Below are 144,179 nucleotides of genomic sequence, written 5' to 3'. Positions count from 1 at the left end.
CACAGCTGCTTGTCTTAACATATCTAATGAAGGCAGATGGGAAAATTTACATGGAAGTCTTATTCAAAACAAAGAAAAACCCATGAAATTTCCAGTATTAATTTGCTGATCATGCTGATACAGAGCTACTATACAGTCTGGGAATGAGCTTTTCCAGAACAGACTTTATAGTTGCTGGAGCTGATCCAGAACCCTTTGCAGTGAATGGTGGCTTCTGAATTACATGGGATTTCCTTCCCTGACTTAAATGGTCTTTGGATCAGGACCATAATGAATTATTGCTTAATATAGCCCACAATCATGATAAAAAATGTTCAATAAAAATCCCAGTGAAGAAAAGAAGATAAGTTGCAAACTTCTGTCCCTTGATTTCCCTTCACAAAATTCCCTATTTAACAAATAGCATTGATTCAGATTGCAACCAACCACAGTGGGATCAAACCTGTCATTCACAAACCAAGATCTTCTCATGACACTCTCCAAAACTTGGGTTCAATTTTTTGTGGGGCTGTAATAATGATGTGGTGCAATCCAGCTGGAATTGATTCTGTTACAGGGCCACTCCTACTCCTGTATGACCCCAGTAATCACCTGTGCTCAGTACACTGCAGTGGGTGACTAAAGCTCTGAATTAAACAGAAGCTCTGTTCAGAGTCTAAAGGATCTCATTAAGTGATGGGTTATATCTGACCTAATTAATAGCATCTCATGTGTGAGGATGAGCTTCTCATTTTAACATTTCCTTCAAGTTAGTGGAAACAATGTAATTATGCATGATATCAAAACCTGTCTGAAAACAAATGAATATGGGATTCTTCTGTGATTTTAATTCATCTTGTGAAATAGTTAGCAAACAGTAAAAGGCAGAGTCAATACATTTAACGGTAACAGAGATAATAAATAAATAACAGCCTTTTCAGGAACTTTTAAGTCTCTATATTTGACATTTTCCCACTCAAGTAATTTCCCCCTAATCCTAAATTACACAGCAAGTACATAGCTAGTAAAATCTCAAAACCACTGGGCTGGCCCCTGAGGTAGCCTGGCATTGTACCCACACACACAAAGCTGGCACGCCTGAGGGAACCTCCCTGTGAGAGGAAAAATCCTCACAGCTCTGAGAAGCCACTAATGGCAGGCAGGCATTAAATTACTGGCAATAAAGTTATTTTTCTCTCTCTTTGCTTCCTCCACTTCTCCCACCCAGGAGGGTTGTTCAGCCAGCAGTGAAACTGAGCAATGAGCAAGCCGTGTATGCTCAGGGTGGTCTCCAGTCACTGCTGGAAAGGACTTCCACCACCTCAGCCATAGGAAAACTCCAAGAAAGAAGATATTCATCTTCCCAGAGGGTAACAGGTACTTTCTGGTTGACCTGAGGTGAGTCTAAAACCTAGGCCTGAGGGAAAAAAACATAGGAAACTCTGTTCTTCAGTGATTTCTTCTAAGCAGGAAAGGCAGATTTCCCCCCAGCCTGGCAGCTGCTGTGAACACGCAGTGTCAGCCAGCCCTCCTGCCTGGCGTGTGTAAGAGCAGACACCGAGTGCAGCAGCTGTGAATTCAACGAGGCTGAAATGTTAAATGTTGCTGCTCTGACTATCACATTACTTCATTTCTCCTTTGGGAATGCATATCTAAAAGTGAGGAAATTTCACTTCCCATGTAGAAAGCAAGAGGTCATTTTCACCTCCTCTTCACAGTGACTGAATAGGTGGAGAAAGTTCAAGGAATGGATCTTTACAGTGACCCTTATATCTCATGAGAGCGTTTTGCAGTGAGGTGTGTGCAGATTTTTTGCTTAAATTTGGATAGTGCCTAAGATTAAGCTTTAAAATGGCCTTCTTTCTCTGGAAGTGCTCTGCATTAGCTGAGTCAATTTGCAAATGGAAGCATTTGGTTTTTCCCCATTGCCACTTCTGTTTAGCTGTTGATCTGAATATCGAGCAGAGTTATTTTGTTCCTTGTGGACCATCAGCAGTAATACTCATCCTCCATTTACAAGTTTGTTAAGGGAACTATTGATGGGTATGAGTCAGCAGAGTAGTCAGTTCTTTCCCAATTATCTGATTTGTTCCATGGGTTTTATAGAAAGAGGGGAGGGGAGGAAGCAAAAGGTTAGTGGCAAACTGAAATAATAAGACACAGGCATTAAGCAGCGGGTGCACCAGGGCAGAAGGAGTTTTACAACCCTGAATACCAAACAAAACTCAAAAAAGCACCAACAAAGGTGATATTGAAGGTTACAAGGCAAGCATGCACTCCACTGTCCCCAAGGCAGGGCTGCCTCTCTGGCAGTGGTGAGTTTATCATCCAGTGTCAAAACTTTTGGCAGGAAACAGATAAAGCCCTAACTCTCAGTGGGAAGAAAGTGATGTGTGCAGGTATTGATCCTACCTGAAGAGATGGTCTGTTGTCTACCCTGCTTGCTGAGAAAACAGTTTCTTGTGCGCATCTAAGTATATTAAATATCTATTTACTTGATTCAGATAAATTTTAGACTTGGGACAGCATCCAAATTTAATATAAAGACAACAATATAAAAAAATATATGTTTTTACCAATTTCCTGAAAATCAGTGGCTGCCTCAGAGAGAGAGAGAAGCCCAAAACCACCCCATGGATGACAAGCCTTCAGTATGCACTGCCCACTGCCCAGGTAGCAGAAGAACCAAGCTACACAGGTGTGCTCAGAGGGTTCCAGTGCCCCCAAACATGCAAAGATGCTCAAACTCTATTCAATATTGGAATATTTGACTTCAAATGCAAAGCTAAGGAACCCAGATCCCGTTACTGCTGCTGCTTGTGGAAGTAGCTACTAACTTCTGTGGTTGTGAAGGAAATCTTGAAATGCCTGGAGGAAAAGACTGGAGAGGTGTGACTTTTCCCATTCATCTCCATCAACTATTAATCATGAAATCTAAAAGTGACAATTTAATTAGCAATGCTAATGATGTCACTGAGAACATTTTTAATCAAAACATACAGTGCTTTGCTTGTCTGAAAATCTTCAACTGCTTTATCCTTCTGCAAATCTTATTTTTACCAAAACCCCTTTAACTTCTCAAAAATTCTAGTACCTTCACTGTGGGGTTTCACCCCCAGATTGGGATGACTCCAAAAGATGGAAAAGTCTCTCCTCCAACCCGTGCCTTCGAAGAAAGACTCAGTAGTCTTCTGTTGTCTGTTCTCAAGGTTGTTTATTGTCGGTTATCTACAAGATTCTTCTCCCTGAACTGCTGTGGCCCGTTCAGCAGCTTAGACAAAGGCACTCTCTCTCTGCCTTCTCAGGGGGCTGGTGTCATCTTTTATATTATATATTACGTATTATATGTTTATGCTTTTTCTCCAATACCTACTATCTATATTGAATGGTGACTTTCTACTCTAAACTAATCTGTGAGTGCCAACATCACCAAAGACATGGAGGCTGGGAAGGAGAAAGAAAGAGGACAGGGCACACCCAAGTCCCTCCATCTTAGAACTCCTTACCCCTATGTACAAAACTTGGACCCCTGCGTACAAGGCTTAAAACCCCCCTGTACAGCACTCAGAAATCCTACCTTTCATTTCGTGATTATCTCTACTATGCTATCTAAACTTGTGTGTGTGTGGCTTGTAATTCTTTATACAGAGTTAGTAACTTGCTCCATGGGCTAAGATTAAAACTCCAAGAGTGTCTTTGGCTGCATGCCAGGGTCTCAGAGCCCCCTGCCAGCGGCTCTGGCCATCCAGGGCACCCAGAGGAGAGTCCTGGGTTCCGACACTTCACCTTCCATAACCCACAGCCTACTTGAATCAGAAGAGAAAGAATAAAATATATCAAATTTTAAATCAATAGAAAAAGCCTAGAATGACTGTGGTGGTTTCTGAATTCAACTGCATTTTGGGTTGCTACACCAGAGCACAGAAGGACATGGTCCTCTCCATGGGATACAGAAAATTTTGTCTTCAAGGTGCTTCTCAAGGCTTTCTGTTGAGTTACTTTTAGCCATCTTGCAGGCAAAGGGCCTAAAATTTCATTTTAATGGACTTATAGTCTGTCAGTAATTTGCCTTCTTTTTTTTAATCCAAAATTGCTCTTTCATACACACATATAAACACACATGTTCTCCCATGCATGCCTGGTTGATTTTGATATATCATTCTCACGATGAAGAATTGCTTACTGGGAAAGACTTTTTGGAAAATAAAAATTGCAATAATATCCCCAGGATTCTGTGTTGCCAGCTTTGGCTAAAACAGGAATCCATCAAAGAGACAGATGCATCATTATTTTCCCTAAACACTCTCAAGTAGGATAATCAAATCAGTCTTTCCTTTATCATCATTCAGAAACAAAGATTTACTCTAAATCCAACCTTTTCCCATAAAACTTCAGTTATTTTCCCTTGCCAAATTGAGTATGGAAACATTAAAATTGTTAGCATTTTCTTCCCTACAACTCAATGCATGTGACTTCACTTGAGATAGGACCCAGTATGCAGGCAGAAATAAATTTCCTCTCTTTGAGAAGAAACTAGTGAGGTTCAAATGTAAAACAGTGGTTTCTTCAGCATAATTCTGTGATGATGCTAATTTAGGCCTGAATTAAATGTCGTTTGTCACTATTAAGCAGAAAAGAGAAAACACACAAGCTAATTTGAGAGTTCTCTATAAAAATATTGCTATTGAACACGTAAAGTTAAATTTTTTATTGTCATAGTAGGTCTGTTTAAAATTAAGGGGAAATCAATGCATATGATAACTTGAAGAGCATCATGATTTTATTTGGAGTTTTTGGAAAATTGTCCAAAAAGTCTTGTTTTGGAATATTTCTTCAATATCCCTTTTAATGCAGAAACATTTGAGTGTCCTGGTGTTATGGGATGTCAAGGAGTAATAGGGTGATATGCTCCCTTCTAATCAATAAATGGCAGCATTGTCTATTAAAAACAGAATTTTAAAAAGTGGCTTCAACACACATTCCTGTGAACTATTTTTTTTTTCAGTCTGGTTTGAGACTTTCCCTCACATTCAGGTAAATTCAGATGATCAGCTGCCCCATCACTTTCAGTTTTCAAACGTCTCAACATCCTCAGGTCACAAAGCACTGGGAATTTCAGAAGCAAGCCAGTCAGGGTTTCTACTGCAGAAGAGCAACTTGGATCATTGAGTCTATTCTGACCAAAATCCCCAGCCTCAATTTAAAGCTGCTTCTGTTCCTTTACCATTTAATACTCTTGGCAGGGCTCCACTGAAGCCAATATCCTCCACGTCCTAAAGTAAGACCCCATCTACAGTTGATGGTAATACCTCTAACCAAACTGACATGCATGGGTCTCCTTCCTTGTCAGAAAATAAGTTATAACTACCAGTCTGTATAATTATCAGTATAAAGTTAGTTTGTCTCCTTATACAACCTCAGTCACTTACACTTCTTCTTACACACACGAATGACTCAGGAGAGCTCCACCAGAGCATTGTCAGAGCCTGGAGAGCCATGCTGGTTCATGCCAACTGTTAACCCCATTTTTCTCCTTCCTCTTTCTCCCCTGTCCTTCACAGGATGACAGACACTCTTCTCATTACATCTGTTCTTATGCACTAAACCCAACAAAGCTCAGCCTCTCTTCAAGAAATTTTTTTTCTACCTGTAATCCAGAGTTCCTGTCCCTTGTCTGGTCTTTAGTTGATAGGTTTGCCCTTCAGTTGCTAACATATCCCATGTTTTATTCCAATTTATGACTTTATGTCTATTACAAGTGTGAAACCCACTTCCCAAAGGCTGGATGCCACCCGTATCTTCACTACAAATGACCTGCACCATGCTCCTTTTGATTTGTGCACCTTCCTCCAGTCCACCCCTCCTTATTACTGTCTTCTGAATGTTTGCAATTTCTTACTATTTTCCCTAAACCAAAGGTTGGTTGCTGAGAGCTGAGAAAACACATCATGTAAAATCCTCACAGTTTATTTCTCATGTCATATAATCTTTTCTTTGACACATTCAAAAAGAGCTGAATGGCCTTTTGTTCTTTCCCAGCATGTCCATTCTCACTTCACTGAAGTGTGTGTCAGTCTGTAGCCCACACAAGCTTTTTTTGGTCTGTAACAAGGGAAGAGTTTCCTTATCCCCTGTTCCAGAGGTGTTACTAGACACCTGCATGGAACTCTTAGAGGGATCTTTTTTTAAACCCTTCCCTGGAAAGGGGACTCCCATTGTTGCTGCATTTGGATGGGAACTGCTGAAAGTTTTATGACCTTTGCAAGCACAAAGGACTCTCCACTGATGCCCATGACAGAGCTAAACTCATTGCCCACATAAATAGAGTCCATTTGTTCCAGGGATGCTTTCAGGACTTTCCAGATAATCCAGAAGTATGCATATTCCACCAGGTCTTTATTGCAAAGACTCAGTCTTGAGTGAAAGGGAGCTCCCCCCAAGGGGCCATATCTGCCAATATGGATAACATGAACTATTCATACTGCAGATTCCATTGTATTTGAGCCTTAACAGGTGCTGATGAATCCCTTCTTCCCACAGTGAGCTCAGGTGCAAGCAGTGCCAGCAGGAAGATGGAATCACTTTCAAAAATCCCCTCCAGAGACTTCACCTTCTCAGAGCATCTGCTGCACTCATTGCTAAATCAGTCCATGGACTGAAGATCATCTCTGGCTGCCTAACACAACCAGGACCACAATGTGAAATAATAATGGCAAAAATATATTTTTAAAACAACCCAAGCATCCCCTGAAGTCCAGGAGGTCAAGAATCCTAGGCTAACAGGAGCAATTATAGGACAAGTTCCTAACATTGTACTGTCAGTTGCATTAATATTCAAGATGAATGATATAGATTGACAGACACAATGGGTGACCTTGGGAAAGCACATTGTTTAGTGCAGAGAAAGCTCTGGCTGGGTTTTGTCTCTGATACCAGTGCACAGCTCCCAGGGAGCATAACCCCAACCCTGTAGCCTTGGGCTAGAACACTTCCACTGATTGCCAGCTGCAATCGAAGATCTTTGCCCTCCTGCAGGGAAAGAACAGGATCAGACCCAGGAGAAAATAGATAAACAAAGCCATGTAGCTGGGTGAATAATTCCCCTCTTCTATTTGTTGCTGATATCCAGCATACATCAATAAACCTGTGGGGTCTCTTGGGGGAATCTACTGAGCATCGAATGAGGATGCTGTACATGAGGTGTTTTGGGTTTTTTTTTTCCACTAAAAAGAAGGCTAAAAAATGAGTTGATAATTATTTTTGGCTATGTGCTCAAGATATAGAATCAAAATACAGAGTAATTTTTCCCCCTCCCTAACAGTGCTGGGAAAAACAGTAGTGAGCTTAAACAGCAGCAAGGGAAATTTAGGATAAACACAGAGTAACGTTTCCTGATGAAAAGGACAGCCAACCCTTCCACCATGGGAGGACTGTAAAGCCTAAGTTAGACAAATTGATCCTGAAATCCTGCCAGAAGAAAAGACAGAGGTTAGATAGTCTCTTTTGTCTCTATTTTTAAATTTCTATGACCTTTTGGGAATCTTTCTGTTGGACTGGCTTTAGCTGCAGGGACTATTTGATATAGCTGCAGAACACAGATACAGTTCTAGAAGTGCTAGGAGATGCCCAGGTCTTTGGGATTTAAAGCAAAGGATTGAAAAAAAACCAAACAGATCCTGGGATTTAAAAACTTCACTTCTGAACCTCTGTTTTTCCAAAGAGCACCTCAATCTTTCATCCTCTACTACCTGTATGTACAACTGTTACATGCACCAAAAAATGAACAAGCAAGGCGCTTCTGAGCAGTGAAGAGAAATGGGCTTTATAGAGTTATTGCATTTGCACTTATAGGAAATGCAGAGACACTACAGCAATTGTAGTGCTGGATTGGAAAGAGTATTTATTCTGAAATTATAGAAGTCACCTGTCCTTGACCCTGTCTTCCAAAGGAAATCAATACTGTACCTGGCATTATGCATGCCACTAGATTTCAGCTAGCTTTGACATCTAGTTATTTTTCAGCTCGTATTGAAGTCCTTCATTCACTAGTTCCAGTTTTCCCGAGGTTTTTGTACAAAATCTTCTTTTTTTCCAGTTTTGTCATATAGAAAATTATTTCCCGATTCATCTGGTAGCTTTCTGGCAGCTTTTGTGAAGGAACAAAAGGGGGCTTATTTCCTCCTCTATTGACAGTCTCACCTCAACTTCAACAGGTTTCCAAACTGCTGTGCTTTGTTTTCTGTATGCTTTTAATTACAGCTCTTGTACCTTTGGAAGAGTGAGGTTTTCTTCCCTCCCTCCTGAGAGCTGCCCTGTTCCCATTAAAGCTTTTATTTTCTTGTCCCTTTTCTATCTTGATATTGACAGGATCTTCATTACTATCTGATTCTGTCACTTCTCATTCTTTAATGATGCCATCTCTCTGCCTCAGAGCAGTGTTTCAAGGACTACTTCTGTATCTCTCCAGGTGTTTTGGGGCAGTCAGCCTCAGATCCCCAGCCACTGTGTCCCCACCATGGGCACATGTGCCCCCAATCCATCTCAGTTGTACTCCATGTGTGTCATGTGCCTCTAGGACTGCTCCAAAGACCAAGAGAGGCTTGGAACACCTTAGATTAGCAATTAGTGTACCAATGAGTGCCAGGAACATCCCAAGGTCCTTTGGCAGCTCTAGCTGTTGGTGACGTGCCTCAAGTGCAGGGCAGCAGGGACAGGCTGCAGGGTGGGGCTTTGTCTGCCTGCACCCCCTTCCTTTTAGAAATATTTTCTTGACATGCCTCCTCACAGACAAAGTTAATCTGACTTTACTAACATACAGCTGCCAGAGGCTGATGTTTCCTAGGCAACATTCCTATGGAAAAGCAAACTACTGACCATTCTCACATTGCTGTTTTGAAGTCCAGCTATAATTTCCTTTAGTATCCTTTAAAAATGTGGTTGCCACTATGCCGGTGAAAAAGAAGACAAAGTAGCCACTACTATTTCCCAAGAGCCACAAGCTGGTCTTTACACACTGCTCTTGACAGCACAAGTGTGAAAGTGCCCTTTAGGCTCATAATAATTCCTACAAAGATTAACATTGGCTGTTTTTTTTTAAACAACAACATTTTTTGCATGTTTTTCATTCACTCGGGGAACACCTATCATGTAGGTGCTCCAGAGCTGGGTGAACCATCACTAGTCTTCTTATTTAAACCAGCTGTAAGCCCTGGGTCAGCAGCCCCAGAGAGGGGGGATGATGGTTTCTGAGCTCACTTGCAGGAGGCTCATGCTGATTGCTGAGGTCAAGGTGACACACTGTGACTGCTCATAGCACTGCACAAACACAGCCACTGAAGTGCTCCCCTGTTTTCTGTGCCTGTCTCCAGCACACCATGAAATTTTAATTTTTTTGTAAGCTAATCCATCCCTGCCTCCCTGATAAGCATGGCTGTAAACTTAATTGTTTGTTTTTTGAGGAGGAGGGAGGAAGCAGCAAGGAAAGCATCGCACGCTGACGCAGTGGAGGACAGGAGAGAAAAGCAAAACCTCTCCAGCAACAGGTGGCACCTAAACAAATGCTGAACAAGGCAGTTCATCAATAAGCTCACCCTGTGCTTCCTGGGCTCCTTTCCTCTCAGTCTGAGCTTGACAGACTGGTGGTGGCCCGTTTTTTCTCAAGAGACACCACTAAAACCTATCAGAGGAACTTACCATGTCTATTCTTACCCTCCAGATCTATTGTGGCAGAAGAGAGGGGGGGTTCTTCAGCTAGCCAAGACAAAAAAGAATCAGCTGTCTGCCAGCTGATAAAATCAAAGCTGCAATTTCCTTTTACTTTTCAGTTTCGTATGTGCCGTGTTGGGCTGCTTCAGCTCCCTGTCACTGCAAGATCTGGTTTATATTAGAAAAGCTCACATTCTGGGGAGCAGAATGTAGTAGGTAACAGGAGAGCTACCACCACTTCCTCTTTTAGAGAAATCACTCCTAAGCAAAAAATAACCCTGTCCTCACAATCCCAGCAATTGTACACCAGAGGCATACAAAATAATAAAAGAGGTGGCATGTTTTAGGTGGCTCAGACATGCACATGACACCAAAAAGAGACTGCTATTTTATACCAGGGACATGTGGATTGCTTCTTTTCTACTTTATCCTGAACAAGCTATGGGAGAGCATGAGCTGCAGAGGGCAAGGTGATCCCCTCTCAGTGACCCCCCAGGGGATTTTCTGCTCCAGCTCCCACAGCCCTGAAGCATTTACCATCACTGAAACATTATGCAGCTGGCTCTAGAGCAGAACAGATGCAACCCAAAGGCCCTGGCGATGTAATTCTCAGTACTTTTGTGAGGGAACTTGTGGGCCTCACACACAGGAGGTGAGACAATATATAGCTGTCTTTGCAGGGCTTGCCTGTGACCCTGCGCATTCAACAATCAGGAGGAAAAACTCCCTCCCCTCCACGCTCCCCGAGGGCTGATGCAGGTCACACATGAATGAAGGCAGCTATTTCACACTTGGCTTGCAGAGGGCACAGCAGGCGTGTCTGGGGAGCAGGGAGAGGAGGGAATGGGGGAAGGAGGAGAAGGAAAGAAAACAAGGCAATGGAACTCGAATCTGTCCTTAAATCATTCACAGCACCAGCTGGATATAAATGCAATTCTCTGAAGAGACTTGGTTTTTTTAATGTTTGTTCAGTTTTCTCTTTATAATTTGTCAAAGGAAGCTTTTATTATTTTGGGTTTTTATCAGAGTTCTTAAGTCTTCTTTTTCCTCTCTCTTTAGCTCAGTGTAGTTAGAGACTGCCTAGTTTATCTCCAAGTCCCAGGAAACCCCAGGGGCTGCCCTCCCAAAGCCTTTTAAAGTTTTGAGTTCACTCACTGGGTACATTGGGAAGGAACAAACTACATTCCTTTAGCCATGACCTCCCAAGGCATACCTGGCAGATCAAACCCAATGTGGATTTTGAAGACCTAATTCAGGTCATCCATGATTCTGGTGTATGGATCTTGGTGCCAGTAAAAGCCTGGAATTTATTCCAAGATCAGCCCAGATAACATGGAAGTGATGAGTACAATTGTTCATTCCTCTTGGCAAACATTGATTACAATCCATGACACTTCCTTGCATGAAACCAAAGCGAACTGTGTTAGTAAAAACTGCCTGTTAGAGGTGTTCTATTTAGAGACAATTGCAAGGATCTTAAAACGTTTCAGAAAGAAACAGAAAAAAATACACAAGTCTCGCTGAGGAGTTTTCAACCAAATAATCTAAAAAATATTCCAGTTATCCTTTTTTTTCTTTTTTTTTGAGAAAACATTTTATTTGGAGAGGGCACAGGAAAAATAGCTTGGGGGTGGTAAAGTTATTGGCGCATATTTGCCATGGATGGCACTAGGAAAACTGACAGGTTTCTTCTTTTCAGGAACCTTCTTGCACTCCTTGCAGAGCCAAGTATTCCTGCTTACATCAGGCACACCCTGACTGGGATGTGTCTCTGTCTCTGCAATGCTGCACTTACAGCTTAATGTATCAAAGCCAGTGCACATTAATTTTAATTCCTATGACTATGCCAAGCTGTAAATTGAGGCGGTTCATGAATCATTCAGCTGGAGTGGCAGCTTCCAGGAGAGAGATGAGGCAGATGGCTGTGACAGCTAAACATCACCAGCTATTCCAGGTTTAACTTACCCATCTAGGGCAGTATTCTTATTTACTCTGCCTACTGAAGACCTGTGAAGACAAAATATCACTTCTCCCCTGCAGCTTATTCAGCTTTCCTTCTCCCAGGAGCTACTCAGAGCTGTCACCTCACCCTTATTTGTCTCTAACCAGCTCTGGATGAAATGAGAAAGGAAAGCCACACAGCTTCAGCTGTAGCTTGCTGGTAAGAAAGTCCTTTTTTAACCTGAAAGGGAGGAGAACTTGTCTCAGCACCTCAGGCAATAATTCAGAGGAATAGGGACATGCAAGGGCAGGGCAGTAGAAGCTGAGCTTTCTCTGGTATCAGCAATAAATTATCCTAGAAGTCAGGGAGGAAGGTGTTGTGTCTCACTTTCTCAGTCAATGAGCAGTGTACAGAAGAACTAGGATTCTTCTGGAGGCAGGAGAGAATGTGGGCTGAACACGGAATGTTGTGTTATCATCATATTGCGCAGCTCACAAGCTGGCTCCTTGTCTCTGCAAAAGGAGCAGTCCTGATCTGCCTTGTAAAGATTTTATCATTAAGGAATCTCTCTTGTAAAGTCACACTCTCTTATTTCTCTGGTTCCAAAATAAAAGGCTCTCTGTGTCCCTCTGTGTCTGAGAGGAGGGCAGCTTCTCCCCAGCTGTGAAGCACAATCCATGACAATTCAGGCAGGGCTCTCCAGGAGCTCTCCCATGCCAGGGTAACTCAGCTCTTGCCTCTCCTCTAAGCCCTGAGATGTTAAGAACAGACACCCAGGCAGCTCCAGCTCTGGGAAATGCTTTCACCATGAGGGATCTGAGAGCTCATGAGTGTACCAGGGTCCAGCTCTCTGGCAGCTCTCTGAAGCTCAGTAGCCCAGAACTGTTCTTGGGCCCTCCCTTGTCTCCTAAGGTTCAAGCAAAATGTGAGGCACAGATACAAACCCAAGAAGTGCCCCAAGTGCCACAAAAAGATATCCTACTTCCAAACCAGCTCTGCAGTATAACAAGAGACTTGAAAACCAGGGAGCTGAAAACCTGAGGTAAGCCTTGGAATCTGCCTAATTTGCCTTGTATCAATTTTGTAAACACCTCAGATGGGATATAGCTCGAAAACTTGTTTCTACCATTAGATAGCACCTGCTTTGAATAGTAATGAACAAAAAGTGAAGAAAAGGAGAAAACAATGTTCTACAGCTGTATTATGTCTCCTGCAGTTCAATGAAACAGCTCCCTGGTTTGAGCTCATGAACATTTACTCTATGTTCATTTTATGGGCTTTGAGTAACTCTTCTCAGTTAAAGGGCTTTTTTCAGCACATATGGGCTTCCAAATATAGTGAAACCAATTTGCTTTGAAAAGCAATATATCTGCTAAAGGGCAGTTTTATTTTCCTTTAGGTAAAGCAGAACTTTTATGCATAACAGAATCCCGAAATACAAAGCCCACTAATTGGGGACAGGGAGAGACAGTATACCATGGCTAGTTAAAAACCTGGTGAAATATTTCAAAATCTCAAAGGATCCTGACCTCAAACCCTTTATAGCAGCTATTCCCAACTACTCAAGCTCCCTCCAGCACTTAAGCAGGAATAAGCAATCACTATTTTATTACCTATGTGTCTATTATACAAAAAAAAAAAAATTGTTTATACATTTGAAGGACCATTTGTAGACATTGCACTGAGAATACACTCAACAGTGATTAAAGAAAAGCAGGTCTGCCAAGAGACCTGATATGTAAAAGCAATGAAACCTTGTGCACTGCCCCATTCACCCCTGTCCACCCCCCACCTCAGCCTCTGTTCTCATGAGGAGTTGAAGCTTGTTCTTTTTCCTCTTGCTGCTGTAACTCCATAAATCTGCAAGCCAAAGCTAAAACCTGGAGTTCAAAAACTTGCAGGGTCTGGGCGCTCTATCTGCCAGCTGGGGACACCAGGAGCAAAAACCCTACAGTCTGAGAGGGAAGTCACCAAGAGTTTGCCGGTGAGGAACGCTGGCAGTGAGGCTGTGCTGTCAGGCTGTGGCAGCTAAAGCTGAGCGTGGTCTGTGAAGTGTCAAGATGTGAACAACATGCCCAGACCCTGACTGTAAGCAGTGGCAGGTCAGGTTCCAGGAGCTGAACTGGTCACGTCCCGGTGCCACTTGAGACACCAAAGTGTAGCCAAGACACCCACACAGGGCTGGCTGAGGTGATGTGGAGCTTAGGGAAGACCTCAGCCTCCTGATGGGAGGCAGGACATAAAACCAGAATCATTTCATAATGGTTTGCTGCACTTAAGTACATGAACCTTGACTCTACTCAGTCAAGTCAGCAAGGGGGTTCACCTGTAACAGATACCAACATTTGGCCTGGCCAATAGCTCTCCTGGGCCAATTACCTATATCAACAGTATGGTTGTATTGAAATTATTAGGAAAAATTTCTACACTGATCAGGTAGACCAACATTGGACGAGGCTGCCCTAGACAGAGGGAGAATATCAAAAATGTGTAGATGTAGTGTTAGAAACATGGCTTAGTGGTGGACTTGGCAGTGCTGGGTTAATGGTTGGACTCAATGATCTCAAAGGTGATTTCCAACCTAAATGATTGGGTGAATTGCACTCTAAACGTGGTTGCACACCCAAATTACACCTCTGGAGTGTACCTGCCTTCATTCACATGGGAATAGAGCTGTTCATTTGGCAGAGAAGGGGGAAAAATTTGTTGTAGGTTGCAAAAATGCAACCTATTACAGTCCCTGTAATGGGGAGCAACCTCTGAGTATTCTTCTCTTTGAGTGACTGAGTAAATCACAGGGCTAGAGAGCTCAGTTCCCCCTTACCTGCTCTTACCCTGTGTCTTACCCTCGTTTCATTATGTTGCAGCAGAAAAAGAAGTTTTGGATGTTATTCCTCACCTGGCCACTCTGAAGCCTGGTCTCAGGTGTCTCACATTGACAATCACACAGTGAGGAGGAAAAACTGAGAACTTTTGCTGCATAAGCATCCCCCTTGGAAGGTAGAGAAGGCACATATTTGCTGGTGAAGGGATTCCCTGACCAAGAAGCATGAGCAGTGCCCTACACCACCAAGAGGAGACAACTGTTGAGATACAGCACGACCCACAAACGGGGTCCGCAGTGTAATATTACACCAAAATAATACCCTGTGGGGGTATTATGGTTTTTTAATAATTGTGTTCTGAGAACCTCTCTGTAGGATCTGAAAAAGCTTTTTCTCCAAACAGAGAGACATTCTGGACCTTAAATGTGCATCGAGTGTTGACAAAATGACACCACCCCCTCTGCAATAGCTCAACAGCTTGGGCTTGTACCACCTCCAGTCAGGACAGGTTGGCCTGAATTCCTTCCAGGACATCAAAATCTCTTACATTTCAGCAACAGTTCTTGTCTTCCACAGAAGTTTGACCTATTGTCTTAGTGGGAATATTTTTTTTACTATTCAATACCTGCCACAATAAATCAGACTATATATTAACAAGAAGTTCAGAGTAAGTTAAATATCAATGGATTAATTAAATATGATGGATAATGATTGTCAGCTAACATAGGCATTTGCAATGTTATTGCATGTTTTAATAAACATTCCTCAAATTAATTTGTGAGGATGGTGCCTATTCGGAATGCATGCTTTGTGCCTTGCCTCCCCTGCCCCACTTCAAAGAACATTATCTGCTGCTGTGTGGTGGCAAGCTCCTCTGCATATGGAAGCAGGTGCTCCCCAGTTATCACAGACTGACATTCAGCACCTTCACTGATGTGTAGATAATGTCAGCCTGGAAAGGTGGCAGGCAGCATCTTGTCCAGCCTTCCCTGTGGCATGGAAAGATAAGCATCTCCAGCTGTCAAAATCCTTCTCCTTTCTTCTGTATGCAAAACTTACATCCCATTTGTGGCAGCTGAGGATGAGAGATATGCCCTTGGTTTAACATGCTTTGCAGTTAATCCTCTCCAAAGTGTATTTAAAGCCGACAGCAGTAACTCAGTATATTAAGGGATTTGGTCAGTGACCATATTTTAATGACCATCACATTGACGGTGCCCCCCTTTATGTTTTAATTCTCTTGTGATACTTATGCATGCATTTCATGTACAGGCTAAAGGGGATGAGGGAATTTTATAAATCCTGTGGCCTGAGAGAAATGCAGCCCTGGCCAGGATCAAAATGTGAGCCATTTCATCAGGGTTTTGTATCATTACCTATCTCAATTTGCAGAAACAAGCTGCTTATAATTGCAGTGAAGAGGCTGATGCCTGATGTTCTGTCTTTTAAGCCACTGTAAACAGCACATGATGATATAAGCTGGAGCTATTGTGCTTGCTCTAAACAGTGGCCTGTGATGGCACAGTGTGATGACGTGGGCTGTTGTAAATCTAGCAAAAAACACCTCTAGCCGTAGGTACTGGGCAATAGCAATATAGTTTAGGTAACTAGGAATAGTTACTCATAGGAGATATATAGGAAATATAGGAAATATTTTTAATCTTGGTTTCTTGATGTTTATGTGACTGCACTGTGACTGTATTTGTCTGAAAACTGTTGAGTCCGTAGCAGATTTCAATCAGCTGTGACAGAGCTTCAAAGGGTATCGTGCTTTAGCCAGCTCTGTGAGGACTGGGTATCTGAATAGAGTTACAAGAGACACACTTAACACCCTGATGAGAGAAGAGGGGGAGATTAGAAAAGAGACATCAAAAAGAGAAAAGGAGACAGAGAAAAGTTCTTATCTTATTAGACATCAGCACCTTTGCTGCCAGATGCAGACCTTGGTGTCTTCCCTGCTTGCCTTGTCCCTGCTCCTGGCATCAGGTAAACCAGCCTGCACAGAGCAGCTAAAAAGCAGCACCTGGACTTTACACCCTGCCAAGCACAGTTACAATCAACAGCAAAGACAGCACAAAGACACCTGGACTTACTGCTCTGGGGTTCCCTGGTGCAGGGACCTCCACGGGCTGGGGAGAAACAAATGCATGGGAAATCAGGAAGCTGGAAGAAAATGCATTTGACTTGTTCAGGTAGGAGCTGATTACTTTTAGCCAATACAACAGCCTGTCACTGGTCTCTCCTGACTATTTGTGTGCAATTGGGCTTCAACCAGCAGGACTCTGAGCAGCCCTTAGTCATGCCCCACAGCTATAAATTCCTGGGAGCAGAGGAAGGGACAGATCCAGATCTCCCACAGCCTGGTGGAAAGCTTTAACTGCTGATTTATTGCCCAGCAGGACAAGCATCTGCCTGCTTTACTGAAGCTGCACAACTCCAGAGCATGTGTTGCATCCCTCTTAGAGGCAGGCATTTGACAGCAGCTGAAAGCCAGAGTACCTTTGGTAACTCTGCTCTTGGCACTTCAGGTCCCACAGATCCATTCTGACATACCTTACCCTGTCTGTTCACTGCATAAAGGATCCACAGAGGATCCACTCCAGTGACTCCCATGGATTCCTCCAGCAAGCAGTGCCTGGCACCCACTGTCCTGTGCTGACTGTTCTGTTCAATAGCTGTAGTCACAGAAAGGCTTGTGTTGGAAAGGAACTTTAAGGTCAAGGTAGTGACTCTGCAGCTGAGGAACAGCCTTCCCAGGCCTGCAGACAAGCTGAGGTGGGAGAACACCTCTAGAGATGGTCAAGTTCAGCCCCCATCAGTCCAGGTGTGTCTCACCAGGGCTGAGTAACTTTCCTGGATCTGCTGGTGACACTTTTCCTTATGCAGCCCAGGGTGCTGCTTTTCTTTTTTACAAGTAGGGACGTTGCTAGCCCCTGTCAAAGCTGGTGTCCCCCAGGACCCCCTCATCCTTCTCTGCAAAGATGCTTGTGAGTCAGATGGCCCCTGGCATCTTCTGGTGCCTGGGGTTTTTCCTCTCCAGAGGCAGGACTTTACATTTCCCTGGTTAAACTTCACAAGGTTCCTGACAGCCCCTTTCTCCTGCCTGGTGATGTCCCTCTGGATGTCAGCACGACTTTCTGGTGCACCTGACACCCCTCCCAGTTTTGTACCAGCTCCAAGCCTGATGCTCTCCCACAGCCGGAGCCTACTGTGGAGTGACACCGTGCCTCGGTGTGAGCTAACAGCAGCAGTGAGATTATTGCTTCAGCAGCTCCAGCCAGGGCTGAGCCTCCTGCTTGTGGTGCTGTGGGCAGGACAGGAATCTGGTCTATTTACTATTCTACAAGTAAAATTACAGTTCAAGAAAATTTACAAATGAACATCCAAGGTCTGAAATGCCTTAGACGTGCAAACAGAGAGACCGTGCCCTGAGCCTTCTAACTCACCTTAAATTGTTCATATCTGCTTTGCAACTATTTGTCTGAAAAAGTATTTAATCTGAACTAACTGCTGTGCAGGACTGCACCAGTGTTTTGTTGTGAGACATGCTAGATACAGCAAAAAACACATTTCTACCTCCAACGCATATCCTTGACTCCCCCATCCTTATGTTTGCTCAGACCCAACAAAAAGTCATGTTTTTCATTGCTTTTTCTACTCATAGCCACTAGAAATCAATATAAAACAAAAAATAAATAGTGGAAAAAACTCAGAATCTGAAAATTTTAGTGAAGTGCTACTAGAAATATGGGTGTATTTTAAGTCCATTTGATGAGTTTCATGCAATTGAAAAGGAAGATAATTGAAAATGCAGGGGATTTTTGGTTTTTGTTTTGTATTGTCACACTGTTTTACCTTTCCACAAGTAATTACAGGTTCTAAAATGTTGGGGTTTTTGGGGGATTTTTTTTGTCTGAACAGAGGAATTTACATGTATTTTTACTGCAGGTGAAGTAAACAGAAATAATGGCAAGGTAAAAAAAATTGCGACTGTGTCTGGGGGAAAGGCAGGGAAGATGACAAATCTATAATCACACCTCTGTCAGGCTGGCTGCTCTCCGCTCAGATGGCAGGATGGTGCTCTCTAGGTATAATGGAGATCTATAAATAGCTGCATCATTATATAACCCAGCAGCAGTCTCATTCCCTTTCTAAATATAGCCTGTGCAGCGAAGGACAGTCTGGTGGTGTGCTGCTCCTGATACCGATTAATAACATGACTCACACTGCCCAGCTAATAAAAATGAAATGTGTGTCTTGGAGGCACCACACTGGATAGGCTGAATTTACACGAGGAAAAAAAAAAAAATATTAGATTTGGTTTCGTGACCAGTGAAGGAGAAACTGAAATCTAAGCAATTTCGTAATGCATAAGTCTCTAATCATAATGACTTCAAAGAAATGTGAAGCTGTCATTAATGAAATGTTTAATGTCTTGTGTTCTGTTCATAAAAAAAATAGTTTATTGCCTTTGAGTAGTTACTGCAAACTCATTTGGAGGGTTAGAATAATCTCACATTTCCTAGGTCAACACGGCTGGCATGCTTGGGATGCTGTTCAGAGGTGGGCTTGCTCACTCAGGACACATGTGCAGAGCTCCCACTATCAACCAGGCTGCACATGCAGAAGGGAGGGAAAGTTTTCTGTAAAGAATAAATATTCCTTTTGTAAAGAGTATTGAGATCAATGCAGCAAATTGCAACTAAGGCACACTTTGGCCTTCAGATGTTAATTATCATAAATAGGGAAGCATGTACATCCTTGTTCAGTCATACTGCTGGTTTGCTCCCTCACATCCAGTCTGCAATCAATATTGCCATTTCACACACAAGGATTTTGCATCCACCTTTTTGTCTTTAAAGTTAGGGTGCTGTCTCTGCTGAAGCCCTTGCTGATGTCTTTATTTAATTACATGGTGAAGGTGAATGTCTGACTCTAAATTGTGACTTTAGCTTTGATGAAAAGTGCTGCAGTGGATTCCCCTTGTAGCTCAGGACATTGGTCTTTGCTCAGGAGGGAAACAGCCTTCTGCAGTGAATTGCAGCATCATTTTGTACCATCTTCACCAATTTGTCCAGGCTTTCATGTCTTTCAACAGAAACACTTTGGTGTTCTTCCAGGAGCCTGCTTCTGCAGTAAAGCAGTTCTCAGCAGGACCAAAGGGCCCTTGGACAAGTGAGGCAGTTCTTGCTCACCACTGAAACCACGGGTGCAGCTGTGTGAGGCTGAGGTTTCCTGGCTGGGAGGGCACACAGAGGCATTAGATACCACAATCTGAAACTTCAGCCTCCTCTTCCTACTCAGTTACATTCTGTTCATTGCTTCTTCAGACTCCAGGCCTATGGTTCAACAGTAAATGGACCATTTCCTCACCATACAATAGCCCTGGGGTGTTTTGCTGAGGATAACCTTAGGTTAACAACCACCAGAGATGAGGGAATATTATCCACAACTTCTTTTTGTACAGTTTCTCTGATGTTTTCCAGATTCTTGTTTCAAGCAGTTAGATGTTCCATTTGCACCTCCAGCAGCCACAGTGTCAGTAATTCTTAATTTAAACGATTTAGCTGAGTTTCCCATCAAAACAATATTTTTTCCTCTTTCCCCTCAGGATGTAGAGCTCTGCTCCAGCTGCTTGCCTTTGAGAGATTTACGGTAATAAAAAATAAAGTAAGAAAACTGTTATTTTGCTTTCAAACACAAATCTTTTGTGACAGATTAGACATGGAGGGATAACCTACCTGGCTGGAGGAGTCAGGTATTTATCTGCAGGACTGCACAGCTATATTCAGCAAAGACAGGGTACCAGCAGCTTGATCTTGGTCATGTGGATAACCTTAAAACCTTTAAAAACCCAGGGCAATGCTTCAGAGACACTTAAAGGGAACTTGCACAGAAATGACAATCCTTATCAATCATAAAGGTCCCTGCACTGAAAGCCTCATCTCTGCTACACAGCCCTTATGGTCCCCACCAGTTCCAAGGGCCCCCACTCAGTTGAGGCTGAGGCACAAGCAGCCAGCCCACAGCTGCCTCATGCCACATGGGATATCTCAAATCCTAAGATACAGCTCTTGGGGGCTTCCAAACCTGACAATTATCATGAAACCTAAACCTAAACCCTACTGTATGGTGAGGAAGAGCCATACCCAGAGAGGAGAGCTACCATTTTGATGAAAATTCACATCCATCAAGATTTGTGTGTTCCTAGGTATTTCTATTTGGCTTGAGTGGACCTGAGGAGAGGCTGAAGATGGACAGTGAGGCAGAAGTTTGCTTCCCACCAGAGCCCCATGTAAGTATTGATCTGTAAGACATTTTTAGAGCAAATACAAACCTAATGGATGCTTCTGTGTTTATGTTAAAGTGCTGCTTGCATTTAAAATGAAAAGAGGCAGAGGAACACATTTTAGATGGTGAGCTTTCCAGGGAAAACCAGACTGCTTATTTAGAAGCATGCAGATCCCTTGGGGAGGCTCTGGGACAGATGTCCCCCAATGTATTTGGCATATCAAACCCCATGCAGCAAGGAAATTCAGGGTGATAGCTCTGAAAGCACATGCAAAATGTAGTCTGATGGTAACACATTGAAGTCCCCAAACAAGTACTGGGGAGCAGGGATGCTGTTCTCTGCTCTCTGAGCAGAGAAGCACTGGCAGGCTCTCTGACACTGAACATGTGGTGAGGCCACACCACTGCCCCAGACAGGATTTAAAATTAATCTAGCTGGCTTTTCCCCAGGGGCCAGCTGTGGCAGCACCTGGCCAGGGCTGTTCACTTGATGCCCCTGAAGGCTCTTGGCCTCACCTCACCCTGTCTGAAAAGCTTCCAGCCATCAGCATCCAGAGCTGCTCAGCGAATATGCTGAGACTGATTTACAGTTCCTTCCCTGATTGATTAGTTTGAAACGAGAGGCAAATCATTAAACCCCAGGCCTTTTATTGATAATTTGCAAATGGGAAAAATGGTTCAATTCTTGGTATTGATCATTAATTACATCCACTTTCCCACAATTATACAAAACATGGCATTTGTTGCTTGGATTGTGCAGGTTAAAGCCACATCTAGGAAGAAAATATGCCTCCCTGTGGCTCACTGCACAGCATCTTGTCTTCTACAAAACAACTGCGGGAGCAGGAAAGAAAAAGAAGCAATGTGCTGCCTTTATAAATGCTTGTGGTCTTGTGGAGAACAGAAAGATATTCATTTATCAGCTGCCAGAAAAAAGGTAAAGGTTCAGAACAGCCTGGTGATTCAAGCCTTACAAGCATAGACTGGAATTTGTTGAATCTTCCAAGTTAATACACAAACAGCCAGGCCAAAGTAAAAATATTTACAAAGCTAAAAAGCATTTCTGGCTTATTAAAAACTAGTTAATAAAGTTGGGAACTGAATATCCATCCTGCCCATCCCTCTGTCTGAAAGAACCACACAGTGCCTGTCTGTGTCCACATGTCTCTCCAGGGCCTCTCCAGGTGTGAAAGCCTTTCCCACATCTCCTCCACTGCTTTTGGCATGATGTGCCAGGAGTCTGCCTGACCCAAAAAACCCCATCACTCACCATGCTTTGCATATCCAAAATTATTGCAGCAGGGACCATATGTTAAAATATTCTAACCAGGCAAGAAACCTTGCAAAGGTAAAACTTGAAGATTTTACCCTTTATTAACAAAATGCCATCACAGTTCATTCAAAAGTTGGAATGATTTAAAATCTGATGTATTTTAACCCAAAAGTAATTCTAAATGGATGGTTCACTTAGCAGCTGTATTCTGGGATGAAGCCCTTGCTAAATCTAAAACAGCCTTTATTTTATTCTGGTAATAACAACCAAAACAGATGCTTTAGCCTACATTTTGTATTTGAAGGTACTACTGATATAAAAATAATACCCTGGAGGATGGTCCTGCATGGTGCAGTCTATGCCTTGAAGACAAGGAAAAAAAAGGAATAGCCTGGCAGAGAATGATCACCTTTATTATATAGCTGAGGAACAGGGGCACTGAGTGATTAGCTGCCTTGCTCCTAATACCATTGGAAGGCTACAGCCAGACCTAATAGGGTCTGGTTGTGCCAGACAATATGTTCTCACTACGCTGCCATCTTTCTTCACTGGTGGAAATGGCTTATTTTAAAAGTAGATTTTCATTGGCATCAGCTTGGTTAAAGGCACCCAATTTCTCATGGCTGAATCACACATTAAAGCTGAATAACCCTTATTCTCCTGCTGCAGATGACTGCTGTGGACAGCTGTAGTTATAGGCACTCAAATACTACCAAAAAAGCAGCATATTAATTTTAGTAATGTCAGAACCCAGGACATCCCTCTGGGTGCCCTGGATGGCCAGAGCCGCTGGCAGGGGGCTCTGAGACCCTGGCATGCAGCCAAAGACACACGTGGGGTTTCAATCTTAGCCCGTGGAGCAAATTACTAACTCTGTATGAAGAATTACAAGCCACACACACAAGTTTAGGGATTGTAGTAGAAGTAGTCACAAAGTGAAAGGAAGGATTTTTGAGTGCTGTACAGAGGGGTTTTAAGCCTTGTACACAGGGGTCCAAGTTTTGTACATGGGGGTCAGGGGTTCTAAGATGGAGGGATTTGGGTGTGCCCTGTCCTCCTCCTTTCTCCTTCCTAGCCTCCATGTCTTTGGTGATGTTGGCACTCACAGATTGGTTTAGAGTAGAAAGTCACCATTCAATATAGATAGTAGGCATTGGGGAAAAAGTATAAACATGTAACACGTAATGTGTGATATAAAAGATGGCAGCAGCCCCTGGGAGGGCAGTGTGCCTTTGTCTGACCTGCTGAACGGGCCACAGCAGCTCAGGAGAAGAATCTTTTAGATAACCAACAATAAACAACCTAAAGAACAGACAACAGAGGACTGCTGAGTCTTTCTTTGAAGGCACGGGTTGGAGCAGAGACTTTTCCATCTTTCGGGGTCACCCCAATCCAGGTAAAAAAAAAAATAAATCACTAAAGTTTTAGGACCTGAAGAGAACATTAAGAAAAGACCTTATTATCCTTAACCCTGTCTTATACTGTCAGGTGACAGGTATGTGATTCTGTACAATATTGCCATAAAAAGCCCAAGATTTAGAGCACCAGTAACATCCCTGACACACACTGGAGATGCAATAACCTGGGGCACAACGTTCAAAGTCCATCTGATTCCAGGTGACTACAGCCAGAAGTGTGCACTGTGTAGAGAGGTAGCTGTATGTCATATCTATTGGTGTTTTCCCTTTGCTGAGGAATTTTTGTTCACTGATTTGGTCATTTCTCTCACTGCATGCTCAATTTAATGGACCCAAATCCCCAACAGGGGATTTACAATGGGCTGAATCTTCCTCTGGGCCAGCTGCTTTGTTTACACAACATGCTAACTTTTCTAGCACTTGTGTGTTTTATAAGAATATGTAATTGGAAGTGTAACACTGGGTGCAGGGATTGCAAATAAAGCAATGGTGTATCAATTACTTTCTTTTTGCCTAAGTTGTACTTGGGCTTCTAAATTTTGATGTAACTAAGTAGAGAGCAGGACAAGAAAATGTGAATCACTTGAGACTTCTGAGCAGCTGTTAAGGAAAAGAGTGATGACTGGCTCTAAAAATACAGCAGTGGAAGAGCAGACCTGATGCTCCAGGTGGTCTGTGTTCCTCCAAAGCACCATGGAGGGTAAAGCAGCCATGTGGCTGCAGTCCCCATTAGAACTGATCTGGAATCAGGCCTGATTGTCTGTTGCAGACTGAGTTTTTCTGCCTGGAGGATGCCTCTCCCAGGAATTTCCAACTCTCTAAAGCCCATCCACACAAGTCCATTAATTATTGTTGCTCTCCTGAGGACTGAGACCCAAATCATGGGTGGCACCAAAGATAGTTTCAAGATTTTGTTGCCTTTCCTTGGCACCAAATTTTCCTCCTGTGTTTCTGCTTTTGCCCTCAATGTGCTCATGAGCTGCAGGAACTGTATTTAGGGTTGATGTCTCCCTCCTTCTCCTGACTGGCAGCATTACTGACAGTAATGGTCTCTTCTATTTTTACTCAACCTTTATTTTCTCACAGTAGCAAGCTACTTTCTTTGTGAAATAAAATTAGTGGCCCAGGTGCAATCTGTTCCAAGTCTTTCCCAGACAGAGAATTTTGGCAGCACCTAATCTGAATGTCAGGGCTTCTGCTGAGCAGTTTTCAGCTTCTAGTCCTCACCAGGAGGAGCTGAGCCACTGCTGTCATTGCTTCTGTATTTGCTGGAGAGCCCAGCCAAGCAAACAGGCACTTTATCTCAGAGAGGGTACATCTATGGATTCACCAGAAAGACACAAATGAGAGATAAAGCAAATGTGGAGAGGAGAAAGACAAGGGAAGATGACAGAGGAATTCATAATTTCTTCCATTTTCCAAGCAGCTCTGAGAGCCAGCTGTGACGTCTTTGCAGCATCATCACACTGCAAACAGTGATGTGTTTTAAAATGTTATTCAGGCAAGAAAGGGTGTTCTAATATTGCCCTAACTTTGCCAGCTCAATCTACCTTTTGCAGCAGACATCTATGCTTTCATAAAACTGCCTTTCTTTTCCTCTCTTACTAGTCATAATTGTGCATAAATCTTTATCACAGACATTTGCTACTCTAGTGAGACCACTTTCTGCAATTTAAAGAGCTGAGAAACACATTACATTGTTAGTCAAAAGGGCAGGAGATAAAAGGTTTGAGATTTCTAACTTAATTTGAGATATTCTGTGCTTGTGTTGTGCGATAATGTTAAAAAATGAAGTGTGGGTGGGCTCTGGTTTTATAGTGTCTGAACTTCTTAGGGCCTCTTCCCAACAACACTGCAATAATTCACTTACTGTACAAACGACCATGCAGAGAATGGCATTGTGTTCCAAACCTGAGGAAGAAAACCATGACAGAACTAGTAATGAAATAATTTCTTCTGAGTGTGTCAAGGATTGAAGGCCAATTTATTTTTCAGAGGAGTCAAAATCAATATGTATCTCCTGAGCATCTTGAAATCCAGGTCCAATTATACTTTTTCTTTGTAACTGTGGCAAACAGGCTGCTTTCATGGTTTCCAGAACATTGCTCTCTTATTGCAAGTCAGGTTGCTTCATTATTTCTAGTGGGGAAAAATATTTTGGGGGGAGTCAGGCAACTCAAGAAGGATCAGAGGGCAGCGTTTCTTTAAGTAGGTACAACATAAAAAACCACATAAGTGTTCACATTTACAGAGGGCTGGATTTTTAGACTGATATCCACGTTTGGAAAGGAACACAGTGATCTTGCAGTAGGAGGCTAGTGCAGCTTCTTATAAGGCAATGAAGTAGAAACAAAAATTTCATACCAAAGTTTCTCCTCTTCAGATTTAATTTGTGCTCTCCGTGGTACTTGAGAGGTTCCTTTTGTGATGCACCACAATGCTGGAGCCAGAGCTGTGGAGTCTGGATCTCTGCTGGGGTAAAGCTAAGGCAGGTTTTCCTGCTAGAATTTCCTCCATGGCTGGTTTGCCCCATGCCTTTGCTGCCTGATGCCATTTTAGATCAGACTGAAAGAAGAGAGTGTGTGTGAAGTTCAATTGTAGCTAAACTAGGAAATCACCTCCTCACTCCTTCCATGGCCAAGCGTGCTGGATGAGTGCCCTCTGCATTTCAGTGCCTTCTGAAAGGGTGCAAGCTCAAGGTTCTACTTTCTGTTATCCACTTGTTCTTTAAATATTTTCCTCTTTTCCAGCTAGGTGGCATGCCAGAGCCCATAAACCTCTTAATATTCTAGCTTTACCGCACAGCTTTTACAAACAAGGTCATAGAGAACAGAAGGAAAACATATAATTAATAATTATCAAGACTTACTGCTGTGTGGGCTGCAAGTCCCTGCTCAGAAATTAGAACCAAATTATCCCAGGCTTTTAAAAAGGTAGTTAAGATATCCAGCATACCTAAATTATCTCCTCTGAGAGACTGCACCAGCTCCATTAGCTCCCTGCATGTGCTTTGCTCCATGCTAACACGTACCACATGCTTTAAATCACAGCAGCCAGCTCCTTCCCATTGCACTTGCCTCACTCCCCACACTCCCTGAAATGCCTTTCCAGTTCCCCTTGCCTTGTCTCCTTCACCCCAGCCCCCTGTGGATGCCAGCCGATCTGGAACAGCCACACAGATTATTTAGCAAAGCAGGGGAAAAAGGGAAAATATTTCAAACATTTTTAAAATAGCTGCAAAAGTAAATAGTAAAATCCTAGTCCCTTTAGGAGGCCTCCAGGTTTGTTTCAGTGGGAGAAAAGAGAGGGAGCTACCAAGCAAGGTAAACCCTTATCCATGGTATTTCTAAGCAACTTGATTTAAACAGGATATGGTGGCACTCCTTATCAAAATCTGAAAGTTATCCAGGGACTTATTAAGGATGTATAGATTTTAAGACAAGGAAGCACAAGTATGTTACCTAATCTGACTGCATAATCCTGGATATTGAATTTGTCTCATCTTCCCCCAGGTTGTCAAGCAGTTTATTATTATGTAAAGAGTTATTTTCTAGGCAAAAGTGTTTATATAAAAACCTAGGACTTATTCATTTACCAGTGAATTTCCAGAAGGAAATTTACTTTGGGTTTGGAAACTTGGAAAGTTGATATACATCCCCAAAAGGGACATTTGTAGTGGGTGGGCCAACACTCTCCTGGAAAAGCTCTCCCTGAGAAGTCTGTGCTCCTCTTGGAAAGCAGCCCCTCTGTTTCAGATTTTATGTATTCCCTCATCAAATATTGTGCATGTCCTTTGCCCAGGGAGTAGGTCTGTGGTTTGTCAAGCAGTACTTCAAAGGTATCTATTTTCTCCCAGTAAAATAATAAATGATTGACTCTTAGATTGTGATATAAACATATTCACCTAGAAAATAATTACTTATGTTCTGCAGGCAAATAATAGAAGGAAATCAGATTAAGAGCATTTATTCAATAAATAAAAAGAAAGATTGTATCCAAACATCTGTCACCAAATGAAATGTTTCTGCAATCCAAATCCATTTGTTAATTGTCTCCTCTCTGCCTGGAATGCAGGTGTTTAAGCAATTTCTGAAGCAGCATCTATGTCATTGACAGACATCTGTGCAGAACTGGCGATGTGCAGAGAATGCTCTATTTATAGAGAGGCAATCATGCCCTTCTCTTCTCCCCTCCTCCCACCCACAGCTCTGTGCAGTGATATCAGGGGAGCCCCAATCATGGTATTCATTTCTTTCCAGCTGAAATGTACCCGTAAAGTTTAGTCAAGAACAAATGCGTAAAGGAAAGTGAAGATCATTTTTCTTGTGCTGAAAAATACTTTTAGATACCAACCACAGAGATTTCTTAATATTAGAAAAGGGCAGGATTTGTTGAAATAGAATGAACATAAAAATAACATTTTACAGATAGTATAGCATCAATTATTTGTCATAGCAGTCTTTGGGTAAAGGCACAAAGCAAAATATTTTACTTTAAAGATGAAACAAAAAGAGGTGGCAACTATTAAAAAACCTTTTTTATTTTCTTTATGAATTTTTTTTTGTTGAAATATAGCCTCTACCTAAAACAATCTTGCTGGAGAAAAAGAAAATAAAAGTTTTAGTTCTTTTCAAATGCTCATAGAAGAAAGGAGAAACTTTTGTACAATGTTTCATAGATGAAGAGCATTTTATGAAGAGACCAGTTCTGTTTAATTGTCTGTGGCTTTCTGTGGAGCCAGGATGCTGCCATTCCACATCAAGCACTCTGTGTCATAAACTTATCACAGTAGTTCTCATGTTCCAGCCCCAGAATAACTGAATTTGATTGAATGCTCCTTAGGAAGAGGAATAGGAAGGTTCTTGAGACACTTTCTAATGAAACACATACTAATTGTAGTATTATTTAAGAGTAAAACATTTCAAAAGGTACTTTATTTTACAGTATGAGGGGCTATTCAAATATTAAAGATCATATATTTTTCACCTACAAAGAAAATGAATTATTACTTTATAATGGAACATACACAGCAGGGCAGAAAACTCCAGCATGATATTTTTGTGAATCTGAAGGCATTCTAGCTAGTAATTGTTGTTTTCAGGAATCCTGTGCTTGACAGCAGGCTTCGTATGGGCACAGTTTAGGTAAAAAAAAAAAAAAAAAAAAAAAAAAAAAGAAAATTTCTATGAAATGTCTTCAACATCAAAAAAATTACTACACAGGCCCAATGTGAAGGGAATTTATAGATTTTGTGCTTACTTTTGTCTTCAGAATTGAATTTTTGCTTAATTGTCTGCATTACATAAAATAAGAAAATTGTGCACCTCTGCTCAGCATAGCAAAGGATCTTATGATGACTTTGGGGAAGTCAGGGTAACCTGGGGTTCTCATGGCTTTGTTGAGTCTCAGCAAAGGACATTGCAAAAAAAAAAAAAATAGCCAATTGTTTCACTATTCAACAATTAAATTTATGTCAGTGTTTTGGTCAAATACTGGAATCATCTGCCCAGGGAGGTGGTGGAGTCACCATCCCTGGATGTGTTTAAAAAAAGACTGGATGTGGCACTTGGTGCCATGATCTAGTTGAGGTGTTAGAACATGGGTTGGACTCGATGATCTTAAAGGTTTCTTCCAACCTAGAAATTTTGTGATTCTGTGAGAAAAAATTCTGTTATTTGTAAATTTTTCATAGTCACAATCTGTGCTAACAGCTCCAACTTTCATAAGCAGTACTGCTAAATAAAATGAGGTACCTGCAAAGATCAAGAGATATAGAACAGTTATTTGTGAATACCTATTCTGCAAAATATCTTAGTTCAGTTCCTGTCAAGGTTAGAGTTAGCTGTAGGCATTGTAGAGCCTGCTAACTGGAATGAGCATCCTCCACAATCAGCTGAAAGTTTTTCTGCAGCATGGGTGGGGTGATCTGTTGGGTTTTCCTGGCCTAAGAGAGACATCAAAACGTTTAAAAATACTCTGCATTGCCACTCAAGCTCTGCTGGAAGGCAGTGCTGCAGCTGCCTGTTCTGTAGACTCACTTCGTGTTATTCATGTCAAATGTTTTTGCATCTCATGCAGTCAGGCTTGGTTCTGCTCCTGGCTGAGGCCAGGCTGGGAGGGCTCTGGGCAGCCTGACCGAGTGGGTGGCTCCCTGGGCAGGGCTGTGGAACTGAGTGATCTTTAAGGTCCCTTCCAACCCAAACCAATCTATGATTCCACGATCAGCAAAGCTTGGCTCGCATTGCTGATTCCACCAAGGCCCTGCATGAACCCTCAAAAAGAGAGCCATTGATTTTTTCAAACCTGATAAACCATCCAGCAGACTGATCTGTTTTCCCTCAAGCTGAACTATCCAAGAGCCCGATGTGACTTTGACATGATACAGCCTATGTACTAAGACACATTTAGGCACAAATTTTGAAGGTCTGAAGAGAAACCCTGGCAAGTGCTCACAACTACTGGTGCTCATGGGAGAGAAAACCAGAGTCTGACTCGGTATCAGCTTATTTAAAAGCCCACATGGCAGAGCACGTCACAGAGACAGTCCTGGGTCTCAAAGCAGCACTGCCCCAGCCAAAAGAATGCCAGGAAAACATTTAGCAGAGAACAGCTTGAGGCTAAACTTTGTGTTAATTTGCTTGCCTACCTCAATCTTGTCCTTTTACTGAAGGCTTTTACAACCGCTGCATTTGTCAATGTCAGACCCAGATAAAACACACAGCAGTCAGGACAGAGATTAGTGGAAAACTGGCCAAGGGTTGCTCCCTCCATTCAGTCAAGTCCTTGTGTCTTGAAGCATGACAGCTTAAATTTTTAAAGCAGTTATGTAAAATTGAGGCTGCATTTGTGTCCCCTGCAGCAGCAGGTCACTCTGCCCTCTGCCCTGGCCAGGAAGGCTCATCTTCCTGAGAGAGAGCATCATTGAAATTAACTCCTTGGCTGCCCATGAAGAGCTACTCCACAGCAGGCTGGGAAAGTGCCACACCACTTCTGAAGGCAAAGCCACCTGCTCCCGATGAAGGACAAAAAGTCCAGTTTAATGCACTGCCCATGTGTGTGGTGCTGTCTGGGTTCCATGTCTTTCCTCCTAAATGATGAGGCCGCAGGTATACTTGAAAGCCAGGGGGCAGATAGATGAATTTGCTGTCATCCTTTTCTTTTTAGTTTGTGTCAATTTTACTTTATTTTGCCAACAACCCCAAGAAGGAGTTTACTTGCTGACCTTTCTTACATGTGTTGTTACATGTCTGAAAATCAATTTCTAGAGTTATCTGCTGTCTTTTTTCTTTTCCTCGCCTGTAGCACTTTGAAATGTGTAGGCTGGGGAGAGATAAGTGATATGGGCTGGCTGGACTGACACAAATGCAACAGGGACACAATTTATGACTCAGCTCATTCATGGTAGATTATATGCTCTTGAGATACTTGATGATTTATAGCCAATGTAAATTGTGATGCTTACTGTGCCATTAGCAAAGCCATTATCTCTGTCGTGAAAACTTAGAATCAATATATGTCAGCAGAGACAGAAACAGCATTGTGAGCTTGCTGATAAAAATGGGTTTGTGGAGAAGCATTCTAGGATTCCATTTGACACAGCCCCTTCAGAATTCTGAGAATACCAATTTTACTAATGAAAATCCTGAATTCAGGGTGGTTATGTCCTTTGCAATTATTAGGTACGTGATAATGGCCAGAGTGCATTAGCAGCCTCTCTCAAAAAAGAATTTTGCAAGTCACAACTAGGAAAAACTAGCCTGTAACATGATGCTGCCAGCCATTCTCTAGATAATAACTAATAATATGTTGAAATATTACTTTCTATCACGAAAATTAATTCCCAGAATTAATTATTTTATTCTGCAAATGAAGAAAATGCATGTTTGGAGCAATGCAGTACTAATTAGAGCCTCTCACTGAAGAAGAGGATCAGCACCATACATTTGGGCCACTGAGAACAGGCAGCATTGTATGTCATGCTGCACATACAAGGCAAACATCTGAGCTAGAGCTGAAGTGAGCAAGCCACTGACTACAGTCAGTTCACAATGAATAGTCACACAAACTATTTGTTCAAAGTCAGTTTAAAATCATTGCTCTTCAAGTGACAGCTCTAAAGATTTATTTCACTAAATAAGGCAGCTTTTAAGATATTTCACTTTGTGGTTTCTTTCAGGAACAATTTGTACAGGAGAACAGCTGAAAGAGCCACCTGCCCTTTCTCAAAGGTATTGCTGAGGTCTCAGGTTGAACTGCCTTCAGAGCTCTGGAGCATTGCATGTGGCACTCCAGTCTAGCTCACTCTGGAAGCAGTTATCAGCCACGAAATGCTGATCTCTCTCACATTTCCCTCTTGTAATTTGATGTGAACAGCATTTACCATGCAACGAGTCAGGATTTTCCATCAGGCTCTTAATAGCTTCACAGTTATTATGTTTGGCCCCTACATCAGTTCCTTTCCCCACCTCTTGCATGACTGGCTCACCACATCAAACAAATCCCAAAGTGCTCTTCTGTCTACCCTTGCATCCCAAATGACCTCAACATCCCCATACCTAGGCTGGCTAACCAAAATAGTTGCTTTTATTGTGGTCTCTAATCCTCCATCTTCTAGTTTCACAGTGTTCCTCTTCTGCCAGAGAATTGCAGAATATTCCAGGTTGAGGAGAACTCTGGAAGTCTCCAGTCCCTCTCTCACTAAAAGTAGGGCAGCTAGAGCAGGTTGCCTAGGTTGTCTCCTGTTGAGTTTGAGTGTTTCCTGGGATGGAGACTCCACAGTCTCCATTGGCATTTGTGTCATTGACCTTCCTCTCACTGAAGATTTTTTTTTCTACTACTTTTTATAATTTTTCTTATCCCTATTTCTGTCTGTTGCCTCTTTTCACTGCACCCCTATGAGCAGAGTTTGGGTCTGTCTTCTCTACACCCTCCCATTAAATAGTTGTGGACAGCAATGAACTCTCCCCTTTGCCTTTTATTCTGCTGAAAAAACCAATCCCCATGGTCTTTCCTTTATATCATGTACTCCAGCCCCATGAACATCTTGGGACTGGAGCTGAACTTGCCCCAAAGGGTCCGTATCTTTCTTGCAGTGTGGAGCCCAAAACTGGATGCAAAACTTTCAGCACAACCTCATAAATGCCAAACACATGGGAATAGTCATTTCCTTGGACCCCCTGAGTATGGTTTTGCTAAAACTGTGCAGGATGAGATCGGCCGCCTTTGCCACAGGGATACACTGCCCACTGACATTTAACTTCTAGCACCAAATTGACAGCTCCCTTTTTGCAAGGTTGCCTGCCAATCACTTAGCCCCTGGCCCAGATGGTTGCAGGGATTCTACTTTCCCAGGTGCAGGGTTTTGCACTTCCCTTTGCTGAGCTTCGTGAGGGTCCAATCAGTGCATTGCTCCAGTCTAGCAAGATCTCCCTCTACAAAACTTGGTATCAGCTGTGAATTTTCTGAGTAGTGCACACTGTGCTACCATCCAGGTAATTTAAAGACATAAAACAGTCCTGTCCCAAATATGAATCCCTGAAGACTATCACAGTGACCATCAACTAGGTACACATTATATTATTGATTAAAATCCTTTGAGACACACAGTCCAGGCAATTATCCATTCACCTTACAGCTTGTTGTTCACTTACCCAAGCATATCTCACCAATTTGGCTATCGAGATACTCTGGGAAACCACACCAAAGGCTTTGTTAAAGTCAAAATTTACAGCATCCACCACTCTCTCCTCACTGTGAGTCATCTGTCTCGTCACAGAAGGCAATCAGTTTCATCAGGCACAGTGTGCTGCTGCTAACTCCACGCAGGCTGCTTCCAGTCACCCTTTTGACATTCAAGCACCAGGACAGGACCTCCAAGAGGACTCACTCCATAAACTTTGTCATGCCCATCAAAGCTGCTATAGAGCAGCCACATAGTGATCTTGGCCCACTCCTCTGGTGCTCCTAGAGACATCCCAGCTGGACCATCTGGCTTGCTGGACCGTGTGCCCAGCTTGCTCAAGTGCTCCCTTACTCTGTCTTCCTCTCCTCTGGGTATTGCTGCAGAGGAGGCTGCAACCAGGCTCAGGAGCAGGAGAGCCTCAAGGCAGTCTTGCACAGCAAAAGAAGCAAAAAGGCTCTGACCTCCTCCACCTTTTCTGTGTCCTTTGTCCTTCAATCTCTAGCTGTTCTTAGCAGCAGGCTCACAATTTCTTTAGTTCTCCTTTTCCGATTCTGTTATAGAAGCCCTTCTTCTTGTCCTTCACCTCCCTTGCTAATTTAAACTCCAGCTGCTTTTCTGGTATCTCTCTGTTTTCTTATATTACAGTAAATTAAATAAATTCATCCCATTGGTAGTAAGGAAAACTCTGAGGAAGAACTCACTGGAGCCATTCACACAAGGGAAATAGCCAAATGCATCTAAATCTTTCAAGACTTGGGAGCAGCAGCCAGATGGAAAGGGACAATTTCCAGATGCCAACCCTCCATGGAAGATTTCAAATCAAGAAATAGCTAAAAGAAAAAGCTATAGAAAATTCATCTTATAAGAGACATCAGAGAAAGAAAAATCATTGTTCTCTTCTGTTACTATGCAGCTCAAATCCTTTCCCAAATTCTGACTCTTGCTCTATATTTTTAACTCTCAATGCACACTAATTACCAATTGTATTTTAACATTCTGTCAGCACATTATATCTATTTTCACTAAGAAAACTTGTGGGTTTTTTTCCCATGGCACATTAAGATAAGCACTTAATTAATTAAGCTGCCCAGAATTGAATGCAGATGATTGGGAGTGCTACCATTTCTGTCAAGTATGAAACATCATTGTTTGGAAAGATGTAAGGCAGCTCAAAAAAAAAAAAATCCATGGTTGAGTACGCACTCAGAGGACAAAGCACTGTGTCCTTCAAATTCTTGCTCTCTCAGGACTTCCTGGGAGAATCTTGGCGGAAACAAAATTTTGGAAAACAACAGGAGTGTCCTCTTAGTCTTCACAATGAAAGTCTACAGTATTTTCAACATGCAAATATTAAAACCCTAGAAGATGAAATGTGTTTTCAATCTTTTCTTTGAAGATTTTAGTTTGCTGCCAGGTATTAATTTTCATATTTCTCGTGAACTATGCTGTTACTCATAGAGGGTTCAACATATTCACTGTCTTTGCTATGAGAAATTTTTGAGATTTTTTTCATTAAGTATATCAGGTACGAAAATAGCAGAAAGAGAAAACAGTAACTATCAAAGGAAGACTGGACTCTTGCTTTTTTTCTAAGTAACTTTCCAGACTGAGGTTGTCACTGTAGAGCTAAGAGTAGAGTTCATATCAGCTGTCTTGCCAAAATTATCTCTTCTTCCCTTTGATGGTAAATGTTTTATCTCTTTTTCTTTTGAACTTTTTGCCATGATGCATAAGGAAAGTGTTCAAGTGTCACTTCATTTTCCACAAAACAAAGCACACATCTAGTCACACATCTGCTGCTAGGTATAGTAATGCCCAGAGCCAGCCTGGCTCCTCCTTTAGTCCCTGCCTTCAGGCACATTTCTTTTTCCATGGCAGGGATCTGAGGCAACAGGTCTTCAGCTGTATTACAGCTTAAAATGGCAAATGGCACATTGCTTTGAAGCTGCCCATTTATACATCCCCTCTTGCACTGCTGTACATTGCTCCTGTGAAATGCTCCTCTGGGATAATGTGACTATTACCTTCTTGATTTCCCACATCATGCATGTTTTTCTAGCCTCTTCCCACATCAGCTTGAGAATCACCTTTCTGTTTCTCATTTCATGTGTTATTTTGGCTTTTGCCCTCTTGCATTTAAACCTTCAAGAGCTCTATCACTGTTTCACATGTCTGTTTTACCACAGCTGAATCTTATTTCATACATGTTGTCTGGACACAGGGAGCAGGGCTTTTCTAGTTCCTGCACTACATAATTATGGTTAGTTAATTTCTGCAAGAATTATCTGGAAATTGTTTTGATATTCACATATACCAAAGCCAGCTCTTTTGGGGAGTAGATGTTACTCCTAAATAATTGTATTTGTTGGTGGAATCCATCCTCTGCACCAGCAGAACCAAGCAAATCTCAGGCATTCTTCATGTGTCCCTTGAAACCCTGGGAAATTTAACTTTGATGAGGAAACATTCCGTGTTTTTCTTCTTTCTTTTCCCCCCACTGTCCTCTTGACACCAAGGACATTTCACTCAATCACCCCAAGAGAAAGACCTGTCACCTTCAATTTTGCCTGATCTGGCTTTGTTTTCTGAGCTGTCACCTAATATAACACGAGCCCAACAAACTGATCTGGAAATGCCTTAAAATGAAAGTTTTCTACAGCAGGCATCAAACCCACATCAGCCATTATGGAAACCGAAATCTTGACGTGTGAAATCATCTCTTTCCAGCTAAAGCATCCCTTGGGCACTCCTTTGTCCTGGAATTTGGTCAGGACTTAGGTGCTGCCACATCTGCTGCTGGTGACCTGGATGTGGCACAGGGCTGTGTCACCCTGATTTTCTAAGAGTTTGCTAAGCCTTCTGATGTTTGCATTCCTGTAACAAACTTTCTCACACACAGTTCTGTAAACAACTTATGTTTTGCATTCTTTCATGGAGGAGGAGAGAATTGATGGACTCTTGGACTGTCCAGTGTCATTGGAGAGGTGGCACTGTAACCCTCCAATCCACTGTCACTTTTGGAAAACTATAAATGTTGGAGTCAGAAAATAAAGGTCCCTCTTTTTTGTTCACCTGGAGAGCAACAGTGTCCGTGTCGTCTTTTCGTGTCGTATTACGACAGGGCTGGGAGAAGGGGAATAGTGTCTGTGGTCTCTGTGCTGATGTAGGTCTTCCCTCACCCAAGTTAAGCATTCCTCTCTTGGAATTCCTTTGCTTTTGGCAACATAAACTCTTGAATAACTTTGCAAACTCCAGTCAACTAAAAGTTAGACTCAGAAAAGTTTTGACACTGGAGAAGGGTTGGAAAAACTAGTTAGGGAAACATTATTATTGACATAGAAGACAAAGCTAAATTTTGACCTAAATTTTTCCATCTAACATGTAACAGAGCAAAAATGGTTTGTACAGGGACAGCTCTGGGCTCTGGACAGAAGGCACCAAATTCTCTTTCACCTATAAAAGGAGACAGAGAGCAAGGCTGCCCATGAAGTCCAGCATCTTTCGAGGTTTCTGTGGTTGTTTGCTCACAGGGTTGCCTGAAGGCCCTTTGGTCCTCTGGTGACCATGGGGAAGCCACTCAATGTCTGCACCGTGGTGAGAGGCTGGCCTTGGCCTGTGGGAAGTGCTGAGTGCGTGGGCTGTGCTGCTGGGTGAGCAGAGGGCAGGGTAAGAGAGCAGCCAAGCCTCAGCCCTCCAGCTGGGATATGCAGAATATGGCTGCTGGGGCAGGGAAAAGCATGTCTCCAGTGCTTTGCTTAAGGGTCCTGATAGGCACAGCACTGGGGAGAGGCTGTAGGTAGGAGGAGGTTGTTGGAAAAAAATCTATCCCAAAGCCTTTGGGAGTGACAAGTGGCAAATACACACACGCAGTTCTCTTTTGTGAGGAATGGTGTGGGGCCACCCTCAGTTTTAGCCAGACACCAATTGCTCCTAGTAATGCTGAAAGGAGGTCTTTTGCAGGAGTGCAACTCCACACTCCTTCGTTGGCTGTGCCTGTACAGCTCAACTCTTAAAGATGGCACTGGAGGGCTGCTTTGCAGCAGTAAGGACAGAAGGAGCAAGAAAAGAACATCAGACCCTGAAATTTCAGGGAAGACTGCAGCAGAGCAGCTAATCCCCCTTGAAAGGATGGGCTCACGTCCAATTACACATCTTTTTTCCAATCCACTGGGAAAGCCATTATACTGATGGCAGTCAGACTGGTGCAGCCACAGCAATCTTGAAAGCATTTAGGATATCTTTGATTAAATGATCTAGTGGACAAAGACTGAAATTGCTTCTCTAGGAAAACCCTAGCATGGATAGGTTTTTTTAATTAAAATGAGCTAATATGTGATTTTTGCTTGTAAAAGCACATGAAAGGGAGAAAACAGAAGTGAGTGATACAAGAAAGGGAAAACGCCCTTTGTTTTCTCTTCTGACTATCACCACGCTGTTTTTAAAATCCCTTCGCTTCCCTGTGTAATCAGGTTGATTAAAATCCTCTAAAGAAATAAAACAGCTGCAGAGACCTCCAAAATCACATTCTTCTCTGCTGCATTGTATTATTTTCAACAGCTTTGTTTCCAAATTATTCTCTTCCCTTCATTGCCTCTGCAAGTCTATTACTGGATTTATTAAAAGAAAGCTGAATAAGCATGCTGAATGCAGCCACAGTGATTGCCTCAACACATGTTGCTCGTGCAAGCAGGTTTGAGCTGCCGGCTGTCACTGAGCTGAGGCAGAACAAAGGAAAACCCAGCTGAAAGAATGAAACTGTTCACTAAAGGAAGGTTCCATATTTTGCCCTTCTATCATACACTGAAGAGCTAAAATAATTATTAAGCTGAAGTCAGACCATGACATTTTACTTCAACCCAGGCTAGGAGGAGAAATGTTCCTATCTTGTCTCTAAAATGACCTGACACCTTTCCACTGTCTGAGCTTGCGCTGCCACATGCTGCTGCCACAAGCTGTGCCTCCCGGGGAATTAGCTCATCTGGGGTGACTTGGGAAGGGGGCACCCTGCTTGCTTCCCACTCCTGCTGGGTGGTGATTTCCCTGGCTGTAGGAGGGAGCAGGAATAAGGAGAGGCTGGTGCACGGAGCCCACCTCACCCATTGACTCACCATGGGTACACACAGCACACACGGGCATTTGCACCCGTGCATGGGAGGGAGGGAGTGCATGAGCCCTGGCAGAAGCCCTTCATGAATGCAGGAGCCCTGGCAGGAGCCCTTCATGAATGCAGGAGCCCTTCATGAATGCAGGAGCCCTGGCAGAAGCCCTTCATGAATGCAGGAGCCCTGGCAGGAGCCCTTCATGAATGCAGGAGCCCTGGCAGGAGCCCTGGGTGAGTGCATGAGCCCCGGCAGCTGGAGAGGTGGCACACCAGTCCTGCCACCCCATCAGTTCTTCTGCAAACCAAGGTGTGCTTAAAAAGACCTCTCTGGGCCAAGTCCCTTCCTCCCCATTCCATCAGGTTTTTCACAGATAGGCTCCCCTAAGGGGGCAGGAGGTTTAACTGGGTAGAGCTATTCCTGACACTGTAAAAAGGTGCATTGTACCCACTGCTATAGTGGAAATGGGTGGTGGAGCAACGGGTGACTCCCCAGGGAAGGGGTTGAGTCACCATCACGGGAGGCATTTAAAAGATCTGTGGATGTGCCATTTAGGAACGTGGCTTAGTGGTGGACTTGGCAGAGCAGGTTAATCGTCTTTTGCAGCCTGAAGGATTCTATCGTTCCTCTCTGGGCAGCAGGGGGGTGCCCTGTTTCCTGCAAGCCCTCCTTCTGTGCTGAACGCCCCGTAGTGGTGAGTTTTGTTCCTTGCTCAGCCCACCCAGCAATTTGAGTCATCTCCAAACAAAGGGAAAGACACAGCAGCAGGCAGAGGCAGCTCTGCAGGGCTGTAACATTGCTGGAGTTCGCACAAGCAAGTGCAAGTGCTTTTATTGCCTCAGCAGCATGATGGCTCAAGTCTTTCCACCTTTTTGATTTGTCCAAGAAAAGTACTTAAATTTCTTGGTCAGGACAATAGATTTATTTGGTTGGGTTTTTTTCATACAGTAACATTTTAATGCAAGTTTACAGACGAGCACAGACTTTTTCTTGCTGAGCAGCTTTATGTGCCCGGGGTGAACCACCCATCTCCCCCCCCAGCCACCCTGCAGCCCAACAGCATTGACCTTGCCATGGGCACCAACAGCTTCCCCTGTCACTCCAGTGACACAAAACTTTTCTGCCTCATCATGGAGACCAAGACATTTAGGAGAGAAAAAAAAAAAAAACATTTATGGAGACAAAAATATTTATGATCTCAGTGTCATAAATAAGCCTACACTTAGTTTGATAGAGCATAGCAAGTTTATTTTAATGATTAATAGAACCATATCTGAAAAGGGCAAGTTGAAATAGCTACTTTGCAATTCTGAAACAGTGATAAAGTCACTCTTGAAATGTTTAAAAATATGAAAATGGAGTATCTGCTAAACAAGAGCAAATAGAGTAAGTCCTATGCAAATGACTGAGGACAGGGCAAATTCTGAAAATACCAGAGGCTAGAAATTTTGTTCTGTCTAGAAGGAAATGTGTGTTCCAAATAGTTTTAAATCAGTAAACTTTATGTGCTATTATCCAGATGGAATAAAATGCTGGCCCCGCAGACATTAATCACTCAATGAACTCACTGAGGTCAGAGTTTTACCCTGAGACTCAATTTTTTAAAAAATAATTCATATTTCTGACATTTTTATATGCACTCACATAGCACAGACTTACAGACTTCCCACACTGTGCCCATATATATATATATATATATATACACATAATAATTTATAGCAGTAATTGTACTAATGCTTTTGTACTAATGCAATCTTTTACTGCTTTACAACACTAAAGACTTTCTAATTTCTCTTTGGCATCCTATTCAGACATTACTCCCTATTTTGCTCTCTTCTCTCCAGTGCAAACCACCCAAGGCCCATTCTAGCAGAATGACACGAAAGCACAAGTGCTGGCTGGTGAAGAGCAGCCCTATCTCACAAAGCACCCAGATGTTTCTGAGATGCAGCAGCACTGCACTGTTTTGCAGCACAGACCTACAAAAGCAGCTCTTTATTCATTTAAAATGCCATGATATGGAGAGTGACTGATTCACATGATGGGTTCCTTGGTGAAAAGAACAAAAAACACATATAAAACTAGAAATCAGTCGCAGAATAACAGCTTTTTTGAGTGCTCTAGATACCCAAGAGAAAGCGAAAAGCCCCTCAAGCCCCAGGGCTAATTGGGGTGAACTCTCAGAAGACAGCATTTTGACCCCCACCAAAGGACAGAGCTCTAACACACAAGTGCCCCAGGAAGTTACAAAGGCAGACAAGTCTCCTGCACTCAGGTTTTCTTCCCAGCAAAAATAATCTTTCAAGTTATAAACCGTTCCCCTGACCCAGTCTGGCAACTTCATATCCTACAATAACTTTTCATTTCTCATTTCATATCATGGCAAAAACTCACGTTTGTTTTTCTCTAATTATTGTATTTGAGAATGCAATTTTTTTTTCCCTGGTTCTACCCAAATACTCTCTTAGTGTCAAGAGAACGTGACATCACATGTTTTCAGATTTCTATACTTAAATATCTGCTGCTCACATTTCAGAAGAGAACTATGCATCATCCACATAAAACAACCTAACTGGTCATTGCTCACAGCAGCACTGGTATGTTAAATAAACTTAGTGGTAGAAAAAGTTTAAGATCCCTTTTGAAGCCTTTCCCCAAGCCTTGTTTACCAGTTTGGACAGTAGATAGGGATGTGATAAAATCTTTAGAGACGAGTATTATAACGTGCATCTCAGTTCACAGCCACAGTTAATATATGCAGCTGTGTATGTGTCTAACCTCATACTTAAAGTGTTCCAGCTTTGGTTGCCTATGGATTATTAAAATTATATCATTATATCTCGTTCTTTGATCACAGTTTAGTGTAACACATTATCTTGATTCTCAGTAACTTCCAACTTTGATGTTATATTTAATAAAATATAATGCTGTGCTGAAGAATCCCTCGGGTATCTTTAATTTCTTTTCTTTTTTTATTAATATATATTACACTGTAAATGGGATTAAATTGTCTGATTAGTAAAGCAGGCTCTCACTGCAGCAGTTAAACCCTGAATTCCTCAGGGTGTTCTATAGACATTGTTAAAGCATCTTTCCAAGGTGCTGATAACCCATGAGAATTAAGCCTAACATTTCCCATGTGCTGAGGCTGGTTTCACACTCTGACCCCAACCTTTGCTTTGTTAATTCATCTTCCTGCACAGAAACCTTTGCTTTGGCCCTTAGAAATGTTGTAAGGCTGCGCGGTAAAGCAGGAGAGAGAACTGACGCAGGTTTTGGAAGACACCCTGCCACCCCAAACCCAAGAGCTGTGTGGAGAGTGGCCCGCAAGGGGCTGCATCACCACACAGCACCATCCAAAATTTGCAGAAAGACCAACATCACCCACTGACCCCACCAGCAGAAATTGCTCCTTGATGCTCACAGGCGCGGTGCTGCCTTGAAATGGGCCAGCACCACTGCTTGTGTCAGGAAACTTGGCCAGGGCAGAGCCCAGGAAATGGAGCATTTAGCCCAGGAAATGGAGCATTTAGCCCAGGAAATGGAGCATTTAGCTCAGGAAATGGAGCATTTAGCCCAGGAAATGGAGCATTTAGCCCAGGAAAGCCCAGCTGGTGATGCACAAGGCTCCAGCACAGTCCCTGTGCCCAAACAGCCCTTGACAAGTGCTCGGTCACCCTCGTGAAGTACATTGTGTGCTGAAGTTCAAACCCAGGCGTGGCACAAGGACTATCCTATAAAAACTCCCCTGGAAAATCCTTTAAAGCAGCTAGAAAGCAAAGAGTGGGCTGAGACAGGCATGGACTTGGGAAGAGGAGAAGAGGGAGGCTGATAGGCAGGCGGATCTTTTCTCACTCTTGTGCTCCAGTGGCTTTTGGCTGAGACAGCTCTGCCCTTCTGCAGCTTTTACAGCATTCAGCCTTCATCCACCACAGCTCATCAGATGTTAATTACCTCCAGCAGGGTAACGAGGGCAAGCAGACCCTAAACTCTGGTTGACGATGGCTACACAATTCTCTGACAGAGAGAGGAGGTTCTTCTTAGCCTGTCAAGCAGTAAAAGTAGTCTTGAGAACCTGGGGCCACATCATTATGCTCTTTATTACATCTCATTAAGACTATATATTATAGAAGAAATATTGTAGAGTTGGACAGTGCCAAGCCAAGCAGGTTTTACCATACTGCAAGCATAGGAAAATTCTTCATCACTTTTTCTTTATTTACTAACAAAATTTCCTTTAAAACAGTCAATGTACTATGCAAGTGGAAAAATTCAAATGTACAATAGACTGACCAGTAAATAAAAATTAGATTAAAAAGACTTAAACACAAAACACCTTTTAAATCACTACAGTTCTGCCTCCTGAGTTGTCAGGCTTTAAACATTTCACTGACAGATACAGGTGTATATTTCTATACATATAACATTGTTATGAGATATACTTACAAGTCTGTAATTGAATAATACTCAATGAAAAGTTATATGCAGACTTACCTGATTATTTTATAAATTATTCAACCAATTATTGACACGATAATGTTCCTATCTAAAGAATAGTGAAGTCCAGCTGCACAGGGCATGGGGTAGAGTTTTATGATTCAGCTGAGTTTTTTGGTCCTTTGGTGTCCAGACCCAGCTTGGACATTATTTATGTACCTAAGCAGTTTATACAGGTGAATAGCACAGCTGCCTTTTCAGAGAGCTTAGTCTTCCACAATATGATCAGCAGAAATATTCACAGTGTATAAACTGGTGTTTTAGCGTTTCAGGCTTAAAGAAAAAGAAAAAAAAAGAAAAAAAGAATAAGAGAAAGCCTAGACTAGATTAACTAGAAGAGAATTGGTTTCCATATACCTAGGACCTGAAGAAGGAGACATGGGACAGGAGTAGAGGTTGTTTCTTTATGTCTACACAGTAGAAAAAGATCTCCTCAAATTTACAAAGGTAAAAATGTTTCATTCATAGGTGACCCTTCCCCTCCTGGTCACTGAAGAAGAAGTAGATTGCTAAGCCAACAGGAAGAAACATTTCCCAATATTACTGACAATTAAGCAAAATAACAATTTTAAAGCTCTGGGAAAAGGATATATATGGTGAAGGATTTTTTTGCATAGATGTAATAAGTGTACCTGAGAGCAAGGCAGGAAGGCACTGCTGGCACAGACCCAGGAGGCACAATACAAAAACAAAGCACAGCCAGGTGCTCTGATAAAACAGAGGCAATGGGCAGAGCCCTCACAAATCATCACTAGTGTCTTGGCTGTCTGTGATGACAATAGTTTTAAGAACTTGTTTAATTACCTTCAGCTTTGCTTTCCAAATGGTACCTAAGCAGCTTATCCAAAGTGAACGGTAAGTTGTAGGATTAACTCTTCAGTTTGAGGTAAAAAGCAGCAGGTGAGGCAGGCCAGGGTCCTTATGTGGACACAGGCAAGACCTAAACCCCAGACACTGAGAACCTGAGTCAACAGCAAGAATTTCCTGAATTTAGGATACTACTGATGAACACACCAGTCAGCAGCAAGGACTTCTGGCTTCCCCCCAGCAGTGTGTGGGTACCCTCTCAGCGTACAAAATCAGGTCGTGCCCTCTCGTCCTCTCTCCTAGTGCATTGTCCCCCAAAACACCCAGCTCCCTACTATCCCCCCAGCCCAGACTTGTCCCCTGCCTGCTGCAGGAGATGGCCTAGCAAGGATGAAAGAGTTTGCAGTGGTTCCTGTGCCATTGGGAATACGCACACTACTGTGCAGAAATCCCTGGTATTAAACATGAAAGACCTGAGCCTAACGAGGAGCAGGGAGAGTGACATTTAAGGCAAGAAACATCAGACATTTTAGAAAAAATTCCAATCCAGAACAGAGAAACAACTTCATAAATCAGAAAATGACAGAGTCTGTCCCACTGGAAAATAACCATGAAATAGGAATTCTTGCAAATACATCTCTGATTTGAGAGATAAAATTAGAAAACACAGAGTTGACTATTGTGAAACCATCTTTACATATTCCAGTAATCCGAATTTTATAAATAAGTGCCTGACTTGATGTCCTGATTTTTCTGAGGACAACAACCGTATTGGTACTACCTTTAATTGGGCCAGGACGTCAACCCTGAACTTTGTGCTCTTGATCCAAAGCAGCCAACATCAAGTCATGTCAGTGCTCGTATGAGCACAGAAATGAAGTCAGTACATAGTCAGTTTGCTAAGGAACTTTCCCATTAGGCAGCACACAGTATTCCTTTACTAAAGACCCATACCTGCTTGTTTGAGGAAAAGCTCTATGAAAATACTGCCACCATTATTTATGGGAAAAATACCTCCAGGAAAAAAAATTTAGTAGCAGCAATTCAAATGATAAACTGTAATCCATGGAACTCAGGAATTGAGCTGGAAGGGTAAATGTCTTTCTCTTAAGGAAACTTTGAATTTTTCAGGGAAAAAAAAATAAAAGAATATTCTGGTCCCAAATCACAATATTTTTTTTCTAAAAAGTGGCAACATAGCCTTAAGGACAGGAATGTCTGTTTTCTTCACTCTAGAAGGTTGTTTGAGATCCTGTCCTTTTCCATAAATTATGCTTCATTATGACCCCCTTCTTTCTAAAGACACACAGGAAAATAACCCAATTTGTTTCAGTTAGTTGGCTTCAGTAAACCTTCCTCCACCGTGACTGTTGGACAATCATAGATTCATAGAATGATCTGGATTGTAAGGGGCCTTGAAGATCATCTGATTGCAGCCCCCTGCCATGGGCAAGGTCACCTCCTTGCACTTCCACCAGGTTGCTCAGAGCCTCATCCAACATGGCCTTGAACATTTCCAGGGATGAGGCGCCCACAACTTCTCTGAGCAGTCTGTTCCAGTGCCTCAGCACCCGCACAGTAAAGAACTTCCTCCTAGCATCTAATCCGAAATTACTCTCAGTTTACAGCCATTCCCCCTTGTCCTGTCACTACATGCTCTTGTGAAAAGCCCCTCTCCGTCTTTCTTGTAGACTCCCCTCATGTACTGAAGGCTGAAATTTAGGTAACGCCAAAGCTTTCCCTTCTCCAGGCTGACCAATCCCAATTCTCACAACCTTTCCTCATAGGAGGGGTGCTCCATCCCTCTAATCATCTTGGTGGCCTCCTCTTCCTTCCCTTGACCTGCTGCCCTCAGTGCTTTGGATCCAGCCCAGGTCACTGTTGGTTTTTTGGGTTGCTGGGTCATGTCCAGCCTCCTACCCACCAGCACCCCCAAGTCCCTCTAGGCAGGGCTGCTCTTGATCTGCTCATTCCCAGACTTTGTTGATACAAGGAGTTGCCCAGACCTTGGTGCAGCCCCTTGCACTTGGTCTTGTTAAACCTCATGAGATTCCCACAAGCCACTTCTCATTGTCCAAGTCCCATTGGATGCAATCCCATCCTTCAGGTGTGGCATCCACTCCACTCAGCTTGGTGTCATCTGCAAGCTTGCTGAGGGTTCACTTTCTCCCTTTATCTATGTCATTAATGAAGATATTAAATGGCACTGGTGCCAGTATGGAACCCTGAAGGGCACCACTTGTCATTGATGTGCCTTGGAATTCTGAGCCATTGACCATCACCCTCTGGACTACCCAATCAAGTCCTTATCCAACAGTATTTGACCAATCCTTGTAAGAAAAAAGTTTCTCTTACTAACATTTCTATACTGATAAAATAAAATAAAAGCATATAAAAATTATATTTTGTATATATGTATACACACATGTATATTACTCCATATGGGTTTTCAGTAATTAAATCAGTCTAAAGAAACTCCTTTTGAAATAATTCCACCATGTAAAAATGAAATAATGCACAAGGTATAAATATATACCCCTCATATAGGTACCTTTCTGATAGGAAAAAAGAGCTGTGGGTGCATCCTCCCTCACCCCCCATCTCACCTCCCCCCCTCCAGTGATAGTTATGTGTTGAAGTTTTTCTGCTGTAATAAAATATCTTTTCATGAACTTTCTTAAAAATCAAATTGAAAACTCAACTGGTCTGTATTTTTACTGTATTTTTAAGTCCTCTACTCCTCACTTGCTCTTTTTATCCAGACAAGTCCAATGATGCTGGTACTCTGTTTTTCTGTCACAAACTCTTACCTTAAAATCACAAGTCATCCTGCTCCATCCAGAACATGAGGGCAAACACACACACTACTTAAAATGCCATGTAAGACCCAGAAACAATAAAATCCATCATTTCAAACTGGTATAATATTTCTGGCTTAAAAAATAAATGTAGATGAAGCTATCTTCAGCACAAGGTAAAACCCATCCACTGGGAAAAAACTGCCTACACTGTAAACCAGAAAAAATGCTGCAATATTTGTGAGTATTGTGGTGCTGGGAATCCCCTCTAAGTGCCTCTGATTTTCACCATACATTGATTTTTATCATAAGCTGTTCTAAAATTAGAAGAGACCATGATCTGACAAGTATCCTTTATGTTTTAGTCCTACAGATGAATACCATGAGGTACTTTCTCAGCTTGAAACTGTTCCAAAACCAGAGGCACTAATCTGGCATATTAAACTGAACTTATATAAAGTCTTGTGTCTTTACATCATGCAACATCATTTATGGCATGCTGGGCTGTGACAGCTTAAGTTATGAAAATGCAGTTTCACGCAGCAGATCAGAGCTGGCTTTAGAGTAGGTCTCATGAATTTCTTCATCCAGAAAGAATAAATTTTACTGTGGCAGCATTCTGCATAGAACCCCTGCAGAGCAATAGATTAATACTGGATTTTAGCATTTATGTCTTGCTCAACTATAAATCAGGAATTAGAATTGATAATGGCAGTTATCCATCAACAGCAGTGCAACTGCAGATGAGCCGGAGTAGTTTTATAGTTAAAAGGAGTTACTTTTTATTATTACACTTAAAGAAAAGCTCTTCTATTTGGAATGTTTCTAGGCTCTAAATAAGGAACGATCAGATCCGTACGGATCATCAACACAGGTGAGGAAGATGCATCTGAAGTAACGCCTCTCCAGATTTCAGACCATCATTGTGAAACTCTGGCGATGGGCTTGAGCAGTTCACGTTGCAGCCTCCCCGAGAGAAGGGCTGCAAGGGACAGCTACCAGAGGCGGCAGGACTCTGCCCCGCGGTTCATCGTCGTGTTCGCCGCGCAATTGAACGCCTTACGGAACTCCTCAAAGTTGCTCATGGCTCCGATTACTCTGCAAAGAGAAAAGAGATTGACATGCAGGTTGCCTTTCATCAAACACCACAGTTCTGCAAGTGTTTCAGTGTTTTCACTTCAGGCTGAATGTTCAGGCTTTCGCATAGAATTTTTTCCACAGATAAAACCAAAAGGTTCAGGAGAAGGGCTCCCAGTTAAAGTTAATATGAAGCAAATACTGTTTCATGCTCTGAGAAACATCTTGCTTTGCTAGAAACTTGGGAAAAAACAAAGTCATTTTGTGATACCTTGTCATTTAGAACAATTTTCTAATGTAACCCTTGGCAGCACAGGTGGGAGATCAGCAGTAGCTGTGCACAATGGAATTCTTCTTCCAGCCCTGGCAGACAGCTGCAGTGCAGCAGGCAGAAGGATGTAAGCACACACTGGGGCTGTGCTGGCAGTGGTTACATGAGGCTCCAGGTTCTCCTAACAGCATGCTCTGCCCACCCACACACATCCACACCCACACACACTGGGTCCCTGGAACTTTGCAGGCTCTTGTTGGCTGCTCAGCCTTGCACCTGTCAGCCTCTCAACTCCTCTGATATTTTGGAAATTTATTTTCTGAGCCTTCTGCCTTGAGCAGCTCCCAAGCTCTCTTGCTTCTATCACAGGTGGTGTGATACTGAAAGAGCAGCACATCCCTGCCTGACACAAGCTGGACAATGTGCCTGCATTCCAGACTGGCACCTTCAGGCACAGGGGAAGAGCATGCAGTCATCCTTGGATCCTGCTTTCATGTCTGCATCATTTCATGCAGTCAGAAACTATTATTTTACCTTTGCTGGATTGCAGTTGTATTGTTTTCTCCTATGCTTTCAACCTTCTTGGGATTTACTAATTGAAACTTGCAATGGTTTTAAAGAGTTTTCTGAGTTAAAAGCAGAAAAAATATCTCCTGTGATTGTAATTGTATACCTTGCCTGTGTTATGCAGTGAGGAGGCACTTTTCTACACTGCAGAGAATTTGCTTCTCAGTGTAGCTCAGCAAGGTAGAAAATATTCTTATTAGATTGATTAGACTTTCTGTGAGTAAGAAAGTTTGCCGTCATCTGGCACAAAAATGCCTAAAGGTCAGTTTTGTAGCGAAGATTACCAAATTAGGTTAGGCTTCAAATAAGATATGCAGCTTTACTGTAAAAAAAAAAATTGCAGATACATATTCAAGGACTGGAACAGCAAGAGTTGGTCATGCAGAGCTGCTGCTGATGTTGGTGGGAGTTCTGCCTGCCATGCCAGGGATTTCAATCCAAAATTGGCATTCAAAAATAGCAAAGACACATGCTAATACTGAAAATCTGCCAATTAAAACCAAGTAAACCCAGAATTTATCCAGTGAAAAAAATCTTTATGTGTGCATGCACACCATTTTTCTACCCATGGTTTGATTTTGCCACACATTAACTGAAATCAGAGTGGAGTGTCTGGATTTCATCCCATTGAATTATAGTAGAGACACCTTTCTTTGAGCAGGTCACACTGGCCTCCCTTGGTAATCAATAGAAAGATATACTTTCAGAGTCTAAGTAATTTAAATTTATTACCTGCTGAAAGATTATTTATATATATATATTAACTTCTAAAATTACATTTCCTTTTTGACTTTGAAGAGAAACTGGTGCGAGCAGTTCAGATGCACACACCTGTGCTCAAGACATGTGTTGTTCATTTCTATAAGTTTTATTGTTACCTTTTATGATTACTTTTAAAAGGGCTGTTTGAGCTTTTTGGACAGAAAGAGCTGTCAGTGTTGGAGCTAGCTGTATTGCAGTTATGCTTATAATGGTCTTGGGACAGAAATGAAACCAAGTTGGGAGACATAGATAAGATAATTTTTTAGCCCAGATAATATGATTTGCAAGGAGACAAGCACCACTGCTTTTCTTCTATTCTGAAACAGAAGCCAGTTCTCAGTATCTCACACAAAAACTAACAAAATGTTTTGTCTATATTTTCTAGATCTCAAATTAACCTAAACTCTGAAATTTTCTTTCATAGCCTAATGCCTTCAGGATTTTTCCTAATAAATACTCTATTCCCAGAGTTCCATGTGTATCACCATCTCATGGTGAATGTAGCTATGAAATTATTCAGAATATAAATACACATATAGGGAAATAAACCTGAGGATTTCAAAAGACAACATATGGTTATTTTACCAAAATCTTAACATGGGTAGGAATTATGAAAATATTATGTCTGTAGGCTGAAGGTCAGCCTGATGCTCCTGTCCTCATTGTCATGATGTATTTTCAATGTTAAAAGGCACACAGATTTGCATACTGCACTACTTTTACCCTCACTAGCTGGTATAACACTCTTTCAGTCAACAGAAAGTGGTGAGATTCTCTAGAGGGCAAATAATCCACTGTATTGTGTGAATTTTGTCGTGGATATAACATCCTTTGTCCAAATAAAGAGGTAATGTAGTACTTGACCGAGGGCAAACACAGAATTCTTAGTTAAGTAAATGCAACCAACACGAATCCCAAAAAACCCAACAGGTTCTTGGTGAAGAAGCAGAAAAATAAACTCTGGGTTCCTAATTCCTATTTAGTCTCTAAAACTTCCCCCCTTCCCATGGCAGGTAGTTCATGAGTGTCTGTGGCTGGAGGAGCCTTTTGGCAAGGACAGACTCCCTCTGTTATGGCTGGACTACCACAGCTCCTTCAAGCCAAGTGCCCCTTGAGGGCCAATGGAAGAGTTAGGTCTTGAATGGAACTCACAGGGCACATTTTGCTTTGCATTATCAATGTAATTCAAGGTTGAGACTTAGGAGTTTTTAATGAACTCAGATTAAATCAAGGCCCCCCCTTATAGTCACTGTTTTCTAAACTAGAATTGCTTAGGGAAAGAAAGTGATAGATGAGGTATTTTAGGTACTCAGGCCATGATTACAGGACATCACAGGGATCAGAGTGTGTTCTGGTTCAAATGCTTTTGAAGGTAGATGCAAGCACCTCAATTTTACAGCAGAGCATTTATAATAGTGAGAGATAAGCTAATAAAACTAGTTCAATTTCCATCTAAACCAAGAGCACAATCCAATTTTGTGCTTGCTCCTAAACCCCTCTTAAAATGCTATATTTCTGCACTTCTGTTCTGCAGTGATTGATTCTGTGTGTACACTGAGGAAATACCATATTTGCACTACCTGAACTGAGGAGGGCTGTGAGCTCCAGTATATATTTGTTCCCTCGCAGATTCTGGTCTAAAGGAGTTGCATCTTACCTTAAAAAAAATTAAAAAAAAAATAAAAATAAACAGGCACATTATCTGGGATGACTTTTTATGCACAGCAAAATGTAATGTTACTGTTCTTAAGATGTCTATTACTTATAAAATGCATAAAATGGAAAGACACCATAAACTCCTACTTTGTTTCACCTTTGCCAATCTGCAGTTTTCTCTTGGTATATTCTCTTGTTTTTCAAATGCCCTAAGGGATCCAGTGTCCACCCACTGTTTTTCTCTACACACTCTTTCACATCATCTAATCACAGTCCCTTTACTAGCTCTTTTTTTTAAGTTCTCTATAATGGTAGCTTGTATTTTAGCTTGTTCTGCAGCATCTCACACTTTATTAATTACCAAACATGCTTCTTGGTCTCAAAACTATGTAATGTGTATAAAAGGTACACACAATGATGCTTATCAACTCTAGAACTGCTGCTATATTACCTGATGTATTTATGCCATGTTGGAATGTCAGTTTCTTTTGAAATTACACATCTTCCACATTTCCATCAGTGGTCCCCGGTTCCCCGTTCCTGATAAGATACTTAACCCAATCATAACTGACCAAAAAACAGGGAACATAGAACATTTGCACTACTGAATAATCCCTCTTATGCTGTATCCATTTCATGAAAATCTCCTTTAAACTGCCCCTACCTTACCTAAGTTTCTATTTTAAATGTTCCTATCAACAAAATCCTTTAAGCCAGATTGCCCATAGGATTTCAGTGGACTTCAATACAATTTTGTCTGGCTGAACACAGTCCTGACATTTTATAAAAGTCTGTTGAGTGTCTTGAGCTTTGTGAAAATAGACTGAGCTCAAGGGTACCTTATATACACACTGCTTTCACAGTGCATGTGCCCTCCGTGTGAGGGACCACTGGACATTTGATTTCTGCAGTGGTCCTGTAAGACCCCCAGATGTTCCCTATAGTTTCAAAATTTTCTTGGAGGAAAACTGACACAAGGTGAAACATAATTCAGCATAGACAATGAAAGTGGAATATTTTCTTTGTTCATTATAGTCAAACTGAAACAGCCATAGGCCCACAGACTGCTACGCTGACTCTCAGCAGAGAAATTCTTTTCAGCCAGGACTGGTCGCATTGGGTCCTGTTTTTTCAGTTTGGGATGATTCATTCCTTCAATTGGTGGCAAAGTTTTACAGCCTTTTACTTCTCATGTAAGGAGTTTGCCCCAATTTGTTTACTCAAATAAACAATTTCTGATCCTCCCTTGCTCTATGTTTTTTTCTAAAAAACTCGCAGCCCTTATGGAAGTTTTGTCACGGCATATTTAGTGTACAGATGGGAAAAAAGAAACTAAGACTTTCTTCACTGCTGCTTAGTTCCCTTGAACAATGTACACAGTAACAAATGGTGTGAGTTAAAATTGAAGGAGGCTGAGGAGTCAATACATGCAGGAAGACCATTTTAGTGCAGGGGAATAGAAAAAAGAAAGAAAGTTGCTGTGACAACACTGTGCAAAACCAAGAATCATTTCAGCAGTTCTGGCACCATAGGTAGTAGAGGACAAAGAGGGAAAGAGAAAGAAATAACAATGGTGGCAGAATCTCTGCTTATACTCTCAAAATCTGTGTTTGGGTGATGCAGATTGTTGAAAACAAGCAAGCTCATCTCTACACTGCACATTGTTCAAGTTAATAGATGGGGATTTGAAACACATTTGTACTACTCACATGGGCATAACTCAGAAAGAAAAGCTGGTTATGTGTGAAGTCAAGGCCTGGCAGTAAAGGCTCCTCTTCTCCTCCTCTCTTTTCTGTAATCCATTTCCTGTATGCCTGAAAAGAAAGAGATACTAAGTGTCTTTCAGCAACATGAAGATAACCACAGCTTTTTATTATTATTATTTTTTAAATAACACAATGTTTCAGATATTTTCCATCTACTTACCCTGAAAGCTTCTCGCAAACCTCCATTATCTGCAATGTTCTCTGCCAAAGTTCTCTTCCCTTTCACCTTGGCAGAATGAAAGAACATCAGTCATTTGACCCATTTCTGAACTTCCTACTTGAATTTGAAAAAGAGGGGGGAAAGTAAAACAAGGGAAGAACACCTCAGTCAATTTCAACCAACTTTGGTAAAGAAAACTGGGTTTCCATGTGAATACTGTCAGAAAACTATTTTCTGTGATGAGTTATCCTGGCTCTGGTCATAGATCTCTGTAGCACAAAATATAGTAGATAGAATGCACTTAAGAATGCAGTCCCTGATCTTTGAGCAGAGTGTCAGTAATTTTCCCCTAAGGACTATTTATATCTGGTGACATGTGACATCCAGTAGCCTCTTAAACTTTTATGTAAAAGGCTATATTTATTTCTCTACATAACTCTTAATATGCTACTGGGATGCGAAAATAACTTCTAAGTCATAACATAAATAAGCTTAATTAAAAATAGCTGTCAGAATCAAAATTGGTCGTATATTCAGTGCTCTAAAAACATCTGCAAAGGAGATTCCTATTGCTTCTCCTGGTTATTGATTCCTAGAGCAGGACCAATAGCAGCAATAATGTGTTGTGGGAAACTGCACTGTATAAACTTTTGAGGAAACTGGTCTCCTGGCATTACCAAGTGCAATATCATTACAAAGAAATCCTAATTTCTGCTGAAGTGGCATTATCTCTGCTCCCCCAGCCTACTAAGATCTTTGTCTTACCAACTGTATTTGTAATTAAGCAGTTTTACTCTCTCCTGTGCCTGGCATAAGCAAGGTAATTGAGCCCAGTTTTGAGCAGGGCTCTGATAGTCAATGCTGGCTGCAGCCATCAGCTCTCCCCTGCCACAGGGATCACTACAGTGGGGTTGGCATCAGGACTCAGTTTCAGGATGGCAAATGAGGGGAAAATTCAAGGGAATGGCCAGGAACTTGTGCACAGCCCCACACTCAGTGCAGATGAGCACTGCAGATTGGGCAGGACACCTTGGTGCCTTGGGTACAACGTTATGGGAAAAATGGGAGCCACAGAAGAAAGCACAGCCCTTTCCTGCTGGCTCCCCTGCCCTCAGGAGGGAGGAGATGGAGGTGAGAGAGAAGCTTTTAGGACAAAAAGTGCTGGGACAGCAGGGAACAGACATGCACACAGCTGCCCTTTTCCTCTGGCCTTCCTGGTCACACATTTTACTCGCATTGGGCTTGTGAGGGAAACTGACTTAGATCACAGTGACCTAACAGTGGCAACAGGCCAGCTAAAAAGTGGAAGAATTCTTTCTGCTGATCTCAGGCAGCTGTGGATCAGGTATTTGAAACTACTCTGCACAGAGAGCTTGTGGCAGGGATCACGGGCCATGATAAGCCCTTTATTTGATGAGATGGCTTTATATGATTATTGCACTCTGAAGCTATTTCTATATCCACTTTTTCTTTCATTAAGTTTCTTTTCTGGAGACATTTTTATTGTATACCAGATGTGAAGGAAAAAGAATAAATAGGTTTCTTGATCCATGAAAAATACTCTTACAAGGGCAAAAAAGTTGCAGAGTATTGATGCAAATGACAGGCCAAAATGATAGCAATAAAAGGTCTTTGCTTGCATAGCTCTTCATACAAAAGCTGTAAAATATGGCAGAAAATTGGAAAAAATCTTCTATCATCTAAAAAGTGCTTTTGGTTATCCTGTGGATATAGAAGGAATGAGATGACAAGGCTGTGGGTAACAGGATCTCTCTTGTAAGCCCATGGATTTCAAAGGCAGTATCTACACTGGGAGGAAATTCAGACCTACCTCATCTCAAGTGCAGAAGTTAAAGGGAATGGCCAACACAATGGCAGAGGCATGGGGAGAGCTCAGCCACATCCTTGGGGAAGGTTTTAAGGATCTTCTTTGAGTGGCACTTTTGTAATTACAGTTTTTGTCCTACAAATATTCAGGAATGAGCCTGAGGATTTTTATTTGTAAATTAGCTTATTATGAAGTATTTCAAGTCTGAGTTGCTGAACTTCAGACTGGAACACAATATGGCTTTGTTATCTCTGAGATCAGCACAAACAAGCCTGGGAAAAGTGCTAGAATTGTTGATAAGAATTTCATGGGGCCTCACTATTCTTAAAAGGCAAAGATGTACCAGGATTTGTAAAATGCAGGTAGACGTGACAGAATTGAGAGGGGACTGGAGTATGTGTTTCATCCTGAAAACTAAGATTAAAATCATCTCTCAGACAACATCACTGGAATTTCAGCTATTCATTTCTGAAGGTCTGGGACACATCCTGTTTATCCTCATTTTGGACACACATATGAATGTACACATCTTCAGGGAAGCCCATACCTTTGACAGACAACAAAAGAGAAACAATTCCATTGCACTTTCTCAATCCTTTTCTAGGAGCTACTGCTGTCATAGTCCCTTGATTAAACATACAAATGGGGTCTGTGTGCACACATGGAAGAAATAGCAAGAGTTGAATCTGAAATAAAGTAGGGCTTATGCATCCATTTTATAGCTGCAATAAATAACAGGCAGAATTGTTAATGAAATCTATAAAACACACTATTATATTCTTTCTAAAAGAGTGACTGCTCAGTTTTCATTACAGACTTCATCTTCAGAAGACATCTAACAGGCTGACAATAATTAGAGCAGTCCTGCTGAGTGACTTCATCCTCTTCCTCTGATTCCAAAACGATGTGATGGAGAGTAATGGTTTAACCCTGTCACCAGAGTGTGGGTAGTGGTATTTGACTGGACTAATCAAACCTGACAGACAATTTTTAACACAATTATTCAACTCAAAAAATAATTTGTTGTGAGAAATGAAGTTGGTAGTTTAATATTCTAACATGTTGGGATTTATAAAAAGAGAACTTAAAAAAAAAGCACAATGACCTAAACTCCTCATGTACCAGTGTTTTCAGCCACTGGTGGTTTACATACATGTAAGCCAGCTTGCTTCCAGTAGTAATTGTTGTATTGATTAATCATGCATTTTGTTTTCTCTTTAAATCTTTCTTCAGAGTCAGTCGTCCACCAAGGGTCTAAATTTCCATTTTTGTCATATTTCCGACCTCAAAAAGGAAAGAAAGAAAACATATGTTTTAGCAGGAAAGAGCTTTTACAGTTTAGGAATCTATCACCTTCACAGAAATGAGAGGTGAATGTTCTCACGTGAGTGTGTGTACAAAATGGATAGGATCAGTGAGCAAAAGCCCCACTCAAATACACAGTGAAAAGCTGGCATTCTATTTCTTGTCATAATTTCCATTTGCAGAAAAATACAGTAATAACTCATGAATTCTATAGTACATTTTATAATTACATAGTGTAAGAGGCACTTAACATTCTTGCAAGTATAATTGCATTTTTCATCCTCAGAATGTCTTTCATTCTGATAATGTGATGATAACTAATTTATTATTAATTCTTCACCTGATCAGGAAACAAATCCATTTCATGCCAACATCTAAAATTTCTACAAGGTGACAAATTCCCTAGAGATGTATTTATTTCTGTATTTGGAAGGTAAGACCCTGGAAGGAGGGGTCTGCTTAGGAAATCAAACTTAAGGTTCCTTTCTGATTGGCAGGAGACAAGGTGGAGATTAGGTGATCACCTACACAAAGTGGGAGTTTATGAAGAAAAATGTCTTTATTCTGGAGTGTTTGCTGACAAAAAGTGTTGTAGAGAAGTGCAAACAGGATACCAGGATACGTGGCTTTTTTTTGGGGTTTGTTGTTTTTTTTTGTTTTAAGGTATTTGATATTACACAACAAAAGCAAACTCAAAATTACTCCCTAGAGAAGGAGGTTCAAGTTTCTTTCTGCCTGCACCTCCCTCCTCCCCCCCTCTCCCCTAACTTTCCTCTCAGGAGCCCAATTTTTAAAAGCACTTTGCTGAGACAGCCAAACCTAGGTAGTGGCAATGCCCCACTCCACCCAGTTTGTCAGGACAATTGCATTGACATTTTCTGACTATTTTTTTTCCTGTCTCTCTCTTTTTTTTTTTTAATTTAATTTTAATATTTTGCAAGACCTTTCCTGTACCACTCTTGCTCCAGTACTGTATTTTAAAATTTTTGCAATTATCTTTTGAAAAATGTCAAACATGCAATGAGAAGTTTTCTTGTCATTTTTATCAATAAGAAATGATCCCTTTATCCTTCCCACCGTTAGTTTCCACCCCTCCCCCTGTTAGGACTTTCAGAATCTGTTGCTGATTTAGTTTTCATTCAAGACAAACAGAAAGAATCAAACTTGTGTTGTTTCTTAACAAATAAAATCCAATTCAGACAAGCAAGATTCCATGTAAATAAATCCAATAAATACAGGTTTATAATTTTTTCACACAACTCAGCACCATTAAAAAAAAACAAAACAATAAAAATGCTCCAGCATGTACAAGTCAGCTTTCTAATCTGTCAACTCTGTAAATAAAAAAAGGTTATCAAATACTCACCATTGCTATCAAATCCATGAGTAAACTCATGGCCAACAATCACTCCTATGGCACCATAACTTAATGACCTGTAACACGAAGAAGCAGTTCCCTCAGAAAGTGATCACAGTCATGAACATTAAAGGACAAAAGACATCAGGAAAGATCATTATTGATTTAAAAATAGGCCAAGGAGGCAGGGGATACAGGTCTAAAAATCAGACCTACACAATTTCGACTTAAAGAATTTCAAAGTCTTAATGTTAAACTCTTGTTTAAAAGTAACATTTAATCTAAAACTTGGAAAGCATTGTGATGGTTCACTCTTCCAACCAAATCCCTTATCAGCATCATCTGAGCTCCACCCTCCTTCAGCTGACTGAATTCTGTATATTCTGACTGGGAACAGGATAAAGTTATAGCTGTCCCTGTACCTACTCTGAAACAAAGACTATCTTTTGTAAAGAATTACCAGATTTCCATGTAGTTTTAAAAAGAAAGGTCATATAATTCCCTTTCACCTGCCCTGGAATAGGACGTGCTACACAGTCAGATCTAAGGCATCTGGGAAACAGAGCAAAAAGAAATACTTTGTATTCCTGACTGTCAATTATTATATCTTCCTTATTATACCCCAATAAGCATGCTTTGAGGAGAAAAAGGGATTAAAGAGGGAAAAGATCAGGGCTTTTTTTTACACCAAATGCAGTGGGTATCATGGGGGTAGGTGATTTACTTAATGTATCTTTCATTTGTTGAGTTACCTTTTGTGATTTTAATTATTTCAGTTTTTGAGATGCAAGTAGCAAATATATATATATATATACTATACTGCAAAGTAGCTCACAGTATTTCTAAGACATAGTATTGAAATAACATATCATTGGACCTAATGACCCATAGTGCACTAATTGCTCATCTCAGTCATGCCCAAAAACTATTATATAATTTAATTCCCTCTGCTCCCATGAAAATCCTTCACTTTGGTTTTTTTTTCCTTCCTGAATGGTACTTTGCATGTGTTAAAATCTCCCCTACTGATTTTAACCCAAGTACTGTTACAAACCATCTCAAAAAAAAAAAAAAAAAGGCAGGTTAAAATTATATGTTTCAGCAATGAAAATACCATCCTTTTGTGTGACAAGTTTGTAATCTTGTGTAGCACGCAGTGATAATTACCCCTAATAAATGCACTATGTAGGACTTGTTTTCCATATCTGAAGCAAAGGGGTTAGAAAGGATCTTTTGCAGCTGAAGAAGTATAAAAATAATGGCACAAAACATGTAAAGAGATCTAGAAGAAACAAGCCCTATTACTAAATACATCTTATTTTTCCTCTAAGGTTCTTTGTCACCATGAGTGCCAGGGACAAAGAACAGGCTCGTGTTTTGCCAGTCTGGCTTCCCTGGAGCTTTCTTTTGCTCCAAAACATGGCATTAAGGTTGCAGTGAATTTTGGCCTTGGAATCTGTGAACCCCAATGCAGCATTTTGTCCAGCTCAACAACATTTTTCCCAGAAATTTTCCCAGTTGTGTTCATGCTTTTCACTTCTGGATACACTAGGACAGAGATGGAAGGGTTAGTTGCAGACCAGCAAATACCATAATAAAGGGGAACTCTGTGGCAGTGGGGAGGCTCAGAACTATAAGGAAGCTATGAGGTCAGGTAGTTTGAAGTCTCTATTTCAATATATAAGGCCCTGAAGACTCACAATTGGGAATGTTATTTGAGTGTTATTTAATGTACTGAGCTGTAAAGGTGATAATTAAGCTTTGCTTTCTGCAAATAGATGTAAGTGGGTTTTGCTGCTTGTGCTGGAACTGGACACTAAAATGCCACTAAATGTTAAATATTTGCTAAATTAGTTTTTCAGCAGGCACTGGTGACTTTTTGACAGCTTATCTGTTCCACTGCCATGTACTGTTTCTTCTAAGCAGACAGAAAACATCCAGAATATTTCAAGGACAAAAGCAATCTGTTGTCTGATATAAACCAGCTACATTTGTTTACTGAATTACATTTTGATACGAACTCAAGCAAACCCAATTTAAGCTAAGGTAACCTTTAAGGAAGAGAAATGAGCAAAGTATAATACTTTGAAAGAACCACAGTTTTATCACTATGGCAGAAGGTCGGAATGCAGAGAAATCAGAAAGCAAAGCTGGTCTGCAATAACTACAACAGAAAGTAAGTTCACCTTAACAAGAAAGGACTTTCTTCTATCCCCAGTTACCACTTACAAAGTCACCTTGCCCACAAGAATTCTCTTCGAATACAAATTAATTAGTTCATAAATTGAATGTGTCTTTCTACACATATTGCCAAATTTCCTGTTTACAAGGATACAATCCAGATTGGACGATGGCAAACACAAAATGTTCAAAAAGTTAGATTCTTTTTTTTTTTTTTTAACAATGATTTATTAAGGATATGTTTCACCAGAAACCAGCTTTATATAACTGCAAAATAACTTCCAGAAACTGCTGTCAGAAATTTTTCATGGTCTTATCCTGCCCTAAAATAGAAAGCTACTGAACTGCACAAAAGCAGTGATTTTTCAAAATTTAATGTATGTGACCTATAATTACCCTTCCTCAGCTACATTGGCACATGGGCCTGCTCAGGCAATCTCAGGCAATCACTTCTGCACATGAAGATATTCTCATGCACCTCAACAGGCACAGACAAGGGCCCACTGCTAATCTTAGATATTAGCAGAAAGGGAACAATACACTGATAATAATTGGCTTCTCAGGGTATTCACTGCTGTTCAGGAAGTGTTAGTTATCTGATTTACAATTCCTTTTAATACCTGCCATGTGCACACTGCTGCATCTGCATGCTGTAGCATTGAAACACTTCCACTTGGGTGCACTTAATTACCAATTCCTGTGAGAAATCAGTCATCAGTTTAAGACAACAGCAACACATACAGCTCCCAAGGGTAAGAAAATACCACACAAAGCAGCACTTCTCAAAGTCAGCCCTTCCAGAGGCAAAAGCAGGATACAGCAGGAGAGAAAACACAACCCAAGGACCAAGTTTGCCCTACAGCAGGACAACACAGATTTCCTAGGGGCTGTCTTTCAGTTGTCTTCAGCACCACAGCCTTCTTCTCCTCAACCTCTTCTTTGTCTACATGTGTTTGCAATACCTTTCCCTGTTATTCCTCAGCTCTAGGTGGATGAGGCTCCCTTGTGCACTACTTACCTAGGATACTCTGTTCCCCAAAAGAAAGGCTTTTGAAGTTCTCCTGCTGGGAATCCTGCAACAACAAACAAACAAACAAACCAAAAAAAAAATATATATCTAGTGAGGTCAATTGAATACAGTTGAATAGCTGTCACAATTCCCAAGGGCTTAGATTTTATGACCTCATTTGTTTGGTTTCAGAAGGCTTTTCAAGGGAACCTTTCCCCTGGGTGGTAGAATACAATAGAGAAGATCTCAGAGAGGCAGCAGAGATCCTGCCACAAGCAGGTCTGAGTAAATGCATGTGTTCTGTGAAAAACACACCCCATGCCTCCTATGAAGGGTACTGGATTATCCTCAGATGTGCTGACTGATCAACAGACAATACAAAGGTAACATGCAATAAGAATTAAAACACTGTTAGCTTAGTGAGGCTTCAGTGAAGCAAGAAATATGAAAGTGATAAAATGTAAGCCTGATTCTATTTAGTCTGTGAAAAACAGAGGTACATACTTAGGTACTTGTGTAAGGGAAAACTGTAGATTATTAAGGCTGTAGGGTCAGCCTAGCTACAGATATTACCTGGCTGCTTCTGATGGACTAACCAGTTGCCAAAAAACCAGCAATGGAGACACTCTGGTGAGTGATGAGCTACTGATGTTTCACATAGGAATCAACATTGTTCCTCAAATTCAAAGTCACAGGTTTATTTTTAATTCCAGGGTGACATTTTAGTGCCAGGTTACTAAAGACAGTGGAACTGCCCATGGTAAAAATTTAACTGCCCAAATAATTGCTAAATAAAACATAAACCCATGGTCAAAGTTCTTATGTGATGGTGAAAGGTGCCATCTTTCCAGGCCCAAATGTTGTGCCACAAACTCTCATCTATAAAGCACCTGCTTAGAAGGTTTACCCACATGTTCATCACCTTGTTGAGGAAGAACATTTCCTCAAGGGATTCACTTGTTTTTCCAGGAACTCTTCCTTACCCCTATGGGTCTCGCTTCAAGAAATCACCTGAACATCCAGAACAATACAAAACCATCTCAATTTGATTCTAACCCTATTCGGTTTTTTGTTGATAGTTTGGTTATGGATTTCTTTATATCTGAGATAAGTTGTCAGGCAAGTTCCTTACAAGGCCTTTAAAAACTACCTTTCAAATGAAAAAAAAAAAAAAAACAACAGAAAAAAGCCAATAAAAAGAAACTCAAAACAAACCCAGTATGCTGAGTGTAATTCATGCCAAGTGATGTGGCACAAGGCATGTCCTCCTGGGCTGCCCAGCTGCTTTTTTCTGTTGCTCCTCCACGGCTGCCCTAATTCCCTATCTGCAACTAGCTTATAAAAAGTATGGGCTTCAAACTTATTTTCCGAGTGTTGCCTGGGTTTCTCTTTTTCTTACTTCTCCAGATGTTGTTTTATTGTTTCAAGCGTATAATTTTCTTTTCCAGCACTGCAAGCCACAATTTTACCAATGTCAAGGACAAAGTTTTACTGATCTAACTGTCCTTGCCTCCCAGTGCAGAGAGAAGATTATTTATTATGCATGTTTTGAACATTTTAAGCAGCAATGGTACACTCATACAACCTGATGAAAATTGCTTGTTAGGCCTTAAGAGCTGTGTTCAGAGCTGAAAATCTAGTTTGAACTGGTTCCCTCCAAACACTGAAATTCAGAAAAGGTGTTGGAAAGCTTAGGTTCTGCTAACTCTGAATGATCCCATCCCCACAACAACAGAGGAGAGGAACTGTGGCCAAAATGAGCAAATGAGCCCATACTGAAGGCAGTGTGAACCAAGGCAGCACAGTCACCCCACAAACCAAACCATGTTTAATGATCACACAATCCTGGGTGCCTGTCACTGCACCAAGAGGCTATCCAGATCTTTTAAAGAGCTGCAATTTTTTTTTCCTGGTATAAACTTGTAGTGAGTTTGCTCTTGTCTGTAGTAGAGGTAATATACATTATTTACAGCAAATTAGGTGCAAATCTTCACTCAGGCTTATCCAGCTACACTAAATGTGTCTTCATAGAACTTTGCTGAAACACAGTCAGCTGTGAGCTCAGCCATGAGATAGTTTCACTGAACAAGTCAATGTGCATGAATGGTAGGAAGCTCCAGTGCTGAATCTGTACAACAGGTTGGTAATTATTTTACTCAGAGTCAGGATCCATTTTAGGTTAGATATCACTGAGCAAAGTGCTGGTTGAAGGAGTGGTTTCTCCTTCTGGACATGTGTGAAAACACCTCTGTAGTTTGCACCAAAGGAAGCTCAGGAAGTATTTTCAGGCCAAAGCAGAGTCAGAGGCCAGTAGAATGTAGTGCACACTTCAGAAAACCTCAGAAAACTGGAATACATTATCAGCAAGAAGGAGTTGTTCTGTTTAGAGGGTGCATGTTTTTGTGGTTTTGTTGGTTTTGTTTGTTTGTTGGCAGTAAAGAAAAATCTAAGTTTAAAAGTGATACTTGGTGAGCTAGAATAGCAAATGGGTCCCATTCTCCAGAGGTCAGCAGCACTGAGGGACTGAGGATGCTTGTCCACTATTCCAACACTAGAAGGAACACATTAAGAGCTGACAACACTTTTTATGCAACATCTCCTTCAGGCAAGCAACAACTATATCATCCTTGGGAGGACCAAGGATAACAATGTCTTATACCTAGAAAGTCCTTGAAAGTGTAACATGAGATTGATCACCAGACAGTTTCTTATTTTGTGCTGATTTGAATCCCTTGATTTAGGCAATTCCCCTGTGAAGGCTGTTTCTTTTTTGCTTGGCATATTGCACCTAAAAGGATTAATGAAAAAACTCAGAGAGCTCATAGTAGGCTGCAGATGCAATAAATACTAACGGGATTATTTCTATGCCACTGGATTTCAAGCAGGCAAAGGACAGATCTGAAGGAGTAAGACAGACAGACTTCAGGGAATTTCACATCTTAAGGAATAGATACAGGCAGCGGGAATGTATTTTGAGCTAACACTTGGCCACAAATTCAGCCTGTGTTATGCATCTTTTAAAGCCTTCTCCCTCTACACAGCCCCAGAAATGAGATACAGGCTGACAGTCTCTCTCTTTATACACTAGATTACAAATGCAGGCCCTGGGTCTACACCCAAGGCCATTACTCACCAACAGCACACAGGAAGAAAACTATGTTATCTTATTACAGACCCCACACAAATCCATCTATCATCAAGACCTGGACTTGCAGAATGTGCTTTGACTACCTTCTTAAAACCGACACCTAAATTTGGAGCAATGCCACTGGGCTGCAGCATCATTCTGAGATGGGCACTGGTGTCACACGTCACAAGAGCACTGCTCTGTGGACAGCTGAGTTCAGGCTGTCACAGAACAGCACTGGTACCCTACATGGATGTATCTTACTAGTGGCAAGGTGGGACAGCCAGGCTAGATCATCCTCAGGATGGACTTTGTGCCACTGATCCCACCATGCTGGGACCAGCTGTTCTGATCACAGCCCTTCAAGCCCAGCAGTTCAAGGAGTTTTCAGTGCACCTGACCATCTGCTAAAGTGGACAGTTCTTCAGCAGTTTGCATTGGAGCATGTTAGGGGAGACAGTGCTGAAATTCCTTCTAAAGAATAAATCATATTCACATCTCTCTCCTCCTCCACTGAGCTAGTCATCTCAATGTAGAAAGCTGGTCAGAGAAACTCTTTCCAGGATTTACTTTATCATGTACACGGGGGCTGTTGTGAGCCTGGCTTGTAATTCCCTAGATCTTCCTTCTTGAAGATAAGAGTGACATTTGCTTTCTTCCAGTCCTCAGGCACCTCCCCTGGTCACCATAACCTTTCAAAGATTACCAAGAGTGGCCTCATAAGGATGTTGTGAGCTTGTAGGTGCACCCTGTCAGAGCCCATGGGCTTGTGCTTGCCCAGTGTGTTCAAACATTCCCTAACCTACTCCTCCTCCACAAAGGGTAAATCTCCTGTTACCAGGGCTCCCTGCCCTCATTCAGCACTACATTTTCCCTCCACTTGCTGCTGCTGCAGCTACACTTGCAGAAAAGTTTCTTCACATCCCTTGCCAGATTCATCTCCAGCGGGGATTTTGGCTTTCCAAACCCCTGTGTCTTGGACAGTGATTGTTCAACTTTCCCCTTAGTCACCTTACTGCTCTGGAATGCAGGGGCACTTCAAGCAGTGGAGCCAACACCTGGCTTACTCCAAATATTTCACTCTAATTTATGCTGATCTGGAAGCTCTGACAGAACTTTGCCTGCACAGGACTATTTTTAATGTAACTAAAGGTTTCTATCTTCGTTTTATCTCTGATGTCATTTTCAGCATCTCTCTCCACCAAGGTGCTCTAAAGCTTATCAGAATGTATTTAAAATTTGAAGGTGTTTTCTTTTTCTTCAGTTTTGCAGGGGCTTCACTGCCATTAATAAATCCATTTACTAGCTAATACCTTCATGGTATTATTATACACACTTTGCAGATGAACACCCTTACCTCAGTGTAATATTGCTAGTTCACCAAGAAGACACAAATAACTACATTTGATCTGATAATGCTGAGCAATAATGGATAAACTAAACCAAAAACACATGAGGAGATTCAGCAAATCACGAGGAAAATTTGGAGTTCAAGTCTAAATATGAATTCATATTGTATAGTTCACTTCCATTATTCAGTTATAATGCACGCTGTTTTTAACTGAGCAAGAAAAAGCCTTATTCCAAGTTAGTTCATTTACAACTTCCAGTAATGAGGTTGTTTTGTTTTAAGCAACTTCTGACAGGCTAGTGAATCCCACAGATAAGTAACAGATATCAGAGACAGCTGTGCTAAACTGGGTGCTATACAGGGTACTCTGCCAATTGGTGTGCTGACAGTTCTTAGATGTGTTCAAAAGCTCTAACTTGTTTTTTAGAAGTTACATTCATTCACTGAATGAATTCAGATGTAGAGTTTTAAAGGGATAAGATATAAGCAGAAGACGAACTGCTGGTCAGTAATCAAAGAATATTGAATTCACATAAGGAATTAAATGTGAAGACAGTTGGGATGTTGGTTAGCTGTCTAAAAACAGCCCAAAGGATAGGATACATTTGTTTAAAATGGTTCCACAGACTTCTGTTCGGACTACTGAATCTCATCCCAGAGATGGTTTTGATGTTTGGGGTCTAGCCGTCAGTCTCATTGGCACGGGGCTCCTGCAAGTTTTATCTCAGATAAAACACAAGACAAAAAATACATTGCTTTCAGATACTTTGAGACACCCAAAAAGCTTTGAGCACCCATATGTAGGTGACAGAGACCAAACTGTCTGTCATTACATGGACCTGAATCATACACCTTATTTCAACACAGAAAACATCAATTGTGTAAGGCACAGTAACTGTTCCATGGAATGCATGAACACAAAGCTTAATTTTATGAAGAACTCAGTGAATAAAATAATTAAAGAGATACCAGGAAGTAATGGTCTTAAAGCAGAAGACTCTGCAGCCTCTGCTTCAATTCCTGGCTCAGTTTCTCCTTCACATGACAAGAGGCTTTTTTCTGCTCATGAAAAAGAGAGAACCTGGTGTTTACTAATCTCAGTGGGGCAACATGAGGAGAAACATGACGTGGTTTGTGAGGTGCCAAGGAATACTGTCTCCTAAGGGAGTAGGAAATGTGAAAACATCTGTTTTACATGAAACTTAAATCTTTTTTTTAATGAGGAAAAAGCCTCAGTGGATTCCCCAGGGTGAGGGAATGGGGGCTAGGGGGAGAAGAAAAAAGAACAGGTTCTTCTATTTTATACATTCATAGATAGGAATTTTAGGAAGAAAAAATAAAGAATGGAGGTAAGGATCATGCACCATGGTTAAATAATAGAGAACAGTGGTCTTTAGTAAATCAGGAAAATTGAAAATCAGGGCTCACTTAAGACACTTAAAGCTTACTTAATAACAGCGCTCAGAAAGTGTTCAGTCCAAATCTGTTAAGTTCATTAACCTCCAGGAAACTAATAGCACACTTGAAACTCCTTCATCAATAACCTTCCAAACAGTCCAGTTCTTAAGGGAAGAGAAAATGCTCTATGCACATTCCCCTCATCCTGCCCTGGCCATGGCACCAGGTGCTGTTTGCCAGCACTTCCCTGGCTCCTGGCAAGATAAGAGTTCTCCCTTGCAACTCCCAGCATCAGTGAGCTGCCAGTGTCAATATCTGCATGATGCTCCCTGCAAAGATGAGACTTACTAGCTAATATGAGCGCTCATCTGGGGTTTTCTCTGTGGATGCTAATTTGAATGCAATTTTTAAATTCTGCTGTAGATCATATCTGCCTCCTGTAACATGTATTGAGGCCTCTCTCTAAAGAGGCCTCTTGACTTTCACTAGAGAACTGCAGTAACAGCACAAATGACTTAGGAGCATGGATATAAACTTACAGAGATAATATCAACATTAATTATTCAGTACCTCCATTCAAGCTTACACCTCATGAGTGCATTGCTTATATTTGCCTCAGTTCACTGTAAATCTCCCTTTCATTACTGTTCACAGCCCACAAGTGTGACTATTTTTATATATTCTAGAGGCATACATATTTACACTTTGAAAAAAACCCTAAACACACCAAATGTCTGATTAACAGTTCCCTTTTATCCTTAACATATTCAAAGGCCAATATTTTAGTGCTGTAATGAAATTAAACCTTTTCTTGAACAGAAGTATGCTAGCACACTTTGATCATCACTTGTGTCTATTTTCAGCACATATTTGTTGGCTGCTCTAGAGTGCATTAAAATAAACTAATCCTTTAGAAATTGTTTTTGGTGTTCCAATTATGATAATTAAAAAGATAGTATTCATGCTGCTTAGATGATATGAAGTGTACTTAGATACATTTTGAGATTCTAAAGGCAATGACACATACCTGTTGTCCTTGTTAAGTAGCTATAATTAAAGGGGAAACTGATGAGCAAATGCACAGAAAATTGAAAAATTATCCAAACTAGGATTAAAAACCAATTAACAACCATTATAAACATGCATAGTGGTTCCCCTAAGACACTTTGAATTATGAAAAAAGAGGAAATAAATAAATAAAACTCACAGACAGAGAACATCAGGAGTAAACTTGTATGATATTAAGATAAATTATATGTAACATATTTTTTAACTCTGCAGCACATCTCACCTTGATGCAGCTACTTATCTCTCCTTTGGAAATATTAATAGAATCAGTGGTCATTCAAACTATCAATAGTTTAGTAATGAAAATGAAACAAAGCAACACCAAACACAAAAGTGTTTGCACTAAGTAGTTTGACTGAGTAGTCAAGTTAAAAACACTAACAGCCTGCCTGTATATGAAAATCACATGGACTTGCATGGATATTCCAATATTTATGTCAGTGATACAGATTACAGAGAGAGAAGAATTTGTGATCCTTCCATCAGGAGTGTCAGAGATCTCCCTGTGCTCTGAACATAGAAAGAAAAAAGCAGCTTCCTAAAGCTCAGAAGTGCTCAGGACAGCCACATTTCCCCTCCCTTGTGTAGGCACCTGATGATTGCTCCTTTTCAGAATCCATGGGTCAAGGCACTGATGTTTCTTTTTCTCTAAACTTTTTCAAGAAGCCTCCAGTGGCTAATGAAGTTTGGAGTTGCTGTAGTTTTGTTGATATCCTCACACAGTACATTTCTATTTCCAAACTAGTGGTCTTAATTTTTAGAATTGAATTTTGGAAGCAGGGATTTTTCAGTTCATGTCAAAACTACTTTGCACCATCAAATTATATTACACATTTTAAAATTATTATTTCTCAAATGCTTCTTAGTAAACTCACTTGTAAAGAGCAAAAATAGATGGGCCTTGAAGACAATAAAGTCCAGTTTGCTCACAGAAGAGCAGGGGCACTCAAGCAGATGAAGAGGATATCTGGGACACTCACTCATTTACAGGAGTGATCAGTTGTAGATGTGAAGGAGTTTCAGGCAGCTACCTGTGAGGTAATTCTTCTGCTAGCACACATTCCTACCTTCCAACAGCCAGCAGCAGAGGGAACTGTCCTCCTGGACTGGGTTTATATTCCTCTGTTCTTTTGTACAGAACAGAACACAACACCCTCTTTTCAGTTCATCTGCTACTGCAGTGAGGAGCATAGATACTCACAACACACCCCTCCAACTATTTGCCAGCAAGCAATTGGTTCCTACCTCCTTTTCTTATCTCTAATCAGTCATTAATTTATGAAAGGACCTTCTTACTTGTCCCATGACAACTTTCAGTTATTAGTATTGGGAAAGAACCTCATCAAAAGTGTTCTATGGAAAAAAAACATATGATCCTATCAAGAATACTTACTTGCTTTCTGAATTTTAAAAATAACCCTAGTAGATTAAGAAATAATGATTTTTTTTTTCCAAGAGAAAAGCAAAAAAATCTCGCATTCTCATGTTCACTCTTCACTGTTATATCATATGCTTATTCATTCACTCTATTTAATTATGTTGTGGTCACAACCAGATTCCTTCATATAAAGGCTAAAATGACTTGTTATGCAGATCCCTCTGAAATGTCTTGTGAAAAATAGGATTTTAAACTTGTCACACCTATTCTTTCTGTGCTGAGGCCACTATAAGCCACCAGAAGCCTATAAGCTGTACATCAAAGATGGTTGGAAAATTTTTGTCTAAGTTCCTTCAAAATACCTATTATTAGGAGAGAATATTATCTGGTCCTTATATTTGTCACAGTTCCTTGTATGAATTTCTTCTAAAGTCCCTTCTATTGACACTAAATTTTTAACAGTTTCTGGGACCAACCTGTCACAAGCAAAAGCTCCAGGATTAGAACTTCCCAAACTGTTTCAATGCAAAGAACTATCTTATTTTTATACCTTAGAGACTCTCCTCTCTCAGAGAATTTGACAAAAAGGTTTTAGCATTAGTTCTTATGCTGCTAGAAATTTGGTCCTCGAAATCCTTCTGGGCTTGCTGAATCACAGTTTTACATCTAGCTTGCTAGAGGTCAAGCTTAATTCTTATTCTCAAATGATTCTGGTTTCTAGAACTTTTTTCTGTTATTTAACTAGGCCTTTAAAAGTGCCACAGTTCTTGTGGCATGTGAGAAGCCCCCAGAACTTTGTACAGATTACTACTGAGAACACAGCTGCAAAGCAGTAAGGTAGCAGTTCTTCCCCACCAGCATTAATGGGAAATCAGTAGTGATGTGTCAAATGTTTATCAGCAACTTCTACCAGAGAATGCTCCTCCCACATCACCCAGGGCCTCTTGCCCCATAGAAACACGCCAGCCTGCAGTGGCAGACAGTACCGTGCCCTTCTCTGAATCTTCCCTCCTGTTGCACATCACTTTTAGGGCGTGATTACATTTTTACCTCTCTCTCAGGTGTGAGAGGATTTTGTTCAGAAAGAACCACCTCCCTTTTCCTTTTTGAAACGGTTCTAAAAGGACTGAGAGTGGGTGGCACTGTCCAAACTTCCAGGTCACTTGCCAGCAGAACGAGAAGATCAGCAGTTATGGTGGAAAATACAATCACCTCTACACCCCTGACTGACGGGTTACATTTGACAAATGCCTCTTTTTTGCCTTCTGACTCTTTTAGACACAGCAAGTGTGAAATTTTCAGTGGCTCCAGCCTCTCATCACAGTTTTCTCTAATGTGCCATGGCAGAGAGGCTGGGACAGCTGAGCACTGCTCAAATTTGAAAGAACCCAATATTAAAGAAGGTATAACAGCAATGGCTCTCATTGTTCTCTGAGCAGGCTTCCTCTCCACTCACACAAAACCTTTCTAGCAGCAGTGGTGGCTGGAGGAAGAGCAGCTGTAATGCTTCAGGGGTACCTCAGAGCTGTGACCACCTCAGCCAAGTGTTCCCTCAGACGATCAACAAAAATGAAACCGCCTAATGATGGCAGCCCTCTAATTAAGCACTAATTTTAATCAAAATAATCTAGCACTAATTTTAATCAAAAGGACTTCCTAATTATTATACATGCTTTACAAATGAGATTACTCAGACACAAAAAAAAATTAAGTGAGTGGTTTGACAGCAAAACTGTTTACAGAAATTGGTAGAAGCAAATACCAGCAGACTCCAACTGCCAGTTCTCTGCTGTACCTTCTTCAGTGTGATACATTAATTTTGTACCTTTCTCTCTGTGACCAAAAGAGATTCAGGAGAAAAAAGGGGAATCACTCAGCAATTTTTGAGGTCCTGACTCTGGGGACGGAGACCACAGAAGTGGTGGCAGCCACTTTCCAGACCCTAACAGCACAGGAAAAGAAGGCCAATTTAACATACAAAGCAAATAAGAGCAAAGAGAATTGCCAGGGTAAAGGTAAAACTGTTGCACGCAGACTGCTATAGAATTTTAAAGCCTGCTATAGAATTTTAAAGCCTGTTAGAAAATTTCAATTCAAAGCCTGATTAAAGCAAACAGGAATGAACATCCAAACTCGTAACACATCATTGAAAAACTCAGCTCTTTTACCTTATTTGTTTCCACACTAGAATATATGCTGTCTAAAAAAAATTAGAATCAGACAGGTAGTACTGCACATACAGGCAAGAATTTTCAGTTAACTAGATATCACTCCTTGTCCTTGAAGGCATTGCACAAATCCACTGGATAAACCTTCTTATGTTTTCTAGTCTATAACACAGTCTTCTCTAGTCACATTTATTGTTACATATCTGTCAATACTGGAGGACAGAACTGCTATCACAGTGTATCTATGGATATGTGTGTACACGTTTTTGCTACAGAAAACAGAAGATAGAAACATTAGGCTTTAATTGAAGTGAGCAAGTTATCATTCACGATGGGCAGAATACAAATACACACACACACACTTAAGTCTCACAGCTGAATTACCAGGTTTGAACTTTTAATTTTCAGTCACAAACAACACAACAGGTACAGCTGTTATCTGAAGCTTGATACATACATCCCCAAAGAAGCACAAGGCTCAGAAGGAAGATACTCACTGATTTGGTTGGTAGATGCACTATAAAAAGCATTTACAGTAGTTGGGCTTGTAAACCACCTGTAGTAAGAACAAAAGAAATTGTCTGTCAGTACATTGGCATTCACCTTTATGAATTATAGGAGCAAAGATAAAAATTGAACTCAGTAGAAGAAAGTAAAAACATTAAGAATTCTAAGATACATTAAAGTTTAGGTATTTCTCCATTTCAGTACGTGCTACCTACACTTTCTAGAACATTGACATCTATTGTTTAATGACTTTAACTGTGTACAGTCAATAAATGCCCAACAGGAGCAATTCTTAGTGTTCCTGTCACGTGATCTGTTTAATTTTTATGTGGCCACTGTGCTTGTGAGGCCAGCCATGCTGATGACACAAAATTCACCCAGAAGAGGCTGCAACACGGACCGCAGCCGTGAAAACTCTCTTGGGTGTCTTTCAAACACGCATAGAGGAACTCCCTGTTGGAATTAGAGGAGAGCATTTTGAAACAAGTAAAGTAGCTTTAGAGGCTTTGCTGAACAACAAATTGAAAAATTAGGATTATGCCAGCAACATCAACAGCTAATTTCTGGGATGTAAATTCAAAATAAACAGCTTCATGTTCTGTACGCTATGCAGTGAACATAACCATCCTAAACAAACAGACCTCTTGCCAGGCATTTCTTCTCACAGTTTGATTTCTCATATATACTAGAAGAAACCCTAGATTTGAATAGGAGCTGGACTTTGATGATCCCTGTGAGTCCCTTCCCACTCAGGATATTCCATGAGTCTGTGAATAGCAAATGAATCCCCTTAGCCTAAGCTCATCTATATTGACAGTGGCTTCAACCATAGGAATGGAAAATCTGGACTGGCTTCAGCAAGATCCAAATCCCCTCAGAGGAAACCCTGAGTTCAGTGAGCCCAAAATTTCACTTTGTGATTTTATAAAGGAGAAATTAGGTTAAAGAAATAAAGATGATGATAATTAGTGGTTAGTTCATAATAACTTAGAAGCAACTCTAGTAAATGTTCAAACAGGAATATCCTGATGTCATTAGCAAAATATTACTCAAAAGTTTTATAGAGCCATGTGAATGCAATGTAATTGCTTTGGAAAAATTCTTTTAAAGAGAGGAGAAAAGGAACTGCAAGACAATGAGAAAGATCTTTCCAAAGGAAGATCTATCAGAATATGGAAAATGTGTGGTATCAGTGACAAGGTATACACAATTCGTGCTTTTAAATAGCTCCATTAATAAAAGAATTATCAGCAGATCCTAATTTTTTATGACAACTAATGTCCTCACTCAAACCACGTAACAAAGGGGAGAGTTCAAAAACGGCAGCATTTTGTCTTTTATCAATAAATTTAACTGCTTGCTTTATTCTCCAAGTTGAGCAGCTTATTTTGCAGTATATCAACTCGAAAAACTAATAAATGAAGGCTAAAAGAGTGATGTCATGTCCATATTTTAACCATCCATTAGATTACAGGCTCTAATTGTCAGAGATAACTCTCTCTGTTTTGTTGATTAGGAGATTGTGAAGGGGAGGAGCAGGGATAGGTTGTTTTCTGGTCTATTTTCTGCTTTTTTCATAATAAGGAGATTAAATGTTAGAGGTAATGTAGTGAGATAATGGAAAATTGAAGAAAGAATGTATATGGTGAGGGCATAAAGAAAAAAACTTAGGGGCTTAATTAACTACATTTCAATTTCATGTTTGTTCACAGCAGCAATCAGCTGAACTGTTTTGAAGGAAGCAAGCCTGCCATGTATGCCTTGGGACCTGTGCTCCAGGTTTAGCTGTAAATCTGAAGGACTGTCCCTTTTTTGACAAGGAGAAAACACACCTGAAAGAGTCAAAACTTCAATTTATATTTTACTGTAAGTTTGAGCAAGGACACACAGTGCTGTGACTGGCACTTCACTCTCCTGTTCTGTTTACAATGGCCTTTCTGTTCTCAAACAGCAATTTTTAAGCACGAAAAAGGCTTCTGGGACAGAAAATGCTCCCTTTTTGCAAATTCCTCTTAGCCTTTTAATTCCAGTCAGAGGATCAAGGGCCTGAGACGTATAACAGATACTTCAAAACAGATTAATGTGCTGTGGCTCTTCTCTCCATCCTCTGGGGGGGCTTACCACAGCTAGCTGCAGAGAGGAACCACCACAAGCAACAGCCAAGAGCTCTTCACTCTTTAGAAACAGCTCTGTAACAGCACAAGTGTGCACTTGTTTTTCCTGGGTGAGGAGTGGTGATGCAGGTGCTTGTCCCCACAGCAGCACCTCACTCTGCCCAAGAGCAGCAGTGAATGCTGGTGACGTTTGGTCCACATTTACTGAGGGAGGACTTCACGCCACCCTCTGGCCCTACTTTCATACCTATGAACTCATAGATTTGTAGCTTGCAGGTGAAGACATATCACAGCATCCCTGTCCTGAGGCTGCTGCTTTTCTCATGATCTACCAGAATTGCAGAGCCCAATCTGTTTGCTGAGCTTAGCACGAGCCAAGGCTGAGAGCAGCCTTGATGTTCCCACTGCAAAACTGAACTCAGTTCTCTCCAAATTGCTCCTTCATAACAAGGCCTTAAGAATGACCCTGTATGGAATTAATTATGCTTTTAAGCAGTTAGGAAGGAGACACTTAGCAGCCATACTGAGGAGTCAGGAAGAATGAGTTCTCTAGTAACAAGCAGAGTATTTAATATCTGACATTTGGCAAGAAGCAGATTTCTAATCCAGCATTTTGTTGCACCATTCTGAGCCCTCTCAAAAAGATTTAGGAAGTATTTTCCACAAAAGAGTAGCAATAACTAAGACTTCTTCCATCCAGACTAGCAGAACAACTTCACTTCTCCTCTGCTATGCTCTTTCCATGAGCTCCTTGAAATGAGGGACAGTCCTTAACTAATAACACACCAAATTACAACATGAAGGTGTGTAATAAATAGCTGCTGCTGTTGAATTTTAAGGTGAAGCAAATTTAGAAATACCTCTCCCTCCCATTCCTGCTTGAAGTCAGATTCCCTGAGCATTTGCTCTAGGTCTGGTTACAATTTCTGTGTGCTTTATCTACTCACAGAAGGATAGAAAGAAAAAAAGAAAGGCATTACACATTCCAAGCTCTTATTAATTACAAAGTAAATAAATAAAAATTCTAGAGCTGTTTACACTGTTTTCATTTGCTGTAAGTTTGTGAAAAAGGGACAGCTTTGAATGATGTCCTGTAGCATTACCTATCTACTACTGCAGCAGTCAAAACCTAATTCTGCAGAGTTAACACTTGTAAGGTTGAGATTTCTTTTGCAGAAGTAAAATGTGGAACATACACTGAGAGAGCAAGTGGGGCAGGAACTCTCTTAGTCTGTGTTCTCAAGGCTGAAATTTCCTCTGTGATATTTTCTTTCTGGGTTAAGAGTATAGTGTGCTGCATTTCCATTCATGAACAGGGATGGTTGGGAACTTTTACAACACAGAAAAAACCTTATTAGTTTATTTAATTCTCTGTAAAGCACAAACTGAATTTGCAAGCTGATCCTCCATTTTTTGAGTTGGTAGAAATCATTCAGTTTTCTGTTCAACATTCAAAATAAGAAATAAAAAATAATCATGTAAACAAAGAAAATGAACTTGTGAATGTACAGAGAATTAAGCTGGTTAGAAGTGAAAAGCTGTACAAAGTTTCTGGAAGCTGGAAAATGTCTTCCAAAGAAAACACTATGAAGAAAAACTTCTATATGGGCGGCAGCCTTCAAGATGACCTTCAAAATTGTATTCCCTCTTCTCATTGTTAGTCTCTTATATATTTTCCCACATAGAAACAGATTATTATCCCAGGTCAGGGTGCCATCTGTCTCCCTTAGGAATGGGCAAGCAGCTAGGATGGTAAGGCTGGGCCCAGCCTTCAGTGCCACATCACTGCTTAAAATGAGGTTCAAAGACCAGGAAAAGGCTCCAGGAGGCTCCTTTCCAGCCTCTCCTCTCCAGGGCAGCTCCCAGCCACACAATTTCCAGCCGAATCTCTCCAACAGACTACAGCCTGCCCAGTGTTTCTGAGGGCTGCTTTTCCCTTTTTGCAGAAGGAGCTTTTGCACCATCCTTAGAGGTATCCAACCCAGAACCTCTCAGAGCTGCCCTCCCTTGTGGCAAACCAAGAGCCAAGGATTACACACAATAGTGTGTGGTCAAGAAAAACAGGGAAAAGTCCTGGAGGAGACCCCAGAATCCTCTCACAGCATCCTTCCTTGGGATACCAGACATCTACAGCCCCAGCTCTGAAAGTCTAGTGAAAAATGGAGAAATATTTGGCCAGGTCTAAAAATCTTAGATTATGTGCTGACTTCAAAGGAGAAAGATGAATAATAATGAAGTGGTGTGGCCAAGAAGTCCTCTGATGCTTTGTTATTTGCAAGTATGATATCAGTGTTAAGAAGGAAAGATTCTATCTCTGATTAAAAGGTGCAGGCATGTGTTTGTACACATACACACACACACAAATATTTGTATGCATGAATGTGTATGACTCCATGGATGGATAGGCAAATGCAACTAAAACCCTGACTCTTCTTAATTTTTCCCATCACCATCACTTCCCCCTGTACTGCCTTCCACTTTCCTCTGCTCCAGCTGTATCTCACCTGCTTTATAATGATTGTCTTCACACCTGGTGCCCACCCTCCCACACTGGCCCTTCCAGACTCTCCACTGAGCCCTCTCAATCCAACCTGTGCTGGTTTGTGCACCATATTCCTCAGCTCCTGCACAAATCCCTTTGATTTTTTTTCTCTGCTGACACCTAAGCACTTCTTTTCTTGCTGGATAGAGCCAGCTGTGAAGGTGACAGTCACTTCCCCAGCCAGCTGGCACCCAGGGCTGGTGTTGAGCACAAGTGTCACCTCCCAGAGCTGTGCTGTCCTCAGGACTGGTGGCCCCGGGACTGGCAGAAGAGGCAGCTCCAGCACCACGGTGCCTTGTCAAAGCTTTCTGGTGCCACTAGGGCTGGGTGTGGCACATCACCCATGCCCTGAGCAATGAGGAGCTCATCCGAGTTCCTCCATGCTCCCTTCTCCTGTCAGGCAGATAAATGCTATGGATGGAGGGAACAGAAGAGAGAATAAAGATTTTTGATAATTACTCCTGATTTAGTGGGGATTTTTTCCCTTTTTTTTTTAGTTAAAAATTGTTGAATTTCCAACACAATTCTTTTCCACTTTATCATTCATATTCCCCATTGTTTAATCCAACTGCTTTGTCTTCTATCTCTGTCCATCCCCTGATGGTCTTTCTCGGGTGCTTTGATTGAACTATCATTTTAATTTCACATTTAGCTGAGGAAAGTGATTCCAGTTTGAAATAATTATTGAGAAACACAGACATAGACTGTCTGCTAAAAGAATGTAGTGTTTTACCTTTGGGGTTTAATATTATTTTAGCAACTTTTATTTTATTTCCTTAAACACTAATTTCCTTATTTATCTTCTTTGGTCCACAACTTTGATGATCTTATAATACCTATCTCAAAATGTAAATGTTACGCTAAAAGCTACTAAACTAGGGAAAAGAAGAAATGAAGCAAATAGAAACAAAAACCCAAGGGTAATTAGCTATTAACATAGCACCAAGCCTCATCAAAAATTCTGTGGAGTTATATGAAATGTAAAAGTTTAAAACACAAAAACAGAAAAATGAGAGGAAAAAAAGAAGGTAAAAGCATCAGAAAGCAGTGGAGTATGATGATTTAAAAGTGGGAAGTGGATAAAAAGTGGCTGATGTTTTTGAGACCAGGTTTGACATGCCTTAGACTGGTAAGTGGGAGTTATTGCTTTATTTAAATAATTTCTTAAAAAATTACTGGAGGCAGCAATGACTCTGTGCCTTGGTGTCCCTCAGCAGGCAGAGTGACACCACTTTCCGAGCCCTTTTCTATCACTGAACAGTTGCAGAGACAGAATAATATCCCAGCAGGAGCCCTAATTATCCCTCCCTGCCAGGGCTCAGGTGGAGATCACCTCCAGCCCTGCAGAAGGCAGAGCAAATGGCTGTGCTAACAAAGGGAAGGGACCAGAAATCAAACTGGCGTCCCCCAGGCATGAATGTGCTCTGAGGGCTGACAAGAAAAGAGCTGCAAAGGTGATGAGGGGCTGGCTATTACGTAGTCCTGGGAATAAGAAGGTAAAAACAGGCATGAGAAGGTGTTCAATCTTGTAGAGGGCTATTGGATAACACTTTCATTTTTTAATCATACCCATGTGACAGCTCTCAGACTACAGTCCTGGAGTCAGGGGCTGCCTACCACTTGATTTCCTTACAGGAGAGCTTTCCCATCGTGCCAGGAGTCTTCAGGTTCTGCATCAGCACTGGCTGCCCCAAGGCTGACCATTGCTATAGAGAGGCTATTGCCACATCTGGGGTCACCATTTATTACTGTGGGTCTTCTGGGCAGTCAGGACTGGGTGAAGGGAAGGAGAGATCTTGACTCCATTTCAGAAGGCTGGTTTATTATATTATGATATATATTACATTAAAAAGACCACACTATAACTATACTACAAAGAACAGAGAGAAAGATTCATCAGAAGGCGAGACAGGAATAGAAAGGAATGAATAACAAAGTTCTGTGACTCCCAGAGAGTCCGAGAGCTGCTGCCTCCTGGATTGGCCACCAAGTAGAAACATCCCACACTGAGCAATCGAGGAAGCACCTGCTGCATTCCACAGCAGCAGATCACAAATTGTTTACACTTGAAGCTGAGGCCCTTCAGCTTCTCAGGAGGAGAAAATCCTAGCAAAGGGATTTTCACAAAATATCACAACTACAAGAAGCCAGTGCTGTTCCACTGCTCTCTTGGAGCTGTTACCCTGAAGAGAGTACACCATCATGGTCTAGTCCTGACATCCAGGAAAATCCCTAAAATCATATCCTGGGGTTGACCAGAGCAATGTCAGAGAAAGCTGTGATGAGAAGGTAAAATTCACAATTAAATCTAAGCTGTAAATGATGCCTTGAACGCACAGGGCCAAATTAAAACACTTCAACTATGAACAACCTTAGTTTGCCCCCCTGCCCCGTGGACAGCACAGAGCCACTCCCAGAACAAGGTATGGTTCAGTTTGAGTGGGGTTTCTGAAGTCCTAAGGAAATAAAGCCACTGGAGCTAAGCACTGGCACTGATTTCAAAGTCTGTGTGTAGAAGAAGTCATTTTTAAGTAGCATGATTAGACTAATTAAGTTCTGCTTAGGTTTTAATTTGCATTTTAAGGATTTGATTACCCACCAGTAAGAGAATGGTTCTCTCATGTATTTTATGACAGTTTGTGACACAATCTGCACTCTCATGTTTACAAATAAATAAAAATAACATACATAGATTAAATTATGTTTCATTCTGTATCATTGCTATCAACAGCAGGTAACTAACAATGCTGATTTGTATTGCTAATAATAGCATTATCTCTTACTATGATTTCCTTCCTACAGAAATTATTTCATAAATCCCCACTGCACCATTTCAGACTCTGTGACCAAGAGACATAATCCATTTTTAATTGCAATTCAATTACCCCTTTTTTCATTAAATTAAGTTTAAGCTTCAAGCATGTGACTACTCTGCATATGAAGAGGGATACCTTACAAAAAAAAAAATGCACAGGAGTTTCTGAATAATAGGAGTTTGCCCATAGGCTTTTTGTGGCATAACATATTGCTGTTAACATAATTCCATTAAAACTTAATATATAACAGTACTTAATATATAAATTAAATAATATAAGTTAAAATATTGTTAGAAGATTATGTAAATTTGCCTTTTGTCTACTCACTCTGTTTTTGGGACTTCTTTTCTAAGCCAGTAGAAATCAGATTGGGCTGCGTATTTGCGAGTTTGCAATACATTGCCAAAATAATCACTTTCTGTAAACTTCAGCTGTACCGAGAAAGCACAGACATTTTTAAAGCATGTCCAAAGAAACAAAAGCTGACATAAAACAAGCAGAACTTTTATTTTATAGGAGATAATTACCTAATTTTTTTGCGATTATCAAAGCAAGTAAAATTTTCACACTTGGTAGGAAGAATAAATATTTTATGAGCTTAGTTAAAAAAAAGCAGCGGCTGAACAGATCTGCACAAGGGCCTGGAACACTGGGAAAACTCTTTACTGTGCAGAGTGCTGCTGAAGGAATCATAAGCACCCAACAGTGGATTGCAGACTGCACATTTCCATGGCTATTATTAAGAGAGCCTCTTTCCCAGGAGGAAGTAGGCTTACTTTTCTTTTTAAAAGTGCATTTTAAAACCACTTCCAACAATGTAATGAAGTCTCTTTCAGTTTGCTTTACATTTTATAAAAAATACTTCATATTCTGTGCCTTCTGAGAGTTCTACCACATTAAATATTTACAGCCATAGGGCTCCATGCTTCCACAAGTTTCCAAATTTAATAGCATTCACACACACAAAACTAAACAGGCACGGAAAAGGGATGCTAATAGATTATAAATCCCTGTCATCAGTTTAAAACAATTCTAGGATTTGTGAGGAAGTTACTCTTCAGATGTAAACTTGCTTTTTGCAAGCATGATTAACAAGTGTTTTTCACCAGCCATTGCCCCTTATCTGAGAAAAAAAATGGCATACACTGAGGGATAGAGTTGGTCACACGCTCTATCTCATTGCACTGTTTTCACTGCATCATCTCATCCTACAGCTTCCCTGGACAAAGACTAGGCTGGTGGAGTTGGTTGTCCCAATAAATGATGGCTCTATTTAGTGCTTGTTCATGTGCTGTGGCAAAGATGATGGTCGCTCTTGTATTTTACCGCTTCAGGACTGAACTTGTGTTTCTGGTATGCCTGTGGCTTTCAGTAATACAATTCATCAAATGCATGCCACAGTTGGAAAATAGTAAAATATATTATTATTATTATTAATCATTTGCCTTCCTGCCTTAGTTAGGCTGAACAGATACTGGGGCAGGCAGGAGTCCCCCCACAGTATCTTTGTCCAGCAGGCAGCACAATAGGCTTATACATTGGTTCGGACCTCTTGGCATGATTATAAGCATCAATTGTAAATGAAATTCATAGCCTGGAGATATGAGGAGAACGTATATACAGCATCCTAAATTGTGATATTCTGAGGTAAATTGCATTAGGCTTTTTGAAAATCATTATTTTGAGAAAAAAAATGCTTTTTGGTTCCATTTTTATTACTAAATGCAAAATTATCATGTTGCGTGCTTAACTTTTAAATTGCTTAATAGCAGGAAAGTTTTTTGCACCCAGGCAGACTTTACTCCCAGAAGGCCTCGTGATCTCCCTTAGATACAACATTAACAATTTAGATAAAATTTAGAGCTAGCACATTTCAAAAATAAAATAAAAATAACCAGGCAAGCATGAGTCCAGGTGCATACCAAACAAAAGACTAGCTTTGACTTTAGACAGCAGCAAAACAGAGCAAAGAATGGCTGCAATAAATTAATAAAGCTGCAAGCCTGACACTTACTGTTTTGATGTCTTCATTAATATATGTGTCATTCATTATAAACTGAGGGTAACCAACTTTCGCCATAACTGCTTTTGCCTTTGAAAAAAGAAAAAGAGAAAAAATGTTTTGACAGATAAAACCACTTCTCAGCATACAGCTTTTTCTCTTTCTTGCTCATTTTCCACTTGGTATTATTATGCTTCCTTGGAGCCATCCTAATGTAACTTCAAAACAACCTGCCTACAAGGTAAGCTTGGTGCCACAAATGAGCTCGGCATCACCACGCAGAGGGTCCAGATTCTGTTGTCAGATTATCACAGCGGGTCTATCACTGCCTGCAGAGCTCTTGCGTACTTACAGCGACGTGTCTGAGGGCAAAATCCTAACAGCTGATTTTCCCTACAGGGCTTTGTGTTAATCAGATGGTCAAAAGCCTGTTTGTACAATGTTTTCCAAAGGACAACAGGAAATGGCATGTTTTGCTATGGCACAGTGGCTGGTACACATCCAACTGCTAAAATAGATTTGATGCACAGATGTGAATCGACCTTGATCCCAGCAAGTACAGCCTGGTGTTTCCACTGAGGGCCACTTCCATTGGCACCTGAGGATGGGTCCTTTTCTGAGATCACTGTACTTTCTAAAAACCACACGACTGGTCTGTATGTAGTTCTCCAGTTTCCCTCCTTTACTCTGCAGTCTTTGCTCTTTCCCTAATGCCAGTAGAGATGTTAAAATAAGACACTTCATTTTTCATCAATCCTCTTTCAATCCTGGGACTTGTCCCTGCATTTACACACAACCTGCGCAAACAATCCTGAGGGAAGTAGCTGTAGATGAGTATTCCCACTTCGTAAACCATGGTGTGAGTTTATTAACAGCTTTGGGAACGTCCTCACAAAAATGCCAGCAGGCCACTCAGACATGCAGAATCTCTGTGGAAACAAGTTTCCAGAAGCAAAGCAGAAGTACCCAAAAAGTTAAGATGACATACCAAGAAGTGAAATGTAACAAGTCCATAGGATAAATTACAGCTATGATGGACTAGGTTAGCACAAAACTGTTGTCATATATGTATATATGTAACAGGAATTTTATACTATCACCTCTTTCTTACAAAAGTTTTGTACCTTTTCAGTGTTTTCTGGTGAGCAGCTCCTCTGAGCACACCCTTCCTCTCTCACCAGGTAACCAACTGACTCCAGTTCCCTTCCTACTTCGGGGCATGGTCTCTTAACAAACCAACCCACTCTTTTATAGCTCCTGTTGTTCTTATTACTTACAGCTGTGGCCTGTTGCAGTTAGGCCTTCTCCTCATTTTTGATAAGTGGCCCAGCTGCAACTCCTTAGGGGTAAGATTACTTTCTATACCACCTCTATTGTATCCCCGCACAAAACTGTCATATTTTTAAGTTTTCAGGATGCCGAATATAATTTCTCCATAAGTCTTTGGAATTCCCTCCACCCCTCAAAAAATGCTCCTCCGTGGTCATCAGACTCGATGTCAAAACTCAAATTAATGAGAAAGATATGAAAAAAAATAACTTTTGTTTCCTTTTTGCTGCAGGGACTGACTGCTTAAGGGAAGATTCCCCTCGCTACACATATCCTTTCTCCTTCTCCCACTTCACAGCATCTCAATACAGCAGGGCCTCCTATGCAGCAAGACATAAAACCAGCTGTTCCACAACTTTAAGAAGAAAGGTGATGGCAGATTGCTTCCATTTAACCTAAGTAATTCTGTCTCCTCTTTTTTTTTTTCAAGAAGAAAGGCCTCTTTTCTTCAAACTCCTTCAATTTCTCAATCTCACTTCCAACCCAAAGCCATAATCCTCCATTTGTGACATCACAATTAATTGTGGTTGAGATAATTAAGATGTCACAAACAGAAGATAACAACTTCAGGTAGGAAATTAGCAGCAGGAGCAGACAATCTCTTAAGCAAGAAAGATCCCATTGTCATGCAAATTGCCCTAGTAATAAAAAAAGCAATGGTAGAAAAATGCTGAATAGAAAATATGAAATGAGCCAAATTAACTCTCAACAGAATGTTTCCTCACTTTGCCAGAAGGTTCAGTAGTCTTTCATGATATTTTAAAGTCTGTGGTGGGGAGGGAGAATAAAAAGCCAGGAAGGAAGCACAATTCACCTGCAAGTTTGTATGTGATCAAGAGTGTCTAAATATTTCCTGGTGGTGTTGTCAGGTCCAACTGACTGACCTTCGCAAGGAAACAGAAAATTTCCTTTACCATGGAAAATTTCCTTACCATTTCCCAAAGTAGCTTTGTAAAAGGAAAAAGCAAAACCCAACAGTTTTAATTACTGCTAAGTCAGCTACTTAAACAAATCGGGTGGATCTCAAATGTTCTGCATGAGTTCATTATTTGCTTTCTGACTTTCACATTTGCTGTTGTGAGATTGAGATTTCTAAGCATGAGAATAAAATAGTCAGACACTATGGAGATTTTTTATAAAGTCAATATAAAAACTTAGTAAATAACAGAGTGTGTCTTGAGATTTTGGACAGCAACCTCAAAAGGTAATGCTGCTTTTAGTACTTCGATGCTTTGTCAATATCTAAAGCTGTCTGTATTTTGTGAGATAGATAGACAGATAGATAAGGGGGAAATGTTATATTATTGCATTTGTTACTTAAAAGGCATTACCACAATATGTGTGGTTTAGAGGTCTGAGCAAGTAAAACAGACAAAGCTGATGTTAACAGTGAAGTATGTTTGGCTTCTGTTTGGGTGAACTGTTTCCTACAGCCAAAGCAAAACTCATGAGAGAACATTGGAAGCCTTCTGAAGCCCTTGGGAATTCCTCTGGCTGGGATTCCTCCTAGAAGCTTTGCATCAGGTGCAAACCTTTTCAGCTGAGCCCAGCACAATTTATTTACACAACTGACAAGTTAGAAAGTATCATATTGAGAGCAGGTTTCTAAATTTGCATGTTGGAGGTTTTGTTTCTGTGCCTATTTTTCTGTTCACTAGTGTCATATTTAACAGCAGTTGGGAGATTCCTTATTTAGATAGCACAAGGAAGTGGAAAACTCTTCTACAGCTTGCTTACTCTTTGATAATAATGTCATTATTTTCCCCTTGATAGAATTAAAAGTATGTATAAGGGACCAGCCTTCCACGAGGCAAGCACAGGGAATCAAATGAAATGTGACAAATGTACAGGAACCAGCCATGTGGCAATTGCACATGAATCCACCATAAATCCACCATGCACAACTTTTTATGGTTAAAAGGCTCATTTAACTCCTCTCTCTAATTTGCATATTAAACAGCCATGTGTGCAGGAAGAAAAGAGGCGCTGGGGTACCTCCCCCAGGCATCATTAAGCACTCAGCCTGCTCAGTTGGGCTGTTGGGTAAATTAAGGAAACTCATTGCTGCAGGGTGCTTTAGGGTAAGTCATGACAACTCTTTTCCATCCCAGCAGCCAGAGAGAGCAGGCTCTGAGGCAGAGGAGCCAGAGTGGGACTGCTTCCACCACTCCTTGCGCACGGAGTTTCCCCACTGACTTCAACACAGCCAGGATTTTACCATCAGTGTCTTTCTGTCACAGGGAGAGCACTGCAAGTCAGTTTACTACCCAGACAAAATAATAAATGAGCTTTCAGTCTCTGCTTAACAACCTGCTGACGTGGGAATGCACACGTGTTGCAGCGCTCCAAAGCAGCCCAGTTTCCAGCCTATTCAAATTCTCACTTGACAACCAAGCGTGTGAGCATCCTGAGAGCCTTTTTGCCTCTCAGAGTATGACTTGGCTATTTTATACAACACTAAGTATATTTTACTTACTGTAAAGAGAAAACAAAACAAAACAGATATCTCACAACAAACTTTTACGAGTCTGCCAGAGATCTTCTGTATATTAACTTGACTCGATAACTTTGTGAAGATCATTTTTAAGCTTCTAAATATATAAAAAATTAATACAATTACAGGTCACTGAAAAATTAGCATGAAATACATTGTGAAAGCTAAAATCATTCACAGCAAAGTAATGTTCCATTTAATTACAAAGATTAATTCAGCCCTTATATATGTGCCCAGTCTTTTCATTTTTCATTGAGACCAGACGATTCAAGAGCCATCTGGTAAAACTGCTGCATAAATATCACTGCATCTATCTAGGGTTTACATATGAAAAAAAACAGGAAAATAGAGTGATGGATCTTGGCAAAACACAGGAAAGTTCCATCACAGGGCTGAAGCCTAATCCTACAGATGTCAGTAGGAAATCACTATTGACTTGAGTGAAAGATGGATTGAGCTCACCCTAATGATGAACAGTATTTCCTTTGTGGGAAAGTGAAATATCAGGGATTTTCACATTGTCAACTACAATGAAAAGTGAAGTGGCAACTCAAACATGAACACTTAGCCTGAAATGACAATTTTTAACAGTACTTGATCTTCAGTGAACTGTCTAATCCATACTCAAGAATACAGATTATAATTATTTATTTTTAAAACTTGTCTTAACTCCTCTATTTTTGTTGCATAAGTGTCCTCATTTTGTTTTGTCACAATAATAAAAGCTGTGTAGACTTTTCAAGAACTGGTGTTTAATTTAATAACAATTGCATACCACCACTTCCAACTGCATTATAACCATCCCCTCTGTATTACAATGATTGTTGTGAATGCTCTAAAATAATTGCTAAAATAATGAAGACAGAAAACACAACTATCATTCCATCTGTGTAATAGCTTGAGGCAAAGGTCAAAGAAAAAGTAAAATAAATAATCAAGTGACTTGTGTGAATAATGACACCCATGTACACATAAAATTGCTTTCAGTTAAATACACATTATGGTTCCAAAAGTAGCTGAGTCCATTTAAAAAATTTGTGCTGCCAAATGAAAAAAAAGTCCTAGTCCTTGTCCTTCTTCCCCACTCCTCTCAGCTCGGTCCATAGTTCTTCTCATGCTGCCTGCACCCACAGCCCCCAAAGGCTGCCTCAGCTCCTCAACACCTCTTTCTGTGGGACCCCTTAACACACCAATAACACAGTAGAAATTCAACCAAGCTTCTCCCCACCTAATTTTCTGCCAGATCACAGAGCCGAATCACTCACTCACTACATGGAGACCCAACAAGTTCTGGAACTTTTACAAGCCAAGTGCTGGGGACAAAGTGGAGAAGGGTTATGTGGTATAGTAGTTACCCTCTCCTCTGAATGAGCTTTTGAAACCAAAGCCTCACTCAAAGAAAACTTAGTGACAAAACAACACTATTTAGTACACTTAAAAATACCATACTATACCTCATAATCCTAGAAAACAGGGAGGAAAAGGGATACAGCAATTCCTAAGACAAGTGTTCATTGAGATTATATGTTCAGTCTTAATATCTACTATTCAGCAAGACAATATTATTATTACACACCATAAAGTTTAAAGCATCTAAAAGTTTAGTAGGACTATCATGGACAAAAGAGTCAGGAAAAGCAACAATGTACATCAGTGCTACTCTTTTCTGTTCTAAATCCATTCTATCTCTCTGGAATACAAAGATTCAGTCATTGGTTCAAGCACTGTGACAAAAGTTTCACTGGAATTAACTTTTCAGTTTAAACAAATCCCACATGAAATTATAAATTTTGTTAGCAATAGAACTGGACTAAGTCAGAGAAAGTGTGAAATTAGCATCTTTATTTCAGACTTACTTATATAAACATACTAATTGACTGTGATATTTTCATAAGCACAACTCCTCAGTTCCATGCAGCACTACAATCAATAGACCTAGTCATATTTTCTCCTTTCTTACCAGAAACTCATTCTGCTGCCAGCTTTGCTTTAATTTTGCTGAGAAAAAAAATTCTTTGTCCATTTTATTATAATTCCATTTTCCATTTGCAACCTCTACATGACAATTAGCATGATTTCATTATGTTATACATAATATTAAATGTGAGAGGCATATTTTCTGCCTTTCACAAACAGAACACCATATCTGCAATACCTTTCTTTGTGGCAGACAGAAAATAGTTTCATCTTTGAAGATAAAATTGCACTTATACTGCAGACCACCACAACTGAGTTCCTGGCACAGGATGTGCTTAACTGCCAACTATTCCTGTCCAAAGCACCTGGGTGACTTTTGAGGGTCTTTGGATTCTCAGTGGAGCTGGAATTGTGCCCATGGACCAGAAGAAAGAATGATGCCCAGATATGCAAAATGACTCAGCTATGGCATCACACCAGCAGTGACAGGTCAGCTCCAGTGTGGAGGGTTCTGCACTGGATTCCTCTCTGCACACCTGTGGATCACCTGGGGCATGACTGCACCAGGGTGTGTGGAGAGCTGGGAGCTCTTTCAGCTGCGCTTCAAACAAGCCAGAAACGAATGTGTTGTGGTCTGAAGACACAATCATTAGTACCATGCTGCTATAGATATAGATATAGATAGATATAGATACATGCCCCACGGTATGTGCTGCTAAACTGCCTTTCATAGGACTCATGCCAAGCAAGGCTTGGACTCTTACTTAACACTGTAAAAAACCATACTCCTCCTGCCTTTATTTTCAGGCAACATTCCATGCTTTCCAATATAGTTATCTCTGAAAATCAAACAACCAAACAACACACTCCCCCAACACCAAATAAAAAAAAAAAAAACCCAAAACAACAACAACAAAAAAAACCCCAATCAACTAAACAAAAAAAAAAAAAAAAAAAAACCAAAAAACAAAAAAAACCAAAACAAAACCAAACAGCCACCTTTGGTTGGTCTTTGTATTATATTCAGTTTTCTATAGAAACTCCTTCCTGGAAGTGAAGGAACTCCTTCACTGCTCACCCCCAGAACACCTCATGAGTTGATCCATACTCCCATGTTCATGCCACCTCTTGCTAGAAACACACCCATCTTGATCAAAAAATCTTTTCTGCTGTTGTGTTTTAGCTCAGAGCAAGAAGCAGGCTTAAGAAAACCCACAGTGCTAGCAAAATGAAAGTCCCCAGGGACCCAAAAAAACACTAGGTGCTGAGATGTCTCGCACTGGACACTGAGAGGGGGGCAGGCTCAGAGATCAGGAAAGGGTGAGTACGTTCTCTCCCCACCATAACTGTATGATTTACCAGCGTTTCTTCTCCAGTTTTATGCACAACTCTGACTAACCTGTTCCAGAAAGGGACAACTTCTGACCTTAGTCTCTGCCTGCATCAGTTTACATTCATTTCACATTTTCAAGGTTAAGCAAAGGTTGCTGAGCACTTTTTTAAAAAATAAAGAATAGCAGGTGAAAAACTCCCTTTTCACTTCTCATTTCACAAGTGAGCTTCAGCCGCAGTCTTGATTCAACTGAAACCAGACATGGCAGAGACCCCTTCTAATACTACTCAAACTGAAATAGTGACTGAGAACTTAAAACACCAGCACCACTCATGACTTGCATGCTTTATCTCTGAGGAGGAATTCCTTTTGCTTGAACAGGGACCCCGACCAGCACTGTACCAGTAAGAGTGTCACTCTCAGTGTTCATGCCTTGTAATATACGGGGGGAAAGCAGATGTGAACATAATCAAATACACAGGCTGCAGAACATAGAGAAAAAATGTTCAGAAAATGCTCTACTTTCTACTCAAGATCAAATTCCTCTCCATTTCAAACCTTTACATATTTTTAATTTGAAATATATTATATATATATATATAATATATAATATATAATATATAATATATAATATATAATATATAATATATAATAGATTAATTATAATTAAATAGATTAATTTTATAATATTAAATAGATTATTATATATTTTCACATTGATGAAGCTCATCCCATATGCAGAAAACTGAGCACAAGACACTTCACAGCTCCCTCACAACTGAGGGCAGCTGAGGAAGCCTCTGTTCTTAGTCACAGCATCCTGGCCTCTAAAAGGCCACTAAAGGAACAAATTCCTGAGTCTGATGATCTCCTTGTGGTATAGCTCCTTTACAAGTAAACTCCAGCAATACCAGTACCTGAAGCCATTTAAAATCTCAGAACTTTGCTTCAGACCCCAGTGACTGGTACAACACCTGAGCAAGCTGCAGTGCTGTTGGTTCCCACTCCTGGTGTGAACAGCTCAGTGCCCAGACTGAGGGTCCATGGTGGGGCCTCAGCGCACGGCCCTGCCCTGCTGAGCTCCTCGCCCACTCCCAGCCAGCAGACAGCCCTCCTCAGTGGGCATTTACAGCACGTGGAGATCACCCCAGCCAGGAAATGCACTTTCATTGCAGAGAGCGAGGCAGTGCCAGGCAGATCCCTGAGCGTGCCCTTGTAGACTCCTCCACACAGAGAACAGCTCTCCTGCACCTCCATTTCTGCTACTGCTGAGCTGGGGGACTTCACTGACTTTGCAACTGTACCTCTACAGGAGACAGGCTTACTTGTTAAAACAACAAAGATAGCAAAAGTTAAAGCTGAAACAATCCAAGAGTTCAGGGGTGATGGAAGATCTCTTGCTCTTTGGAAGAATTATTCTGTCCTTTAGCATAACAATGTTTTCATGTTGTGTTTCTGCCATAAAACCTTCAGATTCACCCTGGTCTCTGAGCATCTATAGGTGTCTGTCCATCTGTCTCCCTCCTATTTCAAGCATGCGATTTGTCACAAGTGTTTTGATGTCACACATCCATTCTGGCCTTATGTAGTTGTGGCTGAGTCTGAAAAATGACAGCTGTGAGATCAGGGTTAAATACAATTTCCTCTCCCTTCACCTGTTTTCCACTATCTGTTTGCACGGTGCTCAGGTTATTAATGGAACTGACATCCCTGCACAACTGAGTGAGCAGTAGCAGCAGCCAGATAACAAGGGAGAAGCTGACAGCAGCAATCTAACCCCAGAGATAAGAGATAAGCAAACATGCCATGGCTATTAGTTTCAACTCTGGCCAATGGAGAAGAACATCTCCTGTGGTTACTGATCAGGAAAGCCCAGTCTTCCTGTAAAGGTTAAATTTAATTCAGGATCTGATAGATTATACTTAGAGTTCAAAAATTAAAGTTTGTGATGAGAAATAAATATTTGATGTAAAATGAATAAGAAGGAAAAGGGGATCTTAATCTGATGGAAAATGAAGACCTATTTTTATTCAGAGAAAAGCATGGAACACTTCTACTGTAGAAGTACCATTCTCTGTTTCTTTCAGGTGAAAAAATGTTACTCTAAAAATTGGCATTTTCTAAACAGCTAAGAAATGGTGTAGGAGTGGTAGCCTCAAAAGCATGACTAAATTCCAAACCGAGTAAGTAGCACAAATTTTCAAATCCCTTACATCATGTCTGAGAAGCTTCTACTTTCCTTACATCTTCCTATTGAGTTGTCTCCTTCTTTTCATACATCCATGCACATGGTAGAAGAAGGAATGGCCTGTTCAGCCTCAAAAAGGGATAACTGAGAAGGAATCTCATCAACACCTCTAAGTGTCTGAAGGGAGAGTGTCAGAGGATGGAGCCCTTTGGAGGCTCTTCTCAGTGGTGCCAAGCAAGAGGACAAGAGGCAGATGCACAGGAAGTTTCACCTGATCATGAGGAGGAACTTCTTCACTGTGGAAGTGACCAAACACTGAAACAGATTGCCTGGAGAGTCTGTGGAGTCTCCCTCACTAAAGATGTTCAAAAACCATCTGGGCACAGTCCTGTGCCATGTGCTCTGGAATGACCCTCCTTGAGCAGAGGTTGGACCAGATGACCCCACTGTGGTCCCTTCCAACCTGAGCCATGCTGTCATTCTATGAAAGATGAGTTAAATCAGGAAGATAAACCCCTAGTGAAATATTTAATGCACAAAGGAAATGCAGACAAGTTGGAAAAGAGTTAAAATGTGACTCTGCCTTTTCCAAACTTCAACACAATCCAATCTTATGCTCATTTTTGCTCATTGCTCCCTGCAATGCAACTACTACAGTACAACCAGGCTCTCGAATTGTTTGCATCCAAACAGAGACTACCCTCATTTCAGAATGCTCACTTCCACAAAGGAGAGGTGTGGCCAAGGCTTAATTGGTACTCAACAAAAGTACACTTTCCAACTGAGAAATAGCAAGGTTGTTTCAAGAATATCTGAATAAAACTTTCCAGTAAAACCAGTAAATTAGAAAGTCAGCAGTCTCCCCTATAGACTTTTGAACAAGAATGAAGTGTCTAACTGCAATTACAGTCTTTGGAAATTTCTCCTGCTTTTCTTAGCTCTTCTGAAGTATGTCTAGCAGTTTCTATGAGTGCTCTGAAGTAGTCTTACACTCTGTGAAGTTCTCTGACATCCCTGAAGCAAAGATATAAAGTCATCTTAAAGGATCATGTAAAAGGTGTCTTGCAAGCTTTAGTTTTGAAACTCCAACCCTCTCTTTTAACAAGTATTGTTCTATCAGTTTTGTGCTGGCTTTCATTCTAGAAATAGCCATTGAAATCAGAAGCACTGAGTCTCAGGGCTGGTTCCACTGTCACATTTTTGCATTCATTTTCATAGGATGGGTCCATAGACCCCACAAAACTCAAAATGCATTTCTAATTTTTGCAGAGCACCCAATAACCACTTTCAAGACCGGATGATTTGTCATCTTTGTGCAAAGTAGCTTGGCATTAAGGAAGATTAATTTCAGCTCCTGAAACTGTGGTGCCTGGTCTTTTTGTCTGGGCTTGCCTCAGATCTCAATGAAATGTTATTTTTCAGAACTGTATCCAGTGCATGCCCTGGACAGGCTATGTGAAGAAAAGCAGAAGGCTCCTTTCTCCCAGTATGTATTGCTGTGCCAAGACTTTACAGAAGCAAGAGTGAGCACAAAAAGAGAACAGGTGATGATGATTCTCTGGTTTCTGCACTACCATAACATAGGAGAAGGCAACATTTTTCAGTCAAGCAAAAAGACATTCTTTTTACCCACAGAGCACAGTGAGGCAGTGGGACTCGTTGCTTTGGGAAGTTGTGGATGATGAAAATTGTTGTGGGTTCAAAAAGTCATTAGACAAACTCACAGGAGGAAAATATGAGTAAATACAAAGACACCACTTCTGGCTCTGGAAGCAAGTGAGCTGCAGTTTGTCAGAGGCCAGGAAAGGACAGTGGGAATGTGTCCCTTTATGCTCGCCGTGTCCTTGCGTTCATCTCTAAGCATCTGCTGCTGTTTGCACACTGTCCAAAGCAGACACTGGACTCTGCTCTGAGTAGTATAACTGTCATGGTCACAGTGAAATCACCCAAATGTGAGAGACCAAGGAGAGCTGAGAAAGGGGCTTGTGCCTCAGATAAGTGACTGCAGGGCTGGATAAGGCCAGCAAGTTCCGGCTGCGAAACGAATGGCTTCGGTGGGATAACCCACGGACACCCACCTCCTTTAAAGTAACTATACTTTGTAAAATCAGGGCTTGTACAGATGGCTCTTGATTGCCTAAGGGCTATTGGCCCAAATTAGACCGTGTTGTCCAGGGAGGTTTGCTGTAGTTCTCTGAAGAAGCAAAACAAGCCCGGTAGGCTAAACAAAGGTACCTAACACTGCCTGAGAGAGCCACCTATAGCTAGGCACAGTCTTGATATCTTCCTGTGCTCCTTTCGACTCAGTCTTCAGACTCAGAGATGTGGAGAAAACAAATGTTGCATATACAACTTCCTCAGAAATAAAGCAAAGCAGCAGGCAAGTTCAGAAGCCAAATGATTGCACAGTGACCTTGGGATTTGTGCTTCATGACTTAAGGAGGTTAATAATGTTACAGAAAAATCTTACTAGAGGAAAAACAAGCTCTTTTTTGGCTTATCATCCATGCTTTAAAAATAGTACTGCAAAGCAAAAGAACTAACTTCCAAATAGGAAGTTATTGCTGTGCCATAGCCTAAGAGGATCTTTTACAAGAGACTTGCAGAATTTAAGAAAAACCTCTTTTTTCAAGCCTCCAGTTAAACCCAAGAACAAAGGACATTTTAGGAAGGAAAAATAGTGATTAATAAAATAATGGTTCCTGCCCAGGAGTGGGAATAATTTAACATGTCAGTGATGATCTTCCATTGAATTATCCTTTGAAGAGCAGAAGCAATAAATTACCATTTCAAAGAGTGAGCCCTCATCACACAAGTACTCAATGGAGTATCAGTTGTGGGTTCCCCCTTTCCCCTGTGGCCCACTATGCCAGAACACAGCTGTCGATACCATTTAGCGTCATAGCTGGCTGCATTCTGCACCTTCATTGTAAGGGAAACAAAAGGATGTCCCTTCTCTCCTCCACCCCTGCAGTCCTGCTCAGAGGCTGCAACATGGCCATGGGTAATGCACAGAACATGCATTTGAAGAGTGGTGCCAGAGACACCCTTGGAGCTGCACCCAGTTGAATAATTTCTCTGTTCTGCAAATGAGGTGAGGGCAAAATGTAATGACCCTGACAAAAGGGAGACTAAAAGGGCAAGAAGAGAAACCTGTTTGGGGTGTCTGTTTGTTTATCAGAGCATTCCATTGAAAATTCGGGGGCTTAACAGACATAATTGAAGCAAATTTGAGATGATAGTCAAATACGGTACAATAAAGAAGGGCTCGAATAGAGCAGAGGAGTAAGGACAGGAGAGAAAACAGCAGCACAGCACAGAGCTGAGCACTTCTCTCGGACTCTGAGCTCCTTTGGAAGCAGCGTGAGCTCCATCCAGAGAGCCAGGTGAGAACTGCACGTGAAGGCACAGCCACCTCGCCCTGCCAGAAACCTTTTCCGTGAGATTGGCTTTTAGATGGTCTGGTTTAAATTCATCTTTCGATCACAGAAAGAAAGGAATGGAAGGGGGAGAGAGGTAAATTGTTAGATGTTATCACACTATATTGTTTTGTTAAAAAAAGAAATGTCAAACCTTAACTCCAAACTATACAACAGCTAAAGAGATTATTCTCTGATATCAAGGTTGCAAGACAATTGTTCCCTGTGTCACATGGAGCAGTAGATTTGATCCTTTTAATATCAAATTAGTAGTGTCCCCTCTGAGTTACATAAAACAACAGGACAGACACAAAGAGTCACAGACGGAGTGATTAGATTGAGAGGACAAGCTGCCTAAAGCAAAATTCACAAATAGTTTCTACCAGAGGGTCTTTTGTAAGTCCTTTGGAGGTCGATGGTTCCTTTGATAGCGAAACATCAGGCTGGCAGCAAGGTATACAAATTTGGCCTCAGCCAAGCACAAAAGAAAGGTGGGCATCAGTCAGAAAAGCAGAAGACACAAGAGGAAGCAGTGAGTACCTGAATCACAGAGAGCATTTGCATTTAACTCTCTTTCAAACCTGCCATGTCTTTTACATTGCAATGTTGTCATCTAAAGATACAATCTCCACAAGACTGACTATGCTCATTGTCCAGACGCCCATATTCACCCTCTTCTTCCAGGAAATGAGTAAAAAATTTGTTAATGACCCAAATATGCCTGGAATTAAAGTAAAACTAAAGGAGATTAAATAGATCACATGGAGCAGGCACAGTAAACAAAACCACCATCAGGTTTCTGCAGTTAGTTTCTTTTCAGAGCGTTTGAACATTTCAAAAATGAAATGTGATTAAAAATACAGAGGATGAGCAAAATATCTGAATCAGTCATTTCCATGTAGGATACAGTTCTAGCATGGAACTTAGGGCAGAACCTCCAATCTGCACTGCTACCAGGGAAAATGTGACAGTAACTGATGAAAACACAAATGACCAAAACATCGTCTGCCTAACTAATACCATCCTTTCTTTACTTAATTGATGGAAAACATAATTAGAACATTTCAGGTGGAAGGAAGAACATGTTCTATGGCCAGACCACCTCAGGGTGACCAAAAGTTAAAGCACGATGTAAAGGGCATTGTCCAAAAGCTTCTTAAAAACAGGTTTGGGCCATCAACCACCTCTCCAGGAAGCCTATTTCAGTGTTTGACCACCCACTTGCTAAAGGAAAGCTTCCTAATGTCCAGTCCAACCTCTCCTGATGAAGTAGCTTTGAACTGTTCCCACACTTTCACTGGGTCCCAAGGAGATGAGATCAGCACCTCCCTCTCCACTTCCCCACTTCAGGAAGATGTAGAGGTGGCCCCTCAGCCTTCTTTTCTCCAAACCAGACAGCCCCCAAGTTCCTAAATGTTGCCCACACCCTCTCTCTTCCAGTTTCTACTTGGTGGCTGGTGTTTCTCCATCCTGGGCGCAGAGTCCAGCATGTGGATGACATTTATTGACAAAGAAATGCAACTTTTACAGATCTCTACAATAAAGTAATAGTGGGGCTTTTGAACCAACCAATCTCCCTCATAAAATTCATGCTTGTCTGTGCTGCTTTATTAAAGTCTAAGTACTGAAAAAGTAACAGCAGAAAGTGCTAGGCTCATGAGATTTAATTAGAACAGTGTAACAGATTTTGAAGGTTCTGCTGTATTCTAAAACTTAGATTTCCCCTGTGAATTATCTGACCCTACATGTAATGAATCTATTTCTTCAATTAAAAACATGCTCATCCAAGAGTGCCAGGACAAATAGAAGATCTATCATTAACAATAAGTATTATTTAATAAACATGCTCACACTCCATGCCTGGAAATCTACCAAATGTCTCTCTAGGCTCTTTCCTTCCAGCCAAGTTGCTATTTCTGTGGATCTGAACTTAAACTTGTAGATGTAAGTCGTATCACGTAATTGTTGCTGCAGTATCTAAGGCATTACATAACACTCATGTCTTACAAGTTTGACTTTGTTCCTATGTCAGCAAACTATGAAATGGTTTTTCAGTTCAGTGAGAATGATTTTCAACCATTGGCTATACATTTCATAGTACTATGGCTTGTAGTATTATTTTTGTTGTACTTATGGAACTTAGTTAGTTTGCCATGCACTGTTCAGTCCAGACTCACCCTACTAAATTCAGAGCCTTCAATGACATGTCTAAATTGGGAGCAAAGTGCCATGTGCTTCCAAAATCTGTCAACAGAGGGAAACAGCCATCTCCACCTACTGGATATCTAGCCTACCTTCTGATGAGAATCCTCCTTAAAATGGGAAAGGGAGAGCTTTTTTAGCAGTTCATTGGGTTTTGGTAATGTTTGTATTGTTTCCCAGCTGAAAGGCAGGTAGCTAATTTTGAACAAAGTCACTAAGCATGCTGGTATATAGAAATATCTTTATTAAGGAAATCATTAGAAAATCTTCCTGCTCTTATTTTGCATCAATTTTAACAAATATCTAAATCACAGATCATTATATTTCTAATGGTATTTCTTTCTAGCAAAAAAAAAAAAAGTGTAACAGTCAGGAAGAAGTAATAACTGCAGCCCATTTACCACCAGGTTTGCAGGAAATAAATGTCATTTTACTATTGTTCTCTTGTTAGAGATTTTATTGGTACATTTATGCAGCTCTATTTCATTCGTACATCTATGGAGAGCACTGCTGTATAAAATGTAAATGGACTGCATATGGAATTTAAATCATTCCAATGATAAAATTCCTCAACAGCCTTTTCATTAGAATTAAAATTTTGAAGTCCATGTTTGATTTTAAATTAAAACACTGCTATTTTTATTCAAGCACAGAGAGCAGGAACAGTTCAGCTGCACTTGCCTGTCAGTTTATTCAAAGAGGGTGCTTACTAATGCACTGATATCCCATTGCCTCAGTAAATAAGGACACAGACCTACACAACGCCCTCCACTTGTCTTTTTATATACCCCCTCCAATTGCTGCTCTGGTGGCAGGGCTCTGCATCTGGAGAATCTTCCTTTCCACTGATCACATGCTGTAAATGTGGCAATAGGGGAAAAGGAGGTTTTGAGTCCATCCTCCAGCCTTCACCCTTGCCTCCTGCATTTTATTGTGACTTTATCTGAAAGTAATCAGGAGCACTAATGCCATCCTTGATTATAACACTTCATAACTGGCACTACTCTGTCAGGAAATGGATGTTCAGCTGCGATTGCCATTATGCTCTCAAAGGACAGCTCTCAAGTTAGGCCTCCCACCACAGCACTGGAAAAACTGTGAAACCTGAATTATTCTCATATCCCCTTCTAGGCTAGATCCTCCATCTTCACAGCAAATACCCTTGGCTGTCACAGGTGGTTTAGACACTGTTTTCTGTCTGTAGATTGCTGTGTCCCTGGGATCCCAGTCAAGGTGAAGACTTCGTCAAGAAAAGCCAAATCTGAAATAAGCTCATAGACTACATCAGCCAGAGCCAGACAGGGAAAGGTGGATGCAATGAAAGAAGAACAAGGTAACAAAAATAACTTCAGCAGAGAAGCAGGAGCTCAGATGGCTTGGCATCCAGAAAAACAAATGTGTCCCTTCCCAAAGAAACTGATCAGTAGGTAACTGGAACTGTAACATGGCATACTGTTATCACTCAAGTCAATTCTTTATCAAAATAGGATTTTATTTATTCAACATTTATATTTATTACCTTCTCATGAGCTTTTCTTTTTGTTTCAGAGTCCATCCAGTCGTTCTCCTTTTCTAACATGTCAATAAAAGCCCAGCGAATTCCTTCAGTCAATTCCTCCATCTGCAAAATATTTAGTAAATCCCTCCCCAGTGAAATATATCATGGCAGAATCATTGTAAGGAAAGGTTTGGTGTACATTGGAGGGATAGATTTGTTTAGACCACAAATAATTGCAGATCAGATGGTATCTGCTGTCCTTCCTTGAAGGCTAATTTCTGCTTTCTCCAGTAGTAACACGCTTCTTCTGAAGGTAAGTTTTCTTCCATATCCTTTCCCTTCTGGAACCACACCCTGTTCATTGCTGATCATTTCATGTCATACTTGTGAGAATGCCCATCTTGAAATCATAAAAGACACTGAGAGATTTTCACTCCTTTGGGGAGATTTCTGTGCCTTAGGTTCTACATCACTGGCCCATGCAGAAGGAGCCAGCTGAAAGGCATTTGCACAAATAGAGCCTTTCCTGCAGAGAGAATGTCTGTGGCCTGGTTTGGTTTGTGTGATACTGAGACATGCCTTATTAATACTGGCAAAGAACTGAATTTGGGCTGACAGCATCATGATCCAAATACAAAGCAGTATCCAAATATTTAGCCTGTATTTAGCTGCATTTGTGAAGCATTGCTACCCTTTACTTACTGCAGGGAGGGAGGCCCTGGCTCACACCACTGAGCAGCCTTAGCTGCTTAGCTGTGGTCCTGGACCATAAATGACAGCTTGGATCTGTGCAAAACTGGGAAAGCCCACAATCACTTCACCTCAGCTGCTTCTTCAGATACCTCTGCAAAGCCAAGACCACATCTCAAGCAAGTAAAATATAATAGGACTGCTCAGTGAGTATGCACACCAAGAAAACCCTGAAATAGCAAAAACCAAAAAATATAATGGCTAAGATATGCATTATATGAGTCTAAAAAGCCCTTATTCCTAAGAATCTGTCTGGCAGCCTAGAAAAGTGTATGCAACCAGCTGTCTCTATTTATGCCAGCAGATGAACCCCAGGACAAATAGTCATGGGAATGCTGTGAGAGTGAGGCAAGGAGAGGGATCCAGCCATTGCCTGAGTCCTTTAGCATAAATCAGAGTTGAGACAGCACAAGACATGACAGATACCCATTAGATGAAGACTTATTGGAACTTTATGTTATCAGTTATGTTACATTTAAAAATAATGAAAATGTCAAGCAGCAGAGATTTGTATAATCTTATTCTATAAATCTAGTAGATCTGAAATGTCATTAAAAGTAGGGACTAAACCCTCAAAAGTAACATTACTTTTAGCTAAATTGTCATTATTGTGTCAGACGAACATTTTAACTGGAACTGTCCTTTATTTGTGGTGAAGTCAGAAAAAATGTAGCCAAGTTCCTTGGATTATTCATTTTTCCCTAGCCTTTTCAAAAAACCTTTTCTTATATTTAGAGGCAATATGGGCCAACCAGAGCAGGTCTAGCATTAAATATGACTAAAGAGTAAACATTCACACTAAACTGCATCCCAGGAAATAGGGTAACTTAAAGATATTGATGACAGAGCACTGACTCAATTAACTTTGTTCACTAATGAGGTGAGCTCCCTGTATTTGGAGGTTACAAGTTCAAACTCAAGCTCTGCAGCTGGGCCCTGGTGTATACTTAGGCTTTATGCAGCAGCTGTAGCTGCAGGGGGCAGGGGCAGAAACCTATTCCTGCTATCAAAGTTATTACTGAAACTGCTCAGGCGTATCTGTAAAAAACACTGCAGGCACTCTGAGTTAGAAGCAGTGCTATATTTAGACACAAATACTGTCTTTCTTGATAAAAGAAGTATCTAAGGTATGAAACATCAATCACAAAACATGGGGGGGAAGAATCCATATTATCCATAACTCAGGATTTGCTTATCATAGACAGATATATGCCAGACATATATGCCATAAGCCAGAAAAAAAAAAAAAAAGAAAAAAACCTGTACAAATAAGAGTGCTTTACTCACATGCTTTCTTACTGCTTAAGAAAGAGAAATAGAACTGAAAAGCAGTAAAATGAAAATGATAACACCACAAATTATTAACTTGAAAAGCACCTTCCTAAATGAAATGCAACGTACTTCATCTGTATGTAATTTTATCTCCATGGGTTTTTCATTTTAAGACTGAATGTTGTGACCTACACTATGAATTTTATATGCATTTCTCACTATGGGTGCTACTGCAAATTCAGACTTGATGATTTTCCAAAGCTTTGGTCTGAAAGGAATGTGCATACTTAGAAACATTCTAATTAACTTGCATTTCAAGAGAAACTCTGCTCTATCTGCTTCTCATAATTTTTCCTCACATATGCAAATATGAAAAAGTGTCCATCCCCTCCATAAAGTGTACATTTCTTATACTCCTACTCTTCCCACTTATCTGTGCAGGATAACATATTGCATATGCCTGGCATATTTTTGCCACAAAATGGCCAAATAGCACATTACAAACAGGATCAAGAAAAAGGAGATTGAAAAACTGGATGTCAGAGAGGAAACTCCAGTTGAAGGCAAGTATGAAAAGAAATGCAGAACCTGAGAGGGAAAGAGATGACAGAGATTTGGACAAGTCAAATAAGCATGTGCCTTCTAAAATGGAATTCTTCCCTGAGAAAGCAGTCCAAGCAGATAAAGTCAAAGGGGCAAACTCAGGCTACTGAGCTTTCACAGAGCTGTTGCTTCCAGCACAGGGTGCCATCTCATGTTTCCTAAATGATTGTGCCTCTCCTGCATGGAGAGCTAAGTTCAATGACTAAATGAGTCAATTTAAATCTGATTACTGCTGAAAAATCAATGGCTGGAAAAGCAGATATTGGAAAACTTTATAAGAAAAACATGAACTGAAAATAAGTCATAAATTATTGTGAAGTATAATTAATTATTTGAATATTGACTATTTTAGAACGAGGATGAACATCTCTCTAGACTCAAATGTATGGAAGAATATTTCCTTCCACTGTCCAGCAGAATAGATTTGAATCCCAGATATAAACTCTCACTATGTGACTCTCAGCTTCCCTTAGTTTGGGCCAGATATCAGCCACATGTTTCTTGCTCAGATTACACAGACTGCTACTCTGTAGCAGTCACAAAGAGCAATCCTAAAGCAGTTTTTTGATTAGTCAGTAAAAACTTTACCATATTACATTATATTAGCAATACCAAATCATTTCTCATCAACACCCCTCACTCTGTTCCTGCACAGCCTGGCTGTCACTATTTACATAAATTAACAGTGCTCAACCTGGTTTTGAACTGGCTGCTTGTTTGTCTGAAGGACTGCAGATGGAAAGAAGGGGCAGTGCCCAGATGGGCAGAAGGTTAACACTTCTTCAAATTCATTCCATTTTCTCCTAGTGTTTTGGGGGTCTAAAATCCAATGAAAACATTTTCAAGAATCTTATGTCTTATTAAACTTTGTTCTAACATCAGAGGCAATTTCTGAGGATGAAACCACTAACTGAAAATTTCCAGACAGAGACTGCAGAGGACTCACCATCTCTTTCTTGTCTTCTTGAAAATGGGCTTTCACAAACATCTTACCCACAACGTAGGGGAGGGCATTTTCTACAAGGTCCACACATTTATCCCACTGAGGCAGCAAAGTTGTAGTCCCATGGATCACCTGTTGACAGGAGCAAGTATTAGGCCATAACATCATACTGTTCATGAAGAATCCACACGGGGTATAGGCCAAAGCATATTTGTCAAGAAGCCACCAAAAGGAAACAATAATGATACTCTACAGTTATTTCTATTTTCATCCAATGCTATGACAAATATTTTGAATGCTACAAGATACCTGTAAGATTTTAAACTTCAGAACAGCACAATGGTAGCAGTGACTTAGAGTGACTAAGCTTTGAGAATTAGTGCTTACTTTGGGCTAATCTTGGTATTCTTTCTGTGTGAGAGGCAATTTCCTCTAGAAAAACCTTGCTGTGAGGTATCTCCTGAAAATGTTTGCCTCTCCTCTGACAGGGTGAGAAGCCTAGGAAGATTGTCCTCATGAAAATTGGGTTAGTCTTTATGAAACAGCTCCAGCAGAGCCCTCCATTGCCATGAACTAATGACATCTAACACAGATAGGTACATGTTCACACCTTCTTGTCATTTACCTGTCCAACTTCTTTTACAGCAGTTTGTGTAAAATGGCAAAATTGCTTTCAGTTCCTATCCCAAATGGAGCATTTTCAGGAGAAAAGAGGTTTAGATCATCAAGAACACTGCATATGTTTGTCTCCCCCCAAAAAAAATTTAAAAATCTATGTTGCAGTAGAAAAATGTTAGTAGAACAACGTGCATGTTTTACTAAGGGAATGGTATTAAATCCATACTTTCAGGCTCTGATGATGTCACCATAAATGAGCTTCAAAAGAAACAGTCAAAAACGGTCAACACAACAAGGAACAAAGCAAAACAGAACTCAAGAGCTTTTGCTGCCTTGGTTTCTGTTTCTCACAGCAAGAGCGTTATTGCTGTGGGTGCTTACCTAGCTAACATGACATTGCTTGTCAAGCTGTAGTTTGTGTAAATACATCCTGCACACAAGATAGAAGATGAGCTCATGTGAACAATAAACAGTGCTGATTTAGGAAACCTTTGTTATTGTCAATGTTCAAAGTGTTCCCTTTCCACTTAAGGAACTTAAGCTTTTCCACAGAGAACCAGCACAATTCTAGTCCAGCAGTCAACACTTGACAGCTGTGTAAAGGCAGAGTATAGTCAGCATCAAACCAGATCAGGTGGGATAGAGATTTTGGCCTCTCACAGATTAGAAAAGCCTCTTAAGCACCAATTTTGCAGTTTCTTAGCTCTTTCTTTTTCCCATTATTCTCCTCCTTTGAGCACAAGATTAAATGTCCAGCAAAATTAAGGGTCTGGATTTGTCTTTTTCCAATAGGAAAATATTTCATTGGAAAATTCCAGAGCAGCTTAACCCTCAGCTATTGAAGGTGAGATATTTTGGTAGTTCAAAAATTGATTTTCCCTATCATATTGTCTGTAATTAAGCATAATCAATGACTCACACATAAATACACCAGTGAATTGCATTTCCAAGTGCTTTTTATTAGTACTGTATATGCAGTAATAGATTTTCGATGGCAAAGAGTACATTGCTTCTAAAAAGAACCCCTATTAGTCAAACCAATACACAATAAGGTGATACCTTTTCTAAAAAAAGCCAAATTTGACAATCAACTCATTTTCCAAATTCTTCAACCTTTATACATAACACAATAAAACACTCAAAAAAAGATAAGAACAAAAGAGAAGAAAATTTCTCTCTGGGGTCAGAGTAAACCTGCAATGGAGCTTTTTCCTGATGCAGGGATAAGAAGGGAGTTATGGTATTAGTCATCAGAGCTTGAAATTCCTTCCAAAAGCTGGGAGTATGCATCAGCCACAGAAATAGTCAGGAGACAGAGCTGGCTTTTAGACTGTGACATACTATTATTACAACATAATAATTATCCTTATTTTGAGGGAGGCTTGACTGTAAGGAGGACATAAAGGCAGCACAGGCTGTGAGACCAATAAAAATAGAGCTGAGAGGAATAGATTATCTCTCACAGCTGGTTTATTGATATTTATGTCACAACAGCCAACAGGAACTCCCTCAAATGGTCCTCCTAATATTAATGTACCACTCTAAAACACAGTACTTCAGGTAGTAACAGTGGCTATAAATAGCAGGTTTCAAGCCCTCCCAGTCAATTCAGAGCTTCACGACACAATTAACCAACCTCTTCCCCAGGTGCCACTGCACATTTACAAGGTCTCAAAGTGCCACTGCAGAGGAGCTGCTGATAGTTGCTGGTGTGGTACTCAAAGCACTTTCTCTAGAGTCAGCAGGTTTGTTCTATTTCTAAACCTGAAGTCTTTTTAAAGTCTCATCATGTATTTTTCATTCTCCTCACAAAGATTTTAAGGCCCTGGTGCCAAGATTTCTACACACAAGGTATAAAGGCTACCAATAGAAAATGAGAAACTGGTGGAAAAAATAGTCTGCTTATGATAGTTGAGGCTGACTGAATTAATGTATATGCAATGAATGTATAAAATACATCCTTTCCTTTAAGGGTCACTGATTTATCTCATGGTCATATCTTTTTAGTAGTAATTCAATGTTTTATTCACTTACCTGGCAAGGGGTTGGTGGGTCCTTTTTATGATCCTAAAGTGCCTCTATTTCTCCATCCTCTGACTAGACAAATCTATTCATCAATAGACTAGTCCAATGCCTTGGACTCCATTCCTCATGTCCTTTCTATTGACCTGTGAAGTCTTCACCCATGTAGTGTAGTATTGTTTAACCTATTCAACAGTGACTTGCAGGAAGGGGCAGAGGCCTCCTCAGCGAGCTCACTGAAGACACAGAGCTGGGAGGAGTGGCCGATACCCCCCAGAGCTGGGCAGCCCTTCAGAAGAGCCTTGACAGGCTGGAGAGATGGGCAGAGCATGGTCTGAAATTCAGAGGAGGCAAATGCAGGGCCCTGCTCTGGGGAAGGACAAGCCCAGGCGCCGGCACAGGCTGGGGGTGACCTGCTGGAAAGCAGCTCTGCAGAGAAGGGCCTGGGGGTCCCGGTGGACAAGGAGCTGCCCATGAGCCAGCAGTGCCCTGGGGCCAGGAGGGCCAAGGGGATCCGGGGTGCATTAGGAACAGCATTGCCAGCGGGTCAGGGAGGTGATCCTGCCCCTCCACCTGCCCCAGTGAGATGAGTGTATCTGGAGGGCTGTGTCCAGTTCTGGGCTCCTCAGGACAAGACAGACAGAGATTTCCTGGAGCAGATCCAGTGAAGGGAAACAAGGATGAAGAGACTGGAACATCTCTCTTATGAGGAAAGTCTGAGGGAGCTGGGCCTGTTCAGCCTTGAGAAGAGACAACTGAGAGGGAAGCCCTTCACTGTCTAAAAGTATCTGCAGGGCAGGTGCCAAGAGGATGGAGCCTTTTGGAGGCTCTTTTCTGTGATGCTGAGCAATAGGACCAGAGGCAGAAACTGATGCACAGGAAGCTCCACCTGAACATGAGGAAGAACTTCTTTCCTCTGCAGGGAACAAGCCCTGGCACAGATTGCCCAGAGAGGGTGTGGAATCTCCTTCACTGGAGATGTTCAAGAACCCTCTGGGCAGAGTCCTGTGCCCTGTGCTCTGGGATCACCCTGCTTGAGCAGGGAGGGAGGTTGGACCAGGTGACCCCACTGTAGTCCCTTCCAATCTGACCCATTCTGTAATTCTATGACAGCCTTTATGAGATTATTAATAAGCACTGAATCAATTTGAATTGGATTTCTCCCTAAGCTTCTACATCCCAGAGATGTGACAGCAGCCAGTTACCATATTAAAATGCACAGTTCCCAAAGCTTAATGTTTCCTTTCAGGATTTTTTCTGCCATTATATAATTCAATGTAACTCAGTATTATGCTGCAGACTGGCTGATAGCCAGCATCAAACTATTTTACCTGACTAGCAAGAAATGTCCCAGGAGGGGACACCTACAAACTTTTCATTGTGGTTCTGACAGCCAGTTTCTTATATTTTACATGAAGAAAATAGCATCTTTAACAAGACTATTTTGAATATGATCCCAGAAGTACAAGAGGCTGCCTTTCCTGTGTAGCTTCCATCAAGCTATTGGAGTTTATTTTTAGGTGTGTGATCGACTCAGAACTATTCCAGTATTCCTCAAAGCAAAACAGTATAGGTTCTTTAATTAGTCACCTGCATGCCTCACCAGGGAGGACAGAACACCCACACCTCCTGCACCATGCCAGACTCCTGTTGTCAGCCAATTTTCATAATGGCAAATAAAGTTCACCATCCAAAGTAGCTTAGACACAAGACAAAGTACCATTCAGTTTCAGTTTCATCCTTGGTTTACTTAAGGAGCCCTCACACTGCCCACACAATTACCAAGGTGGCTTTCTGTTCAGGGTTCACTGAATCAAATGTATGTGTTTTACACAGATGCCCATATTACTGAACATATAATTAGTTCCGCTCTCACAGCTTGCAGCAGTTTTCTGGTTCTTCTGCAACCCCAAGCTGGAAGGCACCTGGTCATCTTCTCTGTGGAAATGGCTGGGTATCCTTGTGCTTGAGCTCATGTAATTCAAAAAGTATAGATTTTGGTCAAAAGGGTTTGGCCTGAATGGCACAGCCCACATAACCTAATTCAAGTTTCTGCAAAAGAAGACTAAGTTTTTTTAAAGGGGAGGTTTCAAAACATCTTTAACATCATCTAAAAGACTTTTTTTGTTTTAGTGTCATATAAATGTCTTAGTGTCAAACACAAAAATATGTATAGCAATTGTTTTAGAGGGTGTCTTCAAAAATAAAAAAAAGTTTATTCAAGAAATTCATCCAGCATGGCAAACATTTTGTGTTTTGCAAAGGTATAAGCAACTATAAGGGAAACCAACAGTGTCAGCACTAGGACCCTTGTAAATGCTATTAAGCATAACTTACCCGAGAAAATTCCAGCCACCGATACTGAAAGCGTCTACTGAGGTTAAATAACCTTGAATAAACCATCCTCCATACCAGGTAGTTGGCAAGAGTCCTGTTAAATCAGGCATATTTTTATCAGACACGTAAACACGTATGATGTACCAAAAAGCACTCACAGGAATAGCTCCACAAGCATTTTACCCCGATGGTGGAAACTTCACCTTAAAAATTAATGAGTGATGGCCTATTTGATAAATCCCAATTACGTAGAAGAACCTGTATGATCACAGCTATTTAATATATAATTGCCCCATTATAACCATCTTCTAGGGATTATTTATAAAAGGTCCATCACCTAGTATGTCATTTTTAGGTAATGTTTTTTTCTCAAAAGGCAGCTCACATTTTCCTTAGAAGTGGCAAGAACTATTTTACAATAATAGTTGCATCAAAGTTCTATCCAGAGATTAACTGGTTTTTCTTTTGTAGATCAAAGTGAATGTTATCTCCCCTCATTAGTAGGGCACATAAATGGTAACAGAATAGATAAAAGTCCATCCCATATACATGCTCATTATCTCCTATTTGTATCTTTCGTTGGAAGTTATCAACATGCTTTGAAACTTCTACTATTCACAAAGTTATTAAAGTATTACCATTCCTATTTTGTCAGCTGGATAATTCAAATACCAAAAAAGAGAAGTATCAGTAACAAAAAACCTTATAAGAATTGAGGCTGAGAGATCAAGGAAGAGCTTGTTTAAAATTCCCAGGAGATCTGGCATCCATGCCCCTTTTCTAAAACTTTGGGCCCATGACTGGAGGATTTATCCAGCCTAGATTGATATCTCTCCATGTTCAGCAGGGGCTGTATGAGCAAAAGGTTCATTCTGAAATCCACAATTCAACCTCCGTCTCAAAACAAGTCCAACAATAGCCTACACTTACTATTCTCACCTTCTTTTATACATGATATGTTTTTCAAGGATAGTCATTGCTTCAAAGCCAGGATATTCAAATGTTATTTGTTCCCCACTGGGATATACATAACATTTTTGACAGGCCATAGACTTCTCTGTAGATAGGAAAATGGTTTCTATGCAACTGAGGGTGCTGTTATGGGTTGTCCCAACAACTCCCCCACCTCTAAAAATCCCATTTCTGCAATCTCCCACTGCCATAGGTGTGGGGCAATGCAGCTGTTGCTGCAGTGTCACTCCATTAGCTTCATTCAGAGACACATCCAAGCAGCTCCCTCCTCTGAATCATAACAGCTTGGGAACACACTTTTGTGCATGCTGTCTTGACAGCAGCATTTGCTTGAGACATAACTTCGGTTTTGCCTCTAACCAAGCTCCAGTCCACCCACACAAAGCCTTCAGCTCAGGATGTGTTGTTGCATCTCTCACAGTAGGTATATTCCCTCTTTTAGTACACAGATATATTCTACAGTGCACCTAAATGCCCATAGTAATTGTAAAACATATCTGAAAAAGATGTTTTAGCATGCAACATGTACATTTATAAGATAGTACAAGTTGCAAAAGCCAACCTAGTTAGCTCTGTTTAGATAATCACACCATTTTATGATAATGTTTAGGATCATTAAAAATTCATTTCGACTTAAGAAAAGCCAAAAAGTTCAGATTTTTCCCTTAACAAGTTTCTGACAATGTTGAATTTTCTCACTCAATGACAAGTGAAGCACCCTAAAAGCACTCAGCTCTCATTGTTTTGGTAAATGACTCAAACTCCAGAAACCTCACAACAATCTGCCTCAGATATTTCAGCAGAGCTGAAGAATACCCAGCTGTAGCAACTTCTGCAGCATTTATACAAATCTCACCTATTAAAAGGTTAAAGATTTGTTTCCAATCAAAAGCCTTAGGTAAAATCCTTAGCTAAATAAATCACTATCACACACTGATTATGTATTACAATTTGGTACTTACTCACAAAACCAAAATCAATTCTGTCTTCTGTGTACTTGTTTTCACACAGCAATGTTTGTCCTGACATTTGAGTTGGGGAACCTCTCTCAAATTGGTAGTGAATGAAAGACTGAAATTCATAAAGGCTGGGTCTCAAAAGGTGACTTATTGAAAGCCAGCAGTATCAACAAGAATTCAGAAATGTTTGTGTCAGGTATAAGTAATGAAGGCAGATGACAGTTGCAGGAAATACAATTAATTAGGGATTGTTTTAATTTGGGAAGGAAAAGGCTGACACACACTAAAACCAAGCTGTCTGATGAGACAGTAATAATTCCAGATGGTAACCACAACAGAATCCACAATGCATTAAACAACAGGGAGGTTCCCCTTGAACGCTTATGAATCAGGGGTGGGAAACAGGTGGAAAGGTCGAGGGGGTTTGTTGTCATGTGTTTGAAGCCCAGCGTGCTTTAGTTTGTTTTTCAAAACAAAATAAAATGGTAATTTAACTGAATTTGTTTACCTATTTGGGGAATGATTATTTTAGATTTTGGGCTAACTATGCAAACTTCAAATCATTTTATTATCTTCAGTTGGCTTAAAAACTGACACTTTTTGCTGATAAAGTTACTACAGTGCAGATCTTGGGGTGATTTTCATCCTAGTTTCACAAATAAGTTCACTGAGGCTCAGAGAAGTTAATCTCTACACATCGAGCAAAATCCAGTACACAAATAAAACATAAAAATCCTCTCTGCTCTTTCAATGAGACCAGACTATTTGCTGTTGTAACCTTTCAGAAGAGTACACTCTATTTTAACTTCCTGGTAAATGCCTGTTGCAGAAAGTGTAGGCTCACTTTTAACCAGTATGACCCTTATTGTGACACACACTCCCAAAGGAAGTGGTAGAGAGATTGTTTGCTGGGACAGTTAAAATTATACCAGTACTTATGAATATTTACGAAAGCACTTTCTGTCCTGTCTGAGAATAAAGTAGGTTGCTCATGTAAAATTCTGTGAGTTTGCAATATTTTAATCGACAGACATGGTAGCAATTAAAGAGGACAGATTTAATATGAGATAGGTGGAAAAATTAATTGACATTTTAATAAAAAGATCTCTCACAAATTTTAGATCTGTTTGAAAATTCTATTCCGAATTGAGTCACGAATCAAATTATAAGTACTGAAAAACTTTTGCCTCTATTGCTAGAGGCACTAATTCAAGGCAAATTATTGTAACTCCTCTGATTTTTCAGACACAGACTAAGACCAGAAAAGAGATCCAGTGCCTCCCTCCATCTCTGAAGAAAATTCCTCATATGCTATATGAATTAGACTTCGTCTCAATTAATAGTCCCATATTGCAGATATGGGAAGGTAAGGCGAGGGAAAAGGGGCCTGCAAGAAAGCTGGAGGGACATTTTACAAGGACATACAGTGATAGACAAGGGGAACTGGCTTTAGACTGAAAAAGGATAGATTTATCATCTGTTAGGAGGAAATTCTTTAACAAGTTGTCCAGTGAAGCTGTGGATGCCCCATCCCTGAAAGTATTCAACACCAGGCTGCCCTTGCCCTTAAGAGTGGGTCACCACAATGGGGCTCTGAGCAACCCAGCCTAGTTCAAGGTGTCCCTGCCTGTGGCAGGGGTTCTGAAACAAGGTAATCTATAGGGTCCTTTCCAATCCAAACCATTCTATGATTCTATTAAATTAATTATGCATTCTGAGATCTATGGGATGATAAAGCTGCTTCTTTCAACAGCTGCAAAGATCTCCAGAAAGGATGAATTTAGAGTATCCTATTTATGGCTCCCATAAAGCACCAGCACACTGTTAACAGGGGAGGGATATAAGCTCCTAATTAGTGCCACCAGCACAGTTCTATCTCCCCTTCACATGGCACAGCTGTACTGGAGCTCTGCCATGGCTCATTTACATCACAGCTACGTACACACATCTCTCCTTCCTGTAAACCCCATAAAAATGAATTAGGACACCAAAAAGATGAAAGAATCCCTGAAGACCTCTTACAAAGGTGTGACTTACTTCAGCACCTGACATGACTAAGGCTAGCTATCCCCAAGCTGGTAGAAACTCCTGCAGGCCAGTTGCTGAGCTTCTCGGGCAGCTCGCTATGGAGAGCCCAGCTCCTGGGCTGGAGTCACAGCAGTGCCCTGGCCTGGGGACTTCAGACTGACCTCTGGACACTGCTGCACCTATTTCAAGCTCCACACAGTGACTTGATTATATGCAGTTAAGTAAAATTCTGCTAAACTCATGCTACACCACGTCAGTGCGCTCTCTTCTAGTAATAATGCCCCGTGAATGAATTCACAATTCAAGATTGCTCAGCAGGTTCTCTGGGGGAGAAATTTTTAATACAAGGATTTTGAGTCTGTACAACTTTCCACCTCCAACACAAAGTGCTTCTGTAGCCAGACTTAATTTTCACTCCATTCTTTCCTCCACCTGAAACACACTTCATTAAATACTTTACCAGATCACAGGGTAACACACTGGGGCATGAGCCATCTTTTTGTGATATTTTAAACAGTACCCAGGCTAGCAGGGTACTCATTCAGGAAGAGGACACACAAGGCACTGGAATAAAAGTACAATTTAGGGATAGCCTTGTAACTGAAAATAATACAAACTTGGTGAAAGTACCTGCTTTTCCTAATGACATTCCATCTCCTGAAATGATGAGAAGATAATTCCCATTACGAACACTGAAGCAAATCTAAAATTTTGAAATGCTTTTCTAGGAATTTCAGGTCTAGATATTCACAGTAACAAATCAAATTCATGTTGTTTACATTAAAGAAATCTTTAAAATGTCATATGGAGAATGACAAATGAGATTATCTAAAAGAAAATATCCTTGTTAAGCTTTCAGAGTTCACCCCACAGGGAAATGCTGAGATCTCATTGTTAGGAGTTCACATTGAGATGATTTCCTAATTTTCTCAGGCCAGATAGCAAGGTTACCTCTGGAGCAGACTTTGACATTTTAAGTAATGAACATTACCACCTAATAGATAAACATGATCTTGGTTATCAGGCCTGGGCTGTTTGGATACATTTTACACACAAGAATTTGAAGCCTGCTTAGGCTCAGTTTAGCTCTATTTGCCATTTCTAATATTTTATTATGCCAATTTCTTAGGATAAGACTGGGCAGAAAATGCCTAAGCCATTAACAGCTATAAAATATGCAGTATGAATATACTGGAACTGGTTTTGTTCACCCTCTCCCCCTGACCTGTGAGGTCAGAAACCTGGTCTTGAGCTTTGCTAAAGACACGCATTGCAATTATTTCTGGGCATTACTCCAGCCTCCTTCTGCCACGACACACAGGCTGGCCTGAATTCTCTTGAATACTCAGATTTTCCTTGAATAAGAAACTAATGGAAAAAGTCTCCAGGTATTTACCCTGTAGTTACAAAATATATTTGCATCTAAGTGTATTTTTATGCAGGGAATAACTAATTCCCTGTTATCTTGCTAGATATACATTCTCTACACCCACACATTTATACCCACTGATGTGGGTACAAATCTAACTCTGAGTTAGAAAGCAGGGACAGCCCAAATCATTTTTAAAACTTTCTTCAATAGATTAATATTGGCAGGAGTAATGCTACTTATCTGAATCGTTTAAAGAAAGTATATTTGATTATCTGTAGGCAAATCAGTAATTTTTATTTTTCTAATTGTTTGATTTCTGTGCTATTTTTACAGGTACTATGAACCAATGTAAGCATTCCATCCCTAGTGACAGAGAGAGACAATATAAGAAAAATCTTTGTCCTTTTTTTCCTGAAATACATTTGGTTGTGGCCATACTGTGCAAGCAGCACAGATTGCTATTTGGAGACAACATCCTAACAAAATTTATTTTCAAGTTCAGTAACATGCCTCAGAGACCAAATTATCACAGAAATCCCTTAGATGTCATCAGTAAGGATGCTTCAAATGGGATGTCACTTTTTCATTACTGCCCAAAGCTGTCTTGCTTCCCTGTGCAAAGAACATCTACCATGTTTATCTGAGCTACCTGCATTTTACAACTATGTTCTACAGGTGTAAAGGACTTCACAAGATACAAGACCCTGCAAAAGTAAGAGATGCTGAATGCATCTGGAAAGAGCAGCTTTACTGCAACCTGTGTTAACCGTAGAAGAAATGCGTTGAAACTGAAAATTCTCTGGCTGTGCACAAAGTAATATCTAAATCCTCATTCAGACAAAACCAAACAGACTGTTTGCCTAGAGACTTGATTCCAAGAATAGCTGAAACTCATGAAAAAAAAAATAGAAAAAGCCCAGCATTTGATGTCCCCTTACAAGTGTGAGTGAAACCATCATAGGATCCTTACTTTTTCCTTTCATTTTCTAGTATCCTGAATAAATCTTTGAAGTACTGGGGAACACGGACAATCACATTTTCTGAAGGACCTATATCTTTAAGCTCAGGATAGAGTTTGGTGTCAATCACCTTCTTGATGTATCCCAGCCAGTCAAACTGCAATGACAAAGGGAAGGCTGGTTAAAGCAGATTATGGAAGAGAGATGATTTATTAACTAAGTTACACCTTTAAAACTAATGATTTCAATGCTTTACTTATTAAAAACTTAGAAACTATTGCACTTTGTCATTACATATGTTTTCAATCCTCATTAAAGCTGGAACTATGTTTAAAAGAACATACACTGCAAACGAGCACACACATTCCTAATGATACTTCTTTAACATGCTGCTCTGAACACTAAAGACAGTTTTAATTATACAGGTCAGATATAAAAAAAAATTTCAGTTCTCCCCAACGAACCTGTGGAATCATGGCACTAAGCTCCGATATGTTCATTTTATTGTACATCACCTCACTTGTTCGATTTTCATACGGAATCATGATCTGGTGAAGAGAAAAAAAATGCACAAAACCATCAAAACAAGGTTTATCTTGCAGGGACTCTTACGTCATTACCATCCTTCAAAATCCTGGTGCAAAAATATCTCACCACCTGTTTTCCAAGCATTTATGGCATTAACCTCTGTTTCTGAGGATTGCATTTAACTAGAAGAAATGGAACACAGTTCCTTTTACATTTAACTTATTACTGGGAAATTTAATGAGCTGCATGTCTTCTTTGGACTTTAGACTGGTTTAGCTCTGATTATGCTAAGGAAAGACATGTGAATACATAAGAGATAAAAGTACACCTTGAGCATTAATACTTATTCATTCCTTCCTTTTGAGTAGAAGCCAACCTGAGATTTAACAGGTCACATCTAAGATGGGTGCATCTTCATAACTGGAAGTGCATCTCAAGTCTTTGAATGTTTTCTTGCTAGAGCTTTACTCCACCTGGGGGAAGAGCCAGATAAACTCAAGTTTCTCCTCATTTCATCCCATCATCCTGATTTCCATAGCAGGAAACCTGAGTATATAGGCCAGAAATTAATAACGCATTCCCCAGCCAGGCCGCTCATCTGGGTGACAAGAGGAGCCGGAGCTCAAGTTCCTCTGCAACCTCCAAGCCTACAGCAAAAGAAATCCTAAATATGAAGCAAGTCCTTTTATAACTGACGAGAAGGACATGCAGACTCCAAGACACTCCTGTGGTTCATAACAGTAAAACAAACAAAGTACAAGATACAGCTCAAAATTTTCTCAGCCTTCAAGAGAAACAAAAATTCCCAATGGCAATTCCAGCCCTACTGTAAGGTAAATCCCATACAACAGGCTGCATGCTAGGCAGTCTAAAGGACAGAGACTGACACCAGACTAACCAGACAGCTGGCATTTCTCCAATCAAAATTCTCCAGTAAGTGTTTATGGTTTTAGTATTGCTCAAGCCATAGGGGAAAAAAAAACTACTTTATTTTCCCTTTCTGCAAATTTCATTTATCTGAAAAATCTTTAAACACTTCTTGAAGCCATTTACTTCCTTCCTCTCAAAACCTTCCCTCTTGCTCAAACTTAATAAAAAAATCTTCCTTGTACACAACAAGATCTCTCAAAGCATGCCACTCCTTTCTATATCCAAAGTATTCCTGCTGCCTCTTCCTGAGCACAGAAATTCTCCATTACATAAGTTTTCTTGAAAAAAATCCAGAGGAACACTGGATGCAGTAAAACCTCCAGTGACAAACAGGACTACCTCCATCGCAGTAAGATGTTTATATAATCATTATGTTTCTTAGGGTTTATGCAACAATCCATGCCCATTGACTCATGCCTAATATCTGGACAGATGTTAGGAGGATTATTCTTACTAAAAGAACCTGTAAGCAAGCACGTCTTGTTGCATAACGATGTGCATTACTGATGCTGAGGGTTCTTACATGATCCATGTCATCTTACATGATAGCTTCACTTACAGACTTTGTGGATTAATGCTCTGTAAGACACTTGTTAAGGAAAGCTACCAGAACTAAGGATACATCTTCTTATGCCATCACTGGTAAACAGAACAAATACAAACTGTTTTTCAAGTATGCTGGGTCACAAGGAAGTATTTGTGCATTAGTCCATCCATGCTAAGTAACTGAAAATGAATATTTGGCTTGGCTTAGACGTTTAACAAGATTTCATCCTTTTCAGCAGAGAGATGGAAACACTGATTGGCTACTATTGTGGGTGGCACTCACTTCTGTACCAACATACCATTAAGAAGCAACCTGTGGGCTGCAACAGCAGGATCCAGATAAAAGACATCTGCTGCATCACCTGTCCTGAGCAAAAGGCTTCTCTGCTAACAGGAGACCAGCATTTCAGAGGGATGGCTTCTTTCCTTGCCAATATGAAGGAATACCCAGCTCAGCTGGCAGTTCTGCAAACTAGCATCAAGTCTGTACCCTTACTTTTGGTGGTTTCCCAACTACAAAGGGTTGTGACCACTGAGGCCAACCCTTCTCTCTAGTTTTAGTAGAGGTTGAAATGACAATGAACTTGCTGCTCCCATGAGTGGGATTTCCTGTAGTAGCCACACTGAAACAAAGATATAGAGAAGCAAAAATACTCCTTCAACCTGCAACAATCCTGTGCCATAAATTAAACTCCTTGCAAAAATGTCACCAAGTAAATGTCAGAACCAAGTACCAGTTTCAAACATGCATAGCTTTACTAAATTCAGTTGATCCCCTAAATTAAGACATCCACTCTCCCAGATTATTCCATGAAAACACTTCAGGAGCTAAGGGTGATATTGCTGTAATCATCACCTCTCACCACCAGGATCCAATATCCCACCTAAGTCTTGCACTGCTTTTAGACTGTTACACAGACAACCAGCCCAGTCTGCTTCTTAAACAACAGAGGTGTTGTGTATTCTCAACACAGGTGCATGGCAGGAGCTCAGATTCTACACAGCTTCAAAATTATAGAATCACTTAGGCTGGAAAAGACATGTAAGGTCTTGAGTTATATTTTTCCAGCTGCCCAGTGGGTGCCAGTGAATTGGTGCAGATGCAGTTCAGCTGGGATATTTATTGATCTCATCGCCTTTCTGGAAGGAGAAGCCCTAATTCCTATGGGACCATCCTCAGGAACTTCCACAGTTTCTAACACATCAACAGCCCCTGTATCTCTGTTGCCATATGGATCTCCATCCCCTACCTCCACTGAGATGGCAGACCAAAGGATTTTGCTCATACACCATCCCTTAAACATTGCCATGCCACCGCCAGGCTTGCCTCTGGTCAGCCTGGCTGACATTACAATTTAAAACACCAAGGGTATTTGGCTAAGGTTTTTCCCCTGAGAATAAAATTTACAGTTTAACAACTAACTAAGGGAGAAATATTATTCATCTTTTCTTCATCAGGATCTGCTCCTTTCCTTCTGCTTCTAAAATCCCTTTGCTAACGCTGTTGCTATAATGGCTTTTTGTTTTGAGAAAGGATTATATTGGATTACCAACCTCTGCTATTTTAACTTCCAGTTTTAGAACCGATTTCATATCAGATTCAGCTCGGGAGGCATTTGCACCCAGAAGCACTGCTGTATCAACCATGAACTGCAAAAAGGCATCTCGGTACTGTAAAGAAAGAGAAAGACTGAAATGACAACAGGATTTGCTCTTGAGCAGAGTTGCAGCAGCAGACCAGAAATGCCCAGCTGTATGAAGGGGTAGATTACTCTCATGCCTTAGGAACCAAGGTTGTGCTTTTCTTACCTTGAATGCCAAGCAAGTTAAAAAGGAGAAATAACACTGTAAAAATACCGTGCATGACATAGTGGTTCAGAGAGTACAAGTCTCTGCTGTGGTTCAGAGAGTACAAGTCTCAGGAAATGCAAATGACAGTTCTGGATTAGACTGACAACTTTCAGCTCTTACAAATTGATTAGACAATGTATGAAAGTGTACACCAGTATTTTAGGCCAACTTATGCAGTAGCCACCATGGGACAGAAGTACTCGTATACAAGTGCAAGCTTCATTTAGGAAACTTTGCAAGAGTATTTGATAGAAGTGTGTTTTCTGCTAGATACCCTGCAAAACACAAATCCAAACAAAGCTCAACCCTTTCTCCGTTTGGAGCTCAACAAAACAAAACCAACAATGAAAAAAATGAGGGGGAAATGGTGGCTCTATTATCCAGCTGACAATACTTACAGATTTGGCTTCTGTGGTATTTTCTAGGTAATCCTCTCGAGATGCCAGAGAGAGGCTTGCTTGATCAAGCTGTTAAAAACAACACAAAGTAACATTTAACAGCTAAATTAATCAGATTCAAAGACTAACTGACAAGCAGCTTTGGAACAGTTCATGTTTTTCTGACAACTACAGTAGTTGTGTACAAATACCCAACATATAAAACACTCTGCCAGTCTGAGTTGGACAGGATTCCAAAACAGGAAAATGCTGTGCTGTGCTGACAGGTAATTATTGTTATCACATTATACTGTGATCTGGGGAGCCTCAGAAGACCCCTGCAACAGCCAAGTCACCTAAAGAAAAGAATCACAGGTGTGATTTAGGTGTTTAAAACAGCTACATCAATGAGTAGGAAATGCAAAAGGACTGGATCTTCAGGATCAAACCACTGGTTCTGATGACCATGTGTCCATCCTGTGCCTATTTCAGGGCTACAGGAGTCAGCTTGGGACCACACCAGTCTAGTGTACGCACCAATTGCCCCTGAGGAGCTGGAGCATGAGACCTGCTGTCTATTTGGGAGGCATCATCAGGTTTTTGTGACTGAAACTGAGGTTAGACTTTCGAGCTTCAACCTAGACCAGCACTGGGGGCTGTACTCAGTATTTTGAACAGATGAACTGAAACTGAAGTGGCTACCAGCCAAGATTGCATGCACAGGATATTGTTATGTCCCCAGTACTTTAGCTAAAGGTGTCTTGTAGTCCATCTGGCCTTCACTTACCTTTTCCATCTAAACATGGATCAGATTTTCTGGTCCACATTCACCCTAATATTGGAATTAGGCCTGAAAGTTTGAGATTTGCATTTAGTGTCTTGAGTGGAACATCTACATGGGAATATTTACATGGGAATATTTGCATACTGTTTCATTTGAAGCATAGGAATTTTCCTAACCAGGAAAAACTCACTAAGCAGCACATATTTTATAATTAATTACTGGGAACTGAGATTTCCCAGAACTTTTCAATGTGATCAAGTTAGGTCAGGGTATGGAAGCCAAAGCTGAAAACTTCCATCAACCAGCTTCCAAACTTTGAATAAGATACTGATTGGAGCAGAAACAACTTCTTAGATGTTCTAAACATTTTTGGTTTGATGCTGTGATTGTTTTTAAAAGATAAGTCTAGTGACAATAGACTGTATTTATTCACACAATTCATTTAAGTCTTATTTAAGCTAAATATTTTAGGTTAAGTGATTTATATTTCACATTTTCTACATGTAAAAAATAAATACAACTTAGAATTTAGAGTGAATTAATAACAGTAATCTTTTCCTCTACAAAACAAACCATCCTCAGAAAGGAGTAATTGTGATGCTCAGGGCAATCCTCATTCTTTGAAAAACAGCATCACTTTCTTTTCTCAGCACAATGATGCAAAAAGAATATACTCTTAGGCTTTTTGTACATGTGTCTTTGCAATAGTTAACTTCAGACTATTTGGGGAATTCAATTATGTGACTGTTACATTAAATGCTCATTCAAATTCCCTGGCCTTAAGACTTAGATTTGACAGCACATTAAACCAAGAAAGCACAAATATGAGAAATAAACAAAAAATGTTAACCAACAGCTTCAGCACTCATGAAAAAAAAAAAAAAAAAAGAAAGAAAAAATATCATCTTGAATGCTGAACAAAGTTTTATTTGGAGTTTCCACTTCTTTTATGACCCATTGATGATTTTGCAATGCTGAACAAAAAGAATTTTGCAATAAAGCCATTTTCAAGCCAACTGAAATACTGTGTGGTATAGCTACACCCCAGTTACTTACTGTTAAAACATGGACAAAGCAGAGCACTGGCTGATGCATTCTGCAGATCAAAGTCCTAATCAAATTAACATCAGAACACCCTACAGAATAATATGTCATTCATAGCATGTAGTGCTTCAGTTAGAAATTTAATTCCTAGGTGCCCCTAAGCGTTTCCAAGAGACCAGCAGTGAGGGTGTCCCTGCCCAGCCATTTGCTGACAGGTGACTTGAACTGAAATATTATGACAGGAGACACTCGGATAAACACCTCCCTGATTCTACAGCTTCAGTTCTTTTGAGTGAGTCTCCAGCTGAAGAAAACCTGACAGGATCTCAACTGCATTGTAGGAGAATGACACCTTTAATACAGCAAACTGTTGATCTGCTGTTGATTATCCTGGAGAACGTCCTAGAGATGAGGAAAAGCTACCCTTTAACTTTATGCCAGTTAAATGCCTCAGTCAAAATACATAATGAAGAACTGACTTAGGACTGACATCCACTCCAGTACCACCACAGTCCCTAAATACAATGTATTCTTGGCCACATTCCTACAGCTGGCCAAGATGCTAGCAAAATAAGGATCTCAGATCCTTTTTTTTGCTGTGATGAATGCCATCATAATTTTTTTATTTGTTCCTTCTCTCTTGCTTCCATGAATTATTTTCTTGTAGCCATGGAGGGAAGGTCTGCTCTGGCTTCTCATCTGAAGTTCTTAAACAGCAATGCATTTGGCCCAGGCACTCAGTCTTGCCACACTTACACAATTTTATCTGGAGTTTTGTCAGACTACAGGGAGGCAATATTTATTGAGTCTTTTTCTTACTAAACTGTTATTTAATGCCATGCACTGTTAACAGTTTGGTAATGTTTTGGTCTAAAAGCAATTTCAGGAAAATTTCAAATGGTCTAAAAGCAATTTCAGGTCTAAAAGCAATTTCAGGTCTAACAGCAATTTCAGGAAAAATGTGAATTCTATTTCACATTTAAAAGCACTTGGGATAAATCTGTGTTTAAGGTGCTGTATAAGCACCAGATTAAGTGTTTCCATCTCAAGAAAAACAGCTCAAGTTCAAAATATCTGCTACTGATGGACCATTTTTCATCCTCACAGACAAAAAGCCTTCTTCATGCAACAGATGAGTCATAAGCAGCACACAGAATTAGATATTGAGTTCTTATTCTCATGCACATAGACCCTGTCTATAGGTCTACTGGGACATTTTTATGGTTTTTTCCTTTTGAAAGAAGACCTGTACAGAAATACTTTCCAATAGCATGTGGTTGCTAGTGGCTTCTACATTCCCATGAACTGGCACCTACATACATCTGTAAGCCAGCAGATAGCAACAACAACAATCAAATGCAAACACTTGGTATGTAAACGTGTTTTTAAACAAGAGGCCATAAAATAGCATGCAAAGCAACCAACTAGAAATGCTGTACTGCACCTTCAGGATGTAGCGATGGGAGATTTTGTCATCAGCAGCCACATACAAACGGATGAAGACAGAGCTGCTGTACTGGCCACGAAGAGTTGCCAAGGCTTGGACTAAGCTGAACCTCCTTTCTGACCACAGTCCTTCAGGTCCAATATTGGATTCCAGCACAGGCCAGCGGAAAGGTGAATGCTTCAGGATACTTAACAGGGGTTTCACATCGGCTTTTTCAATTTTATCTGAAATGTCAAAGTGTGACAACAATTACATTCCAGACAATTCAAGTCCAGCAGCAGCCACACGAGACAAAGATTTATTGGCATCGATTGATTTCCAGGCAAGGCAATCACAATAGCTGAAACTCAAAGCCTCTGCTCTGCCTGCGAGCATGGCAGCATAGAAGTCCAACCCCATTTATCTGTATCAAGAATAAGAGAGGTAAGTCAGTGCCTTTCCAAAAAGGAAAAGGCTGGAATTAGGTAAATTTAAAAAAACTCCCACTCCTTGCTTAGGAACTAGCATAGAAGTTTCACTGGTTTTAGGGAAATTTGGGGGGATTATTGCTCATAATCAAGCTAGAGGGCAAATATCTGGACACCAAGGCTGTAGAGCAGGCTATCTCACTTGCTGGCAGTCAGACAGGCCATGTTGGAAGGAAACTGTGCAGGAAATAAATCCTGAAAGAGTCAGAAGGACAAAGGGGACTTCAAAGCCTTCTTTCACCTGTGCAGTTACCTAAGAGTAGTGATGTGTCCCGAATTAGTGAACATTCCCTTACAGCAGCATTTACAAGCTGAGGAAAAGCACTCTGCAAACATGGCTAACTTGCTTGACATGCAGATACCAAAGCTAAAGAGTCCAGGGCTGTCTTTAACCAGCCCTGGGGTAGTATTTTGATTAAACAGATTTAGAGAAATGTAGAAGGTGATGAGCAACAGGGTCTTGAAAATATCAATATGAGAATTTCATGAGAGGGTTCTTCTGATTTAACAACCCCAGGCACTAACCCCACAACCCTGGGGCACAGTTTAACATCCTTTTGCACAGATAAATATCTCTTCACACTTCTGACAAGCAGAAGTTTCTCTAAAACTGGCTTGTGCCTGAGTGTACCTCAGTCTCAATTCACAGCTTCAGATGTGTAAAGGACTATCAACCCCAGCTGAATCCACATCAGCAAAATCCATGTATCTGCACAGAGCTTCACAGTGCTCTGTAGAGAGACAAAAAGCTGGCCTTTATAAATGCAGGGAATGCATCTAGGCCCTCTTCAAATCAATCTACTTACCCTCATTCATGCAGGATGCATAAAGGATCTTGGCCTTCTGTACAGCTTCACTGTCTCGTCTTTTGCTGATGGGTTTCTCTAGCAATGCTGAAAAAACAAGTAATTTTTTTAATACTTTGGAAAATGTAGACATTGTTTGCCTGTTTCAGCATTCACTTTAATCATAGGATTTGTTTCATTAAGTAGAGGCTCCATGTGTACTTTCTTAAGTATTAGCACAGACATAATTGCACCTTTTTCAATCCCCAACAGAGAAGGATTGGTTATTTATTTATTTTAAAGAGAACTGATATAAAGCCAAATGACAGATGCAACTTGTTACTCATCCTCACAACCAGCTACCCTCAGCAAACTGAGGTGACAGACAGTCATGGGGTGGGAACCAACACACAGAGCAGGGAGTCAGGAATTTTTTCAAGTGGCCCAGCTTCTGGTGCTGGTACATTATGAAATCGGGACCTAATGGAGAAGGTTACAGGATCCCAGAAGCAAGCTGTGAATCAGCCACGATGCAGCTGCAGGTACAAAGTACTGTGGCTAAATGTAGAGGCAGCTGAGCTTCAGAGAGATCTGTCAGCTCAGGTGTGCTGCACTGTGTTTTCTTTATTTGGCATGTTCACTGTTTAATTTGTGGCTTTGCAGTCCCTCTGTATTGTCCTCTCCCTGTCTTTGGAGTGGTACAAGTCCCCCATTTTGCATCTTATGTTTCTAAAATTAGACTTGCTCCCTCATTGTTCTTTAGTTCAGTTAAGTTTGTTTTCTGTTTGTTACCTAGCTACTCCCTGCCAAGTTTTAAACCCCTTCCCCTTCCCAGTTTTAACCCCTCCTGTCCCTACCCTTTCCCCAGAACCTTCCTTACTCCTCTTTCCATTAAATGTCAATCCCTCCCCGAGCCTGCCCTTCCCTTTAGAAACTTCCCTGTCAGTTTTGTATCCTTCGAAACCCCATTAGTTTACTGAAGCTGTTCTCCTCCCTTGAAGTTCTTCATTGGTTTACACATTGTATTCTCCGCCTTGTGTTCCACCCCCAGTTCTCTTGATTAGTTAAAGATTGTATCCTCCCCTGAGGCCTCCCCCCGTTTATAAGCTATGGTCTGCCCTCAGTTTGGGGTCCTGGGACCGTGGACTCGGGGAGTTTTGCCATCGAATAAAGTTACCCCAGTTCCACCCCAGGACCCGTGCTGCTGCCTTTTTTTGTTTCTGTGCCGAACCTCCATGGTAGCTGTGGAGCTCAAAAGGGGGGTTCTGTCACACCCCTGTTATCATCTAGCCAGGACTTAGTGCACCGCCACACAGGTGCTGCACAAGCACTTCCATGGCCAGGAGAAGCAGGTAACTCTTGAGCACACCACAGGAACGGGGCTGGCAAACTCTGCTGGACCTCGTCTGGTTTTGCAAGACCTAAGGAGGTCCTGAACAGCCTTACCTTAATGTTACTGGGACCACTGGAAGGAGTGGCTTTGATGGTATCAAGTCCCTCCTGTTAGGTGCTCAGCCAGAGCTAAAAAGCCTTGAAGAATTCAAGACTCCCTTCCCGGTACCAAAGCACCACCCCGGGCTCTGGGTTTCAAATGAGCAGAGGCAGCACAGTGCAAGTGTGCTGAGAAGCATGCCCCACACAAAAGGGGAAACCAAGAAAACAAGAGTCCCAGAGGCCTGTGAATGCAGAGAACCACTGAGACTCCATGACACCAGCCGTGGTGAGACCAAACAGCTCCCACATAGAGCTGGACTGGGGTCAATGCAGCCTTATTCCTCTGCGGAGTACAGAAGAGGTGGTGGCACTGCCATCCAAAAGCAGCACCCTCCTGCAAACAGTGGCAGGTGCTCACTCTCCAGCCCTGCTCTTTCCACCCCACAGTGCCTCCTCTCCAGGGAGGCAAGAGGTGGCTGGCTGCTGGGTTCTTCAGCTGAGAACAGCCTGGGTTTGCGCAGCTTCTCTCAGAATTAGGAGCTCACTGCTTGAGGCAGGTTCTTATTTCCCAAAATTTCCCTAGCCTCCTGAGGAACCAGCCATGCTGCAGCTCTTAGATATTCCCCACCTGAGATCATAGGAGCACTCAGGGGACCATAATGCAGACCTCAAACTGTTTATTACTTTATTACTCAAGGAATACCATAGTGATGCGCAATGCAACTTTTCTCTCCCTCTGACCCCTTTTCTCCTTAAACAAATAAACAAAAAACCCCATTGCCCAATTCTTTTGCTTAGACCCTTAGAGATATAATGAGATTATTCTCTCTCAGTTATGAATAAGATTTTTCCATAAAAATACTTCTGGAGAGGATAGCTTTGGTTTCAAATCCTCAAATATTTCCCAAATTGTTAAACACAAGGTAATGCAAATCACCTATATATATGTTCAGTGTGTACACTTTGTAACAGCATAATCAGACCTGCTCATATTTTTAAAATGGCATTTTGAAAGAAATGATAAATGAATGCTCCATAAAACTAAGGATGAAAAACTACCCTCCCATTAAAGCCATTACAATAATTTCTGTCTTTGCCAGTGAACTGTACAACCATGAAATTTTGAAGCTAATAAAATCCAATGGCTAAAGCTCAAGAGAGAAACAGATTATAAGAGCCAATAAAATCAACTCTTGAGATAAAACTGCATCAAATTGTGTTAAAATCAGACCTGGTGTTTTCCCATCAAACCATCTTATTAATGTGACATCTACCCCATCTCACTACTGCAAAGAGTGAGGTGGGGTAGATATTGCCAACTTGCTCAGAATTCTTTAATGAAGACAATTCTCGATTCTGATAACATAAAATCCAGTGACCAAATATGAAAGACTCAATAAGATGCTTGAATCCTGTGAACATTGAAACAGGGGGTTTGATCCATGGATGGTCTTTAGGCTATGGAGCTTTCCCAGCCTTAACCTCAATTTTTAAAAAGATTTAGAAGCACAAACCTGGAGCACTGCTCCCATCCACATGATTTTTACATTAACTAGTATAAAATCCAAACACAAGATTTAGAAATTTGCTTCTTCTTTAGCTCACAAATACATATGGATTTTACGCGTCCTTGAGTATTTAAATTCTTACAGATGAATAGCAAGAAAAGGAGCACAGTACACTGAACAGAGATATATGTAATCAATTAGTCTGCATAGAGGATGCTTATTCATGGAAAGAAAGTCACTGCTGTGATTGAAATCAATGTAGGCCCATCAAGCTCTCTTTAAATTAGCAATATTGGGTCCTGTGAGCAGCCTGGCCACAACTGCAGGTTCTGACAAACCCACTCCACACAGAGCAAATCTGTTTGTGTGGGTCGATGCGTGCTGCTCTCTACGGGGCAGCCTTTGGGAGGGCAGCAGTTCAGTGTGCTCTCCCAGGACTCTGCAAGCTGAACAAACCTGCCCCAGGGCCATGGCACACACTCTGAGCAGTGCCTCACCTCCCGACATGTGACGTGGATTTTAGGCTCTCATCTACAGCAAGGGAAATGCCAGCCAGTGACACCCAGAGAGCAAATTCAGCCCGTCTGAAAAAATTCACCTGAACTACAGATGTCTGGGAGAATTGTGTTTCCACTTCAAAAAACTGTAATAGCTTCAGATATTTTCTGTTTTGACACCAAAATGTAATCAAAACCTACGTTGTCTTTCAAGGGATAGGAAGAGAAAGACCACCAAAGATCAGTTAATGTTGTGCATCATAAGATACCACAGATTTGCTGTTTAGTTTTTCAGTTTGTCTTTCCAAGCTCCAGCTCTCATGCCTCACTAAGGAATTGTGTGTATTCATACAAATCCACGGAGAAGTTCGGTCTGATAGGCTTTCCTTAAGCACAGTTTCCTTAAACTTTGACCTAGTTAGGGAGATCAGGACTACCAACATTTTGACTAAAACAGCTCTCTTAGCACTGAGAAGGACATTGAGCTTCTTCTTGGAGCTGTTCTGCTTGCTTGTTTTCTGTTTTCTTGTTTCAAACTAAAAGTTATAATTCCTTAACACAATCTTCCATTTTAGGACACCATTTTTTGACCTTTAAAGAAGATTTGTTAGGAATAAATAATTTTGATCAGATTAGGAAATACACATCACTCCAACAAAATCTGCAGAGGTTAAAAAAGAAGCCACAATCTAAGCTGATTTCCAGGCATCTGAAAAAGGACAGAATAGTTATTAACATCAACCAAAATTTAACTATTTATTGCTGCTACTGAGCTACACCACTAGCCTGGCTGCAAAGCAGAATATCATAACCAAAAATGACCAGGGCAAACAAAGTGAACCAGAGTAGTTTAAGCCAGCTGAATATACAGTTTGGATCCCATTTCCTTAGCCAAATATCAAGTATATGTTGGAATAACTTTTTTTAGCAAAACAGTTCTTTTTCAGTTACATCTTTCCCTTTCTTCACTTTTAAATTATTTCCAAAGTAATTTTTTTGGGATAAAAAAAGATATTTGCCTCTATCACTGACCTCAGCACCTCATTGTTCATGTTTCCATATGCACAGGATGCCCAAATGCAAGATTTGTGTTTCCCTTCACATAAAACTTAGTTTTGGCAAGTGTCAACAGCTATTAGCAATTGCACTCCACAGTGCTGTAATAACAGAACTCCTGTCATTAAGCAGCTACGACTTGCACAGTCAGAAACTGGCTAAAGGTGTTCATGATATCTTAAACTTCCTGAGGTTGCAAATGGCTTCATCATCACTTTCTGGTATAAAGAAGATGAGGGTGTAGGAGTTCTGATTTCAGCGAAGGTTCTTGAGCTTCTGTCATCCCCAGGTCAGGCAGGTTTGCATCACTGCACTCCCTGACTCTCATATAAAGCACAAAGACTCAGCATCACCAGCAAAAAACACTCCATAGCTGGGAGTGATCTTCATTTGTCTGAACTGGAGATGCTCACATATACAGTCAAGGAAAAAAAGGCACAGCTGCGGGTGGGGAGGAAGGGAAGGAAGGAAGGGAGTTTATATTGAGTTGCCTTCACATAGTTCTTTTTCAGGGCAAGAGGGCTAAAAAAGGCCAGCTTCCTGTGGTTCACTACCCTTGAGTAAATAGCAATCATCTGCTGTCAAAAGTGAGAGCAAGGCACATTACAAAGTAAGCTTTGCATGTGTGTTTATTTAACTGCTTACTATTCTAAAGCTGCTAAGGATAGTCTTGTGGCTAAGTGTTACTTTTAATCTTACTTTCCATTTCCAGCCCTTGTTGATTTTCCAGCCCACTGTCTTGCACAGCTTCACTTTGGTTTTCTACCATCATATTTCATTTATGGCACCAAGAAATCCTGTACCTTTCCTTCTTCTGACCTGGACTGCATGAAAAAGGATTGTAAAGCCAGATTTGCAGAGAAAAGAAATACGCACACCATTCATTCAGATTAGAAATATTGATTCAATTTATCAGTGTCCTGATCAGATTGTATATATACTGTACCCTATCAGGCAGTTTTCTATATATATTGTTGTGTTGAAATCCTGAGAAATATTGTATTATTCATGAGGTTTGTATGCTATACTAGTGAGAAAAATAAAAGTTTTCTCTGCACTTTACAACCCTAAATATAGAGAAATATCTAGTTGGTAAAGATGGTAGCATTTTTCCATTAGTTTTTGTCCTTATCCTTTTACAAACATTTGCTCTGTGTGAAAAATGCAAGCTCAAGTATTTGCACGGTGATATCTGGCAATGATCTGAAATATATTTTAATGCTTTGTATCTTGAACAAAAAGAACTCCATATGCAAACATCCCCCAGGGAATATGCTTGGACTGTAAAAAAACCAAAGATTATACAAGAACCGCAAGGGACATCCTATTTCCTGGAAAGTTGTAACCCTGGAGGAGTGAAAAGCTAGAAGCAGACAAATAATGCAGTGTGAACTCCCAGGGCAATGCTAGAGCAGACACGAGTCTTGGATTGCAAAACCAGAGAAGTAGCAAAGTGGGGAGATGATCTTCGTGTGTACAGAGGCTGGTGAGACAGACTGGAACACAGCCTGCCCTTTGGCTGTCTAAATTGTAAAAACAATGTTGGACAGTTGGACAGAGGGCAGAAAAATATCAAAACAATTGGGCTTTTTCTTTGGAGGGCGTGGCTTGAAAAACAGAAGGGAGGGACAAAAAAAGCAGGCAGTGAGGGAACATGATTTTTCTCACAAGAGATGTGAAAGGGTGATGGGAACACAATATCAAAACACCTTTAAAAAATGCTTTGTGCTAGAGAGATCTTCAGAGGTCTTTGGCAAAAAGGCACAAAGAAAGCCAACGGTTGAACAATGAAGACAAATTCATCAGTGACAGTGATTAACCACTGGAACCAGCAACCAGAGGAGATAGTGGCTTCTCTGCCTCTTAATATCTTCAAGACTTCATGCTTTTTTGGGAGATAAACTTTACCCCAAAGTCAATTATGTTTTATCCCAGTGCAAGCTACTGAGCTGCATTACGTGCATAATGTAATTGTCTGTGACACAAAAAAGGTCACAGGAAATAATCTAGTGGTTACTCCTGCAATTGAACTCTATACATATAGGATACAGATCTCAAAGCACTCTTAGGCATGACAGAGCAAGGAGACACAGCCATTATCCATTGCTGTAGATAAAGGAAGTGAGCCACAGATTGCTCCTTATCTAACTAATGTCAGACTGCTAGTGATTGGAATAGTGCTCCTTTATGGGCATAAAGCTCCCTGAGCCTGATCCACACACTCAAAGAGCTTGATCCTTTGGAAACAGTGAATGCCCCTCAGCCCTTTTAATTTCAGAGACAATGGGAGTTGCTTGGCATTGTCCAGATGATGCTCAGCACTAAACTGAAAGCAGCTCATGATGCATTCTTTTTGGGATCAGACTCAGAAAGCAGCCCAAAGGCCAACACATTCAGCAGGTTTATTTGTAAATACCCAATGACAGATAATTTCTCTTTCAATACTTGAGCAATAAAGACTCTGCTATTCACCCTGCCCTTACTGTGCTCTACAGCTATAAGAACTGAGTTTCTTAACTGATGAGAACAAAAATTAAAAGAGCTGTTCCCATCTCCAGCTATCAGTGACAACCTTTATTTCCATCCTAAGTCAGCACTATTATGTGCTACCTCTGTGAAAAAACAAAACCCGAGTTATTGGAAAATTGCAGATGGTCCTCTGATGCCAACAGCAGGTTCTTTTAAGGATGTTCTTAAATGTAGAGAAAAAAATGTCTTGAACCTTGGTTGGAGTTTAGTAATCAAACCAAACACATGTGTGCAGAATGTCATTCCTTGAGGTCCCTGAACTATAAGGTAATTATGATTAATCTACCCCTGCCACAAAAATGTCTAACTCTTAATTCCCATCTTTTCTTCACGCTTAAGAGGTATGGCAAAAGAGTTCCTGAAAAGTAACCTCTAAAACCCAAGTATCCAACTGCACCTGTGCCACTGGGGTTGTTTAGCCCTCCAACTGTGGCATGAAGGCATCATCCCCTCTTCAAACTCTCAGCACACTGGATTTCAGAAGTCAAGGTCAGTATGGTTCACAGCGTGAAGATTTGGCCAGGATGCCAAAGGGCACACAAAGAACTTTGAAACCGCACTGCTATTACAGACATCCCAGCTAGACAAATGTACAGTCTGAAGCAACATGAGCTTACACATTTCAAGAGTGATCATTTCAGAATGGTTTGGGGCCAGCTGACATTCATTTAGAGTATCTGGTTTCCAATTCCTCCTTCTCATAGTCCAAAGTGAAGGAGAGCTGGTAGTGGTATCATTGTGCCTACGAGGGGCACCATGCTCTACCCCAAAATAAAAGCACTGGCCACAGCATATAAAATTATACACAAGACTGCTGAGATCATTTGACCAATGGTAACATTTCTGTCTTGATACATGAAAATATGAATTTAATTAGACTGCAACATTCCAGGTCACAAAATAATCAAAGAAAAAAAATCTGATACATACATTTTTATTCTCATCACTTTGGAAAAGGGACTTATAGCTGGAATGGGGTCTAGAGGGGAGAGTGAAGAATATTATATATTTATATGTAAGTATGTATGTATGTATGTTCTAAATGGAAGTGAGAGACTTAATTGATATTTCAAGCTGAACATATTTTTTGGGAACAAGACAAGTATCATCAAGCCAAGATTATTCTTAGAGTTAAATCTGTTCCCTCAGAGCACTCTTCTGAAAAAGACATGGACATCTGCTGTAGGACACAACATTTAATGTTTCAGTACAACTTTATCCCTCTTAGCCGGTTAATAGCACAGGTCAAACTCCCACACAAATGCACCTGCCCAGCTTCCATTTCAGAATTGTTTTGCATCTGGACGCCTTGGAAGAAGAGCAAAGCAAGATCTTGCCTGCCTGGAAAATACCAGAGACAAATCTCAGTGGAGGTGCAGATGACTGCTTACAGTTCTCATCTGACACCAGTGCAACCCAACCTCAAATACATCATTTCAAGGCCCCATTAAATTCCTCTATGCCTTTAAAACACAAGTTCTGCTGAGAATGTCTCCTGATAGGCAACTTCACTGTGCAAAATCACTTCTTTCCTCTAGTAGTAATTGATAGCAATATTTGCTTTCTGAAGTTTCCCTAAAATATGAGCTAACCTAAATTTATTTCTTTTCTGTAAACTACTAATTCTGCTAATTGCTCTGCAGTGCTTCTTGCTAGTTCATATATTTTATGCACAGTCTGACATGTGAAGTCTGGAGTCCTTTTCCCCAGCAGACACTTTATTAGAAGTGAACTGCTAATAATTGGTTTTTAAATAAAAATTTGTTTCTAAAAGTCCAAAATATGAAAATACACAATCTAAAGATAAAATTTTTACTCCCTCACAAATAAACAAGCATGAAAAGCAATGAAAAATTTTCTCGCCACCATAAATAAATTAAATAATTGCTAAATTGTTACTGACATTAAGGCTCTTCTTCCTTTTCTTTTTTGTGTTGGTGGCTGTAAAGAATTCTCAGTTTCAGAGCACAGGAAGGGAAGTATCCAAGCCTAATGCAGTACAAAATATATTTCATTGCATTTTATAAATACCTATTTTGCATTTCTGATTAATTATAGTCCATATTTCTCTACTATTTGCTAAATATATATATGGGAGAACAAACTAGCATCAAAGGCTTGCAAAAAAATCTTTCTCCATATGGTTAAAACTCTCCTTGCCTAATTAAAGCTTTTGCTTTGAGTGTCTAAAGAAAAATAAGATAGCAAATCAATACACCTTTCTGGTGCTTATAATGCAGTTTTTAAATTTTTCCAAAGCACACCTTATTTCCACTTTCATGTCTTTTGCATTCCCTTCTTAACCAGCCTTCTACTACTTTCTTACCTTTCTTCTTTCAGCTCCCCGTTGTTAAGAATCAGATCACCAGAATCATCTTACTGGAGTACATCAGCGATTGAAAAAACCACTCAGAGCAAATTTCATTATGGCAAACCCCTTGTTCACACAGAAATATGAAATAATGCAAAGCACTAGCCTCCTCTCAGATTGCCCTGCACCTGCTGTACTGCATATTCCCACTTCTTTGGAAGGCAGAGCCACCAAGGATGTCAATGGACGAGGCCATTAGTCACTTTTGGAAGGCCTTGTGCTGGCTCACATAGCCTCAGATATGCCTTAGATATTAAATATAAAAGGTTCCCTATTTTCAAACCAGTAACTAGTTTGGTTTTGTTTTTTTCTTTAATAAAACTACCAGTGTCTTGTGCAGCTCCAAAAGTTCATTCCTCAGAATGGCCCTTGTGGAGCTGACGTCTTAATCTAGGTCTGCCTCGCTTTGATAAACTGTCTCCCTCCTCCCCTTGTTTTATTTTGTGAGCTGAGAGGAGAGGATGGGTTGTTGGTGTTGAGGATGGTAGTTGGTTGGTGGGGGAATTTAGTTTGTTTGCTCTTTTTTTTCATTGTTTTGGTTTTTAGGGGGTTGGTTAGGGTTTTTTGTTTGTTTTGGGGTTTTGCTTTTTGGTTTTTCTTAAAGATATTTAATCATGATCAAGACTCCAGTTATCAATTCAGGAAACTATCTTTTTTATTTGATGCAAATATTGTCCATCAGCCAATTTCTTGATGGCAGCATTCATCTCATCATGGACGGAGCAGTGACTCTTGAAAATAATAGCCCCTCATTATTAATTTTTCTGATATTCCAGCGGAACATTTAAATCCTTATGAATTAATTTTGCAGTCATGAGGGTGTAATTAATATGAATATGTATTTCCACAGGAATTCCTGACAATCTCTTAATTAATTGATTCATATAGGTTCTAGTTCCCAAGGAACATAAACCAAGTAGAACAAAAAAATATTCCCAAATACAAATTTCATGAAAGGATTCCCTATTTAGACAAATAAACCCAACTAATACACTGAAATTCTAGGGTTTGCCCTCGCCCCTTGAAAAGAAATTCCTCAATTCTTTCCCTGAATATCCATTATGGCAATATGGAAGTTTTCAGGGAAATAGCATACACACAGCTGTGCTTGCATAAATGCTTCCTAATGTTGTTCACTGCCCTAACACACAGCACATTTCCGAAACGGAAACGTTGTTTGTTTACAGTTTCAGCATTTCGTAAATTCTCTGAGTTTGTATATCAAAAGATAAGCCCATCATGTGAGTTCCTCCAAAAGTCAACACAACTGTACACAAACTGTGGCCAAACAAAAGATTGTTTCACAAGGAGTTGAGAGCCTCTGTTCATAAATTAAATTTCAATAATAAATCTCACTCTTTTGAGTAGAATTGCCCTCTTCCCTGCCCTGTCCTTCTGGCCTCCTAGTATTATGCTTTAGAGGATAACACATGCCATTATAATGTTGGGCAAAAGATTTTAAACCACATTTACACCAGAAGATTGCAAATTTCCCAATCGTTACAATGTAGGTGGAGCTCCATACTAAATGGCAGCACTACATTTACTTCATTGCAATAATACTTTCAACATGTACTTGTGGAAATTTCTTTTTATCAAAAAGGGGAGTCATATGTCATGGATTGCTGTGCCTTCCAAGGCATCAATCCTGGTTCTGTAAAATTACCCACCCAAACACAGTCATCAAAAATTCTGAAATTCAGTATCTGCAGGTATGAATGGCACATATCATACAAACCCCAGGTTCTCTGTAAATTTAAGGGAAATATGTGCCACATGTGGAACAGGAGTGAGCAGGATGCCCCGCTCTGGTTCCAGCTGAGGGCTCAGAGGAGGATGCCATTCCAGTCTCCAAACAGGCAGATGCTGTGCAAATCCTGCGGCTCAGTTACTGTGCTGCCTTTAAACCTCATTTAGGAACCAAAATTGTCTCCTCTCTGTACTCATGGTTTCCCAAAATCACCCATTACAAACACAATTTTCATTCTGAGCAGCCACAAAGCCTGGAAAAAGTCCTGGCTTCTCCACTTTTGACTTGGGTACTTCATTTTACCAAAAAGCTACTAACTTCTTGCCTGGAGAGATTTACCTGACTTGTGCCACCTATGTTTTTTCTTACATTCAGATAAATAAGCCACTATAGGAAAGATTTGGACCACTGAAAAAGTGTCTGTACCACTGAAAAGAGATCCATTTATTGCAGAAAAGACCGAGCAAAACAGCATGAAGTGCTATTGACTTTTTCTGCTTTCTTGTTATTCAAGAGCAGTTAGCCAGCAATATATTAGAGGCAAAACCATAAATATCCTCTTTTATTTTAATTGCTGCTGGTATTCTTCCTTATACTTGGGACAGCTCTCAAAAAGCTCAAATAATTTTGAAGAAAACAACTCACAAGAGACAGGTGAGCTAATATGGAAACCTGGGGATGAGTGTCAGCAGCTGCATTACAGATTTCATGGGACACTTCCAAACTATCCCAGTGGTCCCAGCTGAGCACCAGTTGGATGGAGGGAGACAAAGCCCAGCCCTAAAAGAGCCCTGTGGCACAGGGTCCTCTGTTCAGGACAGCAACCACTCAACAGCAACAACAACTGCTCAACACCAACTCCTGGGATCAGTCTGAAAGGATAACCTATAGTCAAACAGCATGAATTTCTGAAGAGATATTTTTACTTACTGGTTTTACTTGTAAACAATTTCTTTTCCAAAGGAAATCATTGCAGATTATCTTGGGAAAAGTTGCCTACGCTGCCAAGATATTTTGTTTGCTGTCTGTCTCATGTTCTTCAGAAACCCACACACCATATCCTCCTAAAAGGCCTCCATTTCTTTCTGTTTACCACATTGGAAATTCCTCATTTTAAACTGACTGATATTCAGAAAACAGCCACACTACAAAGCTCAGCACAGCAAATCAGCCTGAAGTAGGTGTCTCACTGGACCAGGAACAGTATGGAGACTTAATTTGTAAACTGGTTTCCACAGTCACAAATTAAATTAGAAAGATCTTGAGGACATGTTCACAAATGATTAATATAATTTAAATCAGCTCCTTTGCAGTGCTGAGATTTAGGAATGTTTGTGGAGTTTTGTTCTGTTGTTTTTATTTTAATTTATTGCTTCCTGCATGGACACTCACAGAAAGAAAAAATAAGCCAGCTGTATACCATCGTACTTCAGAGAAAGGAAGAGAAGCTTCTGGGTTCACCACCAACATTCACCACAGGTAATATGCACTGAATTTCGTGCCTCAGACCTCCAGCTCTGAACTGTTCACAAAAAGCCACTCGTTTCTCAGTGACAAGACAAAAGCACTCCTAAAACCTTAATGGAGGTCATCAAACCAAAATGGAAAAATTCATCAGCAACACAAACAGCTTTGCAGAAAATATTATGGTAATTGGAAAAACATTCAGTAACTCCTAGAGTTACTGCTGCCTTGACCTGACATGAGGCTGAAGCTGTTGCAGTTTGAGATCGCTTCTGTTCATACATCAACAGGCCACAGCCAGATGATTCTTTCCATTTTGAAGGACTCCAAGGACTTCCTCATCAGAGGCCTGTTGGGCACTAGGAGTGTCTGCTCTGACATGAGGTACTCTTTAACATGCCTGTGGTGCAGCTGAAAAGGAAAGGCTGGCGTCAGGCCAGGGACAATCTGGTCGAGCCAGGAATGGTTAAGGGGAAGTAGTCATACCTCAGTCCTCTCCCAGAAAGTTCTATAAGGAACAGTTCTATAAGAAATTTAACTTAAATATTACATGTCCCTTACCTAGGTTTGGGTCATAACCCAAACCACAGGCCTCTGCTTTTGAGGTATTTTTGGCTCCCTACAATTATCTCCTTTACGTTCCTCCACGACGCCTGAAATCCTGCTGAAATCCTTGGAGGTGAAGGTCACCTCCAAGGAAAGACCCACCACTACTTTCTCCGGGCTAGAACTTTATTTATTTTGTATAGTCAGGAGATCAAAGTGAGTTACACTTTGTGGTTTGTGGATTCCTCTGAGTAGAGAAAAATAAACCCAAGTGACCCTCAAACAACGTATGGAAAAGAAATTAAAGTGGAAATGATGATATGATTTCAGCTTGAATGTATCTTAAGACATCTAGAGAAACCCATGGGAGCATCATATATATATTCCTACCCCATTATAAACTCAAATCTTAAACAAAAACGTATTTTTAACTATCACATTACAATTTGGATATCTAGAAGAACCCCAAAATTAAGGTTTCTAATCCTGATCCTTTAATCAACCAGAGATATGTAGACAAAAAAAATCTACCACCCAGTAGTTCTTAGCTATTTTGGATTGACCTACTACCATTTCTTCTCTTTGGAATTCTCTATTAAGGCACCAAAAGCCTTCACTGATACAGAAAATGTTCTACCCTTTTTTGAAGCTGATACCTGCAAAGCTGTTTGCTCTTGTGAGTCTCAAAAAACCTCCAAAACCTCCAAAAACACACCAAAAAAGAAACCCCACAAAAAAAAAAGAAAACTAAACAAAACCCAAAATTGCATGCACACACTGAAAGCAACAAAAAAACCCAAACAAAACCAAAAAAAAAAAAAAAAACCGAACAAAGAAACCACAAACAAACCAAAACACCAAACCCAAAAGAAATAGAAAAAAAATGCTTTTTTCTCAAGCCAACTAACACCTAAGGCAGGGCTCAGTACATTACATTACACAGCCACAACTACCTTTTCTTGGTAAGGCAAAATTAATTCTTACACTTGCTACTCATTATCTACTGGAAGATCTTTCTTTTGGAGCAATTGCTCCTGAACAAAAAACCAAAAACCAAAAAAAAAAACAAAAAACCAACAAAACAAAACAAAACAAACCCACAAAAACCAAAACCAAACCAACAAACAAAAACAAACAAACAAACAAAAACCTTCCAGAATATTGAAGATACACTTGTGCAACCTGTGTAACAGGTCTTTGCCCAAAATCCCTTTCTCTCTGGAACAGGAGTGGGCTCAGGAACCTTCGGGACCAGAAAACAGATTAGGTGTCCAAATAGTTTATTTTAAGTGACATATTTTTAAATCTATAGCCTGATTAAATGTTTCCATCTATATCATACCATCAAAGAAAATCAAATATGAAAAATGTGTCTTTCTGGCCAAGCCATGTTGTCATTTTAAGATTAATAGTTTTCTTTAATATGGTAAGTATTGCAGAGCATAGAACTTGCATAATGACCAGATCTTTAAAGACTGAGTTTTTTTTTTAATCTACTGAATGTCAAACAGGGATATTTACCATGTGGCACAAAGTTCTACTAAGAGTTCTTGAGAAAGGAGAGATTAAATTTGCTTTCAAGGTCTATTCAGCCCTATAACTGTTTCTCTATGCAGGAGTTCTTCCTCTTGCTAAAACTTTGCTAGGAAGGTTGTGCTCATATGCAAATTAACAACTCAGTGTTGAGCTAATCTATATTGAGATAACTCAAGAGAAAACACAAATATACCTAGAGGCTGAAGTTATGCTTATTATTTCAGCTACCAAGGCTTTCTGTTTTCCTTTTTTTTTAATTACAAAGAATATATTTTGGAAAGTTCATGAAGTAAAAAGTTAAGGAAGAGATGGGAAATGTTATTTTAAAAACACTCCTGTACACCAACCAGTATTGCACATCTTTTTGTCCCTTCTGTGCCAAGGGCCTCTTATTAAATAACTTTGTATAAACTCCCTTTATCTGATACGGAGTTTTCATTAAGCAAATACTTCCCACTTGGATGTTTCTTTCTTTGTCTTGCATTTTTCCTTGCTATGTACTAGCAACTTCTAAAGGAACTGCAGAAAGAGAACCAAATAAAAATCTGGCTTAGCATGATGTCCTTGATTAGGACCTGTAAAAAGAGAAAATTAAGGATGGCAGTGACAGCTTGCTGCTCTATATTCAATTAAGACTGGCCTCCTTGTGGCTCTGGTTCATGCAGGACGTGCAGTTATCGAATACAGACCAATTCTGGCAGCAGAACAATTAGAATGCAAAGCATAACTTAAAACAGGCTCTGGCAATATTTTTTTCCTTTCCTTGAGACATCTTCAGCAGACTTTTAAACAGAAGTCTTGAGATCATGTACTATGCTGAAAACCAAAACTCATATTCTGAACGCAAATGAAGCTTTTAAAATACTTAATGATGTGAAAATTGGATACAATAAAACTCAAGAAAGCAATTGGAGAAGGGCTTTGGTGCCTACACAAAATCCAAGGAAAAACAAGAACTGTGTTTAGGCATTAAATTCTAAAACTGACCTCTGTTCTGTGGTGAGCTCAAGCTGGGCTCTTATGTCAATTATGTACTCAAGGTGGGCAAAGCTCAAGCACGCCACCCACAGTATTAAATCTTGCATGTCTCCCTTTTTGTGAATGACTCACTTCTAGCCAAGACTATAAGAATCTGGCAGGATTTTCCCACCTAACAATAATCATCACCCTTTCCATCACCCCAGCTGGTCTGCAGGGCTTCCTGGCAAGGTAGCCACGCTGCAAAGTATAACCCAAAGTCAAGTCACATGCAGATTAAAACACCTTTCTTCCTACATGCTTCCACCCTGGGGCTATTTTTTCCTCTAGAAACACATTCTTAAGCAACTTTCTGTTTCACTGATGATAGCTCAGGTACTTCAGTGGCAGCCTGAATGGCAGTGGGAAGGAAACCCAACACCCAAACAACCTCCATCTCCGGAAGCCTGAGAACTGCCTCTGCCAAGGGCTAGGTGAGTGTACTGGAAAATACCATTCTGGTTTGGCCTTATTATATTCTTTCCTGCTGTTGGCCACTGTTAGAGACAGCCTGCTGCCCTGGACTGATGATTGATTTTGGGACATTCTTAATTGCATGTGCTGATCTCCTGCAATCTGGCGTAACCATCTACTGCAAGGGGAAAAGAGTTAAATCCCCTTGTGTTTGCCTTTTGCCATAATCAGTATATTTTCATCCATCCCTTCTTAACTGGTAGAATTACCAGAATTCCCAGCAGTTCTATTTTTCCTCCCAAATTGTGTTTATGTTAAATTCATTATCTCTCAATGTAATTTTCAATTTTAAGAAAAGGGAAATATAATTAAAAGAGAACATCAAGTCAAGCTGTTGGATGTTATCCAGTGATGAGAACTGTGGAGATTTTTGGTCATCTCAAACCCAGCCAATTAACAAGCTACAGTGACAAGCCAATCAAATACTTTTAGAAATTATCTATTTACCCTTTAGTTTGAGGTCCACTTTGTGTCGCAGCCAGGGATAAACACCATAGTTGGACATATCTTCAGGAATAGGGTTATTATCTACCCAGCCATCACATGCAAATCGATAGAAGTTCTCACATGGATCTACAGATTGATTTATCTTGCTCAGGATGCCAGCAGCTGTAAAAAAGATATCACATAGATTTTGTGGAACACTTTCTCCTAAACAGAGAATTAGACAGGGCTACAGTCCAGAAATTATGATTAATGACAAACAAACAAACAAACAAAAAAGACAAAATATCTGCAATGAATCTTCTTGAGAGCCATACAGCAACGATGACTGAACTTAGCACTACATGAACATGAGCTGCTGGAGCCAGACACCTGAAGACAAGCTCTCCATTGTTGCCATGACAGAATTAATTGCCTGAGGAACTTAGTAGTATTACATATTAGGTAGATTGTGACTAGCATTTCAATAACTATGCAGTGTTTACCTCTAGTTGAATACTGCACAAGGAAACAAATCAAATTCTGTTACACCATACATTGGAAAAGATAACTGCATTTTCAACTCCATTTTGTGACTGCTTCCTTACCAGTTACTATTGTCAGTGAAAGAGAGGCGGTCAGAGAGAGATCAGTCTGACAAGCCCAAGACTCAGTAGCTTTTCAGTACCTAATCATAAAATCAGAGAATAGTTTGGGTTGGAAGGAACCCTTAAAGGTCACCTAGTCCAACCTTCTGCAATAAGCACGAACATAATCAACCAGACCAAGCTGCTCAGAGTCCCATCCAACCTGACCTCGAACACCTCCAGAATGGGGCATCCACAACTTCCCCAAGTGACTTGTGCCAGTGTTTTACGACCCTCACCATAAAAACTTTCTTCCACATAACCAGTCTGAATCTACCCTCTTTTAATATAAAATCATATAAAGTGTGTGCCAGATCTGGTACAAAAGCATCTCTGTGCTTAAGAATACACTTGCTAGTTTTCTGATAACTGGAAAGTAAGCAACAAAATATACCTGAAGGTCTAGTCACTCAACATTGTTCCCTATTAAAAAAAAAAAAAAGAAAAATAACCCCTATGGGAAACTTTGAGTCAACCTAGTTAGACTAGCATTAGACCAAATTAAAACATGAATTTTAATTGTACAAAATAAACAAAACAGAAGCAACTTGAACAGTGACTTTTTAGAAAGTTTGGGATTGTCATTCTTTCTCCCTCATTAATTGAGCTTTCTGAATAAAATGTATAATGGGAAAAAATTAAATGGTATAAATATCTCATTAACATACCATAATCACAATATAATTGAGAAGATAAAATTGCTGCTTACCAGCTTCAATGCATTCTGCAGTCAAACAGTACTGTTGCTTCGGATGAAACTTTATAAGACCTTGGCTAACTGCAAAATGGAAAACCATAATGAGATCATTTGCAATGAATTTTGACAGCTGTAGCCAAATGTTGTGTACTCAATCATTCCAATATCAGTGCAGCCTCTGGTCCCAGTGCCTCTCTGACTGCATTGATTTAGAGCACTTAGAATGTATATTAAGTAAATATTTAGAATATATATTATGTAAATACTGCGGCTTGTACAAATCACTTCCCCCTCCTAGTCCCACTTTGTCCTTCCCCCTCTGTGCACAGTGCCTGGAGTAGCATCACTTCAGCCCTACTCACTGCCAGTGAGCAGCACCACAATACAAACAATTCAGCATTGTTATCATCCTCCAGAGCTTGGAAACACAGCAGAATGGGATGGCTAGGCTTAAAGGGACCATAAAGATCCTCTAATTCCAATGCTCTGCCATGGGCAGGGACCTTCCACAGGACCAGGGTGCACCTCCCGTGGTTGGAAATGCAACACGGAGCAGTCTCCCCACCCTCTGCAGGGTTTCCAGAGCTGCCCTGAGCTGCAGGGCCCACACTGCCCCGTAGCAGCACTGCACTGCCCAGCACAACCCAGCACCAACAGAACCCTCCCAGAGTCTCCTTATTCCAGCCTGGAATAGAGCAGATTTCCACAGGCACAAGGACAGCTGTGCTTTATAAGGCACATCCCAGGTTCTGTCTGAATCGTCTCCCAAAAGTATTGTAATTAATTGCATTTGCTTCCAAAAGCCTCGCTGAGGAGAACTATGAAATTGTCAGTTAATTTTGCTCATCTTTTAAAAACATGTATTACAACTGCCACTGAAATTTAAGCACAGGAATTGCTAATTTCAGACACTGCTCTCAGGCAGCAAATACGCAGATAATTAATACTTGGGATTAGGAAGGGAGAATCCCAAGGGATAGGTGAAATAGTTCTCGTTAGAAGTGCTCAGCAGGCATAAAAAATGTCTCATTATATCCATTATCTTAATAACAGTCCATGGCAAAAATAAAAAAAAGCAAATAACACTGAATGAAACAACCCAGCAATGGAATGCATTATGGTCCCAAAACTTTACCAGTGCTGATAGTTCTAAAGCAACTTCTGCTGTAGTTATATGTTGTTTTAAAGTGATAAAAAAATGTGAAATTTCAGCCCAGGAAATTTTTTTCACAAAAGGTCCTAAAGCTAGAATTTAATATAAAGCTGTTTCCTCTCTTCCAGTCTCACAGTTTTAATGGCAATTAATGACAGAAATAGCTGGATTTCAGTCCAAGTTTCTCAAAAAATGGGAACGTAAAGCTATTTCTGGACAGCTTTTCCAAAGCTTGCATTGGTTTAGTGAAACGTAACACCTCAAACACCTCTGTAAATTAGCCAAGAAATACACAAGATTTTGAGGCATACAAAGGTTGTAATTGGAATATTGAGAAACAGGAGAAAATAGAAAAGTGGAGATCTCCAGAATATGATTTTGAGCCACTACAAAGATGAACTACAAATAATGGATAATGTCCCTTTAATTAAGTGTTGCACTCCTCCCAACTCACCTTTTTCCCTGATTAAAATTTAGCCCTTTAGAATCCATCCAGGTCTTGAATGCTAGCTAGACTTTTTTCTTAACAAAGCAGAGAAAGGAGGGAAAAGCCCAGACATCATTTCATGCTTAATCAGAAGCAGCCCTTGTGTTTTTGATACTTATAAACAAACGCAAAATAGCATTTCAACTGGGAAATCTACAATTCTATCATTAGAATATAATTTTTTGGCAGTAACATTTCCATTTTAAATAACAGCTAATTTTGACAGAAAAAACTTTGCACAGCTTTTTTTCCTCTTGCCTTTTTATTGCTAAGATAACTAATCACAACATTATTGCTTAGAGTCGTGGTTATAACCCTCAGCATCCTAGCTTCCTCCTTGATAAGCCTGTGTCCAGATTCTTAAGCAAATACACTCCACAACTGAGTTCAAAAAATTAATGCATAAGGGAAAAGGAAAACAATACAAATGTACCGATGCAAATAATTTGAATGTTCCTGTGATCTGAGAAGCCTGAAGGACTACCAAGTCTGGAGAAGAGGCTCTCTCAAATTGAGATTCAAAGCTGCCTGGCTTCTCGCCCAAGGGCACTGGAGAGCAATCTGCTTCCTCCAGGGAGGAGGTGGCTCCTGTCCTGTCACAGCCCCCACTCCTACCAGAGTGCCACAGGCAGGACCCCAGCCATGCTCCCCACTGAAGCCACAGCGAGGTCACAGCCAGCACGAGCGAGGGACAGTGAATAACAATACCTGATTGTCCCACATCCTCCTTAGACTTGTAGGAACTATGAGAAGAAGAAAACAGGAGAAAGGTACATTTCACTGCTCAGGCTGGAAAATTGATTCCAGGTGTACCAGAAACAACAAGTTTTGCAGACTTAATGAAAACTGAAGAAAAAAGAACATCTTGAGGTGCCTGAAATGTTTTATATGGACAGAAAAAATTATGTCCATTTCTACAGTTAAATAAAATGAAAAAAAAAATTAGCTCAAACTTACAAACAAAACCATGTCACAATGAAGCGTGAAAACATCTAATTGAAAAAATGTTAAACCAAAACAATTTAATTTTTTCCTTGGTTCTTTAGGTTGAAAATTTCAGACCATTTCCAAAGAAATCCTAAAAGCATTTTGGTTGACCCAAAGCCAGCATTTTTATTTTCTTAGCAGTTATGCCAATGAAAATTTTGATATTGAGTCCCTGTCTACAGAACATGCCACAGGCACACTTGGAAAATTTTCTGCAAGAATTAATATATTTGCTTGAATTTTCACACCTGGTCTATGGATAAAGTAGTTCTTTCTCTGAGAAGCTGTGGTGGTAAATGTCAATTGCTTTTACTGCTCTAAGCAATAAACAAACAAATCTAGTGCAGGCAAAAGAAATAAGGTCTCTCCATTATTACTCCCTGATGTTTATACTGCATTCTTTAAGTGAAAAACTTTTTTTTTATCTAGAAATTTGAAGATTCAAACTCACTCATGGTTATAAAAAGTTAACTTGAATGGGATCACTGACACAGAAGTTATTTTCCTGCAAATGTTGCAGAAATTGCTCCAGAGCAGAAAAGCTCTAACCAAGAGTGAGCCTGGTGCTTTAATTATTCTATGGAAAACCAGACCTTGTTTTGTGACTATAAACAAAGCAGACCTTTCAAACAAGTTCACAAGATCATAAAGGATTGGGTGAAAGCAAAGATATGCTTAGAAGCAAGGTTTCCACCAATCTAGGGAAATCCGCGTTGGTCTAAAGAAACAAAAAATTGGGCAGTATTGTTCCAAAAGAGGATCCAACTCTGCAAAGTTCTTAGAGGACACAACACAGCTTCCTCTTTGCTTGGAGTTTCTGCGCATATTTATACTTCTACACATAATTTCAGAGGTGTAGGCATATGCTTTCAAGTGTTATGCTAACAAAACCAATCTACAGGTAATTCTAAATCTGGGAGAGGAAGAACAATTTCCTTCTCTGTTACATCTAGTTACAGCTTATATATCTAACAAAAATATTTCAATTTCATCCTAGATGCACTCTTTATGACTTTTGTAAAGGCAACTTTGCAATTCATCGTAGAAGAACAGAAAGATCTAAAAAATGTGCACACATATGCACTATTGAAGCTTTCTACAGGAGTTTTAGTCAAGCCCTAAATGAAAACCAAATGAAGGAAAACCCAAAAAGATTCCATAAAATACACGCACTACACAGATTCATTTTCAGGAAACAGAGAGTATTACTCCACATCAGTCACAACCCCTGAATCTGTAATCATCATAATCTCACCCGCTTCTCTCTGTCCTGTGGAAGAACCCAAGTCTGGTCAGAACACATTCAACTGAGTATCCAAGTTTAAATTCAGCATTCAAAACGTTACACGAGTTCCCATTGCATCTCCCAGCTCTAGCATTCCCACAACAAGAACTCCTTTACTGACACATATCCCTTTCAGGATAAATATAAAAAGGGGGGAAAGAAAAATAGATTTATTTTCACCAAAAGACATTGTGAGACACAAACACGGGCACCCAGCAGACAGGCTGGGGAGGTTATGCTCAGGTTAGGGTCAACGCTTTCACTTACCCAAGAAAAGAGCGGTGCCAAGCACAACAGTGCCACTCACAAAGACACCGAGGGCGATCCGAGTGGCTTTGCTGGCTGCTCCCCTGGCCTCAGGGACTGTCTCTCCTTCCATCAGGACAGCTTGGGAGGTGCTTGCTCTCTCAGAAGTCTGGTTTTCCTCTGCTGCTGTTGTGTCAGTGTTTCAACTGTTCACAAACTGTACCCATGAGCTCTCCTCCTCCTCCTCTTCTCTCCTATTTAAAACTCCAGGTTTCTGTCATGAACCATTTCCTAGGCACTTCCTGCTCGGTCCCTCTCAAAGCAAAGTCGCATGTAAAATAGCAGCTGTCTCCTACGTTTTGCTCTGCCCAGGAGGAGGAAAGGCAAGCAGTGGCCACAGTTAGAGCAGCCCTTGCTGCCTGTAGAGCCGGCAAGAGCCAAGCGCTCAGCAGTCCCCCTTATCAGGGGTTCCGAACATGAGCATTTCACAACATTGCTGAACAGATGTTTTAACTATTCAAAGGGCTGTACACCCTCTCCAATCAAAGTAGGATTGCTGACAACTACAAACACAAGTCTGATGGAAGGTTTTACTTTTCTCTCCTCGCACTTATTTAAAAAGACTAATTATCTGCTGACTAAAGGTTTCTCCTTTTAAACCATTGCTGCTGCATCATTTGGCTTCAGAAGAGGTACCCACTCAGCAGACAAATCCTTTTTTAAAGCTTCCTAAGAACTCTTAGAATATCATGTAGCATTTTATTTCGGGAATTTGGTATGTGACACTGTGTGCCAAAAATCACAGTCAAGCAGCACAAAGCAATAATCAGCCAACCTACAGAAAAGTCCTGCTCTAAAAGCTAGATCTGTTTTTTTCTAGGCAAGATATTTCAGTCCTTGCTGGTACACAACACATTTTAAGAGATGATTCTATGCTTCCGAGTCAAGTACTACTGTGAGCTTAGTGGAAAAGTATCTATTTGGCACTTTAAGATGATGGGGGATTAAAAAAAAAAATCTTATTTATATATATTTCTCAGTGGAGTAGACTTGATAGTCCCCTCCGTGTAGCAAACGTTCTCCATTCATCAAGTAAAAAAAATAGCCATTTCAGGGTGAACTCTCTGAGCTGAGTGTGACATTCAGCCCCACTGAGGAGCTCTTGCTTTCTCGACAGCTGGACTCTCATACAAAACAAAGGGATGCAGGGAGAGGCAGCACCACGCTCGCACTCTCAACAACATTTTATGTTACTGAGTTACTCACTTTCATGGGGACTTAAAAGTCCTTATCTCAGCCCCCCAACCATCCTGTTAAAAAGTTGCACAAGTAGAGAGGGAAGAAAGACATACATGTGTCACAAAATGTGTCT

At 40.6% G+C, this 144,179-nt stretch overlaps 1 protein-coding gene across 1 annotated transcript; it reads right to left on the bottom strand.

Moving 5' to 3' along the window:
* Nucleotides 1-42,411: 42,411 nt before the first annotated feature.
* Nucleotides 42,412-143,536, bottom strand: PHEX (phosphate regulating endopeptidase homolog X-linked). The gene is made up of 22 exons (XM_038129578.1): nucleotides 142,829-143,536; nucleotides 138,662-138,730; nucleotides 137,330-137,491; nucleotides 120,722-120,808; nucleotides 119,446-119,672; nucleotides 116,195-116,263; nucleotides 115,500-115,616; nucleotides 112,406-112,489; nucleotides 111,953-112,098; nucleotides 105,652-105,745; nucleotides 100,678-100,806; nucleotides 97,128-97,229; nucleotides 80,739-80,816; nucleotides 79,052-79,155; nucleotides 71,243-71,301; nucleotides 60,265-60,319; nucleotides 57,075-57,142; nucleotides 55,557-55,687; nucleotides 52,576-52,641; nucleotides 52,359-52,463; nucleotides 50,574-50,650; nucleotides 42,412-47,414 (listed from the first exon to the last, which is right to left on the bottom strand). Exons 1-22 carry the CDS (start codon nucleotides 142,938-142,940, stop codon nucleotides 47,312-47,314), a joined length of 2,244 nt encoding a protein of 747 aa, XP_037985506.1. The 5' UTR covers nucleotides 142,941-143,536; the 3' UTR covers nucleotides 42,412-47,311.
* Nucleotides 143,537-144,179: the final 643 nt, after the last annotated feature.

The sequence above is a fragment of the Motacilla alba genome, chromosome 1, assembly GCF_015832195.1.
Source record: "Motacilla alba alba isolate MOTALB_02 chromosome 1, Motacilla_alba_V1.0_pri, whole genome shotgun sequence".
NCBI classification, from domain to species: domain Eukaryota; kingdom Metazoa; phylum Chordata; class Aves; order Passeriformes; family Motacillidae; genus Motacilla; species Motacilla alba.
This window is presented reverse-complemented; position numbering and strand designations above follow the sequence as displayed.

Coding starts and splice junctions, on each gene's coding strand:
- PHEX (XM_038129578.1), bottom strand. CDS start 142,940: ATGGAAGGAGAGACAGTCCCTGAGGCCAGGGGAGCAGCCAGCAAAGCC. Junction 138,731..142,828: donor TGGCACCGCTCTTTTCTTGG/GTAAGTGAAAGC, acceptor TCCATTTTGCAG/TTAGCCAAGGTCTTATAAAG. Junction 116,264..119,445: donor CCCATCGCTACATCCTGAAG/GTGCAGTACAGC, acceptor TGTTTTTAACAG/CTTGATCAAGCAAGCCTCTC.